Consider the following 134743-nt stretch of genomic DNA (forward strand, 5'->3'; position numbering starts at 1 on the left):
ACAGGTAGGTCTACAGCAGAACAGGTAGGTCTACAGGTAGGTCTACAGGTAGGTCTACATCAGAACAGGTAGGTCTACATCGGAACAGGTAGGTCTACAGGTAGGTCTACAGGTAGGTCTACATCAGAACAGGTAGGTCTACATCAGAACAGGTAGGTCTACAGGTAGGTCTACATCAGATCAGGTAGGTCTACATCAGAACACGTAGGTCTACAGCAGAACAGGTAGGTCTACAGGTAGGTCTACAGGTAGGTCTACTTCAGAACAGGTAGGTCTACATCAGAACAGGTAGGTCTACATCAGAACAGGGTAGATCTACAGCAGAACAGGTAGGTCTACAGGTAGGTCTACAGCAGAACAGGTAGGTCTACAGGTAGGTCTACAGGTAGGTCTACAGGTAGGTCTACATCAGAACAGGTAGGTCTACATCGGAACAGGTAGGTCTACAGGTAGGTCTACAGGTAGGTCTACATCAGAACAGGTAGGTCTACATCAGAACAGGTAGGTCTACAGGTAGGTCTACATCAGATCAGGTAGGTCTACATCAGAACACGTAGGTCTACAGCAGAACAGGTAGGTCTACAGGTAGGTCTACAGGTTGGTCTACATCAGAACAGGTAGGTCTACATCAGAACAGGTAGGTCTACATCAGAACCGGTAGGTCTGCAGGTAGGTCTACATCAGATCAGGAAGTCTACATCAGAACAGGTAGGTCTACATCAGAACAGGTAGGTCTACAGGTGGGTCTACAGCAGAACAGGTAGGTCTACAGCAGAACAGGTAGGTCTACATCAGAACAGGTCAAATCAAATCAAATCAAATTTATTTATATAGCCCTTCGTACATCAGCTGATATCTCAAAGTGCTGTACAGAAACCCAGCCTAAAACCCCAAACAGCAAGCAATGCAGGTGTAGAAGCACGGTGGCTAGGAAAAACTCCCTAGAAAGGCCAATACCTAGGAAGAAACCTAGAGAGGAACCAGGCTATGTGGGGTGGCCAGTCCTCTTCTGGCTGTGCCGGGTGGAGATTATAACAGAACATGGCCAAGATGTTCAATGTTCATAAATGACCAGCATGGTCGAATAATAATAAGGCAGAACAGTTGAAACTAGAGCAGCAGCACAGTCAGGTGGAAGTTGAAACTGGAGCAGCAGCATGGCCAGGTAGACTGGGGACAGCAAGGAGTCATCATGTCAGGTAGTCCTGGGGCATGGTCCTAGGGCTCAGGTCAGTTGAAACTGGAACAGCAGCATGGCCAGGTGGACTGGGGACAGCAAGGAGTCATCATGTCAGGTAGTCCTGGGGCATGGTCCTAGGGCTCAGGTCCTCCGAGAGAGAGAAAGAAAGAGAGAAGGAGAGAATTAGAGAACGCACACTTAGATTCACACAGGACACCGAATAGGACAGGAGAAGTACTCCAGATATAACAAACTGACCCCAGCCCCCCGACACATAAACTACTGCAGCATAAATACTGGAGGCTGAGACAGGAGGGGTCAGGAGACACTGTGGCCCCATCCGAGGACACCCCCAGACAGGGCCAAACAGGAAGGATATAACCCCACTCACTTTGCCAAAGCACAGCCCCCACACCACTAGAGGGATATCTTCAACCACCAACTTACCATCCTTGAGACAAGGCTGAGTATAGCCCACAAAGATCTCCGCCACGGCACAACCCAAGGGGGGGGGCGCCAACCCAGACAGGATGACCACAACAGTGAATCAACCCACTCAGGGGACGCACCCCCTCCAGGGACGGCATGAGAGAGCCCCAGCAAGCCAGTGACTCAGCCCCTGTAATAGGGTTAGGGGCAGAGAATCCCAGTGGAAAGAGGGGAACCGGCCAGGCAGAGACAGCAAGGGCGGTTCGTTGCTCCAGAGCCTTTCCGTTCACCTTCCCACTCCTGGGCCAGACTACACTCAATCATATGACCCACTGAAGAGATGAGTCTTCAGTAAAGACTTAAAGGTTGAGACCGAGTTTGCGTCTCTGACATGGGTAGGCAGACCGTTCCATAAAAATGGAGCTCTATAGGAGAAAGCCCTGCCTCCAGCTGTTTGCTTAGAAATTCTAGGGACAATTAGGAGGCCTGCGTCTTGTGACCGTAGCGTACGTATAGGTATGTACGGCAGGACCAAATCAGAGAGATAGGTAGGAGCAAGCCCATGTAATGCTTTGTAGGTTAGCAGTAAAACCTTGAAATCAGCCCTTGCTTTGACAGGAAGCCAGTGTAGAGAGGCTAGCACTGGAGTAATATGATCAAATTTTTTGGTTCTAGTCAGGATTCTAGCAGCCGTATTTAGCACTAACTGAAGTTTATTTAGTGCTTTATCCGGGTAGCTGGAAAATAGAGCATTGCAGTAGTCTAACCTAGAAGTGACAAAAGCATGGATTAATTTTTCTGCATCATTTTTGGACAGAAAGTTTCTGATTTTTGCAATGTTACGTAGATGGAAAAAAGCTGTCCTCGAAATGGTCTTGATATGTTCTTCAAAAGAGAGATCAGGGTCCAGAGTAACGCCGAGGTCCTTCACAGTTTTATTTGAGACGACTGTACAACCATTAAGATTAATTGTCAGATTCAACAGAAGATCTCTTTGTTTCTTGGGACCTAGAACAAGCATCTCTGTTTTGTCCGAGTTTAATAGTAGAAAGTTTGCAGCCATCCACTTCCTTATGTCTGAAACACATGCTTCTAGCGAGGGCAATTTTGGGGCTTCACCATGTTTCATTGAAATGTACAGCTGTGTGTCATCCGCATAGCAGTGAAAGTTTACATTATGTTTTCGAATAACATCCCCAAGAGGTAAAATATATAGTGAAAACAATAGTGGTCCTAAAACGGAACCTTGAGGAACACCGAAATTTACAGTTGATTTGTCAGAGGACAAACCATTCACAGAGACAAACTGATATCTTTCCGACAGATAAGATCTAAACCAGGCCAGAACATGTCCGTGTAGACCAATTTGGGTTTCCAATCTCTCCAAAAGAATGTGGTGATCGATGGTATCAAAAGCAGCACTAAGGTCTAGGAGCACGAGGACAGATGCAGAGCCTCGGTCCGATGCCATTAAAATGTCATTTACCACCTTCACAAGTGCCGTCTCAGTGCTATGATGGGGTCTAAAACCAGACTGAAGCATTTCGTATACATTGTTTGTCTTCAGGAAGGCAGTGAGTTGCTGCGCAACAGCCTTCTCTAAAATTTTTGAGAGGAATGGAAGATTCGATATAGGCCGATAGTTTTTTATATTTTCTGGGTCAAGGTTTGGCTTTTTCAAGAGAGGCTTTATTACTGCCACTTTTAGTGAGTTTGGTACACATCCAGTGGATAGAGAGCCGTTTATTATGTTCAACATAGGAGGGCCAAGCACAGGAAGCAGCTCTTTCAGTAGTTTAGTTGGAATAGGGTCCAGTATGCAGCTTGAAGGTTTAGAGGCCATGATTATTTTCATCATTGTGTCAAGAGATATAGTACTAAAACACTTGAGCGTCTCTCTTGATCCTAGGTCCTGGCAGAGTTGTGCAGACTCAGGACAACTGAGGTTTGGAGGAATACGCAGGTTTAAAGAGGAGTCCGTAATTTGCTTTCCAATAATCATAATCTTTTCCTCAAAGAAGTTCATGAATTTATCACTGCTAAAGTGAAAGTCATCCTCTCTTGGGGAATGCTGCTTTTTAGTTAGCTTTGCGACAGTATTAAAAAGGAATTTCGGATTGTTCTTATTTTCCTCAATTAAGTTAGAAAAATAGGATGATCGAGCAGCATTAAGGGCTCTACGGTACTGCACGGTACCGTCCTTCCAAGCTAGTCGGAAGACTTCCAGTTTGGTGTGGCGCCATTTCCGTTCCAATTTTCTGGAAGCTTGCTTCAGAGCTCGGGTATTTTCTGTGTACCAGGGAGCTAGTTTCTTATGAGACATTTTTTTAGTTTTTAGGGGTGCAACTGCATCTAGGGTATTGCGCAAGATTAGATTGAGATCCTCAGTTAGGTGGTTAACAGATTTTTGTCCTCTGGCGTCCTTGGGTAGGCAGAGGGAGTCTGGAAGGGCATCAAGGAATCTTTGTGTTGTCTGTGAATTTATAGCACGACTTTTGATGTTCCTTGGTTGGGGTCTAAGCAGATTATTTGTTGCAATTGCAAACGTAATAAAATGGTGGTCCGATAGTCCAGGATTATGAGGAAAAACATTAAGATCCACCACATTTATTCCATGGGACAAAACTAGGTCCAGCGTATGACTGTGACAGTGAGTGGGTCCAGAGACATGTTGGACAAAACCCACTGAGTCGATGATGGCTCCGAAAGCCTTTTGGAGTGGGTCTGTGGACTTTTCCATGTGAATATTAAAGTCACCAAAGATTAGAATATTATCTGCTATGACTACAAGGTCCGATAGGAATTCAGGGAACTCAGTGAGAAACGCTGTATATGGCCCAGGAGGCCTGTAAACAGTAGCTATAAAAAGTGATTGAGTAGGCTGCATAGATTTCATGACTAGAAGCTCAAAAGACGAAAATTTCATTTTTTTTTTTGTAAATTGAAATTTGCTATCGTAAATGTTAGCAACACCTCCGCCTTTGCGGGATGCACGGGGGATATGGTCACTAGTGTAGCCAGGAGGTGAGGCCTCATTTAAAACAGTAAATTCATCAGGCTTAAGCCATGTTTCAGTCAGGCCAATCACATCAAGATTATGATCAGTGATTAGTTCATTGACTATAATTGCCTTTGAAGTAAGGGATCTAACATTAAGTAGCCCTATTTTGAGATGTGAGGTATCATGATCTCTTTCAGTAATGACAGGAATGGAGGTGGTCTTTATCCTAGTGAGATTGCTAAGGCGAACACCGCCATGTTTAGTTTTGCCCAACCTAGGTCGAGGCACAGACACGGTCTCAATGGTGATAGCTGAGCTGACTACACTGACTGTGCTAATGGCAGACTCCACTATGCTGGCAGGCTGGCTAACAGCCTGCTGCCTGGCCTGCACCCTATTTCATTGTGGAGCTAGAGGAGTTAGAGCCCTGTCTATGTTGGTAGATAAGATGAGAGCACCCCTCCAGCTAGGATGGAGTCCGTCACTCCTCAGCAGGTCAGGCTTGGTCCTGTTTGTGGGTGAGTCCCAGAAAGAGGGCCAATTATCTACAAATTCTAACTTTTGGGAGGGGCAGAAAACAGTTTTCAACCAGCGATTGAGTTGTGAGACTCTGCTGTAGAGCTCATCACTCCCCCTAACTGGGAGGGGGCCAGAGACAATTACTCGATGCCGACACATCTTTCTAGCTGATATGCACGCAGAAGCTATGTTGCGCTTAGTGATTTCTGACTGTTTCATCCTAACATCGTTGGTGCCGACGTGGATAACAATATCTCTATACTCTCTACACTCGCCAGGTATGTCTACATCAGAACAGGTAGGTCTACAGGTAGGTCTACAGCAGTACAGGTAGGTCTACAGGTACATCTACAGCAGAACAGGTATTTCTACAGCAGAACAGGTAGGTCTACATCAGAACAGGTAGGTCTACAGAAGAACAGGTAGGTCTACAGCAGAACAGGTAGGTCTACAGCAGAACAGGCAGAGCAAACAGACTCATTTAATTCACCACATACATTTTGACTGCCGTATTGCAATGGTGACCTGGACACTGAGAACTGGTCACTGGACAGTGTTATCCTGCCATACATCATTTTCAGTTATGGGATATGTATCATTTCCATTTACCCTCAAGTGTTGAAATCCCTCAGGTGTTGGGAAATCGCACAGGTGTTGGGAAATCGCTCAGGTGTTGGGAAATCGCTCAAGTGTTGGGAAATCGCTCAGGTGTTGGCAAATCGCTCAGGTGTTGGGAAATCGTGTTGGGAAATCGCTCAGGTGTTGTGAAATCGTGTTGGGAAATCACTTATGTGTTGGGAAATCGCACAGGTGTTGGTAATTCGCTCAAGTGTTGCGAAATCGCTCAGGTGTTGGCAAATCGCTCAGGTGTTGGGAAATCGTGTTGGGAAATTGCTCAGGTGTTGGGAAATCGCTCAGGTGTTGGGAAATCATGTTGGGAAATCGCTCAGGTGTTGGGAAATCGCTCAGGTGTTGGGAAATCGCTCAGGTGTTTGGCATGTCCCAAATATTGTAGTTGTTTGTTTTGCATTGTGTGAGCAAAGTAACTTTCAGCATTGATGCTCCAGTACAGACAATGGACACTCCATCCCAAGTTTTCATGTGGCTGTTTTCCAATTAGCTAAGAGAAGGCTGCAGCTGACAGATATGTTCAGGTAATGAGTGATTAACGAAGCAAGCGCACAAAAGGAACTGTAGATAACTCAGCCAGGCGATTAGTCAAAGCCTTCAGCTCCAAGTCAATTCTGGTTAACAGACAGATGGGACAGATGGGACGGACAGATGGACGTGCTGCTTTACATTAAACAATATGACCACACAGTAGAAACTATGGATTTTCATATAAGGACTTGAAGGGGACTTTAAGAGAGAAAAGCCCTTTGTTACCAATTTACACGTGTCAAAAAGAATACATGTATGCATTGCTGTGTATACCCTTATGAGCCAGACAGGCTCTGGTTTGCCAATCTGTGTGTGTCATTAACGCATGTCGTTTTACGAGCTCTACATGCAGGCAGTGTAATAGATTATAATCAAACCTCCATAGCGGAGTTTGCCGGGTGTATAGGAAAGTCATCAGGTACCTCAGCCCTGTCCAGTAGATGGAGGGAGCTGATAGGACCCATGTGTGAATTACACCATGTTAATGATGGCTCCACAGCAGGGTGTCACTGTCCATTTGAGATTAGGCATTAGCCACTAGCCATCAGCCAGTCAAGGGGAACACATTAAGCTTGCTGTTATTAAACGTAATGACTTCCATATGATAGCACACTGTTATTAATGCTAGCATGTATTTATCCTAGATGTTGTGGGCCTAAAGAAATGTTATATGATGGAAATACATGTAGTTCAAACATGTGCAAATATTCTGTGATGGTACTAATATGAATCTATTTTAGTGTGCAATTTTAAATAGTGTTGGTTGGGAGGCCACAGGAGGTTGGTGGCACCTTAATTGGGGAGGACTAGAGCGGAATTAGTGGAATGGTGTCAAATACATCAAACCAGGTGTTTGATTCCGTTCCATTGGCTCCTTTCCAGATGTTATTATGAGTCGTTCTCCCCTCAGCAGCCTCCTGTGATGGGGGGGGGGACAAATTATTTACTGTAGGCTTTTATTTCAATCCAAAGACTACATTACCCAGCATACACTACGTTTCCTTCGGACCACTTTGCGGTGTGAGCATGTGACTCCATCGGACAGGGTCGTCACTAGTTACCACGGCCACAGTCATAAACCAAATCAAATCAATTGTGATGTGTCACATCAGCCGAATACAACTGGTGTATACTTCACAGTGAAATTCTTGGTATTTTTTTGCCTTTCCAACAGTGCAGAGTTTTAAAAAATAGAAACACAAGAGGAGTAAAATAAAATACAAGAGAATCAAATCAAATCAAATCACAGTTGATTTGTCACTTGCGCTGAATACAGCTTACCGTGAAATGCTTACTTACAAGCCCAAAAATACAGTTAAAGAAATAGAGTTAAGAAAATATTTACTAAATATCTTACTGATTTTTGTTGTTGTTATATAATATAGATAATTAACAGCGAGTAGCAGCAGTGTAAAAACAAAGGGGGGGTCAATGTAAATAGTCCGGGTGGCCATTGGATTAGTTGTTCACCAGTCTTATGGCTTGGGGGTTAGAAGCTGTTAAGGAGCCTTTAGGCCCTAGACTTGGCACTCCAATACTGCCGTGCAGTAGAGGAAAGAACAGTCTATATGCTTTGAGTGCATGTCCTGGTAATCAGTCTGGCCCCGAGGCTTTGTGAATGTTGACCTTTTTAAAGGTCTTGCTCACATCGGCTACGGAGAGCGTGATCAAACAGTCATCAGGAACAACTGGTGCTCGCATGCATGCCTCAGTGATGCTTGCCTCAAAGCGAGCACAAAACGCATTTGGCTCATCTGGTATGTTCGTGTCACTGGGCAGCTCGTGGCTTGGTTTCCCTTTGTAGTCCATTTTTCAAGCCCTGCCACAGCCGACGAGGGTCAGAGCCGGTGTAGTAGGATTCAATCTCAGTTCTGTATTGATGGTTCGTCTGAGGGCATAGCAGAATTTCATATAAGCATCCGGATTAGTGTCCGACTCCCTGAAAGCGGCAGCTTTAGCCTTTAGCTCAGTACGGATGTTGCCTGTAATCCATGGCTTCTGGTTAGGAAATGTACGTACGGTCACTGTGGGGATGACGTCGTCGATGCACTTATTGATGAAGCCGATGACTGAGGTGGTGTACTCCTCAATGCCATTGGATGAATCCTGGAACATATTCCAGTCAGTGCTAGCAAAACAGTCCTGAAGCGTAGCATCCGCGTCATCTGAAAACGTACGTATTGAGCTGGTACTTCCTGCTTTAGTGTTTGCTGTAAGCAGGAATCGGGAGGATATAATTATGGTCAGATTTACCAAATGGAGGGCGAGGGAAGGCTTTGTATGCCTCTCTGTGTGTGGAGTAAAGGTGGTCTAGAGGTTTTTCCCTCTGATTGCACATTTGACATGCTGATAGAAATTAGGTAAAATGTATTTAAGGTTGCCTGCATTAAAGTCCCCGGCCACTAGGAGCACCGCTTCTGGATGAGCATGTTCTTGTTTGCTTATGGCCTTATAGAGTTGGTTGAGTGTGGTCTTAGTGCCAGCATTGGTCTGTGGTGGTAAATAGATGGATACAAATAATATAGATGGGAACTCTCTTGGTAGATAATGTTGTCTACAGGTTACCATAGGTTTTCTACCTCAGACCTTGAGACTTATTTAATATTAGACATTGCGCACCAGCAGTCTTACCAGACATAGCTGCTCTGTCCTGCCGATGCACGGAAGAAGCCAGCCAGCTCTATGTTATTCATGTCTTCGTTTCGGTGAAACATAAGAAATTACAGTTTTTATTGTCCCGTTGGCCAATATAACTTCTTTGGGAGCGGTATTTTGACGTCTGGATGAAAAGCGTGCCCAAAGTAAACTGCCTGCTACTCAGGATCAGAAGCAAGGATATGCATATAATTGGTAGATTTGGATAGATAACAGTCTAAAGTTTATAAAACTGTTAAAATGATGTAGGTGAGTATAACAGAGCTGAAATGACAGGCGAAACCCAGAGGACAAACCATAAAAATTGCACTTTTATAATAGGGCAAAATCTACCCCGATTGCAGTTCCTAGGGCTTCCACTAAAAAAATCGAATCAATTCAAATCAAATGTATTTGTCACATACACATGGTTAGTAGATGTTAATGGTCACATGGTTAGCAGATGTTAATGCGAGTGTAGCGAAATGCTTGTGCTTCTAGTTCCGACCGTGCAGTAATATCTAACAAGTAATATAACCTAACAATTTCACAACAACTACCTTATACACATCAAGATGGCAAGATGCAGTAGATGGTATAGCGTACAGTATATACATATGAGATGAGTAATGTAGGATATGTAAGCATTATATAAAGTGGCTAGTGATAAATTCATAAATTGATTACATAGATTTTTCCATTATTAAAGTGGCTAGAGTTGAGTCAGTATGTTGGCAGCAGCCACTCAATGTTAGTGATGGCTGTTTAACAATCTGATGGCCTTGAGATAGAAGCTGTTTTTCAGTCTCTCGGTCCCAGCTTTGATGCACCTGTGCTGACCTCACCTTCTGGAAGATGGCGGGGTGAACAGGCAGTGGCTCGAGTGGTTGTTGTCCTTGATGATCTTTATGGCCTTCCTGTGACATCGGGTGATGTAGGTGTCCTGGAGGGCAGGTAGTTTGCCCCCAGTGATGCGTTGTGCAGACCTCACTACCCTCTGGAGAGCCTTACGGTTGTGGGCAGAGCAGTTGCCGTACCAGGTGGTGATACAGCCCGACAGGATGCTCTCGATTGTGCATCTGTAAAAGTTTGTAAGTCTTTTTGGTGACAAGCCAAATTTCTTCAGCCTCCTGTGTGGGTGGACCATTTCAGTTTGTCTGTGATGTGTACGCCGAAGAACTTAAAACTTTCCACCCTCTCCACTACTGTCCCGTTAATGTAGATAGGGGGCTGCTCCCTCTGCTGTTTCCTGAAGTCCACGATCATCTCCTTTGTTTTGTTGACGTTGAGTGTGAGGTTATTTACCTGACACCACACTCCGAGGGCCCTCACCTCATCCCTGTAGGCCGTCTCATCGTTGTTGGTAATGAAGCCTACCACTGTAGTGTTGTCTATATGTAGCGATATGGTATGAAAATGTCTCGCTCTTTTCCAGGTGAGTGGTCATGTTTGAGTTCCGCTCCGACCTGGTGGGTGATGATGATGAAGAGGCAGACAATACTAAATATGCCAAGGGTGATGATGATACTAAATATGCCACGGGTGATGATGATGAAGAGGCAGGCAATACTAAATATGCCACGGGTGATGATGAGGAAGAGGCAGGCAATACTGAATATGCCACGGGTGATGATGAGGAAGAGGCAGGCAATACTAAATATGCCAAGGGTGATGATGATGAAGAGGCAGGCAATACTAAATATGCCAAGGGTGATGATGAGGAAGAGGCAGACGATACTAAATATGCCAAGGGTGATGATGAGGAAGATGCAGACGATACTAAATATGCCAAGGGTGATGATGAGGAAGACGCAGACGATACTAAATATGCCACGGGTGATGATGATGAAGAGGCAGACGATACTAAATGATGATGGTGATGGTGACATTCATGAGGTAAATTTATTATCAATGTCATGTCATGTATCAATGTCATTTCATGTATCAATGTCATGTCATGTATCAATGTCATGTCATGTATCAATGTCATGTCATGTCATGTATAATGAAAACCAAGGTTATAAAGAAGAGCGTATCCTATTGTTGTTGTTATGTCTGTTATGGCAGGTGTTTATTTGTCTTGACTGTAGGACTAGTGAATGGTATAGTATTTTGGTTGTGTTTTTGACTTTAGGACTAATGAATGGTATAGTATTTGGGTTGTGTTTATGACTGTAGGACTAGTGAATGGTATAGTATTTTGGTTGTGTTTTTGACCTTAGGACTAGTGAATGGTATAGTATTTTGGTTGTGTTTTTGACTGTAGGACTAGTGAATGGTATAGTATTTTGGTTGTGTTTTTGACTTTAGGACTATTGAATGGTATAGTATTTTGGTTGTGTTTTTGACTGTAGGACTAGTGAATGGTATAGTATTTTGGTTGTGTTTTTGACTGTAGGACTAGTGAATGGTATAGTATTTTGGTTGTGTTTATGACTGTAGGACTAGTGAATGGTATAGTATTTTGGTTGTGTTTTTGACTGTAGGACTAGTGAATGGTATAGTATTTTGGTTGTGTTTATGACTGTAGGACTAGTGAATGGTATAGTATTTTGGTTGTGTTTTTGACTGTAGGACTAGTGAATGGTATAGTATTTTGGTTGTGTTTTTGACTGTAGGACTAATGAATGGTATAGTATTTTGGTTGTGTTTTTGACTTTAGGACTAATGAATGGTATAGTATTTTGGTTGTGTTTTTGACTGTAGGACTAGTGAATGGTATAGTATTTTGGTTGTGTTTATGACTGTAGGACTAGTGAATGGTATAGTATTTTGGTTGTGTTTTTGACTGTAGGACTAGTGAATGGTATAGTATTTTGGTTGTGTTTATGACTGTAGGACTAGTGAATGGTATGTTGGATGTATCTGTTACCATTGAGATATCTATATGTGCTTACCTGTCTTAGCTAGTAGATACTGCAGACTTCCAGAACATTCATGTGGCCATGTTTGTTTGTTAAAGAGGTGGATGATGATGGGATCACAGTGGCTTCAGCAGACCAGTCCTCGGCCAGCTAAGGACACTGATGCTGAGCACATGATGGCCTTTTCTAAAGTTTCTTTTCTCAGAGAAACTGTACTACTTTTGACGTAAGGAACTGAATGAGGAACTGTTGGCTTCCAATCATGTCACTTACTGTCTCCTGATGAGCATGTTAGAGGAGCTAGATGATATACGAGCAGTACAAATGGTTTAATCTATTACATTTCCTGTTGTAATCATTTTATCTGACTAAGCGTAGTCATGTGGGGGGGAAGGGGGGGGTGCGGGGAAGGGGTGTCTGCTGGTTTCAATGATCTCTTCATCTGCTGATATTGTTGGCTCATGACCTGCTCTACTCTGCCTCTCCCTGCTGACAATAAGCTTGAGAAGTGAGGCTTCAGGAGGACTGGAGGAGAACGGAAGTGAATGGAGGATGGAGAGGAGGACACGGAGGAGGAGGAGGACAGGGACACAGAGGAGGAGGACAGGGACACGGAGGAGGAGGACAGGGACACGGAGGAGGAGGACAGGGACACAGAAGAGGTCCATGAAGACTAGAACTCCTTCACAGGACGTGGATGAGTTATAGAAGGAGCTCGACACTCTAGACCTTTCTGAATTCCATGGGCAATGGTACACAAGGCTTGAAGTGAATGACTATATCCAACAATAACAATAATAATCTGGGCAATATCCCAGAACCCTCTCTGTTCCCTGTCTGCCATCCGAAAGATAAAGATAATTTTTTTCCAGTAGAACCTATTAGAGGATTAGATGTTGGCAACTTTACAAACTTTTGCAACAAATATTTGTTTTCCACTTTTTACAAATGAGTGTTTTACATGCATCTGGTTTGTCTGCCCCCTAGTGGTGGTTCTAGACCATTGCAACTGGGGGGGGAACAAGCTGGGGTCAGTTGTACTGTTAGAGGGGCCAGTTGTACTGTTAGAGGGGCCAGTTGTACTGTTAGAGGGGTCAGTTGTACTGTTAAAGGGGTCAGTTGTACTGTTAGAGGGGTCAGTTGTACTGTTAGAGGGGTCTGTTGTACTGTTAGAGGGGCCAGTTGTACTGTTAGAAGGGCCAGTTGTACTGTTAGAGGGGCCAGTTGTACTGTTAGAGGGGCCAGTTGTACTGTTAGAGGGGCCAGTTGTACTGTTAGAGGGGTCAGTTGTACTGTTAAAGGGGTCAGTTGTACTGTTAGAGGGGTCAGTTGTACTGTTAGAGGGGTCTGTTGTACTGTTAGAGGGGCCAGTTGTACTGTTAGAAGGGCCAGTTGTACTGTTAGAGGGGCCAGTTGTACTGTTAGAGGGGCCAGTTGTACTGTTAGAGGGGCCAGTTGTACTGTTAGAGGGGCCAGATGTACTGTTAGAGGGGTCAGTTGTACTGTTAGAGGGGTCTGTTGTACTGTTAGAGGGGCCAGTTGTACTGTTAGAAGGGCCAGTTGTACTGTTAGAGGGGCCAGATGTACTGTTAGAGGGGCCAGTTGTACTGTTAGAGGGGCCAGTTGTACTGTTAGAGGGGCCAGATGTACTGTTAGAGGGGCCAGTTGTACTGTTAGAGGGGCCAGTTGTACTGTTAGAGGGGTCAGTTGTACTGTTAAAGGGGTCAGTTGTACTGTTAGAGGGGTCAGTTGTACTGTTAGAGGGGTCTGTTGTACTGTTAGAGGGGCCAGTTGTACTGTTAGAAGGGCCAGTTGTACTGTTAGAGGGGCCAGTTGTACTGTTAGAGGGGCCAGTTGTACTGTTAGAGGGGCCAGTTGTACTGTTAGAGGGGCCAGATGTACTGTTAGAGGGGCCAGTTGTACTGTTAGAGGGGCCAGTTGTACTGTTAGAGGGGTCAGTTGTACTGTAAGAGGGGCCAGTTCACTGTTAGATGGGTCTGTTTACTGTTAGAGGGGTCTGTTGTACTGTTCGAGGGGTCTTTTGTACTGTTAGAGGGGCCAGTTGTACTGTTCGAGGGGCCAGTTGTACTGTTAGAGGGGCCAGTTGTACTGTTAGAGGGGCCAGTTGTACTGTTAGAGGGGCCAGTTGTACTGTTAGAGGGGCCAGTTGTACTGTTAGAGGGGCCAGTTGTACTGTTAGAGGGGCCAGTTGTACTGTTAGAGGGGCCAGATGTACTGTTAGAGGGGTCAGTTGTACTGTTAGAGGGGTCTGTTGTACTGTTAGAGGGGCCAGTTGTACTGTTAGAAGGGCCAGTTGTACTGTTAGAGGGGCCAGTTGTACTGTTAGAGGGGCCAGTTGTACTGTTAGAGGGGCCAGTTGTACTGTTAGAGGGGCCAGATGTACTGTTAGAGGGGCCAGTTGTACTGTTAGAGGGGCCAGTTGTACTGTTAGAGGGGTCAGTTGTACTGTTAAAGGGGTCAGTTGTACTGTTAGAGGGGTCAGTTGTACTGTTAGAGGGGTCTGTTGTACTGTTAGAGGGGCCAGTTGTACTGTTAGAAGGGCCAGTTGTACTGTTAGAGGGGCCAGTTGTACTGTTAGAGGGGCCAGTTGTACTGTTAGAGGGGCCAGTTGTACTGTTAGAGGGGCCAGATGTACTGTTAGAGGGGCCAGTTGTACTGTTAGAGGGGCCAGTTGTACTGTTAGAGGGGTCAGTTGTACTGTAAGAGGGGCCAGTTCACTGTTAGAGGGGTCTGTTTACTGTTAGAGGGGTCTGTTGTACTGTTAGAGGGGTCTTTTGTACTGTTAGAGGGGCCAGTTGTACTGTTCGAGGGGCCAGTTGTACTGTTAGAGGGGCCAGTTGTACTGTTAGAGGGGCCAGTTGTACTGTTAGAGGGGCCAGTTGTACTGTTAGAGGGGCCAGTTGTACTGTTAGAGGGGTCAGTTCACTGTTAGAGGGGTCAGTTGTACTGTTAGAGGGGTCAGTTGTACTGTTAGAGGGGCCAGTTGTACTGTTAGAGGGGCCAGTTGTATTGTTAGAGGGGCCAGTTGTACTGTTAGAGGGGCCAGTTGTACTGTTAGAGGGGCCAGTTGTACTGTTAGAGGGGCCAGTTGTACTGTTAGAGGGGCCAGCTGTACTGTTAGAGGGGCCAGTTGTACTGTTAGAGGGGCCAGTTGTACTGTTAGAGGGGCCAGTTGTATTGTTAGAGGGGCCAGTTGTACTGTTAGAGGGGCCAGTTGTATTGTTAGAGGGGCCAGTTGTACTGTTAGAGGGGCCAGTTGTACTGTTAGAGGGGTCAGTTGTACTGTTAGAGGGGCCAGTTGTACTGTTAGAGGGGTCAGTTATACTGTTAGAGGGGCCAGTTGTACTGTTAGAGGGGCCAGTTGTACTGTTAGAGGGGCCAGTTGTACTGTTCGAGGGGCCAGTTGTACTGTTCGAGGGGCCAGTTGTACTGTTAGAGGGGCCAGTTACATTGGCCATTATTGTTGTCATATCGTTTTCTTCACTGCATTAGCAGGCAAAATACCATGTTCATAATCATCATTGTCTCCACTGTCTAATAACGGATGTAAAAATTAAAAAAGAACGATAAGCAAAATTTGTTATGTAAAAATTATTTCACACTCCACATTTTGGGGGGCCACAAGGGGGTCCAAAATTGTTGCCACAGGGGCACTGTTGTCACATGTTTCAAAACTGAAATATCTGAAATATCTATTGAGTTGGTTGTATTGATTCATGACTATTTGTATTCATTTAAAGCATTAAGGTATTTTACTCCTTGCCATTTTCGATTTTCTGTTAATAAATTGTAGTCGTTTTGGCTCTTCTGACGGCTTCATTTAAATGTATACAGCAGCACTAACTGTTTGGAATATTTCAGGTTAATACTGAGTTTCCTCCTCTTTGAAATGTGTCTTTGTGTCATTCATGCTTACAGAGATCTCATTGGATTGAAATAATCTGCAATACCTGTATCAGGATGAAAGTGTATAGAATGTAATATGTTGAATGAAAATGTGTGTTGTTGACTAATTCAAGACAGACTCACTCACGACAGGTCTGAATTCTAGAGTATTCTAGAAGACATAGTAAAAGCCAGACAGGGGAATGACTGTAAATCAGGTTCTAGAAGACATAGTAAAAGCCAGACAGGGGAATGACTGTAAATCAGGTTCTAGAAGACAGTGAAAGTCAGATAGGAGAATGATTGTGTAAATCAGGTTCTAGAAGACAGTGAAAGCAAGACAGGGGAATGACTGTAAATCAGGTTCTAGATGACATAGTGACAGCCAGACAGGGGAATGACTGTAAATCAGGTTCTAGATGACATAGTGACAGCCAGACAGGGGGGCCAGTTGTACTGTTAGAGGGGCCAGTTGTATTGTTAGAGGGGCCAGTTGTACTGTTAGAGGGGCCAGTTGTACTGTTAGAGGGGCCAGTTGTACTGTTAGAGGGGCCAGTTGTACTGTTAGAGGGGCCAGCTGTACTGTTAGAGGGGCCAGTTGTACTGTTAGAGGGGCCAGTTGTACTGTTAGAGGGGCCAGTTGTATTGTTAGAGGGGCCAGTTGTACTGTTAGAGGGGCCAGTTGTATTGTTAGAGGGGCCAGTTGTACTGTTAGAGGGGCCAGTTGTACTGTTAGAGGGGTCAGTTGTACTGTTAGAGGGGCCAGTTGTACTGTTAGAGGGGTCAGTTATACTGTTAGAGGGGCCAGTTGTACTGTTAGAGGGGCCAGTTGTACTGTTAGAGGGGCCAGTTGTACTGTTCGAGGGGCCAGTTGTACTGTTAGAGGGGCCAGCTGTACTGTTAGAGGGGCCAGTTGTACTGTTAGAGGGGCCAGTTGTACTGTTAGAGGGGCCAGTTGTATTGTTAGAGGGGCCAGTTGTACTGTTAGAGGGGCCAGTTGTATTGTTAGAGGGGCCAGTTGTACTGTTAGAGGGGCCAGTTGTACTGTTAGAGGGGTCAGTTGTACTGTTAGAGGGGCCAGTTGTACTGTTAGAGGGGTCAGTTATACTGTTAGAGGGGCCAGTTGTACTGTTAGAGGGGCCAGTTGTACTGTTAGAGGGGCCAGTTGTACTGTTCGAGGGGCCAGTTGTACTGTTCGAGGGGCCAGTTGTACTGTTAGAGGGGCCAGTTACATTGGCCATTATTGTTGTCATATCGTTTTCTTCACTGCATTAGCAGGCAAAATACCATGTTCATAATCATCATTGTCTCCACTGTCTAATAACGGATGTAAAAATTAAAAAAGAACGATAAGCAAAATTTGTTATGTAAAAATTATTTCACACTCCACATTTTGGGGGGCCACAAGGGGGTCCAAAATTGTTGCCACAGGGGCACTGTTGTCACATGTTTCAAAACTGAAATATCTGAAATATCTATTGAGTTGGTTGTATTGATTCATGACTATTTGTATTCATTTAAAGCATTAAGGTATTTTACTCCTTGCCATTTTCGATTTTCTGTTAATAAATTGTAGTCGTTTTGGCTCTTCTGACGGCTTCATTTAAATGTATACAGCAGCACTAACTGTTTGGAATATTTCAGGTTAATACTGAGTTTCCTCCTCTTTGAAATGTGTCTTTGTGTCATTCATGCTTACAGAGATCTCATTGGATTGAAATAATCTGCAATACCTGTATCAGGATGAAAGTGTATAGAATGTAATATGTTGAATGAAAATGTGTGTTGTTGACTAATTCAAGACAGACTCACTCACGACAGGTCTGAATTCTAGAGTATTCTAGAAGACATAGTAAAAGCCAGACAGGGGAATGACTGTAAATCAGGTTCTAGAAGACATAGTAAAAGCCAGACAGGGGAATGACTGTAAATCAGGTTCTAGAAGACAGTGAAAGTCAGATAGGAGAATGATTGTGTAAATCAGGTTCTAGAAGACAGTGAAAGCAAGACAGGGGAATGACTGTAAATCAGGTTCTAGATGACATAGTGACAGCCAGACAGGGGAATGACTGTAAATCAGGTTCTAGATGACATAGTGACAGCCAGACAGGGGAATGACTGTAAATCAGGTTCTAGATGACATAGTGACAGCCAGACAGGAGAATGACTGTAAATCAGGTTCTAGAAGACATAGTGACAGCCAGACAGGCGAATGACTGTAAATCAGGTTCTAGAAGACATAGTGACAGCCAGACAGGAGAATGACTGTAAATCAGGTTCTAGGAGACATAGTGACAGCCAGACAGGGGAATGACTGTAAATCAGGTTCTAGAAGACATAGTGACAGCCGGACAGGAGAATGACTGTAAATCAGGTTCTAGATGACATAGTGACAACCAGACAGGAGAATGACTGTAAATCAGGTTCTAGATGACAGTGACAGCCAGACAGGAGAATGACTGTAAATCAGGTTCTAGAAGACATAGTGACAGCCAGACAGGAGAATGACTGTAAATCAGGTTCTAGAAGACATAGTGGCAGCCGGACAGAGGAATGACTGTAAATCAGGTTCTAGAAGACATAGTGACAGCCGGACAGGAGAATGACTGTAAATCAGGTTCTAGATGACATAGTGACAGCCAGACAGGAGAATGACTGTAAATCAGGTTCTAGATGACCGTGACAGCCAGACAGGAGAATGACTGTAAATCAGGTTCTAGAAGACATAGTGACAGCCAGACAGGAGAATGACTGTAAATCAGGTTCTAGAAGACATAGTGGCAGCCGGACAGGAGAATGACTGTAAATCAGGTTCTAGAAGACATAGTGGCAGCCGGACAGGAGTATGACTGTAAATCAGGTTCTAGAAGACATAGTGACAGCCAGACAGGAGAATGACTGTAAATCAGGTTCTAGAAGACATAGTGACAGCCAGACAGGAGAATGACTGTAAATCAGGTTCTAGAAGACATAGTGGCAGCCGGACAGGAGAATGACTGTAAATCAGGTTCTAGAAGACATAGTGGCAGCCGGACAGGAGTATGACTGTAAATCAGGTTCTAGAAGACATAGTGACAGCCAGACAGGAGAATGACTATAAATCAGGTTCTAGAAGACATAGTGGCAGCCGGACAGGAGTATGACTCTGTAAAACAAGACCTCTGGGTGAACAGCAAACACTGTAGCTGTGATATTTCTATTGAGGATAATAAATCAAGTTTGTGTCACAGCCGTTAAAAGAAGTGGACCAAATTTCAGCGTGGTGAGCGTCCATTTTCATTTTATTTGTAAAATATCGCCAAGAAACAAAGGCACAACCGTGAAGCTTACGAGGGCTAAGTGCCACTAACACAAGTCAACTACCCACACTGAAAGGGGGGGGGGATAGGACCTAAGTATGGTTCCCAATCAGAGACAACGATAGACAGCTGTCCCTGATTGAGAACCACATCCGGCCAAAACATAGAAATAAAGAAACCTAGAAAACTAAACATAGAATGCCCCCCCCCCACATCACACCCTGACCTAACCAAAATAGAGACATAAAATGTCTCTCTAAGGTCAGGGCGTGACAGTTTGATTTGAAGCGAATGACAGATCCACAGACAGAAGCTGATGTATAGATGAATTAATGCCAATTACATGCCACCTCTAACTCTGGTTTGACTTTTACACTCAGGATTTAAAGGAGAAAGGTGAGATGAGATGAGCTGAGGTGTTATCTACCGACTGGGCAACAGACGTCAATTCAAATCAAATCAAATCAAATTTATTTGTCACATACACATGGTTAGCAGATGTTAATGCGAGTGTAGCGAAATGCTTGTGCTTCTAGTTCCGACAATGCAGTAATAACGAACAAGTGATCTAACTAACAATTCCAAAAAAAACTACTGTCTTATACACAGTGTAAGGGGATAAAGAATATGTACATAAGGATATATGAATGAGTGATGGTACAGAGCAGCATAGGCAAGATACAGTAGATGATATCGAGTACAGTATATACATATGAGATGAGTATGTAAACCAAGTGGCATAGTTAAAGTGGCTAGTGATACATGTATTACATAAGGATGCAGTCGATGATATAGAGTACAGTATCTACGTATGCATATGAGATTAATAATGTAGGGTAAGTAACATTATATAAGGTAGCATTGTTTAAAGTGGCTAGTGATATATTTACATCATTTCCCATCAATTCCCATGATTAAAGTGGCTGGAGTAGAGTCAGTGGCATTGACAGTGTGTTGGCAGTAGCCACTCAATGTTAGTGGTGGCTGTTTAACAGTCTGATGGCCTTGAGATAGAAGCTGTTTTTCAGTCTCTCGGTCCCAGCTTTGATGCACCTGTACTGACCTCGCCTTCTGGATGACAGCGGGGTGAACAGGCAGTGGCTCGGGTGGTTGATGTCCTTGATGATCTTTATGGCCTTCCTGTAGCATCGGGTGGTGTAGGTGTCCTGGAGGGCAGGTAGTTTGCCCCCGGTGATGCGTTGTGCAGACCTCACTACCCTCTGGAGAGCCTTACGGTTGAGGGCGGTGCAGTTGCCATACCAGGCGGTGATACAGCCCGCCAGGATGCTCTCGATTGTGCATCTGTAGAAGTTTGTGAGTGCTTTTGGTGACAAGCCGAATTTCTTCAGCCTCCTGAGGTTGAAGAGGCGCTGCTGCGCCTTCCTCACGATGCTGTCTGTGTGAGTGGACCAATTCAGTTTGTCTGTGATGTGTATGCCGAGGAACTTAAAACTTGCTACCCTCTCCACTACTGTTCCATCGATGTGGATGGGGGGGTGTTCCCTCTGCTGTTTCCTGAAGTCCACAATCATCTCCTTAGTTTTGTTGACGTTGAGTGTGAGGTTATTTTCCTGACACCACACTCCGAGGGCCCTCACCTCCTCCCTGTAGGCCGTCTCGTCGTTGTTGGTAATCAAGCCTACCACTGTTGTGTCGTCCGCAAACTTGATGATTGAGTTGGAGGCGTGCGTGGCCACGCAGTCGTGGGTGAACAGGGAGTACAGGAGAGGGCTCAGAACGCACCCTTGTGGGGCCCCAGTGTTGAGGATCAGCGGGGAGGAGATGTTGTTGCCTACCCTCACCACCTGGGGGCGGCCCGTCAGGAAGTCCAGTACCCAGTTGCACAGGGCGGGGTCGAGACCCAGGGTCTCGAGCTTGATGACGAGCTTGGAGGGTACTATGGTGTTGAATGCCGAGCTGTAGTCGATGAACAGCATTCTCACATAGGTATTCCTCTTGTCCAGATGGGTTAGGGCAGTGTGCAGTGTGGTTGAGATTGCATCGTCTGTGGACCTATTTGGGCGGTAAGCAAATTGGAGTGGGTCAAGGGTGTCAGGTAGGGTGGAGGTGATATGGTCCTTGACTAGTCTCTCAAAGCACTTCATGATGACGGATGTGAGTGCTACGGGGCGGTAGTCGTTTAGCTCAGTTACCTTAGCTTTCTTGGGAACAGGAACAATGGTGGCCCTCTTGAAGCATGTGGGAACAGCAGACTGGTATAGGGATTGGTTGAATATGTCCGTAAACACACCGGCCAGCTGGTCTGCGCATGCTCTGAGGGCGCGGCTGGGGATGCCGTCTGGGCCTGCAGCCTTGCGAGGGTTAACACGTTTAAATGTCTTACTCACTTCGGCTGCAGTGAAGGAGAGACCGCATGTTTTCGTTGCAGGCCGTGTCAGTGGCACTGTATTGTCCTCAAAGCGGGCAAAAAAGTTGTTTAGTCTGCCTGGGAGCAAGACATCCTGGTCCGTGACTGGGCTGGGTTTCTTCCTATAGTCCGTGATTGACTGTAGACCCTGCCACATGCCTCTTGTGTCTGAGCCGTTGAATTGAGATTCTACTTTGTCTCTGTACTGGCGCTTAGCTTGTTTGATAGCCTTGCGGAGGGAATAGCTGCGCTGTTTGTATTCAGTCATGTTACCGGACACCTTGCCCTGATTAAAAGCAGTGGTTCGCGCCTTCAGTTCCACACGAATGCTGCCATCAATCCACGGTTTCTGGTTGGGGAATGTTTTAATCGTTGCTATGGGAACGACATCTTCAACGCACGTTCTAATGAACTCGCACACCGAATCAGCGTATTCGTCAATGTTGTTGGCTGACGCAATACGAAACATCTCCCAGTCCACGTGATGGAAGCAGTCTTGGAGTGTGGAGTCAGCTTGGTCGGACCAGCGTTGGACAGACCTCAGCGTGGGAGCTTCTTGTTTTAGTTTCTGTCTGTAGGCAGGGATCAACAAAATGGAGTCGTGGTCAGCTTTTCCGAAAGGGGGGCGGGGCAGGGCCTTATATGCGTCGCGGAAGTTAGAGTAACAATGATCCAGGGTCTTTCCACCCCTGGTTGCGCAATCGATATGCTGATAAAATTTAGGGAGTCTTGTTTTCAGATTAGCCTTGTTAAAATCCCCAGCTACAATGAATGCAGCCTCCGGATAAATCGTTTCCAGTTTGCAGAGAGTTAAATAAAGTTCGTTCAGAGCCATCGATGTGTCTGCTTGGGGGGGGATATATACGGCTGTGATTATAATCGAAGAGAATTCTCTTGGTAGATAATGCGGTCTACATTTGATTGTGAGGAATTCTAAATCAGGTGAACAGAAGGATTTGAGTTCCTGTATGTTTCTTTCATCACACCATGTCACGTTGGCCATAAGGCATACGCCCCCGCCCCTCTTCTTACCAGAAAGATGTTCGTTTCTGTCCGCGCGATGCGTGGAGAAACCCGCTGGCTGCACCGCTTCGGATTGCGTCTCTCCAGTGAGCCACGTTTCCGTGAAACAGAGAACGTTACAGTCTCTGATGTCCCTCTGGAATGCTACCCTTGCTCGGATTTCATCAACCTTGTTGTCAAGAGACTGGACATTGGCAAGAAGAATGCTAGGGAGTGGTGCACGATGTGCCCGTCTCCGGAGTCTGACCAGAAGACCGCTTCGTTTCCCTCTTTTTCTGAGTCGTTTTTTTGGGTCGCTGCATGGGAACCATCCCGTGGCGCTGGTTGTAAGGCAGAACACAGGATCCGCATCGCGAAAAACATATTCTTGGTCGTACTGGTGGTGAGTTGACGCTGATCTTATATTCAGTAGTTCTTCTCGGCTGTATGTGATGAAACCTAAGATGACCTGGGGTACTAGTGTAAGAAATAACACGTAAAAAAACAAAAAACTGCATAGTTTCCAAGGAACGCGAAGCGAGGCGGCCATCTCTGTCGGCGCCGGAAGTAAAACCTCTATTCTACGTTTGTTCTGTGTCATTTCATTGAAATGACGTGGAAACAACGTTGATTTAACCAGTGTGTGCCCAGTGGGTAAGGTGACAGAGATGAGCTGAGAGGTGATTTCTGAAATACTCGCGTTAGTCTATCTTCGTGTACTAAATGGTTTTAACTTCCCTCTCACTAATATATTAAGATAAATTGTAAATTGCAGAAATAACCTCTAATGGTTTGTTTTATATTGTATGTCATTTATTCACCTTTGAGAACGAGACAGACATTATTTTATGTTTCGTTTTACATTTTAGCCTATACAGTAGTTGATAGCTGACCATCTTGTTTTGATGGGGCTTGGCATCATTATCCCCGGGCATCTATCCTATGGTAGGGCTTGGCATCATTACCCCCGGGCATCTATCCTATGTCCTATGAATATGCCCTTTGAAACAGGCCACTAGTCTTTTGTCGTTAGGAAATGTGCCCATGAAGCCAGGCAGTCAGTCAGAGACCGGCACAATCATTAGTCTACTTCCCAAATGACACACTATTCGTTAAATAGTGCATCGCTTCTGACCAGGGCCCTATTTTTTGACTAGGTTCCATAGGGCTCTGGTCAAAAGTAGTGCACTATTTAGGGAATAGGGTTCCATAGGGCTCTGGTCAAAAGTAATGCACTATTTAGGGAATAGGGTTCTATAGGGCTCTGGTCTAAAGTAGTGCACTATTTAGGGAATAGGGTTCCACAGGGCTCTGGTCTAAAGTAGTGCACTATTTAGGGAATAGGGTTCCACAGGGCTCTGGTCTAAAGTAGTGCACTATGTAGGGAATAGGGTTCCACAGGGCTCTGGTCTAAAGTAGTGCACTATGTAGGGAATAGGGTGCCATTTGGGACCCAAACAATAAACACATTCATGCTGCGTCACATGGTCACAAAAACCACAAGCACGACTGCCCTGTTCCACAATACAAAAGACAGATTGTTTTTTTTTCAATGAAAAGGAGAGGGCCACACTCTTTTAATCTGTAAATACTGTAGTCGTTTGGCGTACTGAGGCTCGCTCGGTCAGTCAAGCTAAGAATGCTGCCTGCAACAATGTATTCAGGAAAGAATACGCCTTTCTAAGTTACTACATTTCACAAATAACTTCATGACTAAAAGTACATGTCGCACATCTGAAACCACTGAGACAAATCTACTGATAATCTTGAAGTAAACAACATAACATAAAAATAACATTGTCCCTTCTTTTGTCATTAACTCCTATAGTCTGAAAGGAGACTGTATTCAGTGTTAACCTCCTATAGTCTGAAAGGAGACTGTATTCAGTGTTAACCTCCTATAGTCTGTAAGGAGACTGTATTCAGTGTTAACCTCCTATAGTCTGTAAGGAGACTGTATTCAGTGTTAACCTCCTATAGTCTGAAAGGAGACTGTATTCAGTGTTAACCTCCTATAGTCTGTAAGGAGACTGTATTCAGTGTTAACCTCCTATAGTCTGTAAGGAGACTGTATTCAGTGTAACCCTCCTCCTACTTCTAACCTCCTCCATCCCTCCATCCCTCCATTACTTCTAACCTCCTCCATCCCTCCATCCCTCCATGACTTCTAGCCTCCTCCATCCCTCCATCCCTCCATTACTTCTAACCTCCTCCATCCCTCCATCCCTCCATTACTTCTAACCTCCTCCATCCATCCATCCCTCCATTAATACTAACCTCCTCCACCCCTCCATCCCTCCATTACTTCTAACCTCTTCCATGCCTCCATCCCTCCATTACTTCTTACCTCATCCATCCCTTCATCCCTCCATCCCTCCATCCATTACTTCTAACCCCCTCCATCCCTCCATCCCTCCATTACTTATAACCTCCTCCATCCCTCTATCCCTCCATTACTTCTAACCTCCTCCATCCCTCCATCCCTCCATTACTTCTAACCTCCTCCATCCCTCCATCCCTCCATTACTTCTAACCTCCTCCATCCCTCCATCCCTCCATGACTTCTAGCCTCCTCCATCCCTCCATCCCTCCATTACTTCTAACCTCCTCCATCCCTCCATCCCTCCATTACTTCTAACCTCCTCCATCCCTCCATCCCTCCATGACTTCTAGCCTCCTCCATCCCTCCATCCCTCCATTACTTCTAACCTCCTCCATCCCTCCATCCCTCCATTACTTCTAACCTCCTCCATCCCTCCATCCCTCCGTTACTTCTAACCTCCTCCATCCCTCCATCCCTCCATCCGTTACTTCTAACCTCCTCCATCCCTCCATCCCTCCCTCGGTTACTTCTAACCTCCATCACTCCATCCCTCCCTCCTTTACCTCTAACGTCCATCACTCCATCCCTCCCTCCGTTACCTCTAACCTTCATCCCTCCATCCCTCCCTCCGTTACTTCTAAACCCCTCCATCCCTCCATCCCTCCCTCCGTTACTTCTAAACCCCTCCATCCCTCCATCCATTACTTCTAACCCCTCCATCCCTCCCTCCATTACTTCTAAACCCCTCCATCCCTCCATCCATTACTTCTAACCCCCTCCATCCCTTCATCCCTCCATCCGTTACTTCTAACCCCCTCCATCCCTCCATCCCTCCGTTACTTCTAAACCCCTCCATCCCTTCATCCATTACTTCTAACCCCCTCCAACCCTCCCTCCATTACTTCTAAACCCCTCCATCCCTCCATCCATTATTTCTAAACCCCTCCATCCCTTCCTCCGTTACTTCTAACCCCCTCCATCCCTTCATCCATTACTTCTAACCCCCTCCATCCCTTCATCCCTCCATCCATTACCTCTAACCTCCATCCCTCCATCCCTCCCTCCGTTACCTCTAACCTCCATCACTCCATCCCTCCCTCCGTTACCTCTAACTTCCATCCCTCCATCCCTCCCTCCATTACTTCTAAACCCCTCCATCCCTCCATCCCTCCCTCCGTTACCTCTAACCTCCATCACTCCATCCCTCCCTCCGTTACCTCTAACCTCCATCACTCCATCCCTCCCTCCATTACCTCTAACCTCCATCACTCCATCCCTCCCTCCGTTACCTCTAACCTCCATCCCTCCATCCCTCCATCCCTCCCTCCGTTACTTCTAACCCCCTCCATCCCTCCCTCCGTTAGCTCTAACCTCCATCACGCCATCCCTCCCTCCCTTACCTCTAACCACCATCACTCCATCCCTCCCTCCGTTACCTCTAACCTCCATCCCTCCATCCCTCCATCCCTCCCTCCGTTACTTCTAACCCCCTCCATCCCTCCCTCCGTTACCTCTAACCTCCATCACTCCATCCCTCCCTCCATTACCTCTAACCTCCATCACTCCATCTCTCCCTCCGTTACCTCTAACCTCCATCCCTCCATCCCTCCCTCCGTTACTTCTAACCCCCTCCATCCCTCCCTCCGTTACTTCTATCCTCCTCCCTCCATCCCTCCCCCAATACTCCTGACTTTAGGGGTCTATTCAGGTCAAAAGTAGTGTACTATGGAATGAGTAGGGTGCTCTTTGACCCTGGCTAAAAGTTGTGCACTATTTAGGGGGTAAGGTGCTCTTTGGCCATGGCTAAAAGTTGTGCACTATTTAGGGAGTAGGGTGCTCTTTGGCACTGGCTAAAACTAGTGCACTATTTAGGGAGTAGGGTGCTCTTTGGCACTGGCTAAAAGTAGTGCACTATTTAGGGAGTAGGGTGCTATTTGGCCCTGGCTAAAAGTAGTGCACTATTTACAGTTGTATGATTTACAGAGGTTGTATGAGACATGGCCAAATATGACGAAAATATCCCCGGCATTAGTCATCTATAATTGTCAAGCAGCAAGGATTTTCTGGATTTAGACAGGCTTTAGTCAAATGACTCACAGCTATTACAAAACAGGCTCTAACTAACTACCTTTGTGCCCACTGTGTCCAAAAATAGTTTGGAGTGCTATTTGAGGGGTAAATGAATATACTTTGTACTACAGAGATTGAATTAAATTTTCCTCGTCTCATTCAAGTACTGTAGGTGTACTACAGACTCGGTCAGGTTGAAAATGTCAGTGAAGACACTTGCCAGTTCGTCCGAGCATGCTCAGCCTAAAACCCCAAACAGCGAGCAATGCACGTGTAGAAGCACGGTGGCTAGGAAAAACTCCTTGGAAAGGACAGAATGTCACGTTTGCTGAAATAATTATCGGACCAAGCTGCAGCGCGATATGGTTTCCAAATATGATTTATTAGAAACGCACAAAACTACAAAGAAAGAACGAAACAAACCGTAACTAGTGGTAGTGTAACATACACTACCTCAAAACAATATCCCATAAAACACAGGTGAAAGAATGCTACTTAAATATGATCCCCAATTAGAGACAACGATAACCAGCTGCCTCTAAATGGGAATCATACCAAACACAAACATAGAAAAACTAAACTAGAACCCCATATAGAAAATAATAACTAGAAAACCCCCCAGTCATGACCTGACCTACTATACCATAGAAAAACAAAGGCTCTCTATGGTCAGGGCGTGACACAGAACCTAGGAAGAAACCTAGAGAGGAACCAGGCTATGAGGTGTGGCCAGTCCTCTTCTGGCTGTGCCAGGTGGAGATTATAACAGAATGGCCAACATTTTCAAATATTCATAGGTGACCAGCAGGGTCAAATAATAATAATCACAGTGGATGTCGAGGGTGCAACAGGTCAGCACCTCAGGAGTAAATGTCAGTTGGCTTTTCATAGCCGATCATTCAGAGTATCTCTATCTCTACCAATCAGAATGTAGGGCTCGAACCACCCAGTTTATAAAGTAGATCATACCATGGCATTGTTGAATACTTGGACTGCCTGAAGCCGAGTGGGAAGTTAAGATAGCTACATGTTCATGCATTATTTTCTCAATAGTATCAAAAAAGTTGTTTTCATTGCTAGCTATTGTTCGCTATATTAGCTTGCTAGCAACACACTTGCACACAGGTACAGTTATAGCTTGCTTCGTCCCACCACGAGCCATTGTTTACAGCTTGTTGCGGGAGGAAGCAAAGTTAAGACAGCTAGCTGCGGTGGCGACCCTTCATTCAGGGTGACCTGTCATTCAGGGTGACCCATCATTGAACCCCACCTGTTAAGCTAAAATAATTAGAATTAGAATTATTATAATTTTTTTTTGCCTGTTTTGCATGTTATTTTGGCATTAATACGGGTCACATATAATAGTAATTTCGTTAATAAAGCAACATACAAACATGTTCTCTTTCTTTTTTATGAGTAAGGTAGCTCCAAAATGCAATTGTTTCAGCCTAGTTCAGTGCTTTCTGTGGTGGTGGGGCAGCCAGTGTGGTGTGTGAGGCTGTGATTGGCTCAGTGTTCTGCCATTCATGGGGACACTACATCACCGCACAATCTATGGGAAGAGCTCAAAAATTCAAGCCCCTTTGGGTGCTGCCATAGAATTACATTAGAAGTGCCCATCCAAGAAGGCTCAATGTCATTGGCCACAGATAAAATTATGTCAAATCACATTATATCTACCGTAGCTTTGATTAGACGGATCATGTCAACATCATACTTTCACAATCTTAGCTAGCAAGCTAGACAAGCAGTCATCATCATGAATCACGTCAACAATCTACTGGCAAATCCTTTTCAGTCCTTGGCATATGAAGAGAAATTATAGATAAAACTTATTGGTGCTCATCAGCCATTGGACATAAACATTACACAACAAGATGGAAATATCACATTCAGCAATGAGTGGTTTGGAAGGAATCAGTGGCTAAGAAAGCAATCAATAGTCTGCTATTCAGTGGAGCGGGTGTGAGGTCCAAGTCTGGGTTTAAGGGTCTCTTTTCCCATCTTAAAAGGATAAACATTCAATACCATGGGCCAGAAAAGGTTGAATACATTGGCCGTGCTGTCAATCCAGTATGACTTCTGGTGCCTTCAAAACAACTGGAAACTCGGAACAGAGAAATCTCAGACTTCCATGAGTTCAAGACAACTGGGAACTCGGAACAGGGAAATCTCAGACTTCCATGAGTTCAAGACAACTGGGAACTCGGAACAGGGAAATCTCAGACTTCCATGAGTTCAAGACAACTGGGAACTCGGAACAGGGAAATCTCAGACTTCCATGAGTTCAAGACAACTGGGAACTCGGAACAGGGAAATCTCAGACTTCCATGAGTTCAAGACAACTGGGAACTCGGAACAGGGAAATCTCAGACTTCCATGAGTTCAAGACAACTGGGAACTCGGAACAGGGAAATCTCAGACTTCCATGAGAATTAAATGACAAAGTTTGATGACAAAATTTGCCCACAATGACCACTGCACTACCTTCCTGTTCAAGTGAGCACAGCACAACAAGGTGAGCCCAAAAATGTATTGTATGCTGCTGCATAAATGATGTAATATTCCAGGGAGATATGTATACTGTAGCTAAGAACGTCATACTAACTGTATGTTGTTTAATATGCTGTTAGTAGCCCATGTGCCTCACCTTAATAAACTGGTCTATTTTCCCCCTCTTAATTTCACCTACTGCTGTTCTGACTTGGTGGTGCACGTGTAGCGTATAACCTGTTTTAGAGAAATGGAATCATAGAAAAGTGTAAGAGCTTTCATTGTCTCCTTACATGCAACCTTTATTTATCCTATGGTTCTGACTTGGTGTACAGGGAGAACTCTGTAAGAACGGCCTATGTTCTGAATTATGTTGCAGTACATTTCAAAAGTGCTGAACAAATAGTTATTTTGACTATGTCTGTCCTAGCTTGATCAATCGAAATGATGCATTGCCTCTTATCCACTAGTCGTCCCGCTATGCCATATAAGTATTGTTTTTTTTAAAGGTAGCAAATAAGGCTGTATGAACTGTTTCGCTGCCAGACATGGCTCACAACCAGAACCAAAGTTACTCAAATTATCTTATTGTCACGACTTCTGCCGAAGTCGTTGCCTCTCCTTGTTCGGGCGGTGCTCGGCGGTCGACGTCACCGGTCTTCTAGCCATCATTCATCCATTTTTCATTTTCCATTGGTTTTGTCTTGTCTTCCTACACAGCTGGTTTCAATCCCATTCATTACCTGTTGTGTATTTATTTATTATTTTTTTATGCACTACCTCACTGCTTTAGAACACGGCTACATTTGTGTTCCAATGTGAATTCTTTAAAAGATGGATCTAAGGTCTAAGACTGTGAACGATGTATACAATTTTCAAATATTGGGACATAAGACCGAAAAGAGACAGCGGGTCATAAATGTCCCTGAATGAATGTCAATATGGGAAGCAGCGGGATGAATGTCCATAGAGGGTCTACAGACCTGTAGCCATCAAGGTAACCTGCCTAAATGAATACCGACCTGTAGCACTCACGTCTGTAGCCATCAAGTGCTTTGAAAGGCTGGTCATGGCTTACATCAACACCATTATCCCAGAAACCCTAGACCCACTTCAATTTGCGTACCGCCCTAACAGATCCACTGATGATGCAATCTCTTTTGCACTCCAAGGACCCTGGGACTAAACACCTCCCTCTGCAACTGGATCCTGGACTTCCTGGCGGGCTGCCCCCAAATGGTAAGGGTAGGTAACAACACATCCACCACGCTGATCCTCAATACAGGGGCCCCTCAGGGGTACGTGCCTAGTCCGCTCCTGTACTCCCTGTTCACTCATGACTGCACGGCCAGGCACGACTCCAACACCCTCATAATGTTTGCCGATGACCCAACAGTGTCAGCCTGATCACCAACAATGACAAAGACAGCCTATAGGGAGGAGGTCAGAGTCCTGGCTATATGGTGCCAGGACAGCAAACTCTCCCTCAACGTGATCAAGACAAAGGAGATGATTGTGTACTACAGGAAAAGGAGGGCCGAGTACGTCCACATTCTCTCCAATGAGCGGCGACCCTAGCCGCCGACCTCGGACTGGGGACCCTCGCCACGGGTCTCGAATGGAAGGGAGATTCCGGCAGCGCAAGGACAGGTGGGAGACTCCGGCAGCTCCGGAGTGAAGGGCGATTCTGGCATCGCCTGGCTGACTGACGGCTCTGGCAGCTCCTGGCTGGCTGGCTGACGGCTCTGGCGGCTCCTGGCTGACTGCTCTGGCGGCTCCTGGCTGTCTGACGGCTCTGGCGGCACTTTGCTAACTGACCGCTCTGGTGGCTCCTGGCTGACTGACGGCTCTGGCGGCTCCTGGCTGACTGACAGCTCTGGCAGCTCCTGGCTGACAGACGGCTCCGGCGGATCCTGGCTGACTGACGGCTCTGGCGACTCCTGGCTGGCGGGCGGTTCTGGCGGTTCAGGACAGACTGGCGGCTCTGGCGGCTCAGGACAGACTGGCGGCTCTGGCGGCTCAGGACAGACTGGCGGCTCTGGCTGGCTCAGGACAGACTGGCGGCTCTGGCGGGCTCAGGACAGACTGGCGGCTCTGGCGGGCTCAGGACAGACTGGCGGCTCTGGCGGCTCAGGACAGACTGGTGGCTCTGGCGGCTTAGGACAGACGGGAGGCTCTGGCGGCTCAGGACAGACGGGAGACTCTGGCGGCTCAGGACAGACGGGAGACTCTGGCAGCGCTGGAGAGGAGGAAGGCTCTAGCAGTGCTGGACAGGCGGGAGCACCTGTAGGGAGAAGGCGGAGAGACAGCCTGGTGCGGGGGGCTGCCACTGGAGGGCTGGTACGTGGAGGTGGCACTGGACAGACCGGACCCGTGAAGGCGCACTGGAGCTCTTGAGCACACAGCCTGCCCAACCTTACCTGGCTGAATGCTCCCCGTAGCCAGGCCAGTGCGGCGAGGTGGAATAGCCCGCACTGGGCTGTGCTGCCGAACCGGGCGTAAGGCTGGTGCCATGTACGCCGTCCCGAGGAGATGCACTGAAGACCAGACGCGCTGAGCCGGCTTCATGGCACCTGAATCGATGCCCACTCTAGCCCGGCCGATAAGAGGTGCTGCACTGTACCGCACCGGGCTATGCACGCGCACCGGGAACACCGTGCGCTCCACCGCATAACACGGTGCCTGCCCGGTCCCTCTCTCTCTCTGGTAAGCACAGGAAGTTGGCGCAGGTCTCCTACCTGGCTTCGCCACACTCCCCGTGTGCCTCCACCCAATACATTTTTGGGGCTGCCTCTCGGGCTTCCAGCCGCGCTGCCGTGCTGCCTCCTCATACCGGCGCCTCTCTGCCTTCGTTGCCTCTAGCTCTGCTTTGGGGCGGCAATATTCCCCTAGGCTGTGCCCAGGGTCCTTTGCCGTCCAGAATCTCCTCCCATGTCCAGCAGTCTTGTGTTTTTAGCCGCTGCTGCTGCTACCCGTTACCACGCTGCTTGGTCCTCTTGTGGTGGGTGTTTCTGTAACGATCGTCTTCGGGGGGAAAGAGAGGAGGACCAAAATGCAGCGTCGTAAGTGTTCAGAATTTTAATTAAAGAAATCATTGAACACTGAATCAATACAAAAATAACAAACTGAACGAACGAAACGAAACAGTCCTGTCTTGTGACATACACACGTAACACAAAGACAGAAAATAAACACCCACAAAACCCAGGTGGAAAAAGGCTACCTAAGTATGATTCTCAATCAGAGACAACTAACGACACCTGCCTCTGATTGAGAACCATACCAGGCCGTACACAAAAACCAACATAGAAAAACACACATAGACTGCCCACCCCAACTCACGCCCTGACCATACAAAAACAAAGACAAAACAAAGGAACTATGTTCAGAACGTGACACTACTAGACATTTATTCAAATGTATTACAAATCAAGGTCAAATCGGGGAATGTATGTGCATTTTAATTGTTTTATCTTTGTTTTATGAGCTTATTTTAACACGTATCTATTTTCACTCTATATTATATATGTAATAGTAATTAACCCTTAGGATGGGAGGGGGGGACACTTATAGTTGCAATATAAGTAGTTGGGCTTCCATAAGTTATGATGATTAGTATTCTATTAGCCATTTATTCAGTAATCATTCTTCTTTAACAAATACATGTGTTTGATCATTCACAACTTGGATGTTGCTGGGCCCAGCACAGGCAGTCTTCTGGTCCAAGTGCTGTGGGAAAGGATGCTAGGCTCAGCAGAGACATTTCAGAGGTGAGGGCAGTGGAGGTATGAAGAAAACACAGATGTACTGCAAGTTACTTAACATGTTGGCTATGCGGACGGACGGACGGACGGACTGACGCACGGACGGACAGAGGAGTACAAGGATGAGAAACGCTGTACTATAGTTGCCTGTGTTATGTATCCGTACTATGTATTGTTGTCTCTGCCTTCTTGCTGTTTGTGCTGTTGTCTGTGGCCAACAATGTTTGTACCCTGTTTTCTGCTGCTACCATGTTGTTGTCATGTTGTGTTGCTACCATGTTGTTGTCATGTGTTGCTTCCATGCCGTGTTGTTGTCTTAGGTCTTTCTCTGTGTAAAGTTGTGGTGTCTCTCTTGTCGTGATGTGTGTTTTGTCCTATAATTTGTATTTTTAATCCCAGGCCCCCCGTCATCGCAGGAGGCCTTTTGCCTTTTGGTATACCTTCATTGTGAATAAGAATTTCTGACTTTCCTATTTAAATAAAGGTTAAATATAATTTTTTGTCTTTTATAAAAAAATACTGCCTGTGTATGCTATAGTGTGCGTGGTGTTGGAGCCTAGTGTGTAAATCAAAATCCCCTCATTGACCCTTCATAATGGCACAGACGAGGAATTGATTCCAAAAATGTCACGTGATATTTCCAGAACGAGATTATTTGTCAAAGACTCCAAAAACTCGATGCCTCTCTGTTTACAAGTGAAATATGTCGTTGTAACCCAGTTGTTACCCAGTAGCCCCATACATGGCTATGGAACGGGCGATGAGGGAATAGAACTGCTGTTGGGATAGTGTGAAACATTGCGGAAGTCTTTTTTTATAGGGAACAACGCTCTCACTTCCTGTACAGTTGGTTTTTTAGGACTACTAAACACAAAACATCGCTGTTGGCTACTGAGGTGTGTGTTGCCATTTAACACAGATTGGTTACATTGTATCGCTTGAATCGTGGATTTAAGGACGCGATCTGATTCGAACTGGAATCTTCTCACCGGAAAGAAGAAGACGTGAAAGTTTGTAGCCGTGAGCGGTTTTGTGGGGCTGGTTCGAGTTAACATGCACATGGTGTGTGGGATGTCGCTGTATCGTCATTAGAACGACTACAAAGAGAAAAGGGGAACTCATCACAGTAGTGTATTCTCGCCAGACTAAAAACACGTCACACACACACACACAGTTAAGGCTTGCTACTCTACTGAGCACTTCAGGATGGAACCACTTCGAAAACTTTGTATATCTTTGGCTTTGATCCTGCCTTGTTTACAATGGACAACTTGTTTCAATCTGGACATTGACAAACCCTATGTATTCTCTGGTCCTGAAGGAAGTTATTTTGGATTTTCTGTGGATTTCTTCCAGCCAGATGCCAAGCAGTAAGACTGAGTTCTATATAATAATGTTTGGGATGTCAGGTTTTTTAGAACTAAATATTTTCCACTTGTATTTAGTTAATTGAATGACATAGCATAATTCTATTTGAAATACAGTACATAGTGTTGTATGTATGTTCCATATAATATGCATGTGGACACCAGTTCAAATGAGTGGTTTAGGGTATCTCAGGCACACCGGTTCAAATGAGTGGTTTAGGGTATCTCAGGCACACCGGTTCAAATGAGTGGTTTAGGGTATCTCAGGCACACCGGTTCAAATGAGTGGTTTAGGGTATCTCAGGCACACCGGTTCAAATGAGTGGTTTAGGGTATCTCAGGCACACCGGTTCAAATGAGTGGTTTAGGGTATCTCAGGCACACCGGTTCAAATGAGTGGTTTAGGGTATCTCAGGCACACCGGTTCAAATGAGTGGTTTAGGGTATCTCAGGCACACCGGTTCAAATGAGTGGTTTAGGGTATCTCAGGCACACCGGTTCAAATGAGTGGTTTAGGGTATCTCAGGCACACCGGTTCAAATGAGTGGTTTAGGGTATCTCAGGCACACCGGTTCAAATGAGTGGTTTAGGGTATCTCAGGCACACCGGTTCAAATGAGTGGTTTAGGGTATCTCAGGCACACCGGTTCAAATGAGTGGTTTAGGGTATCTCAGGCACACCGGTTCAAATGAGTGGTTTAGGGTATCTCAGGCACACCGGTTCAAATGAGTGGTTTAGGGTATCTCAGGCACACCGGTTGCTGACAGGTGTATTGTAATAATGATTGGTGCTAAATCCGGAGAGATTTCGGACAATGTTGAAAAAGCAAAGCCCGTTGGTACCTAAATCCGCCTAGCCGCTAGAAGGACCTTGTCAAAACGGTTGTCTGGTATCACCCTTCTGAGCGGTCGGCTGTGAATTCCCTCACATGCTATATAGACGATGGGAGGCCTGGAGCTGTGGTCATTAACTCTGTTAGAAGGACAACGTCAAAACGGTTGTCTGGTATCACCCTTCTGAGCGGTCGGCTGGGAATTCCCTCACATGCTATATAGACGATGGGAGGTCTGGAGCTGTGGTCATTAACTCTGTTAGAAGGACAACGTCAAAACGGTTGTCTGGTATCACCCTTCTGAGCGGTCGGCTGGGAATTCCCTCACATGCTATATAGACGATGGGAGGTCTGGAGCTGTGGTCATTAACTCTGTTAGAAGGACAATGTCAAAACGGTTGGCTGGTATGCCCCTCACCCGTCTGAGCGGTCGGCTGGGAATTCCCTCATCTGCTATATACTTATAACTGATTGGTCTGGTTCTGTCCTGTATAGTGCTGTCCTGTTACAGCATGATGTTGAGGCCCCATCACTATACTCTTGACAGTCACCACCACACACATACAGACACATCTGTTTCCATTTCAGGATGTTTATATCATTTTGGGGGGGTAAATCTGAAGGACTTGGAATCATATTGTTGTGGTTATTTTAATTCACGCACGACATTCAGACATTTAGTGTTACTATCGGCAATAAAGTAGTCAAAAAAACGTGCAGTCTTCCCAGCCTTTTATTGGGTCAGTGCACTGTCCAGATGCACATTTCCAAGAACTTTGATTTGGTTGGGAATGGCAGGGCTATGATTGGTGAGGGATAACTTAGGTAGCCTGAGCAACCAAACTAACAGGACTTAAGGGAAACTGAAGGGACTGTGAAAGAAAGAGATGGAGAGGAGCAGGGGACAGACTTTTTGCATGCATACAATCGAGCACATAGCCATGCAATCTCCATAGACAAACATTGGCAGTAGAATGGCCCTGCAGTACCCTGAGGTACTGAAGATCTCAGTGACTTTCAACATGGCACCGTAATAGGATGTCACCTTTCCAACAAGTCAGTTCGTAAAATTTCTGCCCTGCTAAAGCTATATTTGTCCCAGTCAACTGTAAGTGCGAAGTGGAAATGTCTAGGAGCAACAATGGCTCAGCCGCAAAGTGGTAGGCCACACAACGTCACAGAACGGGGCCAGTCGAGTGCCCATAGCACGCTAAAAATTGTCTGCCCTGGGAGCAACACTCACTACTGAGTTCCAAACTGCCCTGGGAGCAACACTCACTACCGAGTTCCAAACTGCCCTGGAAGCAACACTCACTACCGAGTTCCAAACTGCCTCTGGAAGCAACACTCACTACTGAGTTCCAAACTGCCTCTGGAAGCAACACTCACTACAGAGTTCCAAACTGCCTCGGAAGCAACACTCACTATTGAGTTCCAAACTGCCTCGGAAGCAACACTCACTACCGAGTTCCAAACTGCCTCTGGAAGCAACACTCACTACTGAGTTCCAAACTGCCTCTGGGAGCAACACTCACTACTGAGTTCCAAACTGCCTCGGAAGCAACACTCACTACTGAGTTCCAAACTGCCTCTGGAAGCAACACTCACTACTGAGTTCCAAACTGCCTCGGAAGCAACAGTCACTACTGAGTTCCAAACTGCCTCTGGAAGCAACACTCACTACTGAGTTCCAAACTGCCTCTGGAAGCAACACTCACTACTGAGTTCCAAACTGCCTCTGGAAGCAACACTCACTACAGAGTTCCAAACTGCCCTGGAAGCAACACTCACTACAGAGTTCCAAACTGCCTCTGGAAGCAACGTTGGCATAAGAACAGATCGTCCGGAGCTTCATGAAATGGGGTTCTATGGCCGAGCAGCCACACACAATTATAACATCACCATGCGTAATGCCAAGCTTCGGCTGGAGTGTTGTAAAGCTCACCGCCATTGGACAGTGGAATTGTTCTCTGGAGCCCCACAAACAAATCTGGATTTGTCGGATGCCAGGAGAATGCTACCTGCCCGACTGCATATTGGCTACTGTAAAGTTTGGTGGAGGAGGAATAATGGTTGTTTTTCATGGTTCGGGCCCCTTAGTTCCAGTGAAGGTAAATCTTACTGCTAACAAAGATATTCTAGACGATTCTGTGCTTCCAAATTTGTGTCACCAGTTTGGGGAAGGCTCTTTCCTGTTTCAGCATGACAATACCGCTGTGCACAAAGCGAGGTACATACAGAAATCTGTGCCTGCACAGAGCCCTGACCTCAACCCCATCAAACAAATTGGGGATGAATTGAAATGCCGACTGCGAGCCAAGCCTAATCGCCCAACATCAGTGCCTGACCTTACATTTAGCCACAAGAGCATTAGTAAGCAATTCCCCGCAGCAATGTTCCAATATCTAGTGTAAAGCCTTCCCAGAAGAGTGGAGGCTGTTATAGCAGCAATGTTCCAACATCTAGTGGAAAGCCTTCCCAGAAGAGTGGAGGCTGTTATAGCAGCAATGTTCCAACATCTAGTGGAAAGCCTTCCCAGAAGAGTGGAGGCTGTTATAGCAGCAATGTTCCAATATCTAGTGGAAAGCCTTCCCAGAAGAGTGAAGGCTGTTATAGCAGCAATGTTCCAACATCTAGTGGAAAGCCTTCCCAGAAGAGCTGTTATAAGCAGCAAAGGGGGGACCAACTCCATTTTAATGCCCATGATTTTTTTGGAATGAGAAGTTCGACAAGTAGGTGTCCACATACTTTTGGTCATGTAGAGTATCTATTCTATTCATCATGTGACAGTCTTGTTGTGAACCTAGTAGGCTACATTAGAAGAGGACATCAGGTGGTGCATGTTTTCTTGTATTTACACTAAACACATTTCTCTTCTTCAGGTCAAACATTCTTATAGGAGCTCCCAAAGCCAACACCTCCTCAGCTTCTACAGTGGTGGAGCGAGGGGCAGTCTATACCTGCCCATGGCAGAAGAGTAGTGACTGTACCCAAGTACAGTTTGACAATACTGGTGAGTACAGAAGGTCTGTTACTTTAGTATCCCGTTCATCGATTTCTGACATGGTCTGGTATCTATATCTGAGTTGTATCAAACTGGGAGGGAACACTATGAATTGATATCCAAAGTGAAGATCAATAGACTCAGTCAAGGGTCATATCCATCAATGTGGGATTCGGACATATCATCAAATCTATGTCAGTCATATATGTGTCCTTCCATATGAGTTCAGTGAGCACAGGCAAATGTTCTCTCATGTTAGGACTCATCCAGGAATGTGCCTATATTGGAGATGTGCCGACATGCTGAGTGTTAAGTTTGAGCGAGACAGAGAGACAGAGACAGAGAGACATAGGGGGGAGGGGTCATAGACAGAAAGAGTCCCATCACCTTTAAAGGACTGTCTGCTCTGCAGAATAACAGGGGACATTAGTCATTTCCCTAGTTGAATCATCCATTACAGACAGATATATGTGGCAAGGCATTTAGTAATATCTACACTATGGCACTTCCCTGCATTTTATGAGTTTGACCCAGCACAAACTAATAAAAACACACAAGGCAAAACCAAGCCCCATCAATGACAAACGCTCATTCAGACAGCCACTGTAATTAAGCTATTTTGGGGGACATTTGGCTATATTGCAGTTTATTCTGTCCCAGATCTCATTGACATTCTGTGTCTGTAAGAGCTCAGAGGTAGGCAGCCCAAAGTTAGACTAAGGGCTCGTTCAAAATGGCACCCTATTCCCTATATAGTGCATCAAAGGGCTCTGGTCAAACTAAGTGCACTATGTAGGGAATAGGGAACCATTTAGGATGCACAGTAAGGCGGTACAATGAGCCAAAGATCATCTCTGGAACCCAACCACAACCATTTGAATGACCTCCCTCCCCATCCAAACCAATGACCCATCTCTTTCTGGGCTCCAAGTCCCCATCCAAACCAATGACCTCCCTCCCCATCCAAACCAATGACCTCCCTCCCCATCCAAACCAATGACCTCCCTCCCTCCCCATCCAAACCAATGACCTCCCTCCCTCCCCATCCAAACCAATGACCTCCCTCCCTCCCCATCCAAACCAATGACCTCCCTCCCTCCCCATCCAAACCAATGACCTCCCTCCCTCCCCATCCAAACCAATGACCTCCCTCCCTCCCCATCCAAACCAATGACCTCCCTCCCTCCCCATCCAAACCAATGACCTCCCTCCCTCCCCATCCAAACCAATGACCTCCCTCCCTCCCCACCCAAACCAATGACCTCCCTCCCTCCCCATCCAAACCAATGACCTCCCTCCCTCCCCATCCAAACCAATGACCTCCCTCCCTCCCCATCCAAACCAATGACCTCCCTCCCTCCCCATCCAAACCAATGACCTCCCTCCCTCCCCATCCAAACCAATGACCTCCCTCCCTCCCCATCCAAACCAATGACCTCCCTCCCTCCCCATCCAAACCAATGACCTCCCTCCCTCCCCATCCAAACCAATGACCTCCCTCCCTCCCCATCCAAACCAATGACCTCCCTCCCTCCCCATCCAAACCAATGACCTCCCTCCCTCCTCATCCAAACCAATGACCTCCCTCCCTCCCCATCCAAACCAATGACCTCTATCTCTACCTCCTGTACTATTTACACCGTTCTCTATCAATACAAGTTAATTTGGTTCATCAGAAAGAAGTTACATTTGGTTAATCAATACAAGTTAATTTGGTTCATCAGTAAGAAGTTACATTTGGTTAATCAATACAAGTTAATTTGGTTAATCAATACAGGTTAATTTGGTTCATCAGTAAGAAGTTACATTTGGTTAATCAATACAAGTTAATTTGGTTAATCAATACAAGTTAATTTGGTTAATCAATACAAGTTAATTTGGTTAATCAATACAAGTTAATTTGGTTCATCACTAAGAAGTTACATTTGGTTAATCAATGGAACTTACATTGGTTTGTTTATTAATAGGCAACTGCAGAACAACATATTTTTCCTCATATAGACTGACAACTGAATAATTGAGTTCCAGGAGCCAAATGAGTATTAAAGTCTGACCCACACTAGTCTGTTGGGGAGTCTGAACCACACTAGTCTGTTGGGGAAGTCTGAACCACACTAGTCTGTTGGGGAAGTCTGAACCACACTAGTCTGTTGGGGAAGTCTGAACCACACTAGTCTGTTGGGGAAGTCTGAACCACACTAGTCTGTTGGGGAAGTCTGAACCACACTAGTCTGTTGGGGAAGTCTGAACCACACTAGTCTGTTGGGGAAGTCTGAACCACACTAGTCTGTTGGGGAAGTCTGAACCACACTAGTCTGTTGGGGGAGTCTGAACCACACTAGTCTGTTGGGGGAGTCTGAACCACACTAGTCTGTTGGGGGAGTCTGAACCACACTAGTCTGTTGGGGGAGTCTGAACCACACTAGTCTGTTGGGGGAGTCTGAACCACACTAGTCTGTTGGGGGAGTCTGAACCACACTAGTCTGTTGGGGGAGTCTGAACCACACTAGTCTGTACCACACTAGTCTGTTGGGGGAGTCTGAACCACACTAGTCTGTACCACACTAGTCTGTTGGGGGAGTCTGTACCACACTAGTCTGTTGGGGGAGTCTGAACCACACTAGTCTGTTGGGGGAGTCTGAACCACACTAGTCTGTTGGGGAGTCTGAACCACACTAGTCTGTTGGGGGAGTCTGAACCACACTAGTCTGTTGGGGGAGTCTGAACCACACTAGTCTGTTGGGGGAGTCTGTACCACACTAGTCTGTTGGGGGAGTCTGTACCACACTAGTCTGTTGGGGGAGTCTGAACCACACTAGTCTGTTGGGGGAGTCTGAACCACACTAGTCTGTTGGGGGAGTCTGAACCACACTAGTCTGTTGGGGGAGTCTGAACCACACTAGTCTGTTGGGGGAGTCTGAACCACACTAGTCTGTTGGGGGAGTCTGAACCACACTAGTCTGTTGGGGGAGTCTGTACCACACTAGTCTGTTGGGGAAGTCTGAACCACACTAGTCTGTACCACACTAGTCTGTTGGGGGAGTCTGTACCACACTAGTCTGTTGGGGGAGTCTGAACCACACTAGTCTGTTGGGGGAGTCTGAACCACACTAGTCTGTTGGGGGAGTCTGAACCACACTAGTCTGTTGGGGGAGTCTGAACCACACTAGTCTGTACCACACTAGTCTGTTGGGGGAGTCTGAACCACACTAGTCTGTACCACACTAGTCTGTTGGGGGAGTCTGTACCACACTAGTCTGTTGGGGGAGTCTGAACCACACTAGTCTGTTGGGGGAGTCTGAACCACACTAGTCTGTTGGGGAGTCTAAACCACACTAGTCTGTTGGGGGAGTCTGAACCACACTAGTCTGTTGGGGGAGTCTGAACCACACTAGTCTGTTGGGGGAGTCTGTACCACACTAGTCTGTTGGGGGAGTCTGTACCACACTAGTCTGTTGGGGGAGTCTGAACCACACTAGTCTGTTGGGGGAGTCTGAACCACACTAGTCTGTTGGGGGAGTCTGAACCACACTAGTCTGTTGGGGGAGTCTGAACCACACTAGTCTGTTGGGGGAGTCTGAACCACACTAGTCTGTTGGGGGAGTCTGAACCACACTAGTCTGTTGGGGGAGTCTGAACCACACTAGTCTGTTGGGGGAGTCTGTACCACACTAGTCTGTTGGGGAAGTCTGAACCACACTAGTCTGTACCACACTAGTCTGTTGGGGGAGTCTGTACCACACTAGTCTGTTGGGGGAGTCTGTACCACACTAGTCTGTTGGGGGAGTCTGTACCACACTAGTCTGTTGGGGGAGTCTGTACCACACTAGTCTGTTGGGGAAGTCTGAACCACACTAGTCTGTGTGACATGGAAACAGGTTCAAAGCTACATGCAAATATATTTCCATGTAATGTTTTCCCCCCCCATATTATTCCTACCGTTGCTGCCATTTCTGATGGTTTGCCAGTCAGTGCGACCTAGTGACCTGGCCTCGTAATTATACGGTAAGTGACGACATGGCCACAATTGGTGCCTTGTGTTGGCAGATCTGTTTCTGCAGACTGTGAGGGGAGACTGACTCAGTCAGTGGTCTAGGTGAGTGTTTCTGCAGACTGTGAGGGGAGGCTGCCTCAGTCAGTGGTCTAGATTAGCGTTTTTGTCCGGGCAGCCTAGGGCCAGGGGGAAATTACTGTAATTAGTTAGTGTGTGCTCAAGGGGGTTTTCTCCCACATGGCCATTACCGAGCTAGCTGTCTTACCACGTGGTCTGGAAGTCTTCCTCTGGCTCTCTGTTATTTCTTGAACTGTCCCAGTCAGTCCTTGTTTTCCCAGCTCTGTCAGTCTACTCATGGTGGACAGGCAAACCTAAAAAAAAAACTGAACAAGGAAAGTCTAAACAACTTGAGAGCCGTCTCTAATTACAGCTGCATACCCACCATACATCCCACTGCTGGCTTTTCTCTGAGGCTAATCAGGGTTGGTCCTGGTCAGTCCCTGGATGGGAGACCAGATGCTGCTGGAAGTGGTGTTGGAGGGCCAATAGGATGCACTCTTTCCTCTGAGGCTAAGCAGGGTTGGTCCTGGTTGGTCCCTGGATGGGAGACCAGATTCTGCTGGAAGTGGTGTTGGAGGGCCAATAGGATGCACTCTTTCCTCTGAGGCTAAGCAGGGTTGGTCCTGGTTGGTCCCTGGATGGGAGACCAGATTCTGCTGGAAGTGGTGTTGGAGGGCCAATAGGAGGCACTCTTGCCTCTGGTCTAAAAAAAATATCCCAATACCCCAGGGCGGGGATTGGGAACATTGCCCTGTGTAGGGTGCTGTCTTTAGATGGGACGTTAAACAGGTATCCTGACTCTCTGTGGTCACTAAAGATCCCAAGGTACTTATTGTAAGAGTAGGGGTGTTCCCCAGTGTCCTGGCTAAATTCCCAAGCTGTCCCTCAAACCATCACGGTCACCTAATAATCCCCAGTTTACAATTGGCTCATTCATCCCCCTCCTCTCCCCTGTAACTATTCCCCAGGTCGTTGCTGTAAATGAGAATATGTTCTCAGTCATTTTACCTGGTAAAATAAGGGTTCGATAAAATAAAAATAAATGACTCCCAATGATTTAGACAGACTAAACTGACAGATTTACAGCAGACTAGAGTCTCATAATAACTATATTTGTAGATGGCCCATGGGTGGATGTGATGTTTGACCAGGTGTAGTCAGAGTTGTAGAAGGGGTGGGGATGTTGGGACTGTTGTGTAGAAGAGGTGTGGGGGTGTTGGGACTGTTGTGTGAGTCAAGGTTAAGGAGGAGCTGGGTTGTTGTTCTTAAGACTGTTGCTTTAGTACATAACATCGAGGAGTTTTGATTTAGGCCAGGAGGGTTAGTTGTTCCTGTGTGTTTTGTTATTGGGCTAGCCAGGGGGGTTAGTTGTTCCTATGTGTTTTGTTATAGGGTTAGCCAGGAGGGTTAGTTGTTCCTATGTGTTTTGTTATTGGGCTAGCCAGGGGGGTTAGTTGTTCCTATGTGTTTTGTTATAGGGTTAGCCAGGAGGGTTAGTTGTTCCTATGTGTTTTGTTATAGGGTTAGCCAGGAGGGTTAGTTGTTCCTATGTGTTTTGTTATAGGGTTAGCCAGGAGGGTTAGTTGTTCCTATGTGTTTTGTTATAGGGTTAGCCAGGAGGGTTAGTTGTTCCTATGTGTTTTGTTATTGGGCTAGCCAGGAGGGTTAGTTGTTCCTATGTGTTTTGTTATTGGGTTAGCCAGGGGGGTTAGTTGTTGTTCCTAAGACTGTTTTTCTACTCAGGGTTACACAAGAACAGAGCTTTGTGGTTGGCTAGATGGTATGCTCTGAAGGTTAGTATCCTCCCGAATATGTCAGAATGCAACTGTCTCTCATTCTGTCTGCACATACCTTCACACAATGCATTTGGTTCCAATGTAGTATAACAATGAATACCACATTCCATTCTCTGAAGTTATTTGAAATTAAAAGTTTAACTGAATCAGTAGGCGTAATCATTCCCTGTACAATCACCAAGTAATTTAAACCTGCGTGCCACTATGGAATGGACTTTATTTCTAGTATCATGAAACAATATCTACGTTATAAAGACTGATTATCATGAAACAATGTCTAATTTATAAAGACTGTGATTATCATGAAACAATATCTACATTTAAAAGACTGTGATTATCATGAAACAATGTCTATAGCATTTTAAAGACTGTGATTATCATGAAACAATGTCTAATTTATAAAGACTGTGATTATCATGAAACAATGTCTAATTTATAAAGACTGATTATCATGAAACAATATCTACATTTAAAAGACTGTGATTATCATGAAACAATGTCTATAGCATTTTAAAGACTGTGATTATCATGAAACAATATCTAATTTATAAAGACTGTGATTATCATGAAACAATGTCTATAGCATTTTAAAGACTGTGATTATCATGAAACAATATCTAATTTATAAAGACTGTGATTATCATGAAACAATGTCTATAGCATTTTAAAGACTGTGATTATCATGAAACAATATCTAATTTATAAAGACTGTGATTATCATGAAACAATATCTACGTTTTAAAGACTGTGATTATCATGAAACAATGTCTAATTTATAAAGACTGATTATCATGAAACAATGTCTTCATAGGCTCCTTCACCATATTATTGTCCTTCACTGTTTAGGCTTATAAACTAACTATAATCTCTGCACTCTCAGCCTAATCTGGTCTACTTGATTTGGTGTTCAGTTCCCATTTTAGTAATAATCTGTGATGTGAGACTATGGAAGGTTCAGCTTGTTGCAACAACCAGGTGTTTTCTTCTCTTCTTGGTGTCTCAGCACGTTCCTAGGTCTGAGGTCACCCTCCACATCATTAGCCCTGTAGGCACCAGGCAGGAAACCACTCCAACTCTGCCTGAACAAGCACCATTGGTATTTCGTTACCAGCAAATGTGCAACATTGCAGCTGACAGAATATTTCAACAGGCTTTTACATTGGTTTGTCATATCAGGTGATATGTGTTTTGCGATAAAGATGAATCATTTCCACATCAACATATTAAGACCAACGTTATAGACATGTTAACCATCGTCTCGCTTGCCTCGCCCATGTAGAGACGGCAGATGTTTCACAGTATGATGATGCGTTTTGCAGCATATAATGAATGCATCATATTGTGAAATTTGGAGAAAAAAAAGAAAAAAAACTGGGATGTTTTTTAATCAGATCCTCTTTGTGAACAACAGTAAAAACAAAACAAAAATCCTCAGAGAATCTAAAATACACAAGAATGTCATAACCTAACATAACCCCGCCCATCTGATTTAGAGAACCTAACATAACCCCGCCCATCTGATTTAGAGAACCTAACATAACCCCGCCCATCTGATTTAGAGTCATTCAGATGGCATAAGAACATGAAATAAGCCAAGGCAAAAATGTGTTGAATTGCAGAAGATTTGTTTTAAAAAGAGCTAAATGTTGTCTCTGCGGCCAAGAAGATTATCTCTAAAATGTTCAGTCGGATACCATGGCGTTGGCCACGCACCACCACCACGCACTCGCCGTGACCTTAAGGAGTCGTCATGCTTCGGCTAGGAGAACTAAACACAGACACGCGTAGGAGAATAACATAGTGTACACAGAGAGACACTTGACTAGCAAGGAAATTCACGTATTTCCCTTCTAGATATGCATTTACCTAGCAAGACATCTATAATAGGCAAGATACGGAGGATGGATATAAGGGCATACGGTCTAGAGGGTGCTGGTGGACTGTTTTAAGAGTTATTTTAATTCCAAACTGCTGCAGAAGATTCTAGATGTTTCCACCTCCAGCTGTCCTGCCAGGTACCACAACACCAAGTCCATGTTGTCCTGAGAGATGCAGTTTTCCCCTGACATCAAATCCGGATGCACCCTTATCCAGGTATGTTGATAATACAATGTTGGAATCGGTTGAACTTCTCCTGTTTCTAATTTCCCTTGATACTGCATACACATCTACAGTGCCTTCATAAATTATTCACACCCCTTGACTTTTTACAGCCTGATTTAAATTGAGATTGTGTCACTGATCTACACACAATACCCCATAATGTCAAAGTTACAGTTTTGACATAAATCTACTTGAAAATCTATGGCAAGACCTGAAAATGGTTGTCTAGCAATGATCAATAACCAATTTGACAGAGCTTGAAGCATTTGGAAAATAATAATGGGAAAATGTTGCACAATCCAGGTGTGGAAATCTCTTAGAGACTTACCCAGAAAGACTCACAGCTGGAATCACTCTTAGAGACTTACCCAGTAAGACTCACAGCTGTAATCACTCTTAGAGACTTACCCAGACAGACTCACAGCTGTAATCACTCTTAGAGACTTAACCAGACAGACTCACAGCTGTAATCACTCTTAGAGACTTACCCAGTAAGACTCACAGCTGTAATCACTCTTAGAGACTTACCCAGACAGACTCACAGCTGTAATCACTCTTAGAGACTTACCCAGTAAGACTCACAGCTGTAATCACTCTTAGAGACTTACCCAGAAAGACCTCACAGCTGTAATCACTCTTAGAGACTTACCCAGACAGACTCACAGCTGTAATCACTCTTAGAGACTTACCCAGTAAGACTCACAGCTGTAATCACTCTTAGAGACTTACCCAGACAGACTCACAGCTGTAATCACTCTTAGAGACTTACCCAGTAAGACTCACAGCTGTAATCACTCTTAGAGACTTACCCAGAAAGACCTCACAGCTGTAATCACTCTTAGAGACTTACCCAGACAGACTCACAGCTGTAATCACTCTTAGAGACTTACCCAGACAGACTCACAGCTGTAATCACTCTTAGAGACTTACCCAGAAAGACCTCACAGCTGTAATCACTCTTAGAGACTTACCCAGTAAGACTCACAGCTGTAATCACTCTTAGAGACTTACCCAGTAAGACTCACAGCTGTAATCACTCTTAGAGACTTACCTAGAAAGACTCACAGCTGTAATCGCTGTCAAAGGTGATTCTACAAAGTATTGTCACAGGGGTGTGAATAATTATGTAAATTAGATGTTTCTGTATCTCGTTTTCAATAAATTTGCAAACATGTTTGCACTTTGTCATTATGGGGTATTGTGATGTCATTATGGGGTATTGTGATGTCATTATGGGGTATTGTGATGTCATTATGGGGTAAAAAATTATTTGACTAAAAATAGGTTTATATTTTATATCTGACATATATTAATCTTGTCACCTCTCATTCACAGGAAGCTGGGCGTACTACCGCCACTCTCGTTGTCAGGGAGTCATAGAAAATGCATTGAGCACCATGACTGCAAGGATGAGGATTCTTATTCGGCCAATCGTGTGTACCACTGCTGAAAAGGCTAATGACGTTGTGAAGACCTGTGTGGCCCTCCACAACTACCTGTCCTCCACGGATGAAGTTCATAAACCAAACGCAAGATTACGTGCCTATTCCACTTTTGCTGACACTCCCGTCCCTCCTGGCAGCTACCAACCTGGAGAGTGAAGGAGGGTTTGTGGCAGGGGACAACCATCTCCAAGAGCCAGGGAGACTCTCTCTCGTGCCAGGGTGACACAGCTTGCAAGCAAAACAAGAAATAAGCTCTTCCTCTCCCCCCTGGACATGTGCCATGGCAGGAAGACATGGTTAGGAGAGGACAACTCAGCCCAAGGCCAGCTAATCAGAACAGGCCTTTGTTTTCCACTGCTCACCTTGATGGATGCATACAGTTCTTCTTTGTGTGCACTGTGAACCAAAGTACTTTGTCCTAAAATGTAGATTTTTAATCTTGTTAACAAAATGAAAGTCGATTCTATGATGTCTGTGTGCATTCCACTGCTTGGGGCTAGTGACCAGGCGGTGCTTTGGGCCAGTGGTGCTTGGGGCCAGTGACGAGGCGGTGCTTGGGGCTAGTGACCAGGCGGTGCTTTGGGCCAGTGGTGCTTGGGGCCAGTGACCAGGCGTTGCTTGGGGCCAGTGACCAGGCGGTGCTTGGGGCTAGTGACCAGGCGGTGCTTTGGGCCAGTGGTGCTTGGGGCCAGTGACGAGGCGGTGCTTGGGGCTAGTGACCAGGCGGTGCTTTGGGCCAGTGGTGCTTGGGGCCAGTGACGAGGCGGTGCTTGGGGCTAGTGACCAGGCGGTGCTTTGGGCCAGTGGTGCTTGGGGCCAGTGACGAGGCGGTGCTTGGGGCTAGTGACCAGGCGGTGCTTTGGGCCAGTGGTGCTTGGGGCCAGTGACGAGGCGGTGCTTGGGGCTAGTGAGCTCAATGTTGAGTCTCATAGCAAAGAGTCTGAATACTAAATAAATAAAGTATTTCTGTTTTATTATTTGTTATAAATGAGCAAACTTTTAAAAAGCTGTTTTTTGCTTCATCATTATATTGTGTGTAGATTGAGGATTTCTATTTATTTATTACTTAATACTTTTATAATAAGGCTGTAATGTACATTTTTTTTTGTCTGAGAAAAAAAGCCAAAGGGTCTGAATATTTTCTGAATGCACTGTGTTTCTGCAGTGGCAAGTGGAAACACAACCAACTCTACCACACTAGGGAAAACATTGCCTCATGTATGTCCCTCCTCATTGAGTAACGTGTGTGTCAGAGATTGCATTGGCTAGACAGGGGGGGGGGTATTAACGGGTGTTGGTTGTGAGTCATTTCCTCTTGGGAAAATATAGTTTAATCTCCAGGCTCTGATTTAAAACTCATCGCTGCTGCTCCCTTCAGGAAAACATCAACCAGTCCATTCGGCTGTGGTCTGTCGGTGTCTTGCCTAAACGTCAGACTGTTTCAACTTTTACTGTCACATAGACAAGTACAGTGAAGGTGACAGGGATACTGGAGCGATGGAGGTAGATATGTATAGGGGTAAGGGGACATGGATACTGGAGTGATGTAGGTAGATGTGTATAGGGGTAAGGAGACAGGGATACTGGAGTGATGGAGGTAGATATGTATAGGGGGAAGGTGACTATATACAGGGTCAGTACCATATTAACAATGTACAGGGATACTGGAGTGATGGAGGTAGATATGTATAGGGGGAAGGTGACAGGGATACTGGAGTGATGGAGGTAGATATGTATAGGGGGAAGGAGACAGGGATACTGGAGTGATGGAGGTAGATATGTATAGGGGGAAGGTGACAGGGATACTGGAGTGATGGAGGTAGATATGTATAAGGGGAAGGTGACGGATACTGGAGTAATGGAGGTAGATATGTATAGGGGGAAGGTGACGGATACTGGAGTGATGGAGGTAGATATGTATAAGGGGAAGGTGACGGATACTGGAGTGATGGAGGTAGATATGTATAGGGGGAAGGTGACGGATACTGGAGTGATGGAGGTAGATATGTATAAGGGGAAGGTGACGGATACTGGAGTGATGGAGGTAGATATGTATAGGGGGAAGGTGACGGATACTGGAGTGATGGAGGTAGATATGTATAAGGGTAAGGAGACAGGGATACTGGAGTGATGGAGGTTGATGTGTTTAGGGGGAAGGAGACAGGGATACTGGAGTGATGGAGGTTGATGTGTTTAGGGGGAAGGAGACAGGGATACTGGAGTGATGGAGGTTGATGTGTTTAGGGGTAAGGAGACGGATACTGGAGTGATGGAGGTTGATGTGTTTAGGGGTAAGGAGACTAGACAACAGGATTTAAGTCAGAAACACAGTAGCAGCAGCAGCTTGTATGTGAGTGGGATTGTAGAGTCAGTATACATTTATGTGCATATTGTGTGAGTGATCAGATGGGGTGGAGTGAGTGTTTGTGTGAGTGTGTTGGAGTGACAGTCTGTGTGTGTGTGTAAGGCTCTGTGAGTGTTGGAGTGACAGTCTGTGTGTGTGTGTAAGGCTCTGTGAGTGTTGGAGTGACAGTGTGTGTAAGGCTCTGTGAGTGTGTTGGAGTGACAGTCTGTGTGTGTGTGTGTGTGTGTAAGGGTGTGTGTGTAAGGCTGTGTGTGTGTTGGAGTGACAGTCTGTGTGTGTGTAAGGGCGAGGCGGTGCTTGGGGCAAGTGACCAGGCGGTGCTGGGAGGCAGAGAACAAAACCTGGTGCTTTCATGTAAATATCAGACTGGGAACTATTGATGTTCACTATCTCTTCCTATCTGAAAGGGTAGCCAATGACATAACACCCCAAAAATGTTATAATTATATATATTTTTTACCCCTTCTCCCAAATTCCGTGATATCCAATTTGTAGTTACTGTCTTATCCCATCGCTGCAACTCCTGTACGGATTCGGGAGAGGTCGAAGGTCGAGAGCCATGCGTCTTCCAAAACACGACCCCGCCAAGCCGCACTGCTTTTTCTCACACTGCTCGCTTAACCCGGAAGCCAGCCGCACCAATGTGTCGTAGGAAACACCGTACAACTGCCGACAGAAGTCAGCGTGCCACAAAGAGTCTCTAGAGCGCGATGGGACAAGGAAATCCTGGGCTGACCAAACCCTCCCCTAATCCAGATGGGCCAATTGCACGCCGCCTCATGGGTCTCCTGGTCGTGGCCGGCTGTGCCTCGACACAATCCCGTCTCGGAGCGCTACGGACAATTCCTTCGACCTCATGGCTTGGTTTTTGCTCTGACAAGCACTGTCAACTGTGGGACCTTTTATATAGACAGGTGTGTGTGTTTCCAAATCAATTGAATTTACCATTGGGATTGGGTGGATCCCAATCCAGTTGTAGAAACATCTGAAGGATTATCAATTGTATTTTATTTTTATTTAACCTTTATTTAACCAGGCAAGTCAGTTAAGAACACATTCTTATTTTCAATGACGGCCTGGGAACAGTGGGTTAACTGCCTGTTCAGGGGCAGAACGACAGATTTGTACCTTGTCAGCTCGGGGGTTTGAACTCGCAACCTTCCGGTTACTAGTCCAACGCTCTAACCACTAGGCTACGCTGCCGCCCCATCGTAGCCTAGTGGAAACAGGATGTACATGAGCTCAATGTTGAGTCTCATAGCAAAGAGTCTGAATACTAAATAAATAAAGTATTTCTGTTTTATTATTTGTTATAAATGAGCAAACTTTTAAAAAGCTGTTTTTTGCTTCATCATTATATTGTGTGTAGATTGAGGATTTCTATTTATTTATTACTTAATACTTTTATAATAAGGCTGTAATGTAAAAAATTTTTTGTCTGAGAAAAAAAGCCAAAGGGTCTGAATATTTTCTGAATGCACTGTGTTTCTGCAGTGGCAAGTGGAAACACAACCAACTCTACCACACTAGGGAAAACATTGCCTCATGTATGTCCCTCCTCATTGAGTAACATGTGTGTCAGAGATTGCATTGGCTAGACAGGGGGGGGGTATTAACGGGTGTTGGTTGTGAGTCATTTCCTCTTGGGAAAATATAGTTTAATCTCCAGGCTCTGATTTAAAACTCATCGCTGCTGCTCCCTTCAGGAAAACATCAACCAGTCCATTCGGCTGTGGTCTGTCGGTGTCTTGCCTAAACGTCAGACTGTTTCAACTTTTACTGTCACATAGACAAGTACAGTGAAGGTGACAGGGATACTGGAGCGATGGAGGTAGATATGTATAGGGGTAAGGGGACATGGATACTGGAGTGATGTAGGTAGATGTGTATAGGGGTAAGGAGACAGGGATACTGGAGTGATGGAGGTAGATATGTATAGGGGGAAGGTGACTATATACAGGGTCAGTACCATATTAACAATGTACAGGGATACTGGAGTGATGGAGGTAGATATGTATAGGGGGAAGGTGACAGGGATACTGGAGTGATGGAGGTAGATATGTATAGGGGGAAGGAGACAGGGATACTGGAGTGATGGAGGTAGATATGTATAAGGGGAAGGTGACGGATACTGGAGTAATGGAGGTAGATATGTATAGGGGGAAGGTGACGGATACTGGAGTGATGGAGGTAGATATGTATAAGGGGAAGGTGACGGATACTGGAGTGATGGAGGTAGATATGTATAGGGGGAAGGTGACGGATACTGGAGTGATGGAGGTAGATATGTATAAGGGGAAGGTGACGGATACTGGAGTGATGGAGGTAGATATGTATAGGGGGAAGGTGACGGATACTGGAGTGATGGAGGTAGATATGTATAAGGGTAAGGAGACAGGGATACTGGAGTGATGGAGGTTGATGTGTTTAGGGGGAAGGAGACAGGGATACTGGAGTGATGGAGGTTGATGTGTTTAGGGGGAAGGAGACAGGGATACTGGAGTGATGGAGGTTGATGTGTTTAGGGGGAAGGAGACAGGGATACTGGAGTGATGGAGGTTGATGTGTTTAGGGGTAAGGAGACGGATACTGGAGTGATGGAGGTTGATGTGTTTAGGGGTAAGGAGACTAGACAACAGGATTTAAGTCAGAAACACAGTAGCAGCAGCAGCTTGTATGTGAGTGGGATTGTAGAGTCAGTATACATTTATGTGCATATTGTGTGAGTGATCAGATGGGGTGGAGTGAGTGTTTGTGTGAGTGTGTTGGAGTGACAGTCTGTGTGTGTGTGTAAGGCTCTGTGAGTGTTGGAGTGACAGTGTGTGTAAGGCTCTGTGAGTGTGTTGGAGTGACAGTCTGTGTGTGTGTGTGTGTGTGTAAGGCTCTGTGAGTGTTGGAGTGACAGTGTGTGTAAGGCTCTGTGAGTGTGTTGGAGTGACAGTCTGTGTGTGTGTGTGTGTGTGTAAGGGTGTGTGTGTAAGGCTGTGTGTGTGTTGGAGTGACAGTCTGTGTGTGTGTAAGGCTCTGTGAGTGTGTGTGTGTGTGTAAGGCTCTGTGAGTGTGTGTGTGTGTGTGTGTGTGTGTGTGTGTGTGTGTGTGTGTGTAAGGCTCTGTGAGTGTGTGTGTGTGTGTGTACGGCTCTGTGTGTATATGTGTGTGTGTGTGTGTGTGTGTGTGTGTGTGTGTGTGTAAGGCTCTGTGAGTGTGTGTAAGGCTCTGTGTGTGTGTGCAAGGCTGTGTGTGTGTGTGTGTGTGTGTGTGTGTGTAAGGCTCTGTGAGTGAGTGTGTGTGTAAGGCTCTGTGAGTGTGTGTAAGGCTCTGTGAGTGTGTGTAAGGCTCTGTGAGTGTGTGTAAGGCTCTGTGAGTGTGTGTAGGGCTCTGTGAGTGTGTGTGTGTGTGTGTGTAAGGCTCTGTGAGTGTGTGCGTAAGGCTCTGTGAGTGTGTGTGTAAGGCTCTGTGAGTGTGTGTGTAAGGCTCTGTGAGGGTGTGTATAAGGCTCTGTGAGGGTGTGTGTAAGGCTCTGTGAGGGTGTGTGTGTGTAAGGCTCTGTGAGGGTGTGTGTGTGTAAGGCTCTGTGAGTGTGTGTGTGTGTAAGGCTCTGTGTGTGTGTGTGTGTAAGGCTCTGTGAGGGTGTGTGTAAGGCTCTGTGAGGGTGTGTGTAAGGCTCTGTGAGTGTGTGTAAGGCTCTGTGAGGGTGTGTGTGTGTGTAAGGCTCTGTGAGTGTGTGTGTGTGTAAGGCTCTGTGAGTGTGTGTGTAAGGCTCTGTGAGTGTGTGTAAGGCTCTGTGAGTGTGTGTGTAAGGCTCTGTGAGGGTGTGTAAGGCTCTGTGAGTGTGCGTGTAAGGCTCTGTGAGGGTGTGTGTAAGGCTCTGTGAGGGTGTGTGTAAGGCACTGTGAGGGTGTGTGTAAGGCTCTGTGAGGGTGTATGTAAGGCTCTGTGAGGGTGTGTGTAAGGCTCTGTGAGGGTGTGTGTAAGGCTCTGTGAGGGTGTGTGTAAGGCTCTGTGAGGGTGTGTGTAAGGCTCTGTGAGGGTGTGTGTGTAAGGCTCTGTGAGGGTGTGTGTGTAAGGCTCTGTGAGTGTGTGTGTAAGGCTCTGTGAGGGTGTGTGTGTAAGGCTCTGTGAGTGTGTGTGTAAGGCTCTTTGAGGGTGTGTAGGCTCTGTGAGTGTGTGTGTAAGGCTCTGTGAGTGTGTGTGTAAGGCTCTGTGAGTGTGTGTGTAAGGCTCTACGAGGGTGTGTGTAAGGCTCTGTGAGGGTGTGTGTGTAAGGCTCTGTGAGTGTGTGTGTAAGGCTCTGTGAGGGTGTGTGTGTAAGGCTCTGTGAGTGTGTGTGTAAGGCTCTGTGAGTGTGTGTGTAAGGCTCTGTGAGTGTGTGTGTAAGGCTCTGTGAGTGTGTGTGTAAGGCTCTGTGAGGGTGTATAAGGCTCTGTGAGTGTGTGTAAGGCTCTGTGAGTGTGTGTGTGTAAGGCTCTGTGAGGGTGTGTGTAAGGCTCTGTGAGGGTGTGTGTAAGGCTCTGTGAGGGTGTGTAAGGCTCTGTGTGTGTGTGTAAGGCTCTGTGAGTGTGTGTGTAAGGCTCTGTGAGTGTGTGTGTAAGGCTCTGTGAGTGTGTGTGTAAGGCTCTGTGATGGTGTGTGTAAGGCTCTGTGAGTGTGTGTGTAAGGCTCTGTGAGGGTGTGTATAAGGCTCTGTGAGGGTGTGTGTAAGGCTCTGTGAGGGTGTGTGTGTGTAAGGCTCTGTGAGGGTGTGTGTGTGTAAGGCTCTGTGAGTGTGTGTGTGTGTAAGGCTCTGTGTGTGTGTGTGTGTAAGGCTCTGTGAGGGTGTGTGTAAGGCTCTGTGAGGGTGTGTGTAAGGCTCTGTGAGTGTGTGTAAGGCTCTGTGAGGGTGTGTGTGTGTAAGGCTCTGTGAGTGTGTGTGTGTGTAAGGCTCTGTGAGTGTGTGTGTAAGGCTCTGTGAGTGTGTGTAAGGCTCTGTGAGTGTGTGTGTAAGGCTCTGTGAGGGTGTGTAAGGCTCTGTGAGTGTGCGTGTAAGGCTCTGTGAGGGTGTGTGTAAGGCTCTGTGAGGGTGTGTGTAAGGCACTGTGAGGGTGTGTGTAAGGCTCTGTGAGGGTGTATGTAAGGCTCTGTGAGGGTGTGTGTAAGGCTCTGTGAGGGTGTGTGTAAGGCTCTGTGAGGGTGTGTGTAAGGCTCTGTGAGGGTGTGTGTAAGGCTCTGTGAGGGTGTGTGTGTAAGGCTCTGTGAGGGTGTGTGTGTAAGGCTCTGTGAGTGTGTGTGTAAGGCTCTGTGAGGGTGTGTGTGTAAGGCTCTGTGAGTGTGTGTGTAAGGCTCTTTGAGGGTGTGTAGGCTCTGTGAGTGTGTGTGTAAGGCTCTGTGAGTGTGTGTGTAAGGCTCTGTGAGTGTGTGTGTAAGGCTCTACGAGGGTGTGTGTAAGGCTCTGTGAGGGTGTGTGTGTAAGGCTCTGTGAGTGTGTGTGTAAGGCTCTGTGAGGGTGTGTGTGTAAGGCTCTGTGAGTGTGTGTGTAAGGCTCTGTGAGTGTGTGTGTAAGGCTCTGTGAGTGTGTGTGTAAGGCTCTGTGAGTGTGTGTGTAAGGCTCTGTGAGGGTGTATAAGGCTCTGTGAGTGTGTGTAAGGCTCTGTGAGTGTGTGTGTGTAAGGCTCTGTGAGGGTGTGTGTAAGGCTCTGTGAGGGTGTGTGTGTAAGGCTCTGTGAGGGTGTGTGTAAGGCTCTGTGAGGGTGTGTAAGGCTCTGTGTGTGTGTGTAAGGCTCTGTGAGTGTGTGTGTAAGGCTCTGTGAGTGTGTGTGTAAGGCTCTGTGAGTGTGTGTGTAAGGCTCTGTGATGGTGTGTGTAAGGCTCTGTGATGGTGTGTGTAAGGCTCTGTGAGGGTGTGTAAGGCTCTGTGAGGGTGTGTGTAAGGCTCTGTGAGGGTGTGTGTAAGGCTCTTTGAGGGTGTGTAAGGCTCTGTGATGGTGTGTGTAAGGCTCTGTGATGGTGTGTGTAAGGCTCTGTGAGGGTGTGTGTAAGGCTCTTTGAGGGTGTGTAAGGCTCTGTGATGGTGTGTGTAAGGCTCTGTGATGGTGTGTGTAAGGCTCTGTGATGGTGTGTGTAAGGCTCTGTGAGGGTGTGTAAGGCTCTGTGAGGGTGTGTAAGGCTCTTTGAGGGTGTGTAAGGCTCTGTGATGGTGTGTGTAAGGCTCTGTGAGGGTGTGTAAGGCTCTGTGAGGGTGTGTAAGGCTCTGTGAGGGTGTGTGTAAGGCTCTGTGAAGGTGTGTAAGGCTCTGTGAGGGTGTGTGTAAGGCTCTGTGAGGGTGTGTAAGGCTCTGTGAGGGTGTGTGTAAGGCTCTGTGAGGGTGTGTAAGGCTCTGTGAGGGTGTGTAAGGCTCTGTGAGGGTGTGTAAGGCTCTGTGAGGGTGTGTAAGGCTCTGTGATGGTGTGTGTAAGGCTCTGTGAGGGTGTGTAAGGCTCTGTGAGGGTGTGTAAGGCTCTGTGAGGGTGTGTAAGGCTCTGTGAGGGTGTGTAAGGCTCTGTGAGGGTGTGTAAGGCTCTGTGAGGGTGTGTGTAAGGCTCTGTGAGGGTGTGTGTAAGGCTCTGTGAGGGTGTGTAAGGCTCTGTGAGGGTGTGTAAGGCTCTGTGAGGGTGTGTGTAAGGCTCTGTGAGGGTGTGTAAGGCTCTGTGAGGGTGTGTAAGGCTCTTTGAGGGTGTGTAAGGCTCTGTGAGGGTGTGTAAGGCTCTGTGAGGGTGTGTAAGGCTCTGTGAGGGTGTGTAAGGCTCTGTGAGGGTGTGTAAGGCTCTGTGAGGGTGTGTAAGGCTCTGTGAGGGTGTGTGTAAGGCTCTGTGAGGGTGTGTAAGGCTCTTTGAGGGTGTGTAAGGCTCTGTGATGGTGTGTGTAAGGCTCTGTGAGGGTGTGTAAGGCTCTGTGAGGGTGTGTAAGGCTCTGTGAGGGTGTGTAAGGCTCTGTGAGGGTGTGTGTAAGGCTCTGTGAGGGTGTGTAAGGCTCTGTGAGTGTGTGTGTAAGGCTCTGTGAGGGTGTGTAAGGCTCTGTGAGGGTGTGTAAGGCTCTGTGAGGGTGTGTAAGGCTCTGTGAGGGTGTGTAAGGCTCTGTGATGGTGTGTGTAAGGCTCTGTGAGGGGTGTGTAAGGCTCTGTGAGGGTGTGTAAGGCTCTGTGAGGGTGTGTAAGGCTCTGTGAGGGTGTGTAAGGCTCTGTGAGGGTGGTGTAAGGCTCTGTGAGGGTGTGTGTTAAGGCTCTGTGAGGGTGTGTGTAAGGCTCTGTGAGGGTGTGTAAGGCTCTGTGAGGGGGTGTGTAAGAGCTCTGTGGAGGGGGGGGTAAGGGTGTGTAAGGCTCTGTGAGGGTGTGTTAAGGGCTTCTGTGAGGGTTGTGTAAGGGCTCTGTGAGGGGTGTGTAAGGCTCTGTGAGGGTGTGGTAAGCTCTGTGAGGGTGTGTGTAAGGCTCTGTGAGGGTGTGTTAAGGCTCTGTGAGGGTGGGTTGTAAGGCTCTGTGAGGGTGTGTAAGGCTCTGTGAGGGTGTGTAAGGCTCTGTGAGGGTGTGTGTAAGGCTCTGGTGAGGGTGTGTAAGGCTCTGTGAGGGTGTGTGTAAGGCTCGTGAGGGTGTGTGTAAGGCTCTGTGAGGGTGTGTAAGGCTCTGTGAGGGTGTGTAAGGCTCTGTGAGGGGTGGTAAGGCTCTGTGAGGGTGTGTAAGGCTCTGTGAGGGTGTGTAAGGCTCTGTGAGGGTGTGTAAGGCTCTGTGAGGGTGTGTAAGGCTCTGTGAGGGTGTGTAAGGCTCTGTGAGGCTCTGTGAGGGTGTGTAAGGCTCTGTGAGGGTGTGTAAGGCTCTGTGAGGGTGTGTGTAAGGCTCTGTGAGGGGTGTGTAAGGCTCTGTGAGGGTGTGTAAGGCTCTGTGAGGGTGTGTAAGGCTCTGTGAGGGTGTGTAAGGCTCTGTGAGGGTGTGTAAGGCTCTGTGAGGGTGTGTAAGGCTCTGTGAGGGTGTGTGTAAGGCTCTGTGAGGGTTGTGTAAGGCTCTGTGAGGGTGTGTAAGGCTCTGTGAGGGTGTGTAAGGCTCTGTGAGGGTGTGTAAGGCTCTGTGAGGGTGTGTAAGGCTCTGTGAGGGTGTGTAAGGCTCTGTGAGGGTGTGTAAGGCTCTGTGAGGGTGTGTGTAAGGCTCTGTGAGGGTGTGTAAGGCTCTGTGAGGGTGTGTAAGGCTAGGCTCTGTGAGGGGTGTGTAAGGCTCTGTGAGGGTGTGTGTAAGGCTCTGTGAGGGTGTGTAAGGCTCTGTGAGGGTGTGTAAGGCTCTGTGAGGGTGTGTAAGGCTCTGTGAGGGTGTGTAAGGCTCTGTGAGGGTGTGTAAGGCTCTGTGAGGGTGTGTAAGGCTCTGTGAGGTGTGTAAGGCTCTGTGAGGGTGTGTAAGGCCTCTGTGAGGGTGGGAAGGCTCTGTGAGGGTGTGTAAGGCTCTGTGAGGGTGTGTGTAAGGCTCTGTGAGGGTGTGTAAGGCTCTGGATGGTGTGTAAGGCTCTGTGAGGGTGCATAGACAGTTCAAAAACACTGAAATAAAAGGTAAATAAAAATACTGAACTCGGTCCCTATTTTGTGTTTGGTCTGTGTTTCTATCTTGTTAGCTATTTATCCGTCGTATTGCTTGGGATAGAAGCTGTTCAAGAGCCTTTTGGTGTCAGACTTGATGCACCGGTACCTCTTGCCGTGCGGCAGGTCAATATGCTTTCAAAGGTACGGCTGTAGATCCTTTTCAGGATTTGAGGGCCCATGCCAAACCTTTTCCACCTCCTGAGGGGTGTCGTGCCTTCTTTTCGGCTGTGTGTCTGGACCATTTTAAGCCTTTAGTGATTTGGACACAGAGAAACTTGAAGCTCCACTACAGCCCTGTGGATGTGGGTGTGCTCGCCCCCCGTTTCCTATTGTCCACGATCAGCTCTTTGCCTACCCCTCACCACCTGGGGGCGGCACGTCAGGAAGTCCAGGATCCAGTAGCAGAGGGAGGTGATAAAAACCCAGAGTCCTAAGCTTGGTGACAATCTTGGAGGGGACAATGGTGTTGAACGCTGAGCTGTAGTCAATGTACAGCACTCCTCTTATCTAGGTGGGCGAGGGCAGTGTTGAGTGCAATTGAGAGTGCGTCATCTATGAATCTGTTGGGGCGGTATTCAAATTACAGTGTGTCTCAAGGGTGTCTGGGATGGTGGAGTTGATGTGTGCCATAACCAGCCTCTCAAAGCACTTCATGATTACAGATGTGAATGACACAGGGTGGTAGTCATTGTGGCATGAAGCCTTAGAGTTCTTAGGAACAGGAATGATGGTGGTCATCTTGAGATGTGGGGATTACAGACTGGGACAAGGAGAGGTTGGAAATGACTGTGTATATATCTGCCAGCTGTTCTGAGCATGCTCTGAAAACACACCCTGAAATACCGTCCGACCATGAGGCTTTTACGAGTGTTGACCTGATTAAAAACCTTACTCAGGTCGGCCTCGGAGAGCGAGATCACCCAGTCCTCTAGGTCAGCAGGGGCCATCATGCATGGTTCTGTGTTGTTTTTTGTTGAAACATGGATAAAATGTATTGAGTTCGTCTGGTCTCTACCAGGCGTCGTTGGGCAGATCATGGTTGGGTCTTCCTTTGTGTTCCGTAATGGACTGTAGCCACATGTGGCAGGCGTCGGAACCTGTGTGATGTGATTCCACCTTTATTCCTTTATTGGTTACCATGGTGAATCCATTATTATCATTCCGAACGCAGTAGCGGTAAAAAAAGACAATAGTCTCTACAAGACAGAATGTTGTATAACATCTTACTTTACCGGTTGTACATGTTGTTGGTCCTTTTGACAGGAGATGGACATACGTAGGCTTTTCAGCCTACACTGGGTCATGTTCATTAGGCAGCAAATGGAAGAAAAGGGACTGAAACAGGGAAAGGAGTACCTTGCCTTGACAAGAATAAATGCTTGTTTAACGGGGGCACATTTATAAAAAAAATGACATTTTTTGTTTGGTGTGCCGTTATGAAAACAACACAGAGTAGAGGTTCTTTCATGCAGAAACCCCTTAAAGTGATGGTGTTTCTTCATTAAAACAACAATGATTTCTTCCTCACAGATGATCGTAAGAATAACGAGGGGCTCCAGATGGAATTTAAGTCCAACCAGTGGTTTGGTGCCACGGTACGGTCACATGGTGAACACATCCTGGTGAGTGTCATTTAAAAAAATATTTTTATTTTTATTTCACCTTTTATTTAACCAGGGAGGCCAGTTGAGAACAAGTTCTCATTTGCAACTGCGACCTTTGGAAAGTCTCTCAAAAAGAGTGATATTGAAAAGGTTTGCTTACTTACCTTTTTGAATTTGGATCCCGCGACGTGGATCTATCTATCCAGGGATCTTGCTAACAAAAAGTTTAAAGAACTGCTTGGCGTAGCAGCTAGCGTAGCTAGCTATCAAACTAGCAAGTTTTCCTTGACAGCTTGAACACAGCCCGCGGTGCGGTTATCCCTTGTGGCTGGGACCGCAGATTGTCTAAATCCCTGTTGCCCTGCGACCTGCCCCTTACCTGGAAATGCGTGGAGTATCAGCATCAGCCTACACTGATACCCAATCCAAAGGTGGGAGTCATGGCGAGGACAGTGCATCCCAATCCAAAGGTGGCGAGGACAGTGTTTCTCTATCACAGGTGAATGATCTTTTAAAACACTAAAAGTTGTTACGACAACAGGAACATATTTTCAAGAGATTTGTCCAAATACTGATTGATTCAACTAACAAAAGAATGGACGAGCTGACCAGAGATGTCCAAGACCTTAATAGCAGTTTGCAGTTCTCCCAGGGAGACGTGGCGAGAGGGAACCAAACTAGAAGTCCACATGAGATCAGTACTGTCTGTGAATCAGTATTACAAATGACTGGGAAAACAGACTATCTAGATCCAGGTTTCCTGGGGCCCCTCCTGGGTGCACGTTTTAGTTTTGTGCCCCCTAGCACTACATGATTCAAATCATCATAGCTTGATGATGAGTTGGTTATTTTGAATCAGCTATGTAGTCCTAGGGGGCAAGAAACTACAACGTGAACCAAGGTGAGGGAAACCCGGATCTAGGGGGACAATCCAGGAGGAATAACATCGTTGTGGATTACCAGAGACTTCTCATGAGAACGGGACAGAGTATGACGAGAAAGTAAGAAAAATGATCACTGAATATCTGCAGAGGAAGATTCAGGTGGAGCGCGCCCACAGGTCTGGAAAACCCGTCACTAGTCCAGGTGACAGACCCAAGCCGATAGTAGTCAACTTCCTGAGGTTTAAGGACAAGATAGCTGTTCTGGAGAGAGCCAAGAATTTGACAGGAACCAACGTCTTCCTCAACAAGGACTTCTCTGAAGCTGTGTGCCAGTGGCGGAAAGAACTTATCCCAGCTATCAAGCTGCTAGAGAGCATGAGAACATTGCTTACATCCTCTACAACAGGCTCATTGTCCACCTTCCCTCCCAAAAGCCCGGGATGAATGAGAGAGCCAAGCGTCAGGGTCCGTAGCTTCAACCCAACATTACACACACACACATACAAAAGTACAGTATGTTAACACCTCTTCAAATTCGTGGATTTGGGTATTTCAGCCACACTCGTTGCTAACTTGTGTATGCAATTGAGCACACAGCCATGCAATAGACAAACTTTGGCAGTAGAATGGCCATACTGACGAGCTCAGTGACTTTCAATGTGGCACCGTCAAAGGATGCCACCTTTCCAACAAGTCAGTTCATCAAATTTCTGCCCTGCTAGAGCTGCCCCGGTCAACTGTAAGTGCTGTTAATGTGAAGTGGAAGCATCTAGGAGCAACAATGGCTCAGTCACGAAGTGGTAGGCCACAGAAGGTCACAGAACGGGACCAGCGAGTGCTGAAGCGTGTACAAATCGTCTGTCCTCAGTTGTAACACTCACTACCGAACTTACCAAGAACTGTTAGTCGGGGGCTTCATGAAATGGGTTTCCATGGCCGAGCAGCCTCACACAAGCTTAAGATCACCATGCGCAATGCCAACCTTCGGCTGGAGTGGTGTTGTAGTGGTTTTTCTCCACAAAAGGTCTTTATTACAGACATAAATATTCCTCAGTTTCATCCGCTGTCCGGGTGGCTGGTCTCAGACGATCCGGCAGGTGATGAAGCTGGATGTGGAGTTCCTGGGCTGGCGTGGTTACACAATGTTTGTGGTTGTGAGGCCGTTTGGTTGACTTTCAATTTCTCTAAAACGACGTTGGAGGCGGCTTATGGTAGAGAAAATTAACATTACATTCTCTGGCAGGACCGCGTTTGGGAAACGCTGCTCTAACACAAATTGTTGTTTTTGTATTGTTTGTATATTATTGTATTTAAAATTTATGAACACATCCTGGTGAGTGTCACGTCCTTATCTCAGAACCTTATGATCAGATGGTGAACACATCCTGGTGAGTGTCACGTCCTTATCTCAGAACCTTATGATCAGATGGTGAACACATCCTGGTGAGTGTCACGTCCTTATCTCAGAACCTTATGATCAGATGGTGAACACATCCTGGTGAGTGTCACGTCCTTATCTCAGAACCTTATGATCAGATGGTGAACACATCCTGGTGAGTGTCACGTCCTTATCTCCGAACCTTATGATCAGATGGTGAACACATCCTGGTGAGTGTCACGTCCTTATCTCAGAACCTTATGATCAGATGGTGAACACATCCTGGTGAGTGTCACGTCCTTATCTCAGAACCTTATGATCAGATGGTGAACACATCCTGGTGAGTGTCACGTCCTTATCTCAGAACCTTATGATCAGATGGTGAACACATCCTGGTGAGTGTCACGTCCTTATCTCAGAACCTTATGATCAGATGGTGAACACATCCTGGTGAGTGTCACGTCCTTATCTCAGAACCTTATGATCAGATGGTGAACACATCCTGGTGAGTGTCACGTCCTTATCTCAGAACCTTATGATCAGATGGTGAACACATCCTGGTGAGTGTCACGTCCTTATCTCAGAACCTTATGATCAGATGGTGAACACATCCTGGTGAGTGTCACGTCCTTATCTCAGAACCTTATGATCAGATGGTGAACACATCCTGGTGAGTGTCACGTCCTTATCTCAGAACCTTATGATCAGATGGTGAACACATCCTGGTGAGTGTCACGTCCTTATCTCAGAACCTTATGATCAGATGGTGAACACATCCTGGTGAGTGTCACGTCCTTATCTCAGAACCTTATGATCAGATGGTGAACACATCCTGGTGAGTGTCACGTCCTTATCTCAGAACCTTATGATCAGATGGTGAACACATCCTGGTGAGTGTCACGTCCTTATCTCAGAACCTTATGATCAGATGGTGAACACATCCTGGTGAGTGTCACGTCCTTATCTCAGAACCTTATGATCAGATGGTGAACACATCCTGGTGAGTGCCATGTCCTTATCTCAGAACCTTATGATCAGATGGTGAACACATCCTGGTGAGTGTCACGTCCTTATCTCAGAACCTTATGATCAGATGGTGAACACATCCTGGTGAGTGTCACGTCCTTATCTCAGAACCTTATGATCAGATGGTGAACACATCCTGGTGAGTGTCACGTCCTTATCTCAGAACCTTATGATCAGATGGTGAACACATCCTGGTGAGTGTCACGTCCTTATCTCAGAACCTTATGATCAGATGGTGAACACATCCTGGTGAGTGTCACGTCCTTATCTCAGAACCTTATGATCAGATGGTGAACACATCCTGGTGAGTGTCACGTCCTTATCTCAGAACCTTATGATCAGATGGTGAACACATCCTGGTGAGTGTCACGTCCTTATCTCAGAACCTTATGATCAGATGGTGAACACATCCTGGTGAGTGCCATGTCCTTATCTCCGAACCTTATGATCAGATGGTGAACACATCCTGGTGAGTGTCACGTCCTTATCTCAGAACCTTATGATCAGATGGTGAACACATCCTGGTGAGTGTCACGTCCTTATCTCAGAACCTTATGATCAGATGGTGAACACATCCTGGTGAGTGCCACGTCCTTATCTCCGAACCTTATGATCAGATGGTGAACACATCCTGGTGAGTGTCACGTCCTTATCTCCGAACCTTATGATCAGATGGTGAACACATCCTGGTGAGTGTCACGTCCTTATCTCAGAACCTTATGATCAGATGGTGAACACATCCTGGTGAGTGTCACGTCCTTATCTCAGATCCTTATGATCAGATGGTGAACACATCCTGGTGAGTGCCATGTCCTTATCTCCGAACCTTATGATCAGATGGTGAACACATCCTGGTGAGTGTCACGTCCTTATCTCAGAACCTTATGATCAGATGGTGAACACATCCTGGTGAGTGTCACGTCCTTATCTCAGAACCTTATGATCAGATGGTGAACACATCCTGGTGAGTGCCATGTCCTTATCTCCGAACCTTATGATCAGATGGTGAACACATCCTGGTGAGTGTCACGTCCTTATCTCAGAACCTTATGATCAGATGGTGAACACATCCTGGTGAGTGTCACGTCCTTATCTCAGAACCTTATGATCAGATGGTGAACACATCCTGGTGAGTGTCACGTCCTTATCTCCGAACCTTATGATCAGATGGTGAACACATCCTGGTGAGTGTCACGTCCTTATCTCAGAACCTTATGATCAGATGGTGAACACATCCTGGTGAGTGTCACGTCCTTATCTCAGAACCTTATGATCAGATGGTGAACACATCCTGGTGAGTGCCATGTCCTTATCTCCGAACCTTATGATCAGATGGTGAACACATCCTGGTGAGTGTCACGTCCTTATCTCAGAACCTTATGATCAGATGGTGAACACATCCTGGTGAGTGTCACGTCCTTATCTCAGAACCTTATGATCAGATGGTGAACACATCCTGGTGAGTGTCACGTCCTTATCTCCGAACCTTATGATCAGATGGTGAACACATCCTGGTGAGTGCCATGTCCTTATCTCCGAACCTTATGATCAGATGGTGAACACATCCTGGTGAGTGTCATGTCCTTATCTTGGAATCCAGAACCAAATCTTGCGTGCGCCAGCTAGCGAACAGTCTGTAACGAGAGAAGACCCATTTTCTCTATCGAGTCTCTGTGACTGTTGCGTGGCCTTGCTGTCGTTGACTGTACTCATGAGGTGTTGTGTGTCTCTCTCTCAGGCCTGTGCTCCTCTCTACCAGTGGAGCACGTACAGCGTGTCAGAGAGAGAGCCTGTTGGAACGTGTTTCCTGAAGAAAGGACAGGAAGTTGTGGAGTACTCTCCTTGTCGATCTAGTAAGTGACTGAGACAATTGTTTGTTTTTTCTCGATCCAGCAATTTAAGCCTAGAGATTCTTCATTAAAAAGTGGATTGTAGTCTGGGATTAGATCTGGGAAACTGGCTCTATATCTGTTTATATCAATAACTGCAGATTGAGATGACCCCACCTGGTTTACCATTGAGAGATGATTAAATCGTTTTGTGTTTGTGTTACTCTGAACAGAAGCCAACTCTCCAGAGGGACAAGGCTTCTGTCAGGCTGGATTCAGTATTGACTTTGTCAAGGTGCGTATTGTGTTTTGTGTCCTCTTTGTCAAGGTACGTATTGTGTTTTGTGTCCTCTTTGTCAAGGTACGTATTGTGTTTTGTGTCCTTCTTTGTCAAGGTGCGTATTGTGTTTTGTGTCCTCTTTGTCTCTTTGTCAAGGTGCGTATTGTGTTTTGTGTCCTCTTTGTCTCTTTGTCAAGGTGCGTATTGTGTTTTGTGTCCTCTTTGTCTCTTTGTCAAGGTGCGTATTGTGTTTTGTGTCCTCTTTGTCAAGGTGCGTATTGTGTTTTGTGTCCTCTTTGCCAAGGTGCGTATTGTGTTTTGTGTCCTTCTTTGTCAAGGTACGTATTGTGTTTTGTGTCCTTCTTTGTCAAGGTACGTATTGTGTTTTGTGTCCTTCTTTGTCAAGGTACGTATTGTGTTTTGTGTCCTTCTTTGTCAAGGTGCGTATTGTGTTTTGTGTCCTCTTTGTCTCTTTGTCAAGGTGCGTATTGTGTTTTGTGTCCTCTTTGTCAAGGTGCGTATTGTGTTTTGTGTCCTCTTTGTCAAGGTGCGTATTGTGTTTTGTGTCCTCTTTGTCTCTTTGTCAAGGTGCGTATTGTGTTTTGTGTCCTCTTTGTCAAGGTGCGTATTGTGTTTTGTGTCCTCTTTGCCAAGGTGCGTATTGTGTTTTGTGTCCTTCTTTGTCAAGGTACGTATTGTGTTTTGTGTCCTTCTTTGTCAAGGTACGTATTGTGTTTTGTGTCCTTCTTTGTCAAGGTACGTATTGTGTTTTGTGTCCTTCTTTGTCAAGGTGCGTATTGTGTTTTGTGTCCTCTTTGTCAAGGTACGTATTGTGTTTTGTGTCCTCTTTGTCAAGGTACGTATTGTGTTTTGTGTCCTTCTTTGTCAAGGTGCGTATTGTGTTTTGTGTCCTCTTTGTCTCTTTGTCAAGGTGCGTATTGTGTTTTGTGTCCTCTTTGTCTCTTTGTCAAGGTGCGTATTGTGTTTTGTGTCCTCTTTGTCTCTTTGTCAAGGTGCGTATTGTGTTTTGTGTCCTCTTTGTCAAGGTGCGTATTGTGTTTTGTGTCCTCTTTGCCAAGGTGCGTATTGTGTTTTGTGTCCTTCTTTGTCAAGGTACGTATTGTGTTTTGTGTCCTTCTTTGTCAAGGTACGTATTGTGTTTTGTGTCCTTCTTTGTCAAGGTACGTATTGTGTTTTGTGTCCTTCTTTGTCAAGGTGCGTATTGTGTTTTGTGTCCTCTTTGTCTCTTTGTCAAGGTGCGTATTGTGTTTTGTGTCCTCTTTGTCAAGGTGCGTATTGTGTTTTGTGTCCTCTTTGTCAAGGTGCGTATTGTGTTTTGTGTCCTCTTTGTCTCTTTGTCAAGGTGCGTATTGTGTTTTGTGTCCTTCTTTGTCTCTTTGCCAAGGTGCGTATTGTGTTTTGTGTCCTCTTTGTCAAGATGCGTATTGTGTTTTGTGTCCTCTTTGCCAAGGTGCGTATTGTGTTTTGTGGCCTCTTTGCCAAGGTGCGTATTGTGTTTTGTGTCCTCTTTGTCTCTTTGTCAAGGTGAGTATTGTGTTTTGTGGCCTTCTTTGTCAAGGTGCGTATTGTGTTTTGTGTCCTCTTTGCCAAGGTGCGTATTGTGTTTTGTGTCCTCTTTGCCAAGGTGCATATTGTGTTTTGTGTCCTCTTTGTCAAGGTGCATATTGTGTTTTGTGTCCTCTTTGTCTCTTTGCCAAGGTGCGTATTGTGTTTTGTGTCCTCTTTGCCAAGGTGCGTATTGTGTTTTGTGTCCTCTTTGCCAAGGTGCATATTGTGTTTTGTGTCCTCTTTGTCAAGGTGCGTATTGTGTTTTGTGTCATCTTTGTCTCTTTGTCAAGGTGCGTATTGTGTTTTGTGTCCTCTTTGTCAAGGTGCGTATTGTGTTTTGTGTCCTCTTTGTCAAGGTGCGTATTGTGTTTTGTGTCCTCTTTGCCAAGGTGCGTATTGTGTTTTGTGTCCTCTTTGTCTCTTTGCCAAGGTGCGTATTGTGTTTTGTGTCCTCTTTGCCAAGGTGCGTATTTGCCAAGGTGCATATTGTGTTTTGTGTCCTCTTTGTCAAGGTGCGTATTGTGTTTTGTGTCCTCTTTGTCAAGGTGCGTATTGTGTTTTGTGTCCTCTTTGTCAAGGTGCGTATTGTGTTTTGTGTCCTCTTTGTCTCTTTGTCAAGGTGCGTATTGTGTTTTGTGTCCTCTTTGTCTCTTTGTCAAGGTGCGTATTGTGTTTTGTGTCCTCTTTGTCTCTTTGTCAAGGTGCGTATTGTGTTTTGTGTCCTTCTTTGTCAAGGTGCGTATTGTGTTTTATACGCACTTTGCAGTGTTCCATACAATAAATAAATAACTTAAAAACAGTTTTATAAAGTATTGTTCTCCGATGCTTGGATTCCATTTCAGATCTTATTGTCTTGGTTTCTTCTTTCAGAATAGCATCATAAACTTATTTAGAAGAACAGAAGTTTCAAAACAGTAAAGACATTACAAATGTCATATTATATATATATACAGTGTTCTAACAATGTACAAATGGCTAAAGGACACTCTCTCTCTCTCTCTCTCTCTCCAACAGAATAACAGGGTGGTTGTTGGAGGCCCTGGTAGTTTCTACTGGCAAGGTAAGTGATGTGTAATTCTATATATTTACTGAGCAGGTCTGTTATTCCAGGGTATTATCAGACACGCTGTGCTCTGTGTGGCTCTTCTCTGAGATGAGGCATGTAGTGATTCAGGGAATTTGCAGTAATACTTTGACTGCCTAACTGTAGCTGTTGTCAATGCAGTAATACTTTGACTACCTAACTGTAGCTGTTGTCAATGCAGTAATACTTTGACTGCCTAACTGTAGCTGTTGTCAATGCAGTAATACTTTGACTACCTAACTGTAGCTGTTGTCAATGCAGTAATACTTTGACTGCCTAACTGTAGCTGTTGTCAATGCAGTAATACTTTGACTCCCTAACTGTAGCTGTTGTCAATGCAGTAATACTTTGACTCCCTAACTGTGGCTGTTGTCAATGCAGTAACACTTTGACTACCTAACTGTAGCTGTTGTCAATGCAGTAATACTTTGACTACCTAAATAAATATAGCTGTGGTCAATGCAGCTCTTAGGCTGACAAGTGAGCGGTAGTCTGTGAGATCATGACACTGGCTTGCAGGAGTGACTGCCCAGCTAACAACAAACGTTCCCACAACTTTAGAGAACATTCCCTTTAGAGTCTCATAGGAATGTTCCTGTGATGTGCAAGGAATGTTTCCCAGAGACCATTCCCTTAATGTCAAATAGAACTGACCAAGAATGTGGTTGCTATGTTCTCAGAACTTAAGATATTAAATGTCCCAGACACGTTTCATGGGAACATTACTAGAACGTTCACGTGTCCAGTTTTCTGAGGGTTAGGAGAATATTCTATCAATGTCCCACCAAACATACATATATGGTTGAGGAAGTGCTGCATCATGAATACAGTCACAGATAAGAGGAAGTGCTGCATCATGAATACAGTCACAGATAAGAGGAAGTGCTGCATCATGAATACAGTCACAGATAAGAGGAAGTGCTGCATCATGAATACAGTCACAGATAAGAGGAAGTGCTGCATCATGAATACAGTCACAGATAAGAGGAAGTGCTGCATCATGAATACAGTCACAGATAAGAGGAAGTGCTGCATCATGAATACAGTCACAGATAAGAGGCGTTGTTCAGTCCGATGGGATAGCCTGGGCCATGTTTCGGCATCGAATCAGGAATGTTCCAGATATAAATGTGATGACGAGAGCTGATGTGATTCCTAATCAGACACGTGTTTGTTCAATATGGTATAACAGTATGTGGTTCAACATGGTGTAACAGTATGTGGTTCAATATGGTATAAAAGTATGTGGTTCAACATGGTGTAACAGTATGTGGTTCAACATGGTATAACAGTATGTGGTTCAACATGGTATAACAGTATGTAGTTCAACATGGTGTAACAGTATGTGGTTCAACATGGTATAACAGTATGTGGTTCAACATGGTATAACAGTATGTAGTTCAATATGGTATAACAGTATGTGGTTCAACATGGTATAACAGTGTGTGGTTCAATATGGTGTAACAGTATGTGGTTCAACATGGTGTAACAGTATGTGGTTCAACATGGTATAACAGTATGTGGTTCAACATGGTGTAACAGTGTGTGGTTCAACATGGTATAACAGTGTGTGGTTCAACATGGTATAACAGTGTGTGGTTCAACATGGTATAACAGTGTGTGGTTCAACATGGTATAACAGTATGTGGTTCAACATGGTGTAACAGTGTGTGGTTCAACATGGTATAACAGTATGTGGTTCAACATGGTATAACAGTATGTGGTTCAACATAGTATAACAGTATGTGGTTCAACATGGTATAACAGTATGTGGTTCAACATGGTATAACAGTGTGTGGTTCAACATGGTATAACAGTATGTGGTGTTGATTTCAGAAAGACGATAGAGCTACAGTTGAAGTCAGAAGTTTACATACACTTAGGTTGAAGTCATTAAAACTAGTTTTTTAACCACTCCACAAATTTCTTGTTAACAAACTATAGTTTTGGCAAGTCGGTTAGGACATCTACTTTGTGTATGACACATCATTTTTCAAAAAATTGTTTGCAGACAGATTATTTCACTTATAATTCACTGTATCACAATTCCAGTGGGTCAGAAGTTTACATACACTAAGTTGACTGTGCTTTTAAACAGCTCGGAAAATTTCAGAAAATGGTGTCATGGCTTTATAAGCTTCTGATAGGCTAATTGACATAATTTGAGTCAATTGCAGGTGTACCTGTGGATGTATTTCAAGACCTACCTTCAAACTCAGTGCCTCTTTGCTTGACATCATGGGAAAATCAAAAGATATCAGCCAAAAATTGTAGACCTCCACAAGTCTAGTTCATCCTTGGGAGCAATTTCCAAACGCCTGAAGGTACCACGTTCATCTGTACAAACAATAGTACGCAAGTATAAACACCATGGGACCACGCGGCCGTCATACCGCTCTGGAAGGAGACGTTCTGTCTCCTAGATATGAACGTACTGTGGTGCGTAAAGTGCAAATCAATCCCAGAACAACAGCAAAGTACCTTGTGAAGATGCTGGATGAAACAAAAGTATCTATATCCATAGTAAAACAAGTCCTATATCGACAAACTGAAAGGCCGCTCAGCAAGGAAGACGCCACTGCTCCAAAACCGCCATAAAACAGCCAGACTACGGTTTGCAACTGCACATGGGGACAAAGATCGTACTTTTTGGAGAAATGTCCTCTGGTCAGATGAAACAAAAATGGAACTGTTCGCCATAATGGCCATCTTTATGTTTGGAGGAAAAAGGGGGAGGCTTGCAAGCCGAAGAACACCATCCCAACTGGGAAGCACGGGGGTGGCAGCATCATGTTGTGGGGGGGCATTGCTGCAGGAAGGACTGGTGCACTTCAATATAGATGGCATCATGAGGGGGGAAAATTATGTGGATAAATTGAAGCAACATCTCAAGACATCAGTCTGGAAGTTAAAGCTTGGTCGCAAATGGGTCTTCCAAATGGACAATGACCCAAAGTTGTGGCAAAATTGCTTAAGGACAACAAAGTCAAGGTATTGGAGTAGCCATCACAAAGCCCTGAAATCATCCTATAGAAAATATGTTGGCAGAACTAAAAAAGCGTGTGCGAGCAAGGATGGCTACAAACCTGACTCAGTTACACCAGCTCTGTCAGGAGGAATGGGCCAAAATTCACCCAACTTATTGTGGGAAGCTTATGGAAGGCTACATGAAAGGTTTAACCCAAGTTAAACAATTTAAAGGCAATGCTACCAAATACTAATTGAGTGTTTGTATACTTCTGACCCACTGGGAATGTGATGAAAGAAATCAAAGCTGAAATAAATCATTCTCTCTACTATTATTCTGACATTTCACATTCTTAAAATGAAGTGATGATCTTAACTGACCCAAGACAGGGAATTTTTACTAGGATTAAATGTCAGGAATTGTGAAAAACTGAGTTTAAATTATTTGGCTAAGGTGTATGTACACTTCTGACTTCAACTGTATCTTTGAGATGCTTCCTAGACTTCTACGCCACCGTTCAAAAGTTTGTGGTCACTTAGAAATGTCCTTGTTTTTGAAAGAAAAGCCAAAGAAAATGTCCATTAAAATAACATCAAATTGATCAGAAATGTAGACATTGTTAATGTTGTAAATGACTATTGAACCTGGAAATGGCTGATTTTTAATGGAATATCTACATAGGCGTACAGAGGCCCATTATCAGAAACCATCACTCCTGTGTTCCAATGGCATGTTGTGTTAGCTAATCCAAGTTTATAAAAGGCTACTTGATCATTGGAAAACCATTTTGCAACAGCTGAAAACTGTTGTACTGATTTAATAAGCAATAAAACGGGACTTCTTTAGACTAGTTGAGTATCTGAAGCATCAGCATTTGTGGGTTTGATTACAGGCTCAAAATGGCCAGAAACGAAGAACTTTCTTCTGAAACCCATCAGTCTATTCTTGTTCTGAGAAATGACGGCTATTCCATGTGAGAAATTCCCAAAAACTGTAGATCTCGTACAGCGATGTGTACTACTCCCTTCACAGAACAGCGCAAACAGGCACTAACCAGAATAGAAAGAGGAGTGGGATGCCCCGGTGCACACCTGAGCAAGAGGACAAGTACATTAGAGTGTCTAGTTTGAGAAACAGACGCCTCACAAGTCCTCAACTGGCAGCTTCATTAAATAGTACCCGCAAAACACCAGGGAGAGAACACTGAACAACAGTACCCATTGGCTGATGTCAATAACAAAACAAAATGAAACAATGCTTGATAGTCCCAAGCTCTCAAATATTCTAATGAACTGATAACTGAGATGGACATGTCGACATAGCAGGAAGATCTGAATGCCGTGAACCAAGATGTTCACCAACCAATCAGGGCCTTGATGGGCTGGGCAACAGTTACAGTGGTTCACCAATCAGGACATTGATGGGCTTGGCAACAGTTAACAGTGGTTGACCAATCAGGACCTCGATGGGCTGGACAACAGTAACAGTGGTTGACCAATCAGGACCTTGATGGGCTTGGCAACAGTTAACAGTGGTTGACCAATCAGGGCCTTGATGGGCTGGGCAAAAGTAACAGTGGTTCACCAATCAGAGCCTTGATGGGCTGGGCAACAGTAGCAGTGGTTGACCAATCAGAGCCTTGATGGGCTGGACAACAGTAACAGTGGTTGACCAATCAGAGCCTTGATGGGCTGGGCCACAGTAACAAGATGTGATGTGGATCAGTGGTTGACCAATCAGGGCCTTGATGGGCTGGGCCACAGTAACAAGATGTGATGTGAATCAGTGGTTGACCAATCAGAGCCTTGATGGGCTGGGCCACAGGAACAAGATGCGATGTGGATCAGTGGTTGACCAATCAGAGCCTTGATGGGCTGGGCCACAAGAACAAGATGCGATGTGGATCAGTGGTTGACCAATCAGAGCCTTGATGGGCTGGGCCACAAGAACAAGATGCGATGTGGATCAGTGGTTGACCAATCAGAGCCTTGATGGGCTGGGCCACAAGAACAAGATGCGATGTGGATCAGTGGTTGACCAATCAGAGTCTTGATGGGCTGGGCCACAGGAACAAGATGCGATGTGGATCAGTGGTTGACCAATCAGAGTCTTGATGGGCTGGGCCACAAGAACAAGATGCGATGTGGATCAGTGGTTGACCAATCAGAGTCTTGATGGGCTGGGCCACAGGAACAAGATGTTTTCTCTGGGACCATCAGGTGACGTCCTGACAATTGGACACAGGAATGTTCTAGCAATGTGTCTATAACAGTAATATCGTATGTTTTGAGAACAAAGCAGCCATGTTCTCTGTATGTTTGGTGGGACATTGATGGAATTTTCCCCTAACGATCAGGAAACTGGACACAGGAATGTTCTAGCAACAGTCCCACGAAATGTCTAGGACAATATCTTGTACTGTGTAACATTACAAAAACATTCTCTCTCCCTTGAATTGGTCTCTTCATTCTGTGACAGATTCTGTGACCCAGGGAACATGTTGAGATGTTGTTTTTCTTTGGGTGTGCTGCTCGTTGCAACATCCTGTTGTGAGTCAAAGGAGCAAATACAGCCCCTTTTTTTAAAGCTGTCAAAGTTGTTCGTAACGGGGCGGCTCATTGGCTGCTGCTATGCTGGGTAGGCACTGAGTGAATTTGATTAGGGAGGGGTGGAATTTAAAAACCGTCAACATTTGTATGGGTGCCATATGCCAGTCTGCAACTCGATAGTAGACGGTGTTCCTAATGTTTTGTGCACTCATTGTATATTAGATTCTCTTTCACCTTGAAGCATTTGTTGTGAAAAATGTAAGCAGAAAAGCACAATTTAGACCAAAACAAATTAGGCTACACAAACCCTCTCTCACCCTCTGGAGTAGAAGCCCTTATGTTATTAATAACAGTGCACAAAACATTAGGAACATCTTCTACTATCGAGTTGCAGACTGGCATGGCACCCATACAAATGTTGACAGTTTTTCAATTATTAATACCATAAGGTGATATGTACGACGCTGTATGTTATTTCCACAGGTCAGCTGATAAGTGATGATATCTCTGAGATCATCACCAGGTTCAATAGACAATACTACACTCCTTACAGTAACCAGCTGACCACTAAGTCTGCCAGCGCTCAGTACGATGACAGCTATTTAGGTAAGTCCTGTTGTCCTGAGTCCCAAACGGCCCTCTATTCCCTCTATATTGCTCTACTGTTGACCAGGGCGCGTAGGGAATAGAGTGCCATGTGGGACATATTCACTTTGATTAGCCTGTTCTCAAGTGGCGGTGAAGCTCTTGTTTTGGCTCTGTGAGAGGCTCATAACTATCGTTAAAGAATTGAATGAGCTCTTAGGGTTTTGTGGCAGAGGATTTAGCAATGTTGTTAAACTGTGCATGGTCTGTTGTTGTAGAGTGTAGTACGTCAACGATTCTCTACTCCGCTGGCACCATGTCTTCTGGCTTATTTGGTATTGATTTGATGTTTACTTCCAGGTTATTCTGTGACTGTCGGTGACTTCAATGCTGATGGAGAAGATGGTACGTTCTGACCATCAAACTGTTCCCATCTACTGACATCTCTTCTGTCTCCATCAACACTCCTTCCTCTGTTTAGTACTGCGTATACATGGCCTTTCCCCTACTCATGTTATTTTGTCACTTGTACAAGTGGGATGCTCCATACTGTAATCTCTGGGTTTGGTACAGTAATGTGTTGTGGAATGTCTTAGTTCTGTGCTTGATACTTAATGTTCCAGAATGCAACAGCTCAATGGTGATCTCATTCTAACATTCTATATAGAACAGTTCAATGGTGATCTCATTCTAACATTCTATATAGAACAGTTCAATGGTGATCTCATTCTAACATTCTATATAGAACAGTTCAATGGTGATCTCATTCTAACATTCTATATAGAACAGTTCAATGGTGATCTCATTCTAACATTCTATATAGAACAGTTCAATGGTGATCTCATTCTAACATTCTATATAGAACAGTTCAATGGTGATCTCATTCTAACATTCTATATAGAACAGTTCAATGGTGATCTCATTCTAACATTCTATATAGAACAGTTCAATGGTGATCTCATTCTAACATTCTATATAGAACAGTTCAATGGTGATCTCATTCTAACATTCTATATAGAACAGTTCAATGGTGATCTCATTCTAACATTCTATATAGAACAGTTCAATGGTGATCTCATTCTAACATTCTATATAGAACAGTTCAATGGTGATCTCATTCTAACATTCTATATAGAACAGTTCAATGGTGATCTCATTCTAACATTCTATATAGAACAGTTCAATGGTGATCTAGTTTTAACATTATTTCTGTGATTTCTCTTCTGTTGTACAGATTACATTACCGGGGTACCCAGGGGAGACAAAGCTCTAGGCTATGTAAGTATTATGAGCTCATATATACAAACAGAATTTTGTATAAAAAACAATTATTTAGCTTTCATTTAATCTTGGTTAACCCAAGATTCTACGTAGTCTGTCAATGAGAGATTAACCTTTATTTACAGTGCATTCGGAAAGTATTCAGACCCCTTCACTTTTTCCACATTTTGTTGTGTTTTATTCTAAAATGGTTTAAGTAAAAAAAAAAAATTCAATCTATGCTCAATACCCCAATGATCATACTTGAGATGTTTGTACAACTGAACTGGGGTCCACCTATGGTAAATTCAATTGATTGGACATGATTTGGAAAGGCACACGCCTGTCTATATAAGGTCCCACAGTTGACAGTGCATGTCAGAGCAAAAACCAAGCCTTGAGGTCGAGGGAATTGTCCGTAGAGCTTCGAGACAGGATTGTGTTGAGACACAGATCTGGGGAAGGGGACCAGCATTGAAGGACCCCAAGAAGGACCCCAAGAACAGTGGCCTCCATCATTCTTAAATGGGAGAAGTTTGGAACCACAAAGACTCTTCCTAGAGCTGGCCACCCAGCCAAACTGATCAATCGGGGGAGAAGGGCCTTGGTCAGGGAGGTGACCAAGAACCTGTTAATTACCTTGACAGAGCTCCAGAGTTCCTCTGTGGAAATGGGAGAACCTTCCAGAAGGACAACCATCTCTGCAGCACTCCACCAATTAGGCCTTTATGATAGAGTGGCCAGATGGAAGCCACTCCTCAGTAGAATGCACATGACAGCCCGCTTGGCATCTAAAGACTCTCAGACCATGAGAAACAAGATTTAACTCTTTAGGGCCGAAATGCCAAGCATCACATCTGGAGGAAACCTGGCACCATCCCTACGGTGAAGCATGGTGGTGGCAGCGTCATGCTGTGGGGATGTTTTTCAGTGGCAGGGACTGGACTGGGAGACTAGTCAGGATCGGGGGAAAGATGAACGGAGCAAAGTACAGAGAGATCCTTGATGAAAACCTGCTCTAGAGCGCTAAGGACATCAGACTGGAGTGAAGGTTCACCTTCCAACAGGACAACAACCTTAATCACACAGCTAAGACAACGCAGGAGTGGCTTCGGGACAAGTCTCTGAATGTCCTTGACTGGCCCAGCCAGAGCCCACACTTCAACCCGATCGAACATCTCTGGAGAGACCCGAAAATAGCTGTGCAGCGACGCTCCCCATCCAACCTGACAGAGCTTGAGAGGATCTGCAGAGAAGAATGGGAGAAACTCCCCAAATACAGCTGTGCCAAGCTTGTAGCGTCATACCCAAGAAGACTCGAGGCTGTAATCACTGCCTAAGGATGCTTCAAACAAACTACTGAGTAAAGGGTCTGAATACTTATGTAAATGTGATATTTCTGTTATTTTTTAAATAATTTTTTAAATTATATACATTTGCTACAAAGTGAAGGGGTCTGGATGCTTTCCCGTCATTGAGCTAAAATATTTTTGAGAGCTGTACTATACATGTGTTAAAGAGGTCAACGTACCGTGAGGGAAGAACAAGGTCTCCATTGGCGCACAATCAAACATTCAGATTTTACAATGTGGATATTTATCATATTCGTTATGATTTTTTGTGTTCTAACAGGCCCACAATGTGGTTACTAAAAACCCGAATTTAGATCTATTCCGCTGTTTTCGCTGACTAATATTTAGACATAGTTATTTTCAGTTTATAAAACAATATCTGCTAAACGCTAACTTCTGTTCGTATCAGCTGGTAGCATAGCTAGCCATATAGAAATCAGGTGGTGGTACTTGAAGCCATTTTGAAATATAAGTTAATTAGTGGTGATGACATAAACATGTGTCGGGGTTGACATCCATACAAGCATTACGATCTGATGTTTACCCCAAATAGCGTTGAATACACATTTAAACAATAGCTTAAATGTAGGCAAATTTTTAAGGGGGGAGGGGGGGGGGCGTGAGTGGCGTTGGCATGGCATTTCCATTGTTTTGGTCAGTTCAATTTATCTCTTTACTGCATCTGTGTGCTATAGCCAACTATTATTGCCATGGCTAAAACACACAGACTAGATCGACTAGGCTAACTATTATTATGTCAGCGTATCAGTGTGTAAGTCATTGTGGGTGAAAAACGAAAAACCGAGTCAGTTATGTTGTCTTGCCATGTAGGTGAACATCTTCAATGGGAGGAATATGCAGTCTGTCCTGAACTTCACAGGAACACAGGTACGGTATGAGATGGTAGTGGTTTTACATGAAACTGTGCGTGTGCGTGCGTGCGTGCATACCGACTCTGAGCCAGCAGGATGAAAGGAATGTTGACATAATTAATATGATTTGTTTTGAGGGTATAGAGAAAGGGCATCCGTCACGGTCCACACAGAGAAAGGGCATCCGTCACGGTCCACACAGAGACAGGGAGTCAGTTACGGTCCACACAGAGACAGGGAGTCAGTTACGGTCCACACAGAGACAGGGAGTCAGTTACGGTCCACACAGAGACAGGGAGTCAGTTACGGTCCACACAGAGACAGGGAGTCAGTTACGGTCCACACAGAGACAGGGAGTCCGTCACGGTCCACACAGAGACAGGGAGTCAGTTACGGTCCACACAGAGACAGGGAGTCAGTTACGGTCCACACAGAGACAGGGAGTCAGTTACGGTCCACACAGAGACAGGGAGTCAGTTACGGTCCACACAGAGACAGGGAGTCCGTCACGGTCCACACAGAGACAGGGAGTCAGTTACGGTCCACACAGAGACAGGGAGTCAGTTACGGTCCACACAGAGACAGGGAGTCCGTCACGGTCCACACAGAGACAGGGAGTCAGTTACGGTCCACACAGAGACAGGGAGTCAGTTACGGTCCACACAGAGACAGGGAGTCAGTTACGGTCCACACAGAGACAGGGAGTCAGTTACGGTCCACACAGAGACAGGGAGTCAGTTACGGTCCACACAGAGACAGGGAGTCAGTTACGGTCCACACAGAGACAGGGAGTCAGTTACGGTCCACACAGAGACAGGGAGTCAGTTACGGTCCACACAGAGACAGGGAGTCAGTTACGGTCCACACAGAGACAGGGAGTCAGTTACGGTCCACACAGAGACAGGGAGTCGGTTACGGTCCACACAGAGACAGGGAGTCGGTTACGGTCCACACAGAGACAGGGAGTCGGTTACGGTCCACACAGAGACAGGGAGTCGGTTACGGTCCACACAGAGACAGGGAGTCCGTCACGGTCCACACAGAGACAGGGAGTCCGTCACGGTCCACACAGAGACAGGGAGTCTGTCACGGTCCACACAGAGACAGGGAGTCTGTCACGGTCCACACAGAGACAGGGAGTCTGTCACGGTCCACACAGAGACAGGGAGTCTGTCACGGTCCACACAGAGACAGGGAGTCTGTCACGGTCCACACAGAGACAGGGAGTCTGCCACGGTCCACACAGAGACAGGGAGTCTGTCACGGTCCACACAGAGACAGGGCGTCTGTCACGGTCCACACAGAGACAGGGAGTCTGTCACGGTCCACACAGAGACAGGGAGTCTGTCACGGTCCACACAGAGACAGGGAGTCTGTCACGGTCCACACAGAGACAGGGAGTCTGCCACGGTCCACACAGAGACAGGGAGTCTGTCACGGTCCACACAGAGACAGGGAGTCTGTCACGGTCCACACAGAGACAGGAAGTCTGTCACGGTCCACACAGAGACAGGGAGTCTGCCACGGTCCACACAGAGACAGGGAGTCTGTCACGGTCCACACAGAGACAGGGAGTCTGTCACGGTCCACACAGAGACAGGGAGTCTGTCACGGTCCACACAGAGACAGGGAGTCTGTCACGGTCCACACAGAGACAGGGAGTCTGCCACGGTCCACACAGAGACAGGGAGTCTGCCACGGTCCACACAGAGACAGGGAGTCTGTCACGGTCCACACAGAGACAGGGAGTCTGTCACGGTCCACACAGAGACAGGGAGTCTGCCACGGTCCACACAGAGACAGGGAGTCTGTCACGGTCCACACAGAGACAGGGAGTCTGTCACGGTCCACACAGAGACAGGGAGTCAGTTACGGTCCACACAGAGACAGGGAGTCAGTTACGGTCCACACAGAGACAGGGAGTCAGTTACGGTCCACACAGAGACAGGGAGTCAGTTACGGTCCACACAGAGACAGGGAGTCAGTTACGGTCCACACAGAGACAGGGAGTCAGTTACGGTCCACACAGAGACAGGGAGTCAGTTACGGTCCACACAGAGACAGGGAGTCAGTTACGGTCCACACAGAGACAGGGAGTCAGTTACGGTCCACACAGAGACAGGGAGTCAGTTACGGTCCACACAGAGACAGGGAGTCGGTTACGGTCCACACAGAGACAGGGAGTCGGTTACGGTCCACACAGAGACAGGGAGTCGGTTACGGTCCACACAGAGACAGGGAGTCGGTTACGGTCCACACAGAGACAGGGAGTCCGTCACGGTCCACACAGAGACAGGGAGTCCGTCACGGTCCACACAGAGACAGGGAGTCTGTCACGGTCCACACAGAGACAGGGAGTCTGTCACGGTCCACACAGAGACAGGGAGTCTGTCACGGTCCACACAGAGACAGGGAGTCTGTCACGGTCCACACAGAGACAGGGAGTCTGTCACGGTCCACACAGAGACAGGGAGTCTGCCACGGTCCACACAGAGACAGGGAGTCTGTCACGGTCCACACAGAGACAGGGCGTCTGTCACGGTCCACACAGAGACAGGGAGTCTGTCACGGTCCACACAGAGACAGGGAGTCTGTCACGGTCCACACAGAGACAGGGAGTCTGTCACGGTCCACACAGAGACAGGGAGTCTGCCACGGTCCACACAGAGACAGGGAGTCTGTCACGGTCCACACAGAGACAGGGAGTCTGTCACGGTCCACACAGAGACAGGAAGTCTGTCACGGTCCACACAGAGACAGGGAGTCTGCCACGGTCCACACAGAGACAGGGAGTCTGTCACGGTCCACACAGAGACAGGGAGTCTGTCACGGTCCACACAGAGACAGGGAGTCTGTCACGGTCCACACAGAGACAGGGAGTCTGTCACGGTCCACACAGAGACAGGGAGTCTGCCACGGTCCACACAGAGACAGGGAGTCTGTCACGGTCCACACAGAGACAGGGAGTCTGTCACGGTCCACACAGAGACAGGGAGTCAGTTACGGTCCACACAGAGACAGGGAGTCAGTTACGGTCCACACAGAGACAGGGAGTCAGTTACGGTCCACACAGAGACAGGGAGTCCGTCACGGTCCACACAGAGACAGGGAGTCAGTTACGGTCCACACAGAGACAGGGAGTCAGTTACGGTCCACACAGAGACAGGGAGTCAGTTACGGTCCACACAGAGACAGGGAGTCAGTTACGGTCCACACAGAGACAGGGAGTCAGTTACGGTCCACACAGAGACAGGGAGTCAGTTACGGTCCACACAGAGACAGGGAGTCAGTTACGGTCCACACAGAGACAGGGAGTCCGTCACGGTCCACACAGAGACAGGGAGTCCGTCACGGTCCACACAGAGACAGGGAGTCCGTCACGGTCCACACAGAGACAGGGAGTCCGTCACGGTCCACACAGAGACAGGGAGTCCGTCACGGTCCACACAGAGACAGGGAGTCTGTCACGGTCCACACAGAGACAGGGAGTCTGTCACGGTCCACACAGAGACAGGGAGTCTGTCACGGTCCACACAGAGACAGGGAGTCTGTCACGGTCCACACAGAGACAGGGAGTCTGTCACGGTCCACACAGAGACAGGGAGTCTGCCACGGTCCACACAGAGACAGGGAGTCTGTCACGGTCCACACAGAGACAGGGAGTCTGTCACGGTCCACACAGAGACAGGGAGTCTGTCACGGTCCACACAGAGACAGGGAGTCTGTCACGGTCCACACAGAGACAGGGAGTCTGTCACGGTCCACACAGAGACAGGGAGTCTGTCACGGTCCACACAGAGACAGGGAGTCTGCCACGGTCCACACAGAGACAGGGAGTCTGTCACGGTCCACACAGAGACAGGGAGTCTGTCACGGTCCACACAGAGACAGGAAGTCTGTCACGGTCCACACAGAGACAGGGAGTCTGCCACGGTCCACACAGAGACAGGGAGTCTGTCACGGTCCACACAGAGACAGGGAGTCTGTCACGGTCCACACAGAGACAGGGAGTCTGTCACGGTCCACACAGAGACAGGGAGTCTGTCACGGTCCACACAGAGACAGGGAGTCTGTCACGGTCCACACAGAGACAGGGAGTCTGCCACGGTCCACACAGAGACAGGGAGTCTGTCACGGTCCACACAGAGACAGGGAGTCTGTCACGGTCCACACAGAGACAGGGAGTCTGTCACGGTCCACACAGAGACAGGGAGTCTGTCACGGTCCACACAGAGACAGGGAGTCTGCCACGGTCCACACAGAGACAGGGAGTCTGTCACGGTCCACACAGAGACAGGGAGTCGGTTACGGTCCACACAGAGACAGGGAGTCTGCCACGGTCCACACAGAGACAGGGAGTCAGTTACGGTCCACACAGAGACAGGGAGTCGGTTACGGTCCACACAGAGACAGGGAGTCCGCCACGGTCCACACAGAGACAGGGAGTCCATCACGGTCCACACAGAGACAGGGAGTCCATCACGGTCCACACAGAGACAGGGAGTCCGTCACGGTCCACACAGAGACAGGGAGTCTGTCACGGTCCACACAGAGACAGGGAGTCTGTCACGGTCCACACAGAGACAGGGAGTCTGTCACGGTCCACACAGAGACAGGGAGTCTGCCACGGTCCACACAGAGACAGGCAGTATGCCAAGGTCCACACAGAGACAGGGAGACCTTATTCAGCACCGTATTGGTCTCTGTAGTAAACCTTATTCAGCACCGTGTTGGTCTCTGTAGTAAACCTTATTCAGCACCGTATTGGTCTCTGTGGGGTGATGGTTAAACACATTGTATTTCTCCCTGTCTCCTCAGATGGCTGCCTACTTCGGCCATTCTGTGGCAGCGACCGACATCAATAACGATGGGTAAGTAATGATGGGAACACTGACTGCCATGTCCCAAAGGTCACCCTAATCCCTTATATAGTGCAATACATAGGGCAGAGCCCTATTGACCCTGGTGAAAAGTAGTGCACTATGTAGGGCCGGAGCCCTATGGACCCTGGTGAAAAGTAGTGCACTATGTAGGGCCGGAGCCCTATGGACCCTGGTGAAAAGTAGTGCACGACATAGGGCATAGGTTACCATTTGGGACTTGGGCTCTATCTTAGTAGGTTGTGGTGCAAAAGGACAACAAGTGTTTTTTATTGGACAAGGTAGTTTTGTTTATTTGTTGTGTTTGTTTTCTTGGTGTTTTACGGCGTTGCTCCTGGAGCATGTTAGTTAATGGTATAAATAGAGGGCCTGACTTTATACAAACTAAAAATCTATCAGCTCAAGGCGATAGATGTTCTCATCCTGTAGCAGAGCTCGCTAATTAATCTCTAGATGAAGACGCAGTCGTGACCGTATATGGGTAATGACACATCCTCTCCAGACTCCTGACTGTTTTCAGAAACAGTTGAATATCTTGGCCAAAAAAAATGGTAGTTTATTTCAGAAGTTCTCAAACCTTCTTTTTTTTGTGCCCTTTTGTGACCCCTTTTGTGACCCCTTTTGTGACCCCTTTTGGGACCCCTTTTGGGACCCCTTTTGTGACCCCTTTTGTGACCCCTTTTGGGACCCCTTTTGGGACCCCTTTTGGGACCCCTTTTGTGATAGCAAATTCACAACTTGAGTGGGATTCAAATAGAATACAAGGAGTTTTACTGTGAGTTCAGCAATGTATGGCTGGATGAAACAAGTCTCGGGCTCTGGAAAGGGACATTTTAATGCCTCTCAGCATGGGAGTTTAACATATTGCAGTTTTCAAGCTAATTTCCTGCAATTTTACACAGTTGTCAGTCAATTTTACACAGTTTTCAGTCAATTTTACACAGTTTTCAGTCAATTTTACACAGTTTTCAGTCAATTTTACAATGTTTTCAGTCAATTTTACACAGTTTGGGGCTGATTTTGTGTTGTTGCTGCAGCTTTAAAGCTAATATCCTGCCACACGTTTTGGGAAAAAAGATTAAATTACAGTGTATTTATGTCAAAAATATATCAAACAAAACGTTTTTGGTGGAAAACAAGTAGTATTGAGTCAAAAAATGTATAATTGGGGGATACCAATATCCCTGTGAGCCCCCCCAGGCACAAGTTACCCAGGACGAAAAACATGTGTAGATAATAACGTGCAAATAATATTATATTGTATTGTTTTACACCCTCTGAACATATTCCACAGATCCCTTGGCCAAAATATGTTTCATCTGGTGTCGTACCCCACTTTGTGAACCCATGGGTTATATCATTTACAGCGGGTAATAGATCCCTTTAACATTAGGGAATATTGTGTGTAGGTCAGGGCCATTAAACAGAACGAAGGGTTGGTTTCCTGAGCATAGACTAAACCCTTATTCCTGGACTTACAATGCAGTTTCGATGGAGGATCTCCATCTAATACTAGGCTGGATCTACAGTAAGTGTGTGAAACCAAGCCAATTATTATTTTATTTTTTTTAACATTTAGGGACTCAAAAGTAATTGGACAAACTAACATAAGCATAAATTAAATTAGGAATTTTGATACTTGGTTGCAAATCCTTTGCAGTCGATGACTGCCTGAAGCTGCGTTTCTTCCCTGGTGGGCTTTACTGCAGCGGCCTTCAGTTCTTGCTTGTTCTTGTGGCGTTTTGCCTTCAGCAAAGCGAAATGCTCAATTGGATTCAGGTCAGGTGATTGACTTGGCCGTTGCAGAACATTCCACTTGTTTGCCTTAAAAAAAAGAAAACGTATTAGTTTGCTTTCGCAGTATTGCTTCGGGTCATTGTTCATCTGTGAAGAAAGGTTTTGAACCATTTGGCTGAGCAAATAATAACCACTTCAGAATTCATCTTCATCTTCATCTTCTTCAGCTTCTGTCAACAGTCACATCCTCACTAAATACAAGGGAACCAGTTTCATTGACAGCCATACATGCCCACGCCCTAACACCACCTCCCGAGTGGCACAGTGGTTCTAAGGCATTGCATCTCAGTGCTAGAGGCATCACTACAGACCGTGGTTCGATTCCAGGCTGTATCACAACCGGCCGTGTTTAGGGAGTCCCATAGGGCGGCGCACAATTGGCCCCAACGTCGTCCTGGTTTTGCCAGCGGTAGGCTGTCATTGTAAATAATAATTTGTTCTTAACTGACTTGCCTAGTTAAATAAAGATTTAAATTAAATCATTTAAAAAATAAAACCTCCACCGTGATTCACAGTGGTTCCTTCCCTTCTCCATACATCTTCCCATCATTCTGGTACAAGTCGATCTTCGTCTCATCTGTCCATAGGATGTTATTCCAGAACTGTACAGGCTTTTTTTTGATTGTTGTTTGGGTGCAAACTCTAATCTGGCGTTCCTGTTTTTCCAGTGGTTTACATCTTGTGGTAAACCGTCTGTATTTACTCTGGTGAAGTGGGCTCTTGACTGACACAGATACTCCTGCCTCCTGGAGGGTGTTATTGATCTGGACCACTGTCATGAAAAGGGGTTTTTTATTCACCAGGGAAAGAATGATCCCTGTCATCCACCCTGGTCTTCCGGGCCTTTTGGTGTTCCTGAGCTTCTGTCTTTTTAGGAATGTACCAAATGCCAAACTTCAAATCATCTCCTTTTATCTGCCTACCTGTAAGTGAACTAATGAGGGAATAACACACCTGGCCATGGAGCAGCTGAGCAGACAATTGTCCAATTTACTTTTGGTCCCTTAACAATGGGGGGGGGGGCACATATAAAAAAGTGCTGTAATTCCTGCACCGTTGGATGTAAAGACACTCAAATGAAAACTGAAAGTCTTTCCACTCCTATTCATTATTTAATTTCAACTCCAATATGCTGTGATAGACAGCTAAAATAATAATAACTTGGTCAATCGGCAAAGATTTATGGACCTGACTGTCTCTCCTCAGGCTGGTGGATCTGTTTGTAGGGGCCCCTCTGTTCATGGACCGTGGTAGTGATGGGAAGCTGAGGGAGGTGGGTCAGGTGTCTGTGTTCCTGGGGAAAGGAGGCTTCTCCTTCCACACACCCATCACACTGAGTGGGACAGAGATCTACTCACGCTTCGGCAGTTCTATCGCCACACTGGGGGACCTGGATATGGATGGCTTCAACGGTATGTATGAGGCCTCAACAGTATGTATGAGGTTTTAACGGTATGTATGAGGCCTTAACGGTATGTATGAGGCCTCAACAGTATGTATGAGGCCTCAACAGTATGTATGAGGCCTCAACAGTATGTATGAGGTTTTAACGGTATATATGAGGCCTCAACGGTATGTATGAGGCCTCAACAGTATGTATGAGGCCTCAACAGTATGTATGAGGTTTTAACGGTATGTATGAGGCCTCAACGGTATGTATGAGGCCTCAACAGTATGTATGAGGTTTTAACGGTATGTATGAGGCCTCAACGGTATGTATGAGGCCTCAGCGGTATGTATGAGGTTTTAACGGTATGTATGAGGCCTCAGTGGTATGTATGATGGCTTAACGGTATGTATGAGGCCTTAACGGTATGTATGAGGCCTTAACGGTATTTATGAGGCCTTAACGGTATGTATGAGGCCTCAACGGTATGTATGAGGTTTTAACGGTATGTATGAGGCCTCAACGGTATGTATGAGGCCTCAACAGTATGTATGAGGTTTTAACGGTATATATGAGGCCTCAACGGTATGTATGAGGCCTCAACAGTATGTATGAGGCCTCAACAGTATGTATGAGGTTTTAACGGTATGTATGAGGCCTCAACGGTATGTATGAGGCCTCAACAGTATGTATGAGGTTTTAACGGTATGTATGAGGCCTCAACGGTATGTATGAGGCCTCAGCGGTATGTATGAGGTTTTAACGGTATGTATGAGGCCTCAGTGGTATGTATGATGGCTTAACGGTATGTATGAGGCCTTAACGGTATGTATGAGGCCTTAACGGTATTTATGAGGCCTTAACGGTATGTATGAGGCCTCAACGGTATGTATGAGGTTTTAACGGTATGTATGAGGCCTCAACAGTATGTATGAGGTTTTAACGGTATGTATGAAGCCTCAACGGTATGTATGAGGCCTCAACGGTATGTATGAGGTTTTAACGGTATGTATGAGGCCTCAGTGGTATGTATAAGGCCTCAGTGGTATGTATGAGGCCTCAATGGTATGTATGAGGCCTTAACGGTATGAGGCCTTAACGGTGTGAGGCCTTAATGGTATGAGTCCTTAACGGTATGTATGAGGCCTCAACGGTATGTATGAGGCCTCAACGGTATGCATTAGGCCTCAACGGTATGTATGAGGCCTCAACGGTATGCATTAGGCCTCAACGGTATGTATGAGGCCTTAATGGTATGAGTCCTTAACGGTATGTATGAGGCCTTAACGGTATGAGTCCTTAACGGTATATCTAAGGCCTTAATGGTATGTCTGAGGCCTTAACGGTATGTCTGAGGCCTTAACGGTATGTCTGAGGCCTTAACAGTATGTCTGAGGCCTTAATGGTATGAGGCCTTAATGGTATGAGGCCTTAACGGTATGTCTGAGGCCTTAATGGTGAGGCCTTAATTAACAGTATGTCTGAGGCCTTAATGGTATGAGGCCTTAACAGTATGTCTGAGGCCTTAATGGTATGTCTGAGGCCTTAATGGTATGAGGCCTTAACGGTATGTCTGAGGCCTTAACTGTATGTCTGATGTCTGAGGCCTTAACGGTATGTCTGAGGCCTTAACGGTATGTCTGAGGCCTTAACAGTATGTTTGAGGCCTTAACGGTATGTCTGAGGATTCAACTGTATGAGTCCTTAACAGTATGAGTCTTTAACGTTATGAGTCCTTAACGTTATGTATGAGGCCTCAACGGTATAAGGCAACGACAGGTGCCTGGTTCTTTAGCAAAATAACAGAAACTTTACGAAAGTTCACAGGTTGTTTAATGAAATTTGTGGCTTTTTGGGGGAAAGTTACCTCATACTATTCAGGGAGATCCTCTGGTTTGACGACAATGACCAAACCATCATTAAGGGTTGTTGATGATCTTCCTTCCTGTAATGTTTCTCTGTTCCAGACATTGCCATAGCTGCACCCTACGGCGGGCAGAAGCACAGGGGCCTAGTGTACATCCACAATGGGAGGGCTGCAGGGCCTGACCCAGTGCCTTCTCAGGTCCTAGAGGGGAGGTGGGCCTCCTCTTACATGCCCCCAGCTTTGGATACTCCCTGCACGGAGCCACCGATATTGACCAGAATGGATACCCAGGTATTTTGATACTAGATGGATACCCAGGTAGTTTGATACTAGAATGTATACCCAGGTAGTTTGATACTAGAGTGGATACCCAGGTAGTTTGATACTAGTATGGATACCCAGGTAGTTTGATACTAGAATGGATACCCAGGTAGTTTGATACTAGAATGGATACCCAGGTAGTTTGATACTAGAATGGATACCCAGGTAGTTTGATACTAGAATGTATACCCAGGTAGTTTGATACTAGAATGGATACCCAGGTAGTTTGATACTAGAATGGATACCCAGGTAGTTTGATACTAGAATGGATACCCAGGTAGTTTGAAACTAGAATGGATACCCAGGTAGTTTGATACTAGAATGGATACCCAGGTAGTTTGATACTAGAATGGATACCCAGGTAGTTTGATACTAGAATGGATACCCAGGTAGTTTGATACTAGAATGGATACCCAGGTAGTTTGATACTAGAATGGATACCCAGGTAGTTTGATACTAGAATGGATACCCAGGTAGTTTGATACTAGAATGGATACCCAGGTAGTTTGATACTAGAATGGATACCCAGGTAGTTTGATACTAGAATGGATACCCAGGTAGTTTGACACTAGAAAGGATACCCAGGTAGTTTGATACTAGAATGGATACCCAGGTAGTTTGACACTAGAATGGATACCCAGGTAGTTTGATACTAGAATGGATACCCAGGTAGTTTGATACTAGAATGGATACCCAGGTAGTTTGATACTAGAATGGATACCCAGGTAGTTTGATACTAGAATGGATACCCAGGTAGTTTGATACTAGAATGGATACCCAGGTAGTTTGACACTAGAAAGGATACCCAGGTAGTTTGATACTATAATGGATACCCAGGTATTTTGATACTAGAATGGATACCCAGGTAGTTTGATACTAGAATGGGTACCCAGGTAGTTTGATACTAGAATGGATACCGAGGCTTCCTTACGGGAGGTTGGAGTGTCGTAGAAAAATCGTAAATGAGTCCAGCTCTGCTAGTTTTTTCCTGGGTTTATGGTTCCTGAATGCTTACGAATTGTTGCTTGGTAAACCTGCTGTCATTATACTGATGTGTTTCTATCCCCTCTCCCTTCTTTACCTCTCTCTCCCCCCCTCTCTACCTCCCCCCCCTCTCTACCTCTCCCCCCCTCTCTCTCTCCCCCCTCTCTACCTCTCTCTCCCCCCTCTCTACCTCTCCCCCCCCCTCTCTACCTCCCCCCTCTCTACCTCTCTCCCCCTCCCCCCCCCCTCTACCTCCCCTCTCTCCCCCCTCTCTCTACCTCTCTGCCCCTCTCCCTTCTCTACCTCTCTCTCCCCCCTCTCTACCTCTCCCCCCCTCTCTACCTCTCTCCCTCCCTCTTCTCTACCTCCCCCCTCTCTACCCCCCCCTCTCTACCTCTCCCCCCTCTCTACCCCCCCCCTATCTACCCCCTCCGCTCTCTACCTCTCTCTCCCCCCCTTCTCTACCTCTCTCTCCCCCTTCTCTACCTCTCTCCCCCCCTTCTCTACCTCTCTCTCCCCCTCCCCCCTCTCTACCTCTCTCTCCCCCTCCCCCCTCTCTACCTCCCCCCTCTCCCATCTACCTCTCTCTCCCCCTCTCCACCACAGACTTAATAGTGGGTGTATTTGGTGCAGACAAAGCAGTTCTATACAGGTACAGTAGTGCTGTGGTTTCCTTTGATGTTCCACATGCCTTCAATGTACTGTTCTTCATGATCCATCTCACCTAAACCATGTTTCTGTTTCATTTAAAGTATCCCACATGATTTATATGCAATTAGTGGCACATTTAAGCCTTTAGTAGCTGTTTCTCATTTAAAAAGTGAATGTGTTTGGTGAACAAAGTCCACATTAAGCCTTAATAGCGTACATATTATACAGGCGTTCCACAACACAGACATATACAGTATAGATTTGACATGCAATACTGAACAACTCCTAAAGGATCAACCGGTGAATTGATCCGATAGCTAAGCTCTGTTGTTATGGTCGTGACCGATGGCCACGTATAGATGAGTGAGTTTCTCTCCCGCTGGCTGACTGGCTGTGAGAGCAGAGACCTGTGCTGCTAGAGGACTTCCAACAAACACCAGATTGCTCTCTTTTTATTGAACAGCTTTTACCAACGCTCCTCCCTGTACGGTGTTCAAATCAAATCAAATCAAATTTATTTATATAGCCCTTCGTATATCAGCTGATATCTCAAAGTGCTGTACAGAAACCCAGCCTAAAACCCCAAACAGCAAGCAATGCAGGTGTAGAAGCACGGTGGCTAGGAAAAACTCCCTAGAAAGGCCAATACCTAGGAAGAAACCTAGAGAGGAACCAGGCTATGTGGGGTGGCCAGTCCTCTTCTGGCTGTGCCGGGTGGAGATTATAACAGAACATGGCCAAGATGTTCAAATGTTCATAAATGACCAGCATGGTCGAATAATAATAAGGCAGAACAGTTGAAACTGGAGCAGCAGCACAGTCAGGTGGAAGTTGAAACTGGAGCAGCAGCATGGCCAGGTGGACTGGGGACAGCAAGGAGTCATCATGTCAGGTAGTCTTGGGGCATGGTCCTAGGGCTCAGGTCCTCCGAGAGAGAGAAAGAAAGAGAGAAGGAGAGAATTAGAGAACGCACACTTAGATTCACACAGGACACCGGATAGGACAGGAGAAGTACTCCAGATATAACAAACTGACCCCAGCCCCCCGACACATAAACTACTGCAGCATAAATACTGGAGGCTGAGACAGGAGGGGTCAGGAGACACTGTGGCCCCATCCGAGGACACCCCCGGACAGGGCCAAACAGGAAGGATATAACCCCACCCACTTTGCCAAAGCACAGCCCCCACACCACTAGAGGGATATCTTCAACCACCAACTTACCATCCTGAGAGTGTTGACCGGTCACTGGTGAGGTCTGACCTCAACACGATGAGATCTTAGTCTCTATTGAAGCTCTCTGATGTTGACTTGAGGCACCCCCCCCCCCCTGCTCACTGTTCTGTATATGGCATGTAAGCTTGACTTCTGACCCCACCCCCCAGGGCCCGGCCCGTCATCAGTGTTAACGCCTCCCTGGACATCAGCCCTCAGATCCTCAACCCAGAGGAAAGGAGCTGCAAGCTGCCTGACAGTGACACTAAAGTGTCCTGGTGAGTAATATAATTTGATTTTCATTTTTTAAATAGATATTTATGTCTGTGTGTGATGATATGGTCCATATCAGGGGCTGCATTGAGGAGCCAAAATGTTATGAACTTCCTCTCTGGTAACGTTCCTGTCTAACTTTCAGACAGACTTCCTCTCTGGTAACGTCCTGTCTAACTGTCAGAGAGACTTCCTCTCTGGTAACATCCTGTCTAACTGTCAGACAGACTTCCTCTCTGGTAACGTCCTGTCTAACTGTCAGACAGACAGAGCTGATGTCGGAAACATGCAACATGTTTATCTAGCTACCGTTCGGTGTTAGAGAACACTATGGCCTTTGCTTTAGAGTTCAATCTGATTCGTTTTTGGTCATATCTTGTTCTCCCCTCAGTTTCAAAGTGAAGTACTGTCTTAAAGCGAGTGGAAGAGGTGCACCAGATTCACTGAGTAAGTATCTGAAGGACATCTTCTACTACTAGTACTCTACGCTACGTTGGCGCCCCCTACGGGGCTCTGCTACTCAACGAATGCTACTCGGAGATATAGTGTTACAGCACAGCGGTTGCTTCTCCCCTGTCGACAAGCTGTTCTCTCAGAGAAACTCCTGTTAGATCGCAAAAACACAGCTGTCTGTCCCTCTACTTCTCTGAAATAGTGCCTATGTCCCCAAAAGACGCCCTTATTCCCTACATTGTGCACTACTTTTTGGACCAGAGCCCTGTGGAACCTGGTCAAAAGTAGTGCACTATAACGGGATTAGGATGCCATGTAGGATGCATGGAGTAGCTATAGCGCCACATCTCGCCTCCTGAGTCTCTGTAGACACATCATGTCTGGCTGTTACCCAGCCTGTTACCCAGCCTGTTAGATCATAACTTCAGGCTAGCCCTGCGGCCTGTTAGATCATAGCTTCAGGCTAGCCCTGCGGCCTGTTAGATCATAGCTTCAGGCTAGCCCTGCGGCCTGTTAGATCATAGCTTCATGCTAGCCCTGCGGCCTGTTAGATCATAGCTTCAGGCTAGCCCTGCGGCCTGTTAGATCATAGCTTCAGGCTAGCCCTGCAGCCTGTTAGATCATAGCTTCAGGCTAGCAGTGCGGCCTGTTATATCATAGCTTCAGGCTAGCAGTGCGGCCTGTTAGATCATAGCTTCAGGCTAGCAGTGCTTCCTGTTAGATCATAGCTTCAGGCTAGCAGTGCTTCCTGTTAGATCATAGCTTCAGGCTAGCCCTGAGGCCTGTTAGATCATAGCTTCAGGCTAGCCCTGCGGCCTGTTAGATCATAGCTTCAGGCTAGCCCTGCGGCCTGTTAGATCATAGCTTCAGGCTAGCCCTGAGGCCTGTTAGATCATAGCTTCAGGCTAACAGTGCAGCCTGTTAGAGACTCCGGGGAAGTGGATAAAGGGCCTCATTGCCAACATCCCAAAGTATCCCTTTAACTAAAAGCTACCCTGATTATCTGCATTGACCCTTTTGGCACAAACGTTTTTGACTCATCACATACACTGCTGCTAGTGTTTATTATCTATCCTGTTTCCTCGTCACTTTATTCCTAGTTATATCTACCATAATTACCTCATACTCCTGCACATCGACCTGGCACTGGTACCCCATGTATATAGCCAAGTTATCGTTACTCATTGTGTATTGGTGCTTTGTGCTTCTACACCTGCATTGCTTGCTGTTTGGGGTTTTAGGCTGGGTTTCTGTACAGCACTTTGAGATATCAGCTGATGTACGAAGGGCTATATAAATAAATACATTCGTTGGCCCACCTCTCCTACTCAACAAATAAATATAAATACATAAATAAATAAATACAATTTATAAATACATTTGATTTGATTCTTAATATTACTTGTGTTATTACTTTTCTATTATTTTTCTATTTTAAGTAAAGTAAGTAAGTTAAGTAAGCCATTTCACTGTTAGTCTCCAGCTGTTGATACGAAGCATGTGAAAAATACAATTTGATTTGATTTGTCTTTCGGAAACTAGTATTTCCCCTGAAAGCATTGCTTGTATCACACTAGTGCCATGAGTGTAAAACTAGCTGTCAGCGACTGTTTTAGTCACTAACCAGGCCTCATGTTTACCGTCTGTCTGTGTACTTGTCAGACTTCCAGGTTCACCTTGTCCTGGATAGACTCAAACACAAGGGGGCGACAAAGAGAGTTCTGTTCCTCCACAGCAAAACTTCCCAGTACACAAAAAACATGACGGTCAGCAACGGCCAAGGACCAGCCTGCGAGGAGCAAGAAGCCTTCCTCATAGTGAGTTACTGTTGTTTAAGTATTGCTCGAGGCCCCTGGTGTCAAACTCATTCCACGGAGGGCCCAGTATCTACGGGTTTTCGCTCCTCCCTTGTCCTTGATTGAATTAAAGTCACTGATTAGTAAGGAATTTCCCCTCACCTGGTTGTCTAGGTCTTAATTGAAAGGAAAAAACAAAAACCAGCAGACACTAGGCCCTCCATGGAATGAGATTGACACCTCTGCTGTGTAGGTCTTCCTTATAGTGAGTGATGCTGAGCAATGCACTTGTTTTATTGTCCTGTGTGCATGGAATGTGTTGAGCACTCTGATACCCTTTACACAGTGCTGAGCTGAGCCACGGTGAGCTGTACTATGTTGGCCTGGCGTAGCCCGTAGTTCCTCTTAACCACACTGGACAATCTGAAAGAAAACATCGGTGACAGGACAGTAGGGTTCTGGTCGGCATGACTCCTACGTTTACAACTTCACTGCTTTGCTTAACTGTTTACTAAACACTACTAGGGATGGTCTTGCGTAATCGAGTTTTCAAACTGTAACCAGAGATATTCTAAGCTATTTGTTGGAATGTGCTTCGTGGTTGTCCAGTTTTATTTGGTTTGTTAATGCTTTCTTAAAGATGATGCTAATTTGCTTTGACTCTCGTGTTCCATTTGTACATGTGCATTTGCGGGGCACAACCAAAAATAAACCAAGGCAAGCATCACACAGTTCTTATCCTTAAATTTCCTTTCCCCTCTCCTCCATGTCTCACTCACTCGTGTTCCTATCGCTCCCTTTAAACACACATGTGCACACACAAGCTCCCGTAGGCCTACAGAAATAAATGCCTATAAAAACATATCTACCTGATGTTATACGCAACCTACATTCCTTGCCAAATTCTGACAGTTTTATCACAAATTGTAAATAGACTGGTGGGTCAGACCCACCTTTGCCTCCAGAACAGACTGAATTCTTCAGGGCATGGATTCTACAAGTTGTCCAATACATGTGTTGCTCAATTGGTATCAAGGGACCTAAGGTGTGCCAGGAACATATTCCTCACACCATTACACCACCCCCACCACCAGCCGGTACCGTTGACACCAGACAGGATGAGTCCATGGAGTCACGCTGCTTACGCCAAATCATGACTCTGCCATCAGCATGACGCAACAGGAAGTGAGGTTTGTCGGACCAGGTGATGTTTTTCCACTCCTCAGTTGTCCAGTGTTGGTGATGCCCACTGGAGCCTCTTCTTCTTGTTTTTAGCTGATAGGAACCCGGTGTGGTCGTCTGCTGCAGTATCCCCTCCGTGACGAAAACAGATGAGTTGTGTTTTTAGAGATGCCGATCTGCACACCACTGTTGTACTGCGCTGTCATTGGCCTGTTTGTGGCCCGCCTGTTAGCTTGAACCATTCTTGCCATTCTCCTTTGACCTCTCTCATCAACAATATGTTTTTGTCCACAGCACTGCAGCTGACTGGACGATTTTTGTTTGTCGTATTATTCGCTGTCACTCAAGAGGATGGCCATTTCTGAGACACTGGATTGGACATGACTGACACTGACGATTATACCACGCTTAAAGCTGCTTAGGTCACTTGCCCATTCTGACGTTCCATCAAACAGCAACTGAATGCCTTAATGTCCGTCTGCCTGGTTTATATAGCAAGTCATGGCCACGTCACTCACTGTCTGTCAGAACAGAATTTTGGAAAATTCAAAAGAACAGGCAGAATAAACTAAATTGAACATCTATGTGTGTATATATATCTATATATAGAGAGGAAGTCTGTCTGACAGTTATATATATCTATATATAGAGAGAGAGGAAGTCTGTCTGACAGTTATATATATCTATATATAGGGAGGAAGTCTGTCTGACAGTTATATATATCTATATATAGAGAGGAAGTCTGTCTGACAGTTATATATATCTATATATAGGGAGAGAGGAAGTTTGTCTGACAGTTATATATATAACCAGTTGATATTAGTGTGTTCCATGATATAATATAACCAGTTGATATTAGTGTGTTCCATGATATAATATAACCAGTTGATATTAGTGTGTTCCATGATATAATATAACCAGTTGATATTAGTGTGTTCCATGATATAATATAACCAGTTGATATTAGTGTGTTCCATGATATAATATAACCAGTTGATATTAGTGTGTTCCATGATATAATATAACCAGTTGATATTAGTGTGTTCCATGATATAATATAACCAGTTGATATTAGTGTGTTCCATGATATAATATAACCAGTTGATATTAGTGTGTTCCATGATATAATATAACCAGTTGATATTAGTGTGTTCCATGATATAATATAACCAGTTGATATTAGTGTGTTCCATGATATAATATAACCAGTTGATATTAGTGTGTTCCATGATATAATATAACCAGTTGATATTAGTGTGTTCCATGATATAATATAACCAGTTGATATTAGTGTGTTCCATGATATAATATAACCAGTTGATATTAGTGTGTTCCATGATATAATATAACCAGTTGATATTAGTGTGTTCCATGATATAATATAACCAGTTGATATTAGTGTGTTCCATGATATAATATAACCAGTTGATATTAGTGTGTTCCATGATATAATATAACCAGTTGATATTAGTGTGTTCCATGATATAATATAACCAGTTGATATTAGTGTGTTCCATGATATAATATAACCAGTTGATATTAGTGTGTTCCATGATATAATATAACCAGTTGATATTAGTGTGTTCCATGATATAATATAACCAGTTGATATTAGTGTGTTCCATGATATAATATAACCAGTTGATATTAGTGTGTTCCATGATATAATATAACCAGTTGATATTAGTGTGTTCCATGATATAATATAACCAGTTGATATTAGTGTGTTCCATGATATAATATAACCAGTTGATATTAGTGTGTTCCATGATATAATATAACCAGTTGATATTAGTGTGTTCCATGATATAATATAACCAGTTGATATTAGTGTGTTCCATGATATAATATAACCATATATAATGATATAATATAATATAACTTGCTCTGCAGGATGACTCTGAGTTCCGGGACAAGATCACTCCCATCTCTGTGTTCATGGAGTTTAGTCTGGACTACCAGCAGGCAGCAGATAAGACCGGCCTACTGCCTATCCTGGAGCAGACTACCACCACCAACATCTCCAAACAGGTACACATATGTATTTAACTAAGGATACATCCCAAATGGCACCCTATTCTCTATATAGTGCACAGGGTTCTGGTCAAAACTAGTGTGCCATATAGGGAGTCGGGAGCCATTTGGGAAGGACGGTAACTGTTGTGATCAGGTATAGAGTAACACATGGTGAGAGGTGGGTCACATGGTGAGAGGGAGAGGTGGGTCACATGGTGAGAGGTGGGTCACATGGTGAGAGGGAGAGGTGGGTCACATGGTGAGTAGGAGAGGTGGGTCACATGGTGAGAGGGAGAGGTGGGTCACATGGTGAGTAGGAGAGGTGGGTCACATGGTGAGTAGGAGAGGTGGGTCACATGGTGAGAGGGAGAGGTGGGTCACATGGTGAGAGGGAGAGGTGGGTCACATGGTGAGTAGGAGTGGTGGGTCACATGGTGAGTAGGAGAGGTGGGTCACATGGTGAGTAGGAGAGGTGGGTCACATGGTGAGTAGGAGAGGTGTGTCACATGGTGAGTAGGAGAGTTGGGTCACATGGTGAGTAGGAGAGGTGGGTCACATGGTGAGAGGGAGAGGTGGGTCACATGGTGAGAGGGAGAGGTGGGTCACATGGTGAGTGGGAGAGGTGGGTCACATGGTGAGTGGGAGAGGTGGGTCACATGGTGAGAGGGAGAGGTGGGTCACATGGTGAGTGGGAGAGGTGGGTCACATGTTGAGAGGGAGAGGTGGGTCACATGGTGAGTGGGAGAGGTGGGTCACATGGTGAGTGGGAGAGGTGGGTCACATGGTGAGTAGGAGAGGTGGGTCACATGGTGAGTAGGAGAGGTGGGTCACATGGTGAGTAGGAGAGGTGGGTCACATGGTGAGTAGGAGAGGTGGGTCACATGGTGAGTAGGAGAGGTGGGTCACATGGTGAGTAGGAGAGGTGGGTCACATGGTGAGTCGGAGAGGTGGGTCACATGGTGAGTCGGAGAGGTGGGTCACATGGTGAGTCGGAGAGGTGGGTCACATGGTCACATGTTGAATAGGAGAGGTGGGTCACATGGTGAGCAGGAGAGGTGGGTCACATGGTCACATGGTGAGTAGGAGAGATGGGTCACATGGTGAGTAGGAGAGATGGGTCACATGGTGAGTAGGAGAGTTGGGTCACATGGTGAGTAGCAGAGGCGTGTCACGTGGTCACATGGTTAGTAGGAGAGGTGAGTCACATGGTGAGTAGGAGAGGTGGGTCACATGTTTGGTAGGAGAGGTGGGTCACATGGTGAGTTGGAGAGGTGAGTCACATGGTCACATGGTGAGTAGGAGAGGTGGGTCACATGGTTAGTAGGAGAGGTGGGTCACATGGTTAGTAGGAGAGGCGGGTCACATGGTGAGTAGGAGAGGTGTGTCACATGGTGAGTAGGAGAGGTGGGTCACATGGTGAGTATGAGAGGTGGGTCACATGATGAGTAGGAGAGGTGGGTCACATGGTCACATGGTGTGTAGGAGAGGTGGGTCACATGGTGAGTAGGAGAGGTGGGTCACATGGTGAGTGGGAGAGGTGGGTCACATGGTGAGTGGGAGAGGTGGGTCACATGGTGAGTGGGAGAGGTGGGTCACATGGTGAGTGGGAGAGGTGGGTCACATGGTGAGAGGGAGAGGTGGGTCACATGTTGAGAGGGAGAGGTGGGTCACATGGTGAGTGGGAGAGGTGGGTCACATGGTGAGTGGGAGAGGTGGGTCACATGGTGAGTAGGAGAGGTGGGTCACATGGTGAGTAGGAGAGGTGGGTCACATGGTGAGTAGGAGAGGTGGGTCACATGGTGAGTAGGAGAGGTGGGTCACATGGTGAGTCGGAGAGGTGGGTCACATGGTGAGTCGGAGAGGTGGGTCACATGGTGAGTCGGAGAGGTGGGTCACATGGTCACATGTTGAATAGGAGAGGTGGGTCACATGGTGAGCAGGAGAGGTGGGTCACATGGTCACATGGTGAGTAGGAGAGATGGGTCACATGGTGAGTAGGAGAGATGGGTCACATGGTGAGTAGGAGAGTTGGGTCACATGGTGAGTAGCAGAGGCGTGTCACGTGGTCACATGGTTAGTAGGAGAGGTGAGTCACATGGTGAGTAGGAGAGGTGGGTCACATGTTTGGTAGGAGAGGTGGGTCACATGGTGAGTTGGAGAGGTGAGTCACATGGTCACATGGTGAGTAGGAGAGGTGGGTCACATGGTTAGTAGGAGAGGTGGGTCACATGGTTAGTAGGAGAGGCGGGTCACATGGTGAGTAGGAGAGGTGTGTCACATGGTGAGTAGGAGAGGTGGGTCACATGGTGAGTATGAGAGGTGGGTCACATGATGAGTAGGAGAGGTGGGTCACATGGTCACATGGTGTGTAGGAGAGGTGGGTCACATGGTGAGTAGGAGAGGTGGGTCACATGGTGAGTAGGAGAGGTGGGTCACATGGTGAGTAGGAGAGGTGGGTCACATGGTGAGTAAGGAGAGGTGGGTCACATGGTGAGTAGGAGAGGTGGGTCACATGGTGAGTAGGAGAGGTGGGTCACATGGTCACATGGTGAGTAGGAGAGGTGTGTCACATGGTAAGTAGGAGAGGTGGGTCACATGGTGAGTAGGAGAGGTGGGTCACATGGTGAGTAGGAGAGGTGGGTCACATGGTTAGTAGGAGAGGTGGGTCACATGGTTAGTAGGAGAGGTGGGTCACATGGTGAGTAGGAGAGGTGGGTCACATGGTCACATGGTGAGTAGGAGAGGTGTGTCACATGGTAAGTAGCAGAGAGGGTCACATGGTTAGTAGGAGAGGTGGGTCACATGGTGAGTAAGAGAGATCGGTCACATGGTGAGTAGGAGAGGTGGGTCACATGGTGAGTAGGAGAGGTGGGTCACATGGTGAGTAGGAGAGGTGGGTCACATGGTGAGTAGGAGAGGTGGGTCACATGGTCACATGGTGAGTAGGAGAGGTGTGTCACATGGTAAGTAGGAGAGGTGGGTCACATGGTTAGTAGGAGAGGTGGGTCACATGGTGAGTAGGAGAGGTGGGTCACATGGTCACACGGTGAGTAGGAGAGGTGGGTCACATGGTTAGTAGGAGAGGTGGGTCACATGGTTAGTAGGAGAGGTGGGTCACATGGTGAGTAGGAGAGGTGGGTCACATGGTCACATGGTTAGTAGGAGAGGTGGGTCACATGGTCACATGGTGAGTAAGAGAGATCGGTCGCATGGTGAGTAGGAGAGGTGGGTTACATGGTGAGTAGGAGAGGTGGGTCACATGGTGAGTAGGAGAGGTGGGTCACATGGTGAGTAGGAGAGGTGGGTCACATGGTGAGTAGGAGAGGTGGGTCACATGGTGAGTAGGAGAGGTGGGTCACATGGTGAGTAGGAGAGGTGGGTCACATGGTGAGTAGGAGAGGTGGGTTAACAAACTTTCTGCTTGTGACACTGTTTTTCAGGCCCATGTCCTACTGGACTGTGGAGATGACAACATCTGCAAGCCAGACCTCAAGCTGTCTGTAGTGAGGTGAGTGGTCTGTCACTTGTTAAGTTACCTCCTCTTCCAGGATCTCATGCCACATTCATTCATTCCTATAACAGCTAGCCAAGTCGAGCTGTTTTGGTCTGGTTACACATCCACCCTAGTTGTTGAAACCATGTTGGAAAGGACAAAGTGATGTAGAATATCTCAGCCAGCACAGTAAGGTTCTGGTTGGCCATCTGGTGTGAATCAGGCATCAGTGAGATGGTCTTAACTTTTCCATTAGTTTCTATTTCTACTACCAGTGACCAGAAGGAGATTGTCCTGACTGAGTAAGGTTTCAAAATCCCAGAAATCTTCACAGGGTTTTCTGAAATCCTAATTGCAGGATTCCCATAATCAGGCGAGCATAACCAGGGAGGCAATCCTCCAAGCAGGATTTCTGACAAACCTAGGAATTTTGGCATAGCAAAATTATGGAAACTTCCCCATAGTCTAACTCCATTCTGTTAATCTGATCTCTGACCTCCCCAGTGACCAGAAGCAGATCATTCTGTTAATCTGATCTCTGACCTCCCCACTGACCAGAAGCAGATCATTCTGTTAATCTGATCTCTGACCTCCCCAGTGACCAGAAGCAGATCATTCTGTTAATCTGATCTCTGACCTCCCCAGTGACCAGAAGCAGATCATTCTGTCAATCTGATCTCTGACCTCCCCAGTGACCAGAAGCAGATCATTCTGTTAATCTGATCTCTGACCTCCCCACTGACCAGAAGCAGGTCATTCTGTTAATCTGATCTCTGACCTCCCCAGTGACCAGAAGCAGATCTACATAGGAGATGATAACCCCTTGACCCTGGAGGTGACAGCGGAGAACAGAGGAGAGGGGGCGTACGAGGCAGAGCTACATGTCTTCCTTCCTCCCCAGGCTGACTTCACTGGGGTCGTACGCAACAGTGAGGTAAAATAAAATGGAGGCCCCAGATGTAACAGATGTGATCGTACTTCGTAACTCTCTTCCGTTGTGTTTTCAAACCAAAGTACTGTCCAGCCAGCGATCTCAGTTGATTGATGTTTATTCTGATGATAGACACAAGGAAGCAGATTAGATTTGCAGGACGACAGTATATATTGATGGCTGTAGAATCGTGATACGTCTTTTAGCAGGGAAATAACTGTGAATTGGCAAAGGGGAGCTAATGTGACCATTACAAATAGAGCATGCTAGCTAACGCGTTCTCTTACAGCGATAACATACTATTAGAGAATGCTAGCTAACGCGTTCTCTTACAGCGATAACATACTATTAGAGCATGCTAGCTAACGCGTTCTCTTACAGCGATAACATAATATTAGAGCATGCTAGCTAACGCGTTCTCTTACAGCGATAACATACTATTAGAGCATGCTAGCTAACGCGTTCTCTTACAGCGATAACATACTATTAGAGAATGCTAGCTAACGTGTTCTCTTACAGCGATAACATACTATTAGAGAATGCTAGCTAACGCGTTCTCTTACAGCGATAACATACTATTAGAGCATGCTAGCTAACGCGTTCTCTTACAGCGATAACATACTATTAGAGCATGCTAGCTAACGCGTTCTCTTACAGCGATAACATACTATTAGAGAATGCTAGCTAACGAGTTCTCTTACAGCGATAACATACTATTAGAGAATGCTAGCTAACGTGTTCTCTTACAGCGATAACATAATATTAGAGAATGCTAGCTAACGCGTTCTCTTACAGCGATAACATACTATTAGAGTATGCTAGCTAACGCGTTCTCTTACAACGATAACATACTTTTAGAGAATGCTAGCTAACGCGTTCTCTTACAGCGATAACATACTATTAGAGAATGCTAGCTAACGCGTTCTCTTACAGCGATAACATACTATTAGAGAATGCTAGCTAACGCGTTCTCTTACAGCGATAACATAATATTAGAGCATGCTAGCTGACGCGTTCTCTTACAGCGATAACATAATATTAGAGCATGCTAGCTGACGCGTTCTCTTACAGCGATAACATACTATTAGAGCATGCTAGCTAACACGTTCTCTTACAGCGATAACATACTATTAGAGCATGCTGGTCCATGTTGACTCTACAAGGTGTCTAAAGTGTTCCACAGGGATGCTGGTCCATGTTGACTCTACAAGGTGTTGAAAGCGTTCCACAGGGATGCTGGTCCATGTTGACTCTACAAGGTGTTGAAAGCGTTCCACAGGGATGCTGGTCCATGTTGACTCTACAAGGTGTTGAAAGCGTTCCACAGGGATGCTGGTCCGTGTTGACTCTACAAGGTGTTGAAAGCATTCCACAGGGATGCTGGCCCATGTTGACTCTACAAGGTGTTGAAAGCGTTCCACAGGGATGCTGGTCCATGTTGACTCTACAAGGTGTTGAAAGCGTTCCACAGGGATGCTGGCCCATGTTGACTCTACAAGGTGTTGAAAGCGTTCCACAGGGATGCTGGCCCATGTTGACTCTACAAGGTGTTGAAAGCGTTCCACAGGGATGCTGGTCCATGTTGACTCTACAAGGTGTTGAAAGCGTTCCACAGGGATGCTGGTCCATGTTGACTCTACAAGGTGTTGAAAGCGTTCCAAAGGGATGCTGGTCCATGTTGACTCTACAAGGTGTTGAGCGTTCCACAGGGATACTGGCCCATGTTGACTCTACAAGGTGTTGAAAGCGTTCCACAGGGATGCTGGCCCATGTTGACTCTACAAGGTGTTGAAAGCGTTCCACAGGGATGCTGGTCCATGTTGACTCTACAAGGTGTTGAAAGCGTTCCACAGGGATGCTGGTCCATGTTGACTCTACAAGGTGTTGAAAGCGTTCCACAGGGATGCTGGTCCATGTTGACTCTACAAGGTGTTGAAAGCGTTCCACAGGGATGCTGACCCATGTTCACTCTACAAGGTGTTGAAAGCGTTCCACAGGGATGCTGGTCCATGTTGACTCTACAAGGTGTTGAAAGCGTTCCCCAGGGATGCTGGTCCATGTTGACTCTACAAGGTGTTGAAAGCGTTCCACAGGGATGCTGGCCCATGTTGACTCTACAAGGTGTTGAAAGCGTTCCACAGGGATGCTGGCCCATGTTGACTCTACAAGGTGTTGACAGCGTTCCACAGGGATGCTGGCCCATGTTGACTCTACAAGGTGTTGAAAGCGTTCCACAGGGATGCTGGTCCATGTTGACTCTACAAGGTGTTGAAAGCGTTCCACAGGGATGCTGACCCATGTTGATTTCAATGCTTCCAATGCTTCTTGTGTCAAGATGGCTGGATGTCCGTTGGTTGATGAACCATTCTTGATACACACAGGAAACTGTTGAGCGTGAAAAACCCAGCAGCATTGAGGTTCTTGACCCACACAAACCCGTGCGCCTGGCACCTACTACCATACCCCGTTCAAAGGCACTTAATTATTTAGTTTCAAGGCTTAAAAACAATGATTTAACCAGGTCTCCCCCACTTCTATTCTACACTGATTGAAGGGGATTTAACAAGTGACATCAATAAGGGATCATAGCTTTCACCTGGTCAGTCTATGTCATGGAAAGAGCAGGTGTTCCTAATGTTTTGTACACTCAGTGTAGTCTTGCCTCTGTGTGTTGAATGTTCCCCCACTGCCTGATCGTGGTGTGTGCCGAAGGAAGGATACACCCCGAAGGGAAGGACAATACAATACAACAGTTTGTGGTTTTGACAATGAAATAGGAAACCGATGGATTGCATTAGTCAAGCTGATAGATCCTATTAATTTCTCCGTCCCAGACTCTGACTTCACTGTGCACCGCCCGGTACAGTGGTGGCTAGGTTATCCATTACATAAGGTGTTAAATCAAATCAAATCAACAACAAAAATGTCACATGCGACCTTACAGTGAAACGCTGAATACAACAGGTGTAGTAGACCTTACAGTGAAACGCTGAATACAACAGGTGTAGTAGACCTCACAGTGAAACGCTGAATACAACAGATGTAGTAGACCTCACAGTGAAATGCTGAATACAACAGGTGTAGTACACCTCACAGTGAAATGCTGAATACAACATGTGTAGACCTCACAGTGAAATGCTGAATACAACAGGTGTAGTAGACCTCACAGTGAAACGCTGAATACAACAGGTGTAGTAGACCTCACAGTGAAATGCTGAATACAACAGGTGTAGTAGACCTTACAGTGAAACGCTGAATACAACAGGTGTAGTAGACCTCACAGTGAAATGCTGAATACAACAGGTGTAGTAGACCTCACAGTGAAATGCTGAATACAACATGTGTAGACCTCACAGTGAAATGCTGAATACAACAGGTGTAGTAGACCTTACAGTGAAATACTGAATACAACAGGTGTAGTAGACCTTACAGTGAAATGCTGAATACAACAGGTGTAGTAGACCTTACAGTGAAATGCTGAATACAACAGGTCTAGTAGACCTTACAGTGAAATGCTGAATACAACAGGTGTAGTAGACCTTACAGTGAAATGCTGAATACAACAGGTGTAGTAGACCTTACAGTGAAATGCTTAATACAACAGGTGTAGTAGACCTTACAGTGTAATGTTGAATACAACAGGTCTAGTAGACCTTACAGTGAAATGCTGAATACAACAGGTGTAGTAGACCTTACAGTGAAATGCTGAATACAACAGGTGTAGTAGACCTTACAGTGAAATGCTGAATACAACAGGTGTAGTAGACCTTACAGTGAAATGCTGAATACAACAGGTGTAGTAGACCTTACAGTGAAATGCTTAATTGCAAGCCTTTAACCAACAATGCAGTTTTAAGAAAAATAAGGGTGAAGTAAAAATAAATTTAAAAAATAAAAGTAACAAGTAATTCATCATCAGCATTAAAATAACAGTAGAGAGGCTATATAACCTGGGCCACAGGTTAGTCGAGGTAATTGAGGTAATATGTACATGTAGGTATAGTTAAAGTGACTAGCTATCAACATTAACATAGTATCATGCATTTTGTCGGTTTCTCCCTTGCAGACTCTGTCTAGATTGTCCTGTGCATACAAGACAGAGAACCAGACCAGGGTGGTGGTGTGTGACCTGGGGAACCCCATGAAAGGAGGAATTAAGGTGAGTGGATGGAGCATGCAGATTGGTATCCATCCCGTTGACCTGAATTGGGGGGGGGGGTCTGTTCTAGGGATTCTATTTCTATGTTGGTGTTGACTAGACAGCGCCATTTCACCAGTTGAAATTCCTGGTACATGTGAATGTACTTGGTGAATAAAGATGATTCTGATTCTGATCAGAGGGGTGTGTTTACACAGGCTGCCCAAATCTGATTCATTTATTGGCCCAAAAAAATTAATCAGATCTGATTGGTCAAAAGTAAAACATTTTTGGAAAACATTTCAGTAATTGCGCTGCCTGTATAAACGCAGTACGAGACTTAAAATCAGAATGGTGATGATCCTGAGGCTGTGGTGCGATGTCGTCTTCAGGTGCTGGCCGGACTCCGCTTCAGTGTTCATCAGCTCTCAGAGCAGGACACGTTTGTGAAGTTTGACCTGCAGATACAGAGGTAATGAGCTGGTTCAGAACACAAGTCTTTCTTACAGGCTTTTAGAGATACAAGTACCTTTCCTGAGCTTTACTTCCAAACAACTGGGTATGTATACAAGTCTCTCTCGCCAGACTTAATGAACCTACTAACCTGTATAAATAATGGAATGAAACTGTGTCTCATACATCGTGGAATGGTCATAAAGTTAGGACCTAATTTAACTAAAAATCATTTTTAGAGAAGAGACTCCCTGTACATACATCCACACACATCCTGACTCTGTGGTAGCAGACAGTGAGACTAAAAGCGTGTCCCAAACTGCACCCTACTTCCTATATTGGACCACTTTGACAAGAAAATTTGACAAAAAAATAAAAAAAATGTAAAGATGGTATTTCTCTTCTCCCTGGTTGGATTGAAAGGAGCATGTAAATGACAGACTAGCTGTATCCTTTGTTGTTATGAAAGAAAACCTTGTTTACTCTCCTCGCTAACCCAAGGTCACGCTGGTCCTCTCTACAAAAAAAACATATTCTGTTGATCAAAGTCACTGTTAAATTGTTTAGAATATAGTTGATGTGTCTTGTGGTGGAATTGTCTGGAGTTTTTGTATATTTCTTATGAGGCTTTTAGCAGCTAGTTCAAAATCACATGGACAAAAATTACAATACAATGCAATGGTTCCACCCTGTGGACATTTTGTGTTTTAGCATCAACCTGTATTGTGTACACTGCTTATCTGATGTTTTCACGATCTGGTCTTTCTTTTTAAATAAGTTAATAATATAATACTGTCTTTCAGTTCCAACCAGTTCAACAGCACCAGCAGTCTGGTCTCCAGCATCACAACGCTGGCTGTTCTGGCCAATGTGGATATCAGAGGGTATGTTGACATGTCTTCTCCAATGAAGGCCATTACTGAACAAAAGCTTAGCCGTTTAAGTACAGAAATATCATCTAATTGAAGTGTGTAAAGAATGTTATTTCACTTTAGTATATTCTCCTGCATTTTATCCTACCTTAATGGGCAGGTGGGAGGTCACCAACATACACCTTCTCCTACCTTAATGGGCAGGTGGGAGGTCACCAACATACACCTTCTCCTACCTTAATGGACAGGTGGGAGGTCACCAACATACACCTTCTCCTACCTTAATGGGCAGGTGGGAGGTCACCAACATACACCTTCTCCTACCTTAATGGGCAGGTGGGAGGTCACCAACATACACCTTCTCCTACCTTAATGGGCAGGTGGGAGGTCACCAACATACACCTTCTCCTACCTTAATGGGCAGGTGGGAGGTCACCAACATACACCTTCTCCTACCTTAATGGGCAGGTGGGAGGTCACCAACATACACCTCCTACCTTAATGGGCAGGTGGGAGGTCACCAACATACACCTTCTCCTACCTTAATGGGCAGGTGGGAGGTCACCAACATACACCTTCTCCTACCTTAATGGGCAGGTGGGAGGTCACCAACACACACCATAAAATGCAGATTGTGTTTAGATTATAATTATCAGGTAATTGTCAGGTAATTAGCTGGAAATTATTAAATATCTGCCGGCTCAAATCCCAGGTGGGACCTTCAGCTGTGTCTGTCTGTCTGTGCCTCAGACCTGAGGGTACAGAAGGGTTTAGTTTGATGGAATGTATGTAACCCATGATAAGTGGTTTAGTAGCAAAGACAGTACTGATGTCCCCTAGCATCTCTCATATAGTAATGACTTTATTGATTCACGGTAACAGGATGTGAAGAAATGCAGAATGTACTTTATATGGATAGCCCTGACGTTGAACCCCAACCCCCCCCCCCCCCCTTCCCTCTGCTGTAGGGTGGCGCTTCCTGACCAGGTCTTCCTGCCCATCGCTAACTGGAAGCCCAAAGAGAACCCTGTCGTAGGGGACGACATCGGTCCACAAATACTGCACATCTATGAGGTCAACCATGACACTGTTCCCTATATAGGCTGGTCAAATGACACCCTATTCCCTATATAGGCTGGTCAAAAGTAATGCACTATATTGGGTTCCATTTCATGACATTAGACCCACCGTGTCGTGACATTAGATTCACCGTGTCGTGACATTAGATTCACCGTGTCGTGACATTAGACCCACCGTGTCGTGACATTAGACCCGCCGTGTCGTGACATTAGACCCACCGTGTCGTGACATTAGACCCGCCGTGTCGTGACATTAGACCCGCCGTGTCGTGACGTTAGACCCGCCGTTTCATGACATTAGATTCACCACGTCGTGCCATTAGACCCACCGTGTCGTGACATTAGATTCACCGTGTCGTGACATTAGATTCACCGTGTCGTGACATTAGACCCGCCGTGTCGTGACATTAGACCCGCCGTGTCGTGACATTAGACCCACCGTGTCGTGACATTAGACCCGCCGTGTCGTGACATTAGACCTGCCGTGTCGTGACATTAGACCCGCCGTGTCGTGACGTTAGACCCACCGTGTCGTGACATTAGACCCGCCGTGTCGTGACAGTGTCGTGACATTAGACCCGCCGTGTCGTGACAGTGTTGTGACATTAGACCCGCCGTGTCGTGACATTAGACCTGCCGTGTCGTGACATTAGACCCGCCATGTCGTGACATTAGACCCACCGTGTCGTGACATTAGACCCGCCGTGTCGTGACATTAGACCCGCCGTGTCGTGACATTAGACCCGCCGTGTCGTGACATTAGACCCGCCGTGCCGTGACATTAGACCCGCCGTGCCGTGACATTAGACCCGCCGTGTCGTGACATTAGACCCGCCGTGTCGTGACATTAGACCCGCCGTGTCGTGACATTAGACCCGCCGTGTCGTGACATTAGACCCGCCGTGTCGTGACATTAGACCCACCGTGTCGTGACATTAGACCCGCCGTGTCGTGACAGTGTCGTGACATTAGACCCGCCGTGTCGTGACAGTGTTGTGACATTAGACCCGCCGTGTCGTGACATTAGACCCGCCGTGTCGTGACAGTGTCGTGACATTAGACCCGCCGTGTCGTGACAGTGTTGTGACATTAGACCCGCCGTGTCGTGACATTAGACCCGCCGTGTCGTGACATTAGACCCGCCGTGTCGTGACAGTAGACCCGCCGGGTCGTGACATTAGACCCGCCGTGTCGTGACATTAGACCCGCCGTGTCGTGACATTAGACCCGCCGTGTCGTGACATTAGACCCGCATTGTCGTGACATTAGACCCGCCGTGTCGTGACATTAGACCCGCCGTGTCGTGACATTAGGCCCGCCGTGTCGTGACATTAGACCCGCCGTGTCGTGACATTAGACCCGCCGTGTCGTGACATTAGACCCGCCGTGTCATGACATTAGACCCACTGTGTACTTTACCTGTAGATTAATGTCAACTGATGAATGTAAAAACGGACATAGCTGACCTTTCACATAACACCGTTATAAGTCAGTGAAGCCTGGAGCAGTACCGGTAACTACAATCTGTCTCATTCCAGTTGCGTAACAGAGGTCCCAGTACCTTCAGCAAGGCCATACTGGACATCGAGTGGCCCTACAGGTTCAACAACGGCTCTCTGCTCTACATCACTAAACTAGAGGTGGACGGAGGCATGAACTGCAGTACAGACATGGAGATCAACCCACTCAATGTCTCAGTATGTGATATTCTCTCCCTTCCATTCTGCCTTCCATTCACCATTTCATTCAGCCTAGACACTGGCTCTTTTTCAATTGTCTAAACAGTCTGTCCTCTCCAATGCTCCTCCCATTTATTGCACTGATCTAAAAGAAGTGACCAGGTGAACGTCAGCCTGGCGACAGGGGTGAACGTCAGCCAGGCGAACGTCAGCCTGGCGACAAAGGTGAATGTCAGCCTGGCGACAAAGGTGAACGTCAGCCTGGCGACAAAGTGAACGTCAGCCTGGCGACAAAGGTGAACGTCAGCCTGGCGACAAAGGTGAACGTCAGCCTGGCGAAAAAAGGCGAACGTCAGCCTGGAGACAAAGGTGAACGTCAGCCTGGCAACCAGGCGAACGTCAGCCTGGCGACAAGGCGAACGTCAGCCTGGCGACAAAGGCGAACGTCAGCCTGGCGACAAAGGCGAACGTCAGCCTGGCGACAAAGGCGAACGTCAGCCTGGCGACAAAGGCGAACGTCAGCCTGGCGACAAAGGCGAACGTCAGCCTGGCGACAAAGGCGAACGTCAGCCTGGCGACAAAGGCGAACGTCAGCCTGGCGACAAAGGCGAACGTCAGCCTGGCGACAAAGGCGAACGTCAGCCTGGCGACAAAGGCGAACGTCAGCCTGGCGACAAAGGCGAACGTCAGCCTGGCGACAAAGGCGAACGTCAGCCTGGCGACAAAGGCGAACGTCAGCCTGGCGACAAAGGCGAACGTCAGCCTGGCGACAAAGGTGAACGTCAGCCTGGCGACCAGGTGAACGTCAGCCTGGCGACCAGGTGAACGTCAGCCTGGCGACAAAGGCGAACGTCAGCCTGGAGACAAAGGCGAACGTCAACCTGGCGACAAAGGTGAACGTCAGCCTGGAGACAAAGGTGAACGTCAGCCTGGCGACAAAGGTGAACGTCAGCCTGGCGACAAAGGCGAACGTCAGCCTGGCGACCAAGGTGAACGTCAGCCTGGAGACAAAGGTGAACGTCAGCCTGGCGACAAAGGCGATCGTCAGCCTGGCGACCAGGTGACCGTCAGCCAGGCGACCAGGTGACCGTCAGCCAGGCGACCAGGTGACCGTCAGCCAGGCGACCAGGCGAACGTCAGCCAGGCGATAAACTAACCTGCCACTGCATCGTTACACCAGTCAGTATTTTCCGCCAGTTGAAATGAACAGGAGGAGACAATGAGGGAACAGATTGTTAAACAATTGAGATAGAGCCTCCGTTGCTATTGGTGACATAATAATCTAAGTTATTGAAGGGATTCCTCTCTCACTCTCTGTCCGTTCTAGAATCCTTTGTCAGCAGAGACAAATGGTTCAGCTTCCACCAGTGGAGACAATACAGAAGGGAGGAACAGGAACCATGTTCACCGCAGAGAGCTGGCGAAGAAAGAGATGGAGGGAGACCTGGAAACTCTGGTAATTGGCGTGATTACCTGGCTAATGTACTGTCATTTTATACCAGGGTTTCGGGTCAATTCTATTTCAATTCACTTGATTCAGGAAGTAAACTGCAAGTCTGAAATGTACTTCCTGAATCACTAACCCTGTTGGCTACAGTACTAATGTACTTCCTGAATCGCTAACCCTGTTGGCTACAGTACTAATGTACTCATACAGATGGCATTAGCCATATGGATTGTGTTTAATGTCACTCTGAATATGTCTCCTCACTCAGGACTGTTCCAAGGCCCAGTGCCTGAAGATCCGGTGTCAGGTGGGCCGTGTGGAGAGAGGTCAGAGTACTACCCTGTACGTCTACTCCAGACTGGGGGTGGCCACCTTCCTCAAGGTGAGACTCCTGTCTGTTATCCCCTAGAGCAGTGCTTTTCAACTCTTCACATACCAGGTCTGGAACCTACTGGTTTTATTTACTACCTGATAATTAATTGCACCCTCTAAATCACTCCCTGATTAGAGGGGAACAATGGAAAAAAAGAACCCGCAGTGGAACTGGCTTCGAGTTTAGTTTGAAGGGACCTAGACGTTCTATACTAGCCTGGTGGTCCCAGAAGTGTTTGTGCTGTATTGTACATCCACTCAAGACTATAGGGGGGTGACCACCTTCCTCAAGATGAGACATTCCACCTGTAGTTGAAGCATATAGCTTCTGTTCATTAGGCACCAAACGGGACTGAAACATTGGAGGTACTATCTATCCAATGAGAAATGCCGTTTCTGATTTCCATTTCAAGACGTGGCTACAGTGTGCCCCAGTGGCGATTTTAGCATGTAAATCTGGGTGGGGCAAACCAACATTTATTTTGGAGGGGGGGGGACGCATACCAGCAAAGCCACTACACTACACAACACAACACTAAACAATACATGAATTGCACTATAACAGTGACAAACGGTGACCACAAACTGTTAGGATCTACCTAAAGCTGTCCCAACAGCAGAGTCCCAACATCTTACCACTGCTACACCTGTCTATCAGAGGAACCTTGTCTGGCAGCGAAACAGTTCATTCAGACTCATTTACTGCCTTTAAAAAAAAGCATAGCTGATATTGTTGACTTGCTTAAACAAATGTGGTTTCTACTGACAATTGAGATATACAAACTGGCATAAATGGACGACAAGCAGACAAGAGGAAATCCGTTATTTCGATTAAGACATTTAATGAGCGAGCTAGGACGGACGTAGTCAATATAACTATTTGTTCAGCACTTTTGAAATGTACAGCGACAGAATTCAGAACATGGGCCGTTCTTAGTGTTCTCCCTGTACACCAAGTCAGAACCGTATGATAAATAAAGGGGGCATACAAGCAGACAATGAAAGCTCTTACAATATTGAATAATATAATTTCTCTAAAACAGGTTAGAGGCTACTTGTGCACCACCAAGTCAGAACAGTAGGCGGAATTAAGATTGGAAAATAGACCAAATTATTAGGGTGAGGCACATGGGCTACTAACAGCTTACTACACAACATACACTTAGTATTACTTTCTTAGCTACAGTATACATATCTCCCTGGCATATTACATCATTTATGCAGCAGTGTACAAGACATTTTTGGACTCACCTTGCTGTGCTGTGCTCACTTGGAACAGGAAGGTGAAGCGGCATTCCTTCGTGGGCAAAGTTTGTCATCAAAGTCTGGCATTCACTGGATTTATGGTGCTTTCAAGACTGGGAACTCGGCAAAAAAAAACAGGTCAAATCATGATGCCGTCAGTGATCTTTAGTTAGCCACTGATTCCTTCCAAACCACCTCATTGTTGAATTTGATATTTCCATCTTGTTGTGTAATGTTTATGTCCAATGGCTGATGAGCACCAATATGTTTTATCTATAATTTATCTTCATTATTTATCTTCATATGACAAATATTTAAAAAGATTTGCCAGTAGATTGTCGACTTGATTCATGACGATGACTGCTTGTCTAGCTTGCTAGCTAAGATTGTGAAAGTATGATGTTGACATGATCCGTCTAATCAAAGCTACGGTAGATATAATGTGATTTGACATCATTTTATCTGTGGCCAATGACCTTGAGCCTTCTTGGATGGGCACTTCTAATTGAATTTTCAAGGTCTACCCTTAGATTTGGCAGTGACGTAGTGTCCCGATGAGTGACAGAACACTGAGCCAATCACGGCACAACAAGAGGACATTACCAACCTTTACGCTCCGTATTTTCCACTGGCTGCCCCAACACCACAGAAAGCACTGAGCTAGGCTGAAACACCTGAATCAAAAAAGACAAAAAGAGATGTTTGTATGGGAGGGTTTATTAACTCAATTATAATTATTATTTGGTTTTTTTTGTTTACATTGTTTGCAAACTGATATGCGACACGTATTAATGCCAAAATAACATGCACAACAGGCAACCCAAGATGCCCTGAATGATGGGTCTCCACTGGTGTGCCCTAATGAACAAGAGCCTGGTACACTGGTTGAAGCATAGTGTATGCTTGGTAAAGCTCGCTATTGACGCATCACACTGGATCTGCAGAAATAGATCTGTCACCACCAGGCTAGCTATATGGGCCATAACTTAAATGGATCTGTCACCACCAGACTAGCTATATGGACAATAACTTAAATGGATCTGTCACCACCAGACTAGCTATATGGGCCATAACTTAAATAAATCTGTCACCACCAGACTAGCTATATGGACAATAACTTAAATAGATCTGTCACCACCAGACTAGCTATATGGGCCATAACTTAAATGGATCTGTCACCACCAGAATGGCTATATGGGCCATAACTTAAATGGATCTGTCACCACCAGACTAGCTATATGGGCCATAACTTAAATGGATCTGTCACCACCAGACTAGCTATATGGGCCATATCTTAAATGGATCTGTCACCACCAGACTAGCTATATGGGCCATATCTTAAATGGATCTGTCACCACCAGACTAGCTATATGGGCCATAACTTAAATGGATCTGTCACCACCAGACTAGCTATATGGGCCATAACTTAAATAGATCTGTCACCACCAGGCTAGCTATATGGGCCATAACTTAAATACATCTGTCACCACCAGACTAGCTATATGGGCCATAACTTAAATAAATCTGTCACCACCAGACTAGCTATATGGGCCATAACTGAAATAGATCTGTCACCACCAGACTAGCTATATGGGCCATAACTTAAATATATCTGTCACCACCAGACTAGCTATATGGACAATAACTTAAATAGATCTGTCACCACCAGACTAGCTATATGGGCCATAACTTAAATGGATCTGTCACCACCAGAATGGCTATATGGGCCATAACTTAAATGGATCTGTCACCACCAGACTAGCTATATGGGCCATAACTTAAATGGATCTGTCACCACCAGACTAGCTATATGGGCCATAACTTAAATGGATCTGTCACCACCAGACTAGCTATATGGGCCATAACTTAAATAAATCTGTCACCACCAGACTAGCTATATGGGCCATAACTTAAATAGATCTGTCACCACCAGACTAGCTATATGGGCCATAACTTAAATGGATCTGTCACCACCAGACTAGCTATATGGGCCATAACTTAAATGGATCTGTCACCACCAGACTAGCTATATGGGCCATAACTTAAATAGATCTGTCACCACCAGACTAGCTATATGGGCCATATCTTAAATGGATCTGTCACCACCAGACTAGCTATATGGGCCATAACTTAAATAGATCTGTCACCACCAGACTAGCTATATGGGCCATAACTTAAATAGATCTGGCACTTAGGTTGTAGTCATTTAAACTACTTTTTCAACCACTCCACACATTTCTTGTTAACAAACTATCGTTTTGGCAAGTCGGCATGACACAAGTCCAACAATTGTTTACAGACGGGGTATTTCACTTAATCACAATTTCAGTGGGTCAGAAATGTACATGCACTAAGTTGACTGTGCCTTTAAACAGCTTGGAAAATTCTATAAAATTATGTCATGACTTTAGAAGCTTCTGATAGGCTAATTGACATCATTTGAGTCAATTGTGGTGATGCACGGTTGGGATTCCTTCATGTTGTGGGGCTGCTATGCTGCAGGAGGGACAGGTGCACTTCACAAAATAGATGGCATCCTGAGGTAGGAAAATTATGTAGATATATTGAAGCAACATCTCAAGACATCAGTCAAGTTAAAGCTTGGTCGTAAATGGTTCTTCCAAATGGACAATGACCCCAAGTATACTTCCAAAGTTGTGGCAAAATGGCTTAAGGACCACAAAGTCAAGGTATTGGAGTGGCCATTACAAAGCCCTTACCTCAATCCTATAGAAAATGTGTGGGCAGAACTGAAAAAGCTTGTGTGAGCAAGGAGTCCTACAAACCTGACTCAGTTACACCAGCTCTGTCAGGAGGAATGGGCCAAAATTCACCCAACTTATTGTAGTAAGCTTGTGGAAGGCTACCCGAAACGTTTGACCCAAGTTAAACAATTTCAAGGCAAGATACCAGATACTAATTGAGTGTATGTAAACTTCTGACCCACTGGGAATGTGATGAAAGAAATAAAAGCTGAAATAAATCACTCTTTGCTATCATTGACATTTTACATTCTTAAAATAAAGTGGTGATCCTAACTGACCTACGGCAGGAAATTTTTACTAGGATTAAATGTCAGGAATTGTGAAAAAACTGAGTTTAAATGGATTTGACGTAGGTGTATGTAAACTTCCGACTTCAACTGTATATGGGCCACAACTTAAATAAATCTGGCACCACCAGGCTAGCTATATGGGCCATAACTTAAATAAATCTGGCACCACCAGGCTAGCTATATGGGCCACAACTTAAAGAAAAGCCTAGTATGTTGGCTACCTTTTTGATGTAATGGTGGTGCGTTTCTTTCATCCAGACTGAGAGCCAGAACCGATCGTTCACCGTGAGATCCTCCGCTTCCTTCAGCGTCATAGAGATGCCTTATAACAAGAACCTGGTGTCTGAGCTGCCGTCCAACGCAATTACGGTGAGTCTCATGACATGAACCAGGTCTGCCTCTGAAATGGAACCCCAGTCTCTATATAATCCACTACTTTTGACCAGAGTCCATAGGATCCTATATGGTTCTTTATGGCTGGTTAACTACCACAGCAAATAGGTCATTTCCTTTGTCTCTGTGTATTGGGATGAATAGAGATGTGTTGTATTGTAAAACCCTGTGATGTGTCCTTCAGGTGAGTATGTCAGTGATCTGGTTGAAATCTGATCCTGAACCTGTTCCCGGGTGGGTGGTGGCGCTGGCTGTGCTGGCTGGACTACTGCTGCTGGCTCTGCTAATCTTCATCATGTATAAGGTGAGTCTAACCTTTCCTTCCCTTGCCTCCTATCCTCTCTTGTTTCTAATAAAGTCCATCTAGTGGCCGGTGTTGAAAATTAGGCTAGAAACACTGTAGGGTAAATCCATTTTGAATTCAATCCCTTTTGATTTGAACAGAAACCTTCCGTACGTATTTGTCGAAGTGCTCAGAAAGTGACATTTTGGACCTGAATACCAAAACATTCGTGAGATAAAAGGTGCTCAAAGTTGATTTTCGCATACCCCAAAGTACCATGAGACATCAATGGAAAAGATAAACGGTTGAGTGTTTACATCACTGGAAAAGATAAACGGTTGAGTGTTTACATCACTGGAAAAGATAAACGGTTGGGTGTTTACATCACTGGAAAAGATAAACGGTTGGGTGTTTACATCACTGGAAAAGATAAACGGTTGGGTGTTTACATCCCTGGAAAACATAAACGGTTGAGTGTTTACATCACTGGAAAAGATAAACGGTTGAGTGTTTACATCACTGGAAAAGATAAACGGTTGGGTGTTTACATCACTGGAAAAGATAAACGGTTGGGTGTTTACATCCCTGGAAAAGATAAACGGTTGAGTGTTTACATCACTGGAAAAGATAAACGGTTGAGATGGATGTCATATAAAAGCTTACAAACAGGGTTTACAAATTATGTTATCATTTCTTGAAATGTTTTTTATATTTTTTATAGAAATGGTCATTTTTGAACCTTCTTGTTTTCACCTGTCAAGTCCTGAGTGGATGGGTTTCTAAGCAGTTGTGATAGCCCTATTGTAGACTGTACCTGCGTGTTCAGATAACATCGCTTTGAGATTCCTTCTGTAATGAAAAGCGCTATAGAAGTTGAATAAGTAGAATTAGAGGACATAGGATCCTAATTGTCTGTGACTCCTCCCTCCCTCCCTCCAGCTGGGGTTCTTCAAGCGTGTACGCCCCCCTCAGGAGGACAACACGGAGAAGGAACAGCTGGCACCGCAGGAGAACGGTGACAGGAACAATGAAGCCTGAGACCTCCAGCAACCCCCGGAGGTCTCCAGACTTCAATGCAACACCAGGACCTGCATCTACACACTATCTCACGAGTAGAACATTTTGCAAATCAAAAAAAATTTAATCCCATCTAGCCAGCAGATATTTAGGAGACCTCATGAGCTGTCCTAACCAGTTACCAGTTACCAGTTGGTGTCTTGATAATAGAAAAAGGCAGCTTAGTCAGTGGTTCCTGACCCATAGACCTGTTCCTGACCCATAGACAGGTTCCTGCACCATAGATGCACCATAGACAGGTTCCTGCACCATAGACAGGTTCCTGCACCATAGACAGGTTCCTGATCCATAGACAGGTTCCTGATCCATAGACAGGTTCCTGATCCATAGACAGGTTCCTACACCATAGACAGGTTCCTGACCCATAGACAGGTTCCTGACCCATAGACAGGTTCCTGCACCATAGACAGTCAATTTATTTTGAGTTGAAAGAATGTTTAGCTATTTCTATGATCAACCCATACATAATCTAGACCTACATTTGTCGCTATTGACAATGATTTCACAAGAGGCCTAATTCACATGATATGACTCAATAACTATAGCCACCAATGCAGGGCTGCCCAACCCTCTTCCTGGAGAACTAGTGTCCTGTAGGTTCAGTCCAACCCTCTTTCTGGAGATCTACTGTCCTGTAGGTTATCAAAATCAAATCAAATGTATTTATATAGCCCTTCTGACATCAGCTGATATCTCAAAGTGCTGTACAGAAACCCAGCCTAAAACCCCAAACAGCAAGCAATGCAGGTGTAGAAGCACGGTGGCTAGGAAAAACTCCCTAGAGAGGCCAAAACCAAGGAAGAAACCTAGAGAGGAACCAGGCTATGAGGGGTGACCAGTCCTCTTCTGGCTGTGCCGGGTGGAGATTATAACAGAACATGGCCAAGATGTTCAAATGTTCATAAATGACCAGCATGGTCAAATAATAGTAATCACAGTGGTTGTTGAGGGTGCAACAAGTCAGCACCTCAGGAGTAAATGTCAGTTTGCTTTTCATAGCCGATCATTAGAAGTATCTCTACCGCTCCTGCTGTCTCTAGAGAGTTGAAAGCAGCATGTCTGGGACAGGTAGCATGTCCGGTGAACAGGTCAGGGTTCCATAGCCGCAGGCAGAACCGTTGAAACTGGAGCAGCAGCACGGCCAGGTGGACTGGGGACAGCAAGGAGTCATCATGCCAGGTAGTCCTGAGGCATGGTCCTGGGCTCAGGTCCTCCGAGAGCGAGACAGAGAGAAAGAAAGAGAGAGCGAATTAGAGAGAGCATACTTAAATTCACACAGGACACCGGATAGGACAGGAGAAGTACTCCAGATATAACAAACTGACCCTAGCCCCCCGACACATAAACTACTGCAGCATAAATACTGGAGGCTGAGACAGGAGGGGTCAGGAGACACTATCCCATCCGATGATACCCCCAGACAGGGCCAAACAGGAAGGATATAACCCCACCCACTTTGCCAATGCACAGCCCCCACACCACTAGAGGGATATCTTCAACCACCAACTTACCATCCTGAGACAAGGCAGAGTATAGCCCACAAAGATCTCCTCCACGGCACAACCCAAGGGGGGGCGCCAACCCAGACAGGAAGATAACCTACAGGACAGTAGATCTCCAGAAAGAGGGTTGGACTGAAAACCTACAGGACAGTAGATCTCCAGGAAGAGGGTTGGACTGAACCTAGCTGAGATAAACTTTATGAGTTTATTTCTGTGGCTAGAACTCAGTGTCTTTAGCATCCTAAAACCAACTCTGAGTTGTTGTTCTTAAACCAGATTCTAATATGATTCCTAGGACCTTTTCTGAGATGCTTTGTGGATACGGGGCCCTAGTCCTGTATGTATTCACAAAGCATCTCAGAATAAGTGTGGCGATGTAGGATCAGCCGTACCAGTACTCCTCCTGGGCACCTGGCTGTTTATAGCTGCATCTGGGTGACACCTTCCTGTACTATATGGATGAGAGGAGTGGAAAAATAGTGGTTTGATTAAGTGCTGTTGTATATAATCTTTGACTTCCAGACTCGCTCTCTCTGGACCTCTCTCTCTCTCTCTGGACCGCTCTCTGTCTCTCTCTCTCTCTCTCTCTCTCTCTGGACCTCTCTCTCTGGACCTCTCTCTCTCTCTCTGGACCTCTCTCTCTCTCTGGACCTCTCTCTCTCTCTGGACCTCTCTCTCTCTCTCTGGACCTCTCTCTCTCTCTCTGGACCTCTCTCTCTCTCTCTGGACCTCTCTCTGGACCTCTCTCTCTCTCTCTGGACCTCTCTCTCTCTCTCTGGACCTCTCTCTGGACCTCTCTCTCTCTCTCTGGACCTCTCTCTCTCTCTCTCTGGACCTCTCTCTCTCTCTCTCTGGACCTCTCTCTCTCTCTCTCTGGACCTCTCTCTCTCTCTCTCTCTGGACCTCTCTCTCTCTCTCTCTGGACCTCTCTCTCTCTCTCTCTGGACCTCTCTCTCTCTCTCTCTGGACCTCTCTCTCTCTCTCTCTCTGGACCTCTCTCTCTCTGGACCTCTCTCTCTCTGGACCTCTCTCGCTCTCTCTCTCTCTCTCTCTCTCTATTCTTCTGTTTATTTTTTTGCGTCTTAGAAGCTGTGTCTACATAGGCAGCCCAATTCTGATATTTTTGGACCAATCAGATCAGTTCGGGGAAAAACATCTGATGTGAAAAGATCTGATGTGGTTGATCAAAAGATCAGAATTGGGCTGAATGTATAGACGTAGCCTTAGTGCACTAGACTTTCAGTTAAATTAATTGCTGCAACAATGTGAATATGAGACAGCAATTATGATATGTGGTGTAACTCAGAGGGATAGTTATTTAATAATAATAATATTGTAAGGTCTTTAAAGACTCGGCATGATTGGTGTTAAAATAATTTGGTATGGATACTGCAAGGTGTTGATAGCAGGACATACTATGGGTTGTATATACATATCAATACTTTGATGAATAATTCATTGATGTGTTGTTTCTGCTCTATAAAAATGTAAGGCCGTTAATATATAACTAGGGTTTTCAACTGTAATATGTTATTTTCCTACGTGTGTAGGTGTACGAAAAATCACAAGTCTCTGTGTAAATGTTTTTTTTTTTTTTTGTACAAAATGACTTCCAAGAATGATTTTACCGATATTGGGTGATCATCACATTTGTTGTTCATATTAGAGTCACACTAACCAATCAAACAGTAACACAGGAGTCACACTAACCAATCAAACAGTAACACAGGACTCACACTAACCAATCAAACAGTAACACAGGACTCACACTAACCAATCAAACAGTAACACAGGACTCACACTAACCAATCAAACAGTAGCACTTATTCCCTACTTCACCTGTTTCTTCTCACTTTTTGGTTGTATTATGTATCTTCATTTAGTGTGTTGTTCCATGGCAGGCGACACCTCACTTCGCTGTGAGCAGTGAATGGACTGGGGGACCGGTCCCTATTCAGACTTCCAGCTCTTCCATCCTCGGTCATATTTCTCTTTGGGTTGTGTTTTTTTTTTATGGTGATAATGTATTCTTTTCCCACAAGAAACAAACATGTTTCTGGTTGAGCTTATTCTTTCATAAATTAAATGTTAAAATATACAAATTTGATCCTGTTTTATTAACACACCTTAGCTGTCTGAGAAAATCTGCCCTTTATCTGAAATGATAACTGACCTGAACCTTTTACGGGCCTGATAACTGACCTGAACCTTTACGGAACTGACCTGAACCGTTACGGACCTGATGACTGACCTGAACCTTTACCGAACTGATAACTGACCTGAACCTTTACGGAACTGACCTGAACCGTTCCGGAACTGACCTGAACCGTTACGGAACTGACCTGAACCGTTACGGAACTGACCTGAACCGTTACGGAACTGACCTGAACCTTTACGGAACTGACCTGAACCTTTACGGAACTGATAAATGACCTGAACCGTTACGGAACTGACCTTAACCGTTACGGAACTGATACCTGACCTGAACCGTTACGGAACTGATAACTGACCTGAACCTTTACGGAACTGACCTGAACCGTTACGGAACTGACCTGAACCGTTACGGAACTGACCTGAACCGTTACAGAACTGATACCTGACCTGAACCGTTACGGAACTGACCTGAACCGTTACGGAACTGACCTGAACCTTTACGGAACTGATACCTGACCTGAACCTTTACCGAACTGACCTGAACCATTACGGAACTGATCTGAACCGTTACAGAACTGACGTGAACCGTTACGGAACTGACCTGAACCTTTACGGAACTGATACCTGACCTGAACCGTTATGGAACTGATAACTGACCTGAACCGTTATGGAACTGATCTGAACCGTTACAGAACTGACGTGAACCGTTACGGAACTGACCTGAACCTTTACCGAACTGATAACTGACCTGAACCTTTACCGAACTGATAACTGACCTGAACCGTTGCGGAACTGATACCTGACCTAAACCGTTACGGAACTGATAACTGACCTGAACCGTTACGGAACTGATCTGAACCGTTACGGAACTGATCTGAACCGTTACCGAACTGATCTGAACCGTTACCGAACTGATCTGAACCGTTACCGAACTGATACCTGACCTGCAGACAAACAGAGCAAAGAGCAGGGAACTGATAGCGTTATCAGGTAAACTTGGTGCATAGGCGTTAGGCTGCAGACAGACGGAGCAAAGAGCAGGGAACTGATAGCGTTATCAGGTAAACTTGGTGCATAGGCGTTAGGCTGCAGACAGACGGAGCAAAGAGCAGGCAACTGATAGCGTTATCAGGTAAACTTGGTGCATAGGCGTTAGGCTGCAGACAGACGGAGCAAAGAGCCGGGAACTGATAGCGTTATCAGGTAAACTTGGTGCATAGGCGTTAGGCTGCAGACAGACGGAGCAAAGAGCAGGCAACTGATAGCGTTATCAGGTAAACTTGGTGCATAGGCGTTAGGCTGCAGACAGACGGAGCAAAGAGCCGGGAACTGATAGCGTTATCAGGTAAACTTGGTGCCTAGGCGTTAGGCTGCAGACAGACGGAGCAAAGAGCAGGGAACTGATAGCGTTATCAGGTAAACTTGGTGCATAGGCGTTAGGCTGCAGACAGACGGAGCAAAGAGCAGGGAACTGATAGCGTTATCAGGTCAACTTGGTGCATAGGGGTTAGGCTGCAGACAGACGGAGCAAAGAGCAGGGAACTGATAGCGTTATCAGGTCAACTTAGTGCATAGGGGTTAGGCTGCAGACAGACGGAGCAAAGAGCAGGGAACTGATAGCGTTATCAGGTCAACTTTGTGCATAGGGGTTAGGCTGCAGACAGACGGAGCAAAGAGCAGGGAACTGAATTATAAATTAAAATAAAAGTAGTGAAATGGGGATGACATCTGATTTTCCATTACCTTCATACTCAGTCACCTATATATATATATATATATGGTTTGACTTGTATTTGATTAGGATCCCCATTGGCGGACGGGTCAGAGCTATGTGTGGGATCCTTGGGACGTCCCTAAACACTAACAAGCCCTACCCTGTACCGTTTTAAATAGGATCCCCATTAGCGGACGGGTCAGAGCTTACATGGACCCCTCTCTCAGACCCCGAGACAACAATCAATACAATATACCTGTCAATACATGGACCCCTCTCTCAGACCCCGAGACAACAATCAATACAATATACCTGTCAATACATGGACCCCTCTCTCAGACCCAGAGACAACAATCAATACAATATACCAGTCAATACATGGACCCCTCTCTCAGACCCCGAGACAAGAATCAATACAATATACCAGTCAATACATGACACAATTTACAACAATCACTGATCAATCCATAACATAGCAATGATAGATTTAGCCTACACTATTAGTTTTCATTTCTCAGCCCCCCTCTGTCAAATAATCAGTTATCAATACAGTTATCAATACATTATGGTCAATAATATATACCAGCTTTCTCTCATACTCACCAGGTGAGAGATGGAAGTCAGGAGAGATATGGCATGTCAATTTAGCCCATCATTTACAACGCCCTTCTTCTCAAAAGCTCATTGGAGGAGGAGTTCCGAGATGCGAACGTTAGCTCTTCTACTCCGATTGGGCGTTGAGAGGAATTGTGAATGGAGGAAGCAAAGATTTAACAACCAATAAAATGTCCAGACACAGACCCTGTACTCAGCCCCCGTGCCTGCTGTTAGGGTCGGTATCCAGGAAGTGAGGGTTGATGTTGAAGAGCACTAGAACAGTGGCAGTGAAGGATGACGGGTACGATGGGCATTAGTGGTGTTGATGCTGACAGTTAGTGACTGGAGCCCACCTAGGCCACACTGCACAGTAGAGATGTTAGTACTGGAGCCCACCTAGGCCACACTGCACAGTAGAGACGTTAGTACTGGAGCCCACCTAGGCCACACTGCACAGTAGAGACGTTAGTACTGGAGCCCACCTAGGCCACACAGCACAGTAGAGACGTTAGTACTGGAGCCCACCTAGGCCACACTGCACAGTAGAGACGTTAGTACTGGAGCCCACCTAGGCCACACTGCACAGTAGAGACGTTAGTACTGGAGCCCACCTAGGCCACACAGCACAGTAGAGGCGTTAGAACTGGGGCCCACCTAGGCCACACTGCACAGTAGAGACGTTAGTACTGGAGCCCACCTAGGCCACACTGCACAGTAGAGACGTTAGTACTGGAGCCCACCTAGGCCACACTGCACAGTAGAGACATTAGTACTGGAGCCCACCTAGGCCACACTGCACAGTAGAGATGTTAGTACTGGAGCCCACCTAGGCCACACTGCACAGTAGATATGTTAGTACTGGATCCCACCTAGGCCACACTGCACAGTAGAGAGCTTAGTACTGGAGCCCACCTAGGCCACACTGCACAGTAGAGGCGTTAGTACTGGAGCCCACCTAGGCCACACTGCACAGTAGAGGCGTTAGGACTGGAGCCCACCTAGGCCACACTGCACAGTAGAGACGTTAGAACTGGAGCCCACCTAGGCCACACTGCACAGTAGAGGCGTTAGTACTGGAGCCCACCTAGGCCACACTGCACAGTAGAGACGTTAGAACTGGAGCCCACCTAGGCCACACTGCACAGTAGAGACGTTAGAACTGGAGCCCACCTAGGCCACACTGCACAGTAGAGATGTTAGAACTGGAGCCCACCTAGGCCACACAGCACAGTAGAGACGTTAGTACTGGAGCCCACCTAGGCCACACTGCACAGTAGAGACGTTAGTACTGGAGCCCACCCAGGCCACACTGCACAGTAGAGACGTTAGTACTGGAGCCCACCTAGGCCACACTGCACAGTAGAGACGTTAGTACTGGAGCCCACCTAGGCCACACTGCACAGTAGAGACATTAGTACTGGAGCCTACCTAGGCCACACTGCACAGTAGAGATGTTAGAACTGGAGCCCGCCTAGGCCACACTGCACAGTAGAGACGTCAGTACTGGAGCCCACCTAGGCCACACTGCACAGTAGAGATGTTAGTACTGGAGCCCACCTAGGCCACACTGCACAGTAGAGATGTTAGTACTGGATCCCACCTAGGCCACACTGCACAGTAGAGCGCTTAGTACTGGAGCCCACCTAGGCCACACTGCACAGTAGAGGCGTTAGTACTGGAGCCCACCTAGGCCACACTGCACAGTAGAGGCATTAGTACTGGAGCCCACCTAGGCCACACTGCACAGTAGAGACGTTAGAACTGGAGCCCACCTAGGCCACACTGCACAGTAGAGGCGTTAGTACTGGAGCCCACCTAGGCCACACTGCACAGTAGAGACGTTAGAACTGGAGCCCACCTAGGCCACACTGCACAGTAGAGACGTTAGAACTGGAGCCCACCTAGGCCACACTGCACAGTAGAGACGTTAGAACTGGAGCCCACCTAGGCCACACTGCACAGTAGAGACGTTAGTACGGGAGCCAACCTAGGCCACACTGCACAGTAGAGACGTTAGTACTGGAGCCCACCTTGGCCACACTGCACAGTAGAGACGTTAGTACTGGAGCCCACCTAGGCCACACTGCACAGTAGAGACGTTAGTACTGGAGCCCACCTAGGCCACACTGCACAGTAGAGACGTTAGAACTGGAGCCCACCTTGGCCACACTGCACAGTAGAGGCGTTAGTACTGGAGCCCACCTAGGCCACACTGCACAGTAGAGGCGTTAGTACTGGAGCCCACCTAGGCCACACTGCACAGTAGAGACGTTAGTACTGGAGCCCACCTAGGCCACACTGCACAGTAGAGACGTTAGTACTGGAGCCCACCTAGGCCACACTGCACAGTAGAGACGTTAGTACTGGAGCCCACCTAGGCTACACTGCACAGTAGAGACGTTAGAACTGGAGCCCACCTAGGCCACACTGCACAGTAGAGGCATTAGAACTGGAGCCCACCTAGGCCACACTACACAGTAGAGACGTTAGAACTGGAGCCCACCTAGGCCACACTGCACAGTAGAGACGTTAGTACTGGAGCCCACCTATGCCACACTGCGCAGTAGAGACGTTAGTACTGGAGCCCACCTAGGCCACACTGCACAGTAGAGACGTTAGAAGTGGAGCCCACCTAGGCCACACTGCACAGTAGAGACATTAGTACTGGAGCTCACCTAGGCCACACTGCACAGTAGAGATGTTAGTACTGGAGCCCACCTAGGCCACACTGCACAGTACAGACATTAGTCCTGGAGCCCACCGAGGCCACACTGCACAGTAGAGACGTTAGTACTGGAGCCCACCTAGGCCACACTGCACAGTAGAGAGGTTAGTACTGGAGCCCACCTAGGCAACACTGCACAGTAGAGGCGTTAGTACTGGAGCCCACCTAGGCCACACTGCACAGTAGAGGTGTTAGTACTGGAGCCCTGCTAGGCCACACTGCACAGTAGAGACGTTAGAACTGGAGCCCACCTAGGCCACACTGCACAGTACAGACATTAGTCCTGGAGCCCACCTAGGCCACACTGCACAGTAGAGACGTTAGTACTGGAGCCCACCTAGGCCACACTGCACAGTAGAGACGTTAGTACTGGAGCCCACCTAGGCCACACAGCACAGTAGAGACGTTAGTACTGGAGCCCACCTAGGCCACACTGCACAGTAGAGACGTTAGTACTGGAGCCCACCTAGGCCACACTGCACAGTAGAGACGTTAGTACTGGAGCCCACCTAGGCCACACTGCACAGTAGAGACGTTAGTACTGGAGCCCACCTAGGCCACACTGCACAGTAGAGACGTTAGTACTGGAGCCCACCTAGGCCACACTGCACAGTAGAGACATTAGTACTGGAGCCCACCTAGGCCACACTGCACAGTAGAGATGTTAGTACTGGAGCCCACCTAGGCCACACTGCACAGTAGATATGTTAGTACTGGATCCCACCTAGGCCACACTGCACAGTAGAGAGCTTAGTACTGGAGCCCACCTAGGCCACACTGCACAGTAGAGGCGTTAGTACTGGAGCCCACCTAGGCCACACTGCACAGTAGAGACGTTAGAACTGGAGCCCACCTAGGCCACACTGCACAGTAGAGACGTTAGAACTGGAGCCCACCTAGGCCACACTGCACAGTAGAGATGTTAGAACTGGAGCCCACCTAGGCCACACAGCACAGTAGAGACGTTAGTACTGGAGCCCACCTAGGCCACACTGCACAGTAGAGACGTTAGTACTGGAGCCCACCCAGGCCACACTGCACAGTAGAGACGTTAGTACTGGAGCCCACCTAGGCCACACTGCACAGTAGAGACGTTAGTACTGGAGCCCACCTAGGCCACACTGCACAGTAGAGACATTAGTACTGGAGCCTACCTAGGCCACACTGCACAGTAGAGATGTTAGAACTGGAGCCCGCCTAGGCCACACTGCACAGTAGAGACGTCAGTACTGGAGCCCACCTAGGCCACACTGCACAGTAGAGATGTTAGTACTGGAGCCCACCTAGGCCACACTGCACAGTAGAGCGCTTAGTACTGGAGCCCACCTAGGCCACACTGCACAGTAGAGGCGTTAGTACTGGAGCCCACCTAGGCCACACTGCACAGTAGAGGCATTAGTACTGGAGCCCACCTAGGCCACACTGCACAGTAGAGACGTTAGAACTGGAGCCCACCTAGGCCACACTGCACAGTAGAGGCGTTAGTACTGGAGCCCACCTAGGCCACACTGCACAGTAGAGACGTTAGAACTGGAGCCCACCTAGGCCACACTGCACAGTAGAGACGTTAGAACTGGAGCCCACCTAGGCCACACTGCACAGTAGAGACGTTAGAACTGGAGCCCACCTAGGCCACACTGCACAGTAGAGACGTTAGTACGGGAGCCCACCTAGGCCACACTGCACAGTAGAGACGTTAGTACTGGAGCCCACCTAGGCCACACTGCACAGTAGATATGTTAGTACTGGATCCCACCTAGGCCACACTGCACAGTAGAGAGCTTAGTACTGGAGCCCACCTAGGCCACACTGCACAGTAGAGGCGTTAGTACTGGAGCCCACCTAGGCCACACTGCACAGTAGAGACGTTAGAACTGGAGCCCACCTAGGCCACACTGCACAGTAGAGACGTTAGAACTGGAGCCCACCTAGGCCACACTGCACAGTAGAGATGTTAGAACTGGAGCCCACCTAGGCCACACAGCACAGTAGAGACGTTAGTACTGGAGCCCACCTAGGCCACACTGCACAGTAGAGACGTTAGTACTGGAGCCCACCCAGGCCACACTGCACAGTAGAGACGTTAGTACTGGAGCCCACCTAGGCCACACTGCACAGTAGAGACGTTAGTACTGGAGCCCACCTAGGCCACACTGCACAGTAGAGACATTAGTACTGGAGCCTACCTAGGCCACACTGCACAGTAGAGATGTTAGAACTGGAGCCCGCCTAGGCCACACTGCACAGTAGAGACGTCAGTACTGGAGCCCACCTAGGCCACACTGCACAGTAGAGATGTTAGTACTGGAGCCCACCTAGGCCACACTGCACAGTAGAGCGCTTAGTACTGGAGCCCACCTAGGCCACACTGCACAGTAGAGGCGTTAGTACTGGAGCCCACCTAGGCCACACTGCACAGTAGAGGCATTAGTACTGGAGCCCACCTAGGCCACACTGCACAGTAGAGACGTTAGAACTGGAGCCCACCTAGGCCACACTGCACAGTAGAGGCGTTAGTACTGGAGCCCACCTAGGCCACACTGCACAGTAGAGACGTTAGAACTGGAGCCCACCTAGGCCACACTGCACAGTAGAGACGTTAGAACTGGAGCCCACCTAGGCCACACTGCACAGTAGAGACGTTAGAACTGGAGCCCACCTAGGCCACACTGCACAGTAGAGACGTTAGTACGGGAGCCCACCTAGGCCACACTGCACAGTAGAGACGTTAGTACTGGAGCCCACCTAGGCCACACTGCACAGTAGAGACGTTAGAACTGGAGCCCACCTTGGCCACACTGCACAGTAGAGGCGTTAGTACTGGAGCCCACCTAGGCCACACTGCACAGTAGAGGCGTTAGTACTGGAGCCCACCTAGGCCACACTGCACAGTAGAGACGTTAGTACTGGAGCCCACCTAGGCCACACTGCACAGTAGAGACGTTAGTACTGGAGCCCACCTAGGCCACACTGCACAGTAGAGACGTTAGTACTGGAGCCCACCTAGGCTACACTGCACAGTAGAGACGTTAGAACTGGAGCCCACCTAGGCCACACTGCACAGTAGAGGCATTAGAACTGGAGCCCACCTAGGCCACACTGCGCAGTAGAGACGTTAGTACTGGAGCCCACCTAGGCCACACTGCACAGTAGAGACGTTAGAAGTGGAGCCCACCTAGGCCACACTGCACAGTAGAGACATTAGTACTGGAGCTCACCTAGGCCACACTGCACAGTAGAGATGTTAGTACTGGAGCCCACCTAGGCCACACTGCACAGTACAGACATTAGTCCTGGAGCCCACCGAGGCCACACTGCACAGTAGAGACGTTAGTACTGGAGCCCACCTAGGCCACACTGCACAGTAGAGAGGTTAGTACTGGAGCCCACCTAGGCAACACTGCACAGTAGAGGCGTTAGTACTGGAGCCCACCTAGGCCACACTGCACAGTAGAGGTGTTAGTACTGGAGCCCTGCTAGGCCACACTGCACAGTAGAGACGTTAGAACTGGAGCCCACCTAGGCCACACTGCACAGTACAGACATTAGTCCTGGAGCCCACCTAGGCCACACTGCACAGTAGAGACGTTAGTACTGGAGCCCACCTAGGCCACACTGCAAAGTAGAGGCGTTAGTACTGGAGCCCTGCTAGGCCACACTGCACAGTAGAGACGTTAGAACTGGAGCCCACCTAGGCCACACTGCACAGTAGAGACGTTAGTACTGGAGCCACCTATGCCACACTGCGCAGTAGAGACGTTAGTACTGGAGCCCACCTAGGCCACACTGCACAGTAGAGACGTTAGAAGTGGAGCCCACCTAGGCCACACTGCACAGTAGAGACATTAGTACTGGAGCTCACCTAGGCCACACTGCACAGTAGAGATGTTAGTACTGGAGCCCACCTAGGCCACACTGCACAGTAGAGACATTAGTACTGGAGCCCACCTAGGCCACACTGCACAGTAGAGACGTTAGTACTGGAGCCCACCTAGGCCACACTGCACAGTAGAGAGGTTAGTACTGGAGCCCACCTAGGCAACACTGCACAGTAGAGGCGTTAGTACTGGAGCCCACCTAGGCCACACTGCACAGTAGAGGCGTTAGTACTGGAGCCCTGCTAGGCCACACTGCACAGTAGAGACGTTAGAACTGGAGCCCACCTAGGCCACACTGCACAGTAGAGACGTTAGTACTGGAGCCCATCCTAGGCCACACTGCACAGTAGAGGCGTTAGTACTGGAGCCCACCTAGGCCACACTCTACCTCACAGTAGAGACGTTAGTACTGGAGCCCACATTGGCCAAACTGCACAGTAGAGGCATTAGTACTGGAGCCCACCTAGGCCACACTGCACAGTAGAGACGTTAGTACTGGAGCCCACCTAGGCCACACTGCACAGTAGAGACGTTAGAACTGGAGCCCACCTTGGCCACACTGCACAGTAGAGGCATTAGTACTGGAGCCCACCTAGGCCACACTGCACAGTAGAGACATTAGTACTGGAGCTCACCTAGGCCACACTGCACAGTAGAGATGTTAGTACTGGAGCCCACCTAGGCAACACTGCACAGTAGAGGCATTAGTACTGGAGCCCACCTAGGCCACACTGCACAGTAGAGGCGTTAGAACTGGAGCCCACCTAGGCCACACTGCACAGTAGAGACGTTAGAACTGGAGCCCACCTAGGCCACACTGCACAGTAGAGACGTTAGAACTGGAGCCCACCTAGGCCACACTGCACAGTAGAGACGTTAGTACGGGAGCCAACCTAGGCCACACTGCACAGTAGAGACGTTAGTACTGGAGCCCACCTTGGCCACACTGCACAGTAGAGACGTTAGTACTGGAGCCCACCTAGGCCACACTGCACAGTAGAGACGTTAGTACTGGAGCCCACCTAGGCCACACTGCACAGTAGAGACGTTAGAACTGGAGCCCACCTTGGCCACACTGCACAGTAGAGGCGTTAGTACTGGAGCCCACCTAGGCCACACTGCACAGTAGAGGCGTTAGTACTGGAGCCCACCTAGGCCACACTGCACAGTAGAGACGTTAGTACTGGAGCCCACCTAGGCCACACTGCACAGTAGAGCGTTAGTACTGGAGCCCACCTAGGCCACACTGCACAGTAGAGACGTTAGTACTGGAGCCCACCTAGGCTACACTGCACAGTAGAGACGTTAGAACTGGAGCCCACCTAGGCCACACTGCACAGTAGAGGCATTAGAACTGGAGCCCACCTAGGCCACACTACACAGTAGAGACTTAGAACTGGAGCCCACCTAGGCCACACTGCACAGTAGAGACGTTAGTACTGGAGCCCACCTATGCCACACTGCGCAGTAGAGACGTTAGTACTGGAGCCCACCTAGGCCACACTGCAGCAGTAGAGACGTTAGTACTGGAGCCCACCTAGGCCACACTGCACAGTAGAGACGTTAGAAGTGGAGCCCACCTAGCAACACTGCACAGTAGAGACATTAGTACTGGAGCTCACCTAGGCCACACTGCACAGTAAGAGATGTTAGTACTGGAGCCCACCTAGGCCACACTGCACACTACAGACATTAGTCCTGGAGCCACCGAGGCACACTGCACAGTAGAGAGCGTTAGTACTGGAGCCCACCTAGGCCACACTGCACAGTAGAGAGGTTAGTACTGGAGCCCACCTAGGCAACACTGCACAGTAGAGGCGTTAGTACTGGAGCCCACCTAGGCCACACTGCACAGTAGAGGTGTTAGTACTGGAGCCCCTGCTAGGCCACACTGCACAGTAGAGACGTTAGAACTGGAGCCCACCTAGGCCACACTGCGCAGTAGAGACGCTTAGTACTGGAGCCCACCTAGGCCACACTGCACAGTAGAGACGTTAGAGTGGAGCTCACCTAGGCCACACTGCCACAGTAGAGCCATTAGTACTGGAGCTCAATAGGCCACACTGCACAGTAGAGATGTTAGTACTGGAGCCCCACCTAGGCCACACTGCCACAGTACAGACATTAGTCCTGGAGCCCACCTAGGCCACACTGCACAGTAGAGACGTTAGTACTGGAGCCCACCTAGGCCACACTGCACAGTAGAGGCGTTAGTACTGGAGCCCTGCTAGGCCACACTGCACAGTAGAGACGTTAGAACTGGAGCCCACCTAGGCCACACTGCACAGTAGAGACGTTAGTACTGGAGCCACCTATGCCACACTGCGCAGTAGAGACGTTAGTACTGGAGCCCACCTAGGCCACACTGCACAGTAGAGACGTTAGAAGTGGAGCCCACCTAGGCCACACTGCCACAGTAGAGACATTAGTACTGGAGCTCACCTAGGCCACACTGCACAGTAGAGATGTTAGTACTGGAGCCCACCTAGGCCACACTCTACCTCACAGTAGAGACATTAGTACTGGAGCCCACATTGGCCAAACTGCACAGTAGAGGCATTAGTACTGGAGCCCACCTAGGCCACACTGCCACAGTAGAGACGTTAGTACTGGAGCCCACCTAGGCCACACTGCACAGTAGAGACGTTAGAACTGGAGCCCACCTTGGCCACACTGCACAGTAGAGGCATTAGTACTGGAGCCCACCTAGGCCACACTGCACAGTAGAGACGTTAGTACTGGAGCCCACCTAGGCCACACTGCACAGTAGAGACGTTAGAACTGGAGCCCACCTTGGCCACACTGCACAGTAGAGACGTTAGTACTGGAGCCCCATCCTAGGCCACACTGCACAGTAGAGGCGTTAGTACTGGAGCCCACCTAGGCCACACTCTACCTCACAGTAGAGACGTTAGTACTGGAGCCCACATTGGCCAAACTGCACAGTAGAGGCATTAGTAATGGAGCCCACCTAGGCCACACTGCACAGTAGAGACGTTAGTACTGGAGCCCACCTAGGCCACACTGCACAGTAGAGACGTTAGAACTGGAGCCCACCTAGGCCACACTGCACAGTAGAGACGTTAGAACTGGAGCCCACCTAGGCCACACTGCACAGTAGAGATGTTAGAAATGGAGCCCACCTAGGCCACACAGCACAGTAGAGACGTTAGTACTGGAGCCCACCTAGGCCACACTGCACAGTAGAGACGTTAGTACTGGAGCCCACCCAGGCCACACTGCACAGTAGAGACGTTAGTACTGGAGCCCACCTAGGCCACACTGCACAGTAGAGACGTTAGTACTGGAGCCCACCTAGGCCACACTGCACAGTAGAGACATTAGTACTGGAGCCTACCTAGGCCACACTGCACAGTAGAGATGTTAGAACTGGAGCCCCGCCTAGGCCACACTGCACAGTAGAGACGTCAGTACTGGAGCCCACCTAGGCCACACTGCACAGTAGAGATGTTAGTACTGGAGCCCACCTAGGCCACACTGCACAGTAGAGATGTTAGTACTGGATCCCACCTAGGCCACACTGCACAGTAGAGCGCTTAGTACTGGAGCCCACCTAGGCCACACTGCACAGTAGAGGCGTTAGTACTGGAGCCCACCTAGGCCACACTGCACAGTAGAGGCATTAGTACTGGAGCCCACCTAGGCACACTGCACAGTAGCGACCGTTAGAACTGGAGCCCACCTAGGCCAACACTGCACAGTAGAGGCGTTAGTACTGGAGCCCACCTAGGCCACACTGCCACAGTAGAGACGTTAGAACTGGAGCCCACCTAGGCCACACTGCACAGTAGAGACGTTAGGAACTGGAGCCCACCTAGGCCACACTGCACAGTAGAGACGTTAGAACTGGAGCCCACCTAGGCCACACTGCACAGTAGAGACGTTAGTACGGGAGCCAACCTAGGCCACCACTGCACAGTAGAGACGTTAGTACTGGAGCCCACCTTGGCCACACTGCCACAGTAGAGACGTTAGTACTGGAGCCCACCTAGGCCACACTGCACAGTAGAGACGTTAGTACTGGAGCCCACCTAGGCCACACTGCACAGTAGAGACAGTTAGAACTGGAGCCCACCTAGGCCACACTGCACAGTATAGGCGTTAGTACTGGAGCCCACCTAGGCCACACTGCACCGTAGAGGCGTTAGTACTGGAGCCCACCTAGGCCACACTGCACAGTAGAGGACGTTAGTACTGGAGCCCACCTAGGCCCACACTGCACAGTAGAGACGTTAGTACTGGAGCCCACCTAGGCCACACTGCACAGTAGAGACGTTAGTACTGGAGCTCACTAGGCTACACTGCACAGTAAGACGTTAGAACTGGAGCCCACCTAGGCCACACTGCACAGTAGAGGCATTAGAACTGGACCCACCTAGGCCACACTGCACAGTAGAGACGTTAGTACTGAGCCCACCTAGGCCACACTGCACCGTAGAGACGTTAGTACTGGAGCCCACCTATGCCACACTGCGCAGTAGAGACGTTAGTACTGGAGCCACCTAGGCCACACTGCACAGTAGAGACGTTAGAACTGGAGCCACCTAGCCACACTGCACAGTAGAGACATTAGTACTGGAGCTCACCTAGGCCACACTGCACAGTAGAGATGTTATACTGGAGCCCACCTAGGCCACACTGCACAGTACAGACATTAGTCTGGAGCCCACCGAGGCCCACACTGCACAGTAAGGACGTTAGTACTGTAGCCCACCTAGGCCACACTGCACAGTAGAGACGTTAGTAACTGGAGCCCACCTAGGCAACACTGCACAGTAGAGGCGTTAGTACTGGAGCCCACTAGGCCACACTGCACATAGAGGTGTTAGTACTGGAGCCCTGCTAGGCCACACTGCAACAGTAGAGACGTTAGAACTGGAGCCCCACCTAGGCCACACTGCACAGTAGAGACGTTAGTCCTGGAGCCCACCTAGCCCACACTGCACAGTAGAGACGTTAGTACTGGAGCCCACCTAGGCCACACTGCACAGTAGAGACGTTAGAACTGGAGCCCACCTAGGCCACA

General features: G+C 46.8%; 1 protein-coding gene across 1 annotated transcript; it reads left to right on the forward strand.

Moving 5' to 3' along the window:
- Positions 1–33806: 33806 nt before the first annotated feature.
- On the forward strand, positions 33807–120726 carry LOC109875776 (integrin alpha-V-like). Its single transcript, XM_031805407.1, is given in 31 exon segments — positions 33807–34383; positions 38095–38225; positions 60078–60169; positions 65178–65292; positions 65502–65563; positions 68132–68177; positions 74202–74324; positions 74664–74708; positions 75538–75581; positions 77747–77803; positions 82606–82658; positions 85671–85876; positions 87819–87953; positions 87956–88009; positions 89630–89675; positions 91060–91167; positions 91554–91609; positions 93278–93432; positions 96487–96624; positions 100050–100117; positions 100889–101036; positions 105100–105192; positions 105564–105643; positions 106428–106508; positions 107465–107570; positions 109114–109272; positions 110582–110710; positions 110970–111083; positions 115632–115742; positions 115951–116070; positions 116989–120726. Coding segments are annotated over 31 exon segments (3138 nt in total). The 5' UTR covers positions 33807–34219; the 3' UTR covers positions 117088–120726.
- Positions 120727–134743: the final 14017 nt, after the last annotated feature.

The sequence above is a fragment of the Oncorhynchus kisutch genome, linkage group LG26 (assembly GCF_002021735.2).
Source record: "Oncorhynchus kisutch isolate 150728-3 linkage group LG26, Okis_V2, whole genome shotgun sequence".
Classification (NCBI taxonomy): domain Eukaryota; kingdom Metazoa; phylum Chordata; class Actinopteri; order Salmoniformes; family Salmonidae; genus Oncorhynchus; species Oncorhynchus kisutch.